Genomic DNA, 113985 nt, shown 5'->3' with positions numbered 1-113985 from the left:
AAGTCACGAGTAAGCTAGTATTAGCCTTTGCTAACACTACTGTTATGCCGGCTGGAAGGTAACTGGACTGCTGCGCTAACAGCACTGAGTTGCAGGTAAGCTAGCATTGGCCTTCGCTAATGCTACTTCTACACTGGCTGGAAGGTAACTGGACTACCGTGCTTAAAGCACCAAGTCGTGGGTAAGCTAGCGTTGGCCTTCGCTAATGCTACTTCTACACTGGCTAGAAGGTAACTGGACTGCCGTGCTAACAGCACCAAGTCGTGAGTAAGCTAGCGTTGGCCTTCGAGAATGCTGATTTGAAGAGTGCATAATAATAATAATACTAATATTGGCGGCGGCACGGTGGTGTAGTGGTTAGCGCTGTCGCCTCACAGCAAGAAGGTCCTGGGTTCGAGCCCCGGGGCCGGCGAGGGCCTTTCTGTGTGGAGTTTGCATGTTCTCCCCGTGTCCGTGTGGGTTTCCTCCGGGTGCTCCGGTTTCCCCCACAGTCCAAAGACATGCAGGTTAGGTTAACTGGTGACTCTAAATTGAGCGTAGGTGTGAATGTGAGTGTGAATGGTTGTCTGTGTCTATGTGTCAGTCCTGTGATGACCTGGCGACTTGTCCAGGGTGTACCCCGCCTTTCGCCCGTAGTCAGCTGGGATAGGCTCCAGCTTGCCTGCGACCCTGTAGAAGGATAAAGCGGCTAGAGATAATGAGATGAGATGAGACTAATATTGGCTGGCTTTTTTCGTGGTATATCAGATATATTCCATTCAGCTACTCATCTTCAACTTGTTCAGTATCATGCTAGCTGAATGGAATATATATCTAATATACCACTCAACACCAGCCAATATTATTTAAATATATCACTCAGATTCATGATGTGTTTTGTAATAAAAAAAAGCAAGTTTTTCACCACGAGAAGATAAAGTTCATATCTGGGTCAGTCCATGAAAAGGGGTTACCAAAATGTGACATAGAGGGAGTCACTTAAAACAATTTACAACTGAAAACAACTTTTATTTCCATGAAGCATTGACCATATAAGAAAATATAACATAGTTGTTAAGATGGGGCGGCACGGTGGTGTAGTGGTTAGCGCTGTCGCCTCACAGCAAGAAGGTCCTGGGTTCGAGCCCCGGGGCCGGCGAGGGCCTTTCTGTGTGGAGTTTGCATGTTCTCCCCGTGTCCGCGTGGGTTTCCTCCGGGTGCTCCGGTTTCCCCCACAGTCCAAAGACATGCAGGTTAGGTTAACTAGTGACTCTAAATTGACCGTAGGTGTGAATGTGAGTGTGAATGGTTGTCTGTGTCTATGTGTCAGCCCTGTGATGACCTGGCGACTTGTCCAGGGTGTACCCCGCCTTTCGCCCGTAGTCAGCTGGGATAGGCTCCAGCTTGCCTGCGACCCTGTAGAACAGGATAAAGCAGCTAGAGATGATGAGATGAGATGAGTTGTTAAGATAACTCCTGCTCTACAATGTATGATAAAATCCATAAATATTTACCCGGTTGCTAATGTAACAAGGACACGAACAAGCTTTTAAAAATAAAGGAAAAATATTGATAAAATCAATTTTTTGCTTTTATTTGCTTACTTTAAACATTAACACTGAATAAGAATTCATTAGAAATATTAGTTCAACATCATAAACACTGAAAATATGAAATACCAGTATTTCACAAACTTCATAAAATCTCTTTAAGATTTGAAAAATAACAACAGTCATTAACAGGAAACAGTTTCATCCTATATGAGGTAAATGAGATTATTGAATTCATTACTTTACTTAGTCACACTTGTATCTGCACTTCTCTAGAGCACGTGTTGCGGTGTGTGAGATCCCGCGAGAAGTTATCTCACGTCAGTTCAGCTGACCTAGATTGAGTAAATAGGTCTCGCAGGTTGTGAACGAACCAGGAAGTGAGTGGACGCTAAGTTAGGATGTGAGAAAAAACATCGATAATTTCTTTTATTGCCGTTTGTTTAAATTTCTTTCTACCTACATCGTTTTATAGTATATTCTTCTTTATATTAAAAACATCAATCATGATTTCAACTCGTTTTATCATTTTTTATAAGCCTGGTTTGGGCAATTCCATGTAAATGTCAACCTCACCATGCAAAAATAAAGCAACATGTAATACATCAAAACCACTCCCAGAGATATCACCTAGGCCTGTATTTTACAGATGTGAATAAGTTGAACCAATTTGTAACCAACCTAATATGTCACTGTCAGTCTTTCTTTCTTATAATGTAAAACCCAAGCTAAAACCAACTTTGATCATGTATTGCCACAAGCCACAGAAATGTATGCTAAAATCCACAAAACAGCAAAACAATAGCCATCCTAAATATTATTTAAGAACTTTGATAGTTTTAGCTGATATTTAGAGAGTTTTTCAAAGGGTTATGGTGGTTAAATTGCTGATTTTCTAAACATATGCCATGTCTATTTCAGACGCGTCACATCCATAACGGAATTTCGTCACATCCATAACGCTGACTTTTCCTTCCGAAACTCTGCATGAAATACAAAATATTTTAAACAAAGATTTTTTAATATTCACCTTGGACCCCTCTATCAAATGGATATCTCCATTTCGACATTAGGTTTACGATTTCACAGAGTTTGATAAAAATGTACAGTCACCCAAGAAAAGTGATACTTTTTCTGTCACATCCATAACGCATCTTTTATTGGCATTTTCTGGCATGCCCTAGATGTACTATGGGAATTGTTCTTGTTCTATCACTTCTCCTGTATGGTACAGCCTTAAAATATGCAACACCTGTTTAAATACTGGGAGACAATAAAATATGCACTGGGTCATTTGTTGCCATTTTAAGTTCAAGTGTCACGTCCATAACGCTGGAATTGCTCGTTTCTAACGTAACACGGTAGGACACCACAATGTTACGTTCACAACCTATTTTTAGTGGATGAATTCGAAGCTAAATAGTTTATAGAACCTTCTTAACTTTATTATGTGAGTGTAAAACTAAATTGCAAGTACCATGAAACTAATTTTACTGAAATTCTCAGAAAGTAATGAAGGTTTATTTAAGCTCAAAGTCAGCAAATATTCCATGTCACAAAAAAACGTGTCATCCGTGTCCAGTCACAGGGGAAGAAAATGTTTCACATTTCTTTATTTCAAAAGAAAACTTCAATTTTTTATTTATTTTATTTCTTCAAACAATATTTATGGATAATCTGCTAAATATTTCTTTAAATCATGGAAATTAAAGATGAAATGATTATGTAAACCCGGACCAATGAAAAGTAACATCATTTCATGGACTGACCCATCTTCAAGCCTAAGACTATTACACAGTATTGTGTGGGTTTTTTTCTTAAAACCCTTTAAAATCTAGCTTCCTTAAGTGTATTGAAGTTTTCAAGAAAGATAAAGGAACTGGAGTTTGTATAAGCACGGGTATGTTTTTAGCCTTTGTTAGCCAGCTAGCTAATATGAGCTAACCTGACAGGATTTCATGAATAAATACAGTATTTATAAATGTTTACCAGACAGCTAGTATATGCTAACGTCACACAGACACACACATATATACTGTACACTACCGTTCAAAAGTTTGGGGTCACTTTGAAATGTCCTTATTTTTGAAAGAAAAGCACTGTTCTTTTCAATGAAGATCACTTTAAACTAATCAGAAATCCACTCTATACATTGCTAATGTGGTAAATGACTATTCTAGCTGCAAATGTCTGGTTTTTGGTGCAATATCTCCATAGGTGTATAGAGGCCCATTTCCAGCAACTCTCACTCCAGTGTTCTAATGGTACAATGTGTTTGCTCATTGCCTCAGAAGGCTAATGGATGATTAGAAAACCCTTGTACAATCATGTTAGCACAGCTGAAAACAGTTGAGCTCTTTAGAGAAGCTATAAAACTGACCTTCCTTTGAGCAGATTGAGTTTCTGGAGCATCGCATTTGTGGGGTCGATTAAATGCTCAAAATGGACAGAAAAATGTCTTGACTATATTTTCTATTCATTTTACAACTTATGGTGGTAAATAAAAGTGTGACTTTTCATGGAAAACACAAAATTGTCTGGGTGACTCCAAACTTTTGAACGGTAGTGTGTGTGTGTATATATATATATATATATATATATATATATATATATATATATATATATATATATATATATATAATATAAAAAATTTTTCAGGAAAGCTAGTTAACTTTTGTCCATTGTTTGGTTAAAACAGGAGACTACTACAGGTCATAAAGCTAATCATGATTTTTAAAAAAAACACACATGACAAACATTTCCTTCAAGCTTCTTTTATTGAAGTGTCAGTTTGGTTTTGCTTTCTGATATAGTCATGGTAATTACAATGAACAAGTTACAAAAAGACAGGAGGAGGAGGGAGAATCTTTTACATTCTAGTTAATTGTATTGGTGAACAAATCTACCCTCTGAGACCTGGAAGAATGTTCTAGAGTTATACAGTCTGATGGTGTTAACTTTTGATCTTGTATGCGTGAGCAATCCTGTGTCCATCTATCCACACACACACACACCAGATTGGTGTTACGATACATACACATTTGATAATATTACGGTATACGCCAAGTGAAAAAATAAATCAAATTAAAAAAAAAAAGCCACATATATAGTTTGTAAAACACATAATAAATAAATGTCTACTTAACTCACATTTTACAACAATCCTTCAAGGTGGCATTTCGGAACCAGTGTGACCGATTACAGTTCTCAAGGGCCAAAGTCCAGCATGGTTTAGTACCTTACCTGTATGTACAGTATATTATTATTATTAGTAGTAGTAGTAGTAGTAGATCACATTTTCATTTTTACAAATCCATTCAGAAAATTAGCCAATTGCGTGTCATCAAAACACAAAATCATGAAGCTACACCCTTAAAGTTTATTCAAGCGTGCTTCTCGTATACAGTACTTCTTTTAAACTAAAAATAAGAGAGTATGCTTTCAACTGACTTCTTATTTACTTATCAGAGATATACTTAATAAAGTTATACATACGTATACTTGGCTTGTACTGAAAAGTATAAAGAAAAGTCTAAGTATATTAAGCTTATACTTAAACTTTTCATCAAGATATACTTAAAACTGTAAAAAGTATTTAAATATTTCTGCCTTATGTTTAAGCGTACTTGCCCTGTAGTAAATTTAGATTTTTAAAGAAAATGAATATGTTCTTAATCCTGAGTATCTGTTGTTATTTTGTGAATTCTTACGTTTATAACTTCATTGTAACTTAAGGTACAAAACACTTACTGTAAGTTGTCTACTGGTACTGTGCATGAGGTAAGGTTTAGGGCTAGAAAACTAATAGTATATCTAGAAGGGTGATTGCAGTATACTTCAAAACTAAAAAGTGGATTTTTACTGGTATATACCAGTAACTAATAGTATATTTCCAATATGCTATAAAGTATACTTTAGTAAACTAAAAAGTGGACTAGAAGTATAAAACAAGTAAACTCATAGTATATTTCCAGTACACTATGCTTTTGTAAACTAAAGAGTGGACTACAAGTATAGAACTAGTAAACTATTAGTATATAAGTTTACTTGTGGTATACTTGCAGTACAAAATAAATAAAAAATACTAGTTGTATACTCAGTTTACTTCTCTTAGACTTAAAGTATACTTTTTATAAACTAAAAGTGCGCCAATTTAGTCCCAAGCAGTATTAGATTAGTTTACTTACAAGTATACTGTAAGTACATTTAATATCAGTATACTTGGTACACAAAAGTATACTGAAGGAAATATACTTTAACTTTACTTAAGTATACTTTTTGATAAGGGCAGGCCAAGATCTTCAGTTTAATGTTCACATCGAGCATCAGAATGAGGGGAGAATGTGATTTCAGTGGTTGCTAGAACCAGATGAGCTGGTTTGAGTATTTCAGAAACACGGAGTTTTATTGATTTATTTTTTTCCTCCAGCGAGCAGCAGTTTTGCAGGTAGAAACACCTTGTTGATGATGGAGGAGATGGCTAGACTGGTCCAAGTTGCCAAAAAGGCTACAGGACCTCAAATGGTATCTGGTTATTTCGCATAAAAGTCTTTTAGCACAAGTTCTAAAGTCGCTTAGCACAGCTTTATGTTCTTTAGCACAACTTCTGGATTATGGTCACAATAAAAAAAAAAATACTCATTTTGATATAGGAAGGGGTTTATTGTGATTGCTTAGGGACTGGAAGCCAGAATTTCTGCTGCTATGCATGTTAAGGATCAGTTGTTGATCCCTGAAGTGTGAACTGAAAATCCGATTCTTTGGTGTCTTTGGATATTTGTAGTTAAGCCATAACAAACCTTGAATTGTGGCACCTTCATGGATAACTATAGTCACTTCTGATCATATCACAAATTCAACTGACTGTCAATAATTACTCTTTAACAAATTAGTTAATTGTAAATCATAAATATGATCCAATTTAAGCTTAGCACTTTTTATTAAAGACAAAACAAACCTGGAAGTTTGCTGGACCGGTGTACTGGGTCAGGATACGTGCTGTGTTAAATAATTTGGATGGAGGATTGGTGACTAACATACAGGCTACATCAAACATGGCGGTTTCAAGATGGCAGAGCGGGGAAATACAATCCTCGTTTTCGATCGGAATCTCGGCAACTTTCACAAAAAAAAAATCCATCAAACATCTTTAAACATGATCAGTAAATATTCATAATAAAGATTAGGTGTTCTTGGATCTTGGAGTTGTGCCTTCTAGGAGACTTTAGAACTTTTGCTAAAAGGCTTTTGTGCTAAATAACCGTAAACCCCTCAAATAACCACTCTTTACATCTGTGGTGAGCAGAAAAGCATTCCTGTCAGCCAAGAACAGCGAATCTGATGCTACAGTGAGGACAGGTTCACTGAAACTGGACAGTTAAAGAATGGAAACGCTTCAAAAAAGAGGTCACAATGCTCAAATTGTAGAATTAAAATTCAATTTGAATGGAGAAATTACACATTCTTAAATTACGACTAATTCGTTTTTCATTTCCTTTCAGCAAGTTTTTCCACTTAAGAATGTTTTCTGGGTTTTAGGAATTAACTGCTGAGTCAAATTGTGAGAAAGCAGAAAAAATAATCATGAAATTCTGCTGGACTCGGACCCTCCAGAACTGGAGATGAACACTGGATTAGTTCACACAGGATTTGCAGAACGTTTGATAAAGTTTAATGCACACTAGTTTGTTTAGATGCATTGAGTATGCAAAACGTTATAGTTGTTATATGAAGCTTAAGGTGTTGTGTATATGCAAGGTTCCCAGACATAAATTATGACTCTTTAGCAACACCTTTTATTTATATTAAAAAAAAAAAAAAGATACCACACCAACTTTGGAAGTGCCATAGACATGATGTTGCATGAGTGAGGTCATAAGTTAAGGGAGGTAGGAGAGAAAAAAACATATACAGTACTGTGCAAAAGTTTTAAGCACATGTAAAGAAATGCTGTAGATCAAAAAATGGCTTAAAAATAATGAAATTAAATGTTTCAACATAAAAATATACTGTAAGCAGTAAGCCATAATAAATTAAACGAAGCTAATATTTGGTGTGAGACGACCCTTTACTTTAAAAAAAAAATGAGTGCAGTTTTATGCGGAAATGAGCTGTAGGTTTTACTGATCATCTTACAGAACCAGCCGCAGTTCTTCTGGACACTTTGACTGTTAGACTCGCTTCTTCATTTTGCACCAAAACCCAGTAGCCTTCATTATGTTTTCTTTTTTAATCTGAAAAGTGGTCTCTTATGGAATATGCTGCTCAGATACAAACAAACTCCCCCCGTAATGTTTAATTTTGTGCTGGGGGAAAAAAGAACATTTGGAACTCTCTAAAATGTTTTTGTAATGTTTCGGCTTGATAATGTAGACATCATAAAATAGAAATCTATAACAAAGGTTGTATGGGAAAAAAAAATAGGGTGCCAAAGACTTTTGCACAGTTCTGTACGTCTTACATACAATCAGAAGCTCAATATTTGATGATTGATTGATTGATTGATTGATTGATTGATTGATTGATTGATTGATTGATTGATTGATTGATTGATTGATTGATTGATTGATTCCTTTGGCAGATCATTTTATCCAAAGAGGAGGAGTTCGAAGTGAGCCAAAGAACAACTGAAACACAGTTCAGGGTAGTTAAGGGTTTCATGCTGCAATCATGACAACATGGAACTCAAAAAACACAAACGTCTCAAACGTCTTTCTTTCTTCCCACATCAGACTGTTCACACCACCTTAATTGGCAAAACAAAAAATGGACGATCGTGGAAAGCTAGCCGCCTTTTTTTTTTTGGACATAAAAAGTTCTCAGAGCTTTTAAAACTTCCAAATACAAGTGATCAAGTGCTTCATTTATGTTACAAGCAGATATAAGATGTACTAGGCATGTAGTCTTGAAAGTGTACTCTTTTAAAATATTTAATGCAATACTTATTTTGTATTTTCACCCCTTTTTTTGGGAAAAAAAAATCTCCTAAGGTTATTTCTGTTTGTTTGGAAAATGTGCACATGCCTTTAATTATTATAGAATGATTAATCTGCTTTTCTTTTGTTTTATTTTAACCTCCCTCTCTTCTTCCCTTCCTTTTTCTCTCATAGGAGTGGCAATAATAATAATAATAATAATAATAATAATAATAAATGCATTCCTAAGAGATGCTTAACTCTTTCTCTTTCAGCTTAACTTTTCTTTATATAAAGCGAGCGTGTTATGTCACAAAATGTCTTCTCTATAATAAAACTCTTGTATCCTGAAGGCTACCAAGCTCTTTCGATCACATTATTACAACTATATCATGAATTTATTTACATTAAGCTACAGTCCTGATACTGGGATGTTTCCTAATATACAGTTATACAGCTGCAGTTGCTATTTAAATGGCCATTTAATCAGATTGCACAACACAACACCTTTTCTAAAAATTCCCCCGTACAAATGGATGTGATGTACACCATTGCAACTAAATATTACCCCGAAGAAAAGCATTGTTTTTAATTTCTGTAGTTTTAGAAAGTTGGTGTTGATTTAAGTGGGGAAAAACGCTTCATTCAGTTTTTACATTTTTCCCCCTCATCCCCAGCACTATTTTCAAAAAAAAAAACTTGTACCCATAAATACACAATAAGTACAAGACATTTAACCTTTCAGATTTCCAGTTATCATAAATATCATATCTCATGCACGAAGATACCTTGTGCTTGCTTTCCCGACTGGGAATTACGAGTTAGAGAGTCAGTCGTTCAAAGCAATTTTTTTTTCCCAGTTCCCATCTAGTCATGAACACAGCATTATCCTAAAAAAAATCACTAGCATCTGTCTGAGATTTGAACTCAACACCTTCTGGTGATTAGCCCAGAACAAAGAACTTTAAACACCACTCATTTTATATAAAAAAAGTTCTTCACACACTTTCATACGCTCAGATTTTCTTCATTCTGGCTGTTGTTTCATCCTGAGTGAGTGAAGGTGAAAACGTGAACGATAGACGCAAGATGAAACAGGGACGAATGGCAGAATTATGACTGTATTTACTTGGAGGCGGAGAGAAATGAGAATCACGGCCGTCTACTCACTCTACATGCTTACTAAATACTGAAAATACTGTACATGGTTTGCCTATTTTAATACAAATTACACAAAAGACCATTTGTACATGTATTTAGATGTGCGTGTATATTATCGCTACTTTCGCGATGACGCTAGCACTAGCATTGGAAGCAGCTGATTGCTTTTTTGTTTTTTTTTATTGCATTTTAATGAAAAAGTGCAGTCATGCAGAATGCATAGCTTTAACATGTGTTCTACTTCAGTTGTTTCTTTATTGTTTGTTTGTTTTTTAAAGCACTGCTCCTAATGAGACCTCCACAGATAATTGGATGGCGACGGTGGCGATCGTCTAAATCTCAACTCGATCGTCATCAGAAGCAGCTAGAAAGCAGCAGCGGTAGCAGCAGTAATGACACAGGGCTAGAACTAATCTGATTAAAATGTACATTTATCGTTATTTACTGTAGTTCTCATATGGAGACTGATGTGAGCACAAGAGGAACCAAACTGTATATCTGAGCATTATTAATACTTCTGTCTTGACGTATAGCACCTCAAATACTGGCTTATTTACTAGGGAAAAGAATTAAAAATACACGTTTGTGTGCAAAAGAAAGACTTTAAATCTATGGTTTAATTCGGAAGTCAGCTAATAAATAACACAAACCAGTAATTGGATAAAGAAGCTTGATGAAACCATGGTGAAAAAAAATAAATGCACATGATCATGTAATAATGCTTGTAAGAAGTCATTTGTATTGGGTTATAAGTATTTCATATCATTTTAAAGGACTTTTGGCCCACTCCGGTTTCCAAACAATGGGTCTCACTTATCAAAATGAATTTGAACAAATTGTTCCCAAGAGCATTTGGACAAGAAATCTAGTTAGTTGGGAAAGACAAACATTCATACTCGGAGAATTTGTGTAAATTTACATACAAGCTAATAAATTACGAACATGAACCGTGACCAGATTGGCGTCAGTTGTATGATTGAAGGAGTTACTGCACTGTTACATATGGATTACGTGGTCGTGTTTAAATCACTTGTTTTTTTTAAATTCACATATGAATTTAGTAGAAGCCATGCAAGAGTTACGCCCATGGATGTCGGCACAAAACAAATTAACCTTTAACCTATCCAATTATCAAAAATCGTTTGCAGAAATTGTGAACTTCACAATCATTTCAAGACAGAAATCCAAACAATGTAAGAGTTAGCAAAATCTTTGGAGTGTTTAGTGCAGCTCAGCATACAAAAGTGATAAACGAGGCTCATTGTTTTTGTTCAGTGCCCATGGGGGCAGCCATAGCTTAAAGGTTAGAGCTTTGGGACCAATAGGTTGCCGGTTCACTTCCCTGTACAAGCAGGAAAAGCATGGGGTTGAGGTTGAATGAATAGCATCTTCCATCCATGGGGAAGCCTAATGGTTAGAAAAGCAGCTTTGGGACTAAAAGTTCACTGTTTCGATTCCCTGGACCAGTAGGAATGGCTGAAGTGCCCTTAAGCAAGGCACATAACCCTCAACATATGTATGTTGTACATCGCTCTGGATAATAGTGTCTGCTAAATGCCATTAATGTAATGTAATCTACATCCATGGCTGAAGTGTCCTTGAGCAAGGCACCTAATCATGGGCCACTACTCTTCCTGGGTGTGGGTTCACTGCCCCAGATGGGTTAAATGCAGAGAAAGAATTTCTCTGAGCTCTAATGTGTAATCCTCTCATCACTGATCTTTAAAGGGGTTTAATTATGAACACTAGATCATCTCCTCTCCATGGGGATGGTCCAGACAATCTGGTCTGGACCACTCATGGTTCCATCAATGACCATAAAGCTTCCTTACAAACATGTACAACAAAGCAATTTCTTTTAGCATAAAGTCCAGAGCTAAGTAGATTAAAGAAGCAGAACCATTAACCAAGCAATGAAACATTATTCCTCAGAGTTCAATACTGTAGATTTACAGCTGTGCCTGGAATCATATCCCACTTGCATGACCAAGCTGTAGCTGTCAGACAGATGTTCCATGATTCGTCTCTACTTCAGGAAACTCCCTACAAGATTCCCTACAAATCTTCTTGAAAAACAAGTCCAAATTTCTGCTCCACTAGTCTTCTGACAGCTAGGCATCTCATACCTTTTATGGGTTTTTTTTTTCTTCGTTCCTCTCCAAATGTGACAAAGAACCGGCTACTCTCACAGGAAGTGTTTTTTGATTGACTTTACTAGTCACGACTCAATTCAAGGGAAACAAGCAAAAATAATCCAAGATGGGTGTCCTGCTATGAACTTCTTAATCCAGTGATCATATCTTCCTCCAAAAAGGTCTGTCATTGTGTTTACAACAATTTTTCCTGCCTGAAACAAGTTAAACTACAATCTTCAAGATTCTGAAGCTTGTTGCCAGAAAAGTGTGAGCCATTAAAGAGGTTATCCCTCTTTCACCATGCTGATCTTCTCATATAGGGTGTTCATTATTTATAACCAACTTCAGCTTTTTGCAGAATTGCTCAACATCCCATTCAAACAGATATTCAGAGCTAAATTTCAGAGAAAATTATCATGTTACTCCAAAGATTACTATAGTGGTGAAGTTTAGATTTAAAAAAAAAATCCTAACAATTTTCCATTTTCTGATAAAAGCATAGAATTTGGTGCATTTATAGCTAAAGGAACCACGAGCTGGCCTGGTAGTTAGCGTGTCTGCCTCTCGACTGGGAGATCATGAGTTCTACTCACGGTCGGGTCATACCAAAGACCATCATAAAAATGGTACCTACTACTGTCTGGCAAGACGCGCTGCAATACAGATGCAAATAGGGAAGTCAAACTCTCATGGTTACCAGAGGACGAGACCCCCATGGTAACCCTAGCTGTATAGGCAAGAGGCCGAGGGCTATCGAAATGTAGATCAGTGCCACACCATGGGCGATTGCTCTAAGACAGCGAGGGAGGCTCAGCCTCCTCTAAAAATGATGAACATCGTGTAGGATGAATTGCGCTAGGCTTATGTTATAGCCAACCTTATAACATTGCTATTTCAGATCCAGAATCATAGAAATATATGTGCTCAACCCAACTACAGTGCGAAATCATTCCGTTATAACTTTCCCCAGTTCGCCTAATGAGCGCGTGAGTTTTTCCCCCTCGTGACAACGCGATGCAGCCCAGCCTCAGTGGACTTCAATGGCATTTGGGAGCTATGCGCTTTTCAATCTCAAAATGCAAGACGATTATTGGACAAATACTGCGAAAACGCCCGCCCACGGACTCCCAGCGTCAGTGGACTTCAATGGCATTTGGGAGCTATGCGCTTTTCAATATCAAAATGCAAGACGGTTATTGGACAAATACTGCGAAAACACCCGCCCACCGGACTCCCAGCATCACAGTGGGAGGGACATGGCAAAGCTTTCCGCGAGGAGACTGGTGATTGGTGAAAGCGGCCGGATATTTTCTTTGATTGACAGCTCGTTTCAAATATAGACAGGCAGCGGTGAATTTCAGTTCAGTCCCATGCGGATTCGCAAGTGCTGTGGTGTATTGTAAGAGATCAGCTTACATTTCGATTTCATTCATTACATACGGTTTCTACCAGCTTTTTTAGTTTGTATACATTTTCATTGTAAATAAAGTGTAAATATAGTGTTGTCAAGTTTGCTATCTTAGTTCCAGAAATTTCGTTTATTTGAGTGACTGAACTTGAGGGGGCTAGTCAGCTAGCAAGAAAGCTGCGCACGGATGCCAAGCATTGCTGATTTAATTTTGGCGAAGCCATTTGCCAGTCTTCCTTTCGAGGAAAAAATTAAAATTAAAGAGCAGGGTAGACCAACGCCTCAAATTGACTTGGTGAAAAAGGTAGGGAATAATACTCGTTCCTTTCAGCTCTCCTGGTACGAGAAAGTGAATTGGCTAACAGCAAGTGACCCACATCAACAACAGTAAATAGGCTACTTTAGTAATATGTCATGGATGGACCAAAAATATAGAATCTATTTAAAATGTTTATGCTGAGTATATTATATTGGAATATATATTTTTCTGGATATGAATTAAACACAGCTACAATTTGGAAAACATTTTTAAACAAAAACACAGCCGAGAACATTTCACACTACAGACGTGGATTAAAAGTGAAGGGTTATCAAAATTGTCAATAAAACATTTCTCAGTCAAAATAAGTAAAATATAGGGAAAGAGTCATTGAATGAAATGTGTGGCACCCAGCTCTATGTTTGGCTCCCCAAGGTCAGTGCTTGTGCCTATTCCAGAACACTCTGCTGTTACTGCTGAGGTTCCTGACAAAGAGCTGCTTTCAATAATGATCAATTTTTTAAACAACATGCCACAATTTTAAAATATAAAATGTTAAAATATACCCCCCTCCCCCCAACACCACCATCATGTATATTGGACAGTAGGCTAATGGGCCAAAAGAACCTGTTATTTCACAGTTTGTGACCCTGCCAACAATCAGCCAGATCAGAGGCAAGAGTATGGGCAAAATTGATGTGTTTTTTCTTTTTTCTTTTAAAATCTGGAAATATCGTAACCAACCAGCCTCCCCTGTTTGAAAGACTACCAGCCACCACTGTGCCACACCCATACTCCTTAAGGAGTTGGTTAGTACTGGGAGAGGAGACTGCCTGGGAAGACCAAATTCTGGTGAGAGGGACTTTGACTTGATAGCTAAAGGCATTTAATTAAAAAAAAACTGGATACTGAGCCATCAAGTATTTTTAATATGTTGCCCACAGAAGCCATTTTTCAAAATGGCCACCATTGACAACTGTTTTCAGATAAATTTTCTTATCCATGTTGTATATAATGATACTGAGTACATAATTAAATGTATTTATCCTTCATAATTCTTGGAGATTTCCATTTACATAGTACATGCAAGCCATTGAAATTTCAAGATGGCTACCATTTGCAAGATGGCACCCATGACTGGTATGAAAAGTATAATTGCAATAAATTTGTGTAGACTAGTCCAATATGAATGATCTTGATGTCAAATCCAACATTTTTTCTGATGCAGAATTCAAAGTTGAAACTTTTAGAATTGAGGCAGCACAGTGGTGTAGTGGTTAGCACTGTCTCCTCACAGCAAGAAGGTTCTGGGGTCGAGCCCAGTGGCCAACAGGGATCTTTCTGTGTGGAGTTTGCATGTTCTCCCTGTGTCTGCGTGGGTTTCTTCCGGATTAATCCTCATGCAGGGACATGCCCACATTTTTAACAAAAAAATTTTTTAAAGCAATTTTACATTGGGAAACCACAGGAAAAAACCTGGAACATGATGAACTGAGAGGCGGCATGGTGGTGTAGTGGTTAGTGCTGTCGCCTCATAGCAAGAAGGTCCGGGTTCGAGCCCAGTGGCCAATGGGGGCCTTTCTGTGTGGAGTTTGCATGTTCTCCCTGTGTCTGTGTGGGTTTCCTCCGGGTGCTCCGGTTTCCCCCACAGTCCAAAGACATGCAGGTTAGGCTAATTGGTGGCTCTAAATTGACCGTAGGTGTGAATGTGAGTGTGAATGGTGGTTTATCTCTGTGTCAGCCCTGAGATGATCTGGCGACTTGTCCAGGGTGTACCCCGCCTCTCACCCATAGTCAGCTGGGATAGGCTCCAGCTCGCCTGCGACCCTGTACAGGATAAGCAGCTACAGATAATGGATGGATGGAACTTTAGAATTGCTTAGAAGCATGCTTCTATCTCATTCAAGATGACCACCTTTTTTTCAAGATAGAGGCCATGGCTGGGATTAAAATTGTAATTGAAAAATCATGATGGCTCAATATCCAAAATTCTTTGGAATGACTTTGGTTGTAAGTGTACCAAATTATTTGCTTTTATCATAAAATGCACAATTATAGTTATCTGCACCACTACTAATACTATTATGTAAAAATATGTAATTTTACCAAATTATTAACTTGGGGAAATATAATATTTAACAGTTATTCCATGAAATTGAGTCATACATGAGCCAATAGCAGACGAGGTGCGTAGCACCGAGTCTGCTATAAACCATGTACGACGAGATTGAGTGGAATAACTGTTTTATTCTATCCACGTTCACTGGATTTTGAGAAACAGAGCATTTAAATTGTTGTTTTTTGCAAATTCGATAAAAACTTTATACAAAACATCCGACAAAATAATTTCTGCTTAGAATGTAAACCAACCGGCGAAATGACAGGAGCAATTTGTGAAAAATGCGATAATAATTCTTGAAAAATAAAAAAAGATACATTCTTACTATCAAATACTTTTATTCCATATTTTGTTTTTTTGTATTTTTGTTTTTTTCCGGTAGAATTTTTATTTCATCCTCGGTTGGTTCAGTAACACGCTCCGCCATTTTCTTCTCCTTCTTTCGGGTTTTTTGGCGGTTGGCAAAACAACTTAAAGGTGCAGTACTGCTACCAACTGGGCTGGAGTATGGAAGAGGAGATGGGGGGAACTAATATTTTTTAGCTATTTCTGTTTATTTTAAATACTTGATGACAAAGTGACTTGATGCACTCTGTCATTTTGTTTTTCTCTATTCATGGTATATGAGATGATAGCCTGGTAGTAGAGTAGCCAGTCAGAGCGCGTGATTGCTCATATCCAGTGAATGTGGATAGAATAATATTCATTATTTTTGTTCTGGATGGAGCACCTTTGCCACCTTCTGAAACAAGAAATTGTGAAATCCACCAAATTCAATGCGAGGACCACAAAAAAAAAAAAATACTAATGCTAAGATTAAAGGAAAGCTCCACCGTGAAACACATCAAGTATGTTTATATTCAAATCCTTGTGATGTATTTAGTGATTCTGGTGCTAATTTCACAGGAAGACAAACAGAGCCTTTGCTAGAACAGTTGTGACTGCAAAATGGTGAGTAGTTTGAGACACAAATGTTCACTGATCTCAAAGATATTAAAAAGAAATCTAACACGGATGTAGTGGCGACAGTGCAAACATTGAACTCAAAGTCCCAGAATGCAATGCAGTTATACAATGCTGAGTTATGGCAGAGATTCTGTTTGGTTAGTTAGCGATCTACCATGATGTTAGCATGTAAGTTGAAGATTTGGAAGCTTTCTGAGCAAAGTGTATAGATCTGGACAGACTAAATCACTAAAGTGCCGCTGCATCATTCAACTGTTAACCAAAGAGAAAATATCCTTCCAACATGTCAATGAAAGAATGTGAAACAAAAGTTTAAACAAATAAACTCATTACAAAATAAAATCACCACTGCACTGAAGCTCACATGTTAATAAAGATTAACGTGCAAGTCATTCAGGGTGGAGTTTTCCTTTAAACCCACGATCAAACTGGGTGAATTGTAAACTGATGACTCGCTCTACTTCGTTTTACATATTTGGTTAAAACAAAAGTTTAGCTAAAAAGAAATTAGCAATATGATCAAAGATATGATACATGACATGGATTTTGAAAAGAGTGATACCTTTGCGAGCTTCAACATAAACAACAGTGAGAGGAAACGATGCCCTGATAGCTGGACAAAATACAGTGTTTGTGTGTGCACGTAGGTAGGCTTTTATAATAATTGCTTAACCACAAATTCCATCTTGAACTCAGACACACAGACTCGCACGAAGACATCAGCGACTAATCGTATGTAATTCCTCTCAGTGCTTCCACACATGTTGTGGGATTTGGAAAGTCTTTTTTAGGAAAAATGAGCTTCAGGAGATTAGCTTGCATGACAGTGACACTGACATTGCTAGTGTGAAAATGGTGATCAATGTCAAAAGTTACAGTCGAGCCCAAAAGTCTGTTCCATTATGAAAATGATAACTGATCAAGAATATTTAAATCTAGATTACAAAACGGTAAAAGATGTGTATCTTGTAATGAAGAGTGACTAATAAAAAGGCTTTCAAATTGTCTTTGAACATTCGGTTTTATTTTTGCATCAGAATGTCTGTGAAGGTTCTCAGTCATCCAGGTCATAGGTGCTAAAGAAGGCAACTGGACTTGCTTGAAATCCTTGAAGACGTTTTACCTCTCATCTAAAAGGCTTCTTCAGTTCTGTCTGACTAGCAGGGAGTTCCAGATATTTATCCTCTAGTGAACCAAAAGCAAACCTAAGGAGAGTCGTTGAGGTCACATGGGTCGTTGACCCTCTCAGCCCATGTTTACATTAGACCGTATCAGCGGATCATCAGATTAACGTTTTTAAAATGATTAGTGTGCACACAGCAACACCAATACACGATTTGCGTGCACACAGCAACACCAATACATGGATACGCTCGGCTCCGCAGGCATCCTGCGCTCCAAATCACTCCGCCCTGAACAGCGAGTGCCCTCTGGAGGGTGCGCACTCCGGCCCTGCGCAGCTCACAGAGCGCGCGAGTGAAGTGCACAAGCTGTGATTCGGGACTGAGCCGCTGTGTGTGTGATCCCAGCGCATATCACTTACCACTTGCAAGTGGAAGGATGGCAAGCCTAAAGACAATCATAACTACACAATGGGCAGTATTTGCATCAGTATTTGCAGTATTTTCATACTTTTATACTCTTTAATGAAAGGTGATACAAGGCGGAAGTCCGCGCCGTTTTTCAGCAGTCGCGTCACATGACCAACGCCAGCGAATCAGGAAGGTGGATGTCACAGTGACGTTGTCCAATGACAACGCCAGCTAGAGCTCAGCACAGCGTATCCGCGTATCCATGTATTCTCAATGTTTACACAGCACCGGACCAGACACGATCTGGATTGAATACGTGGACCCTGGCGGATTCCCGTTTCCCAGCGTTTCCAGGCGGTTTAATGTAAACGAACAGTGCATCCGCGAAGAAAACGAGACAGATACGGTCTAATGTAAACTTGGCCTCAGTCATCCTGTAGGTTGTTAGGGCCACTGAGGCCAGGTGTGAAACGGTGTTAGCAGCCTTGTGGGTTGTTGGCTGTCTCTGCTATTGTGTGAGTCGTTGAAGTCTTGGTGTGGATGTGTATTCAGTTTTCTGGGAAGTGTACCAAGGACCGCATTGTCGGTGGCTGGTAAGTGGTGTCTCATACCCCTTTTCCACCAAATCAGTTCCAGGGCTGGTTCGGAGCCAGTGCTGGTGCTGGTTCACAACTCGTTCAACTTGCAAGCCAGCTGAGAACCAGTTTGCTTTTCCATAGCTCGCGGTGCTAAGCGGAGCCACGTCATTACGTCGCTGTATACGTCAGTTACGTCGCTGTATACGTCAGTTACGGCGCTACGTTTACATAAACCTTGGCGTGAATATCGAAGCAAAAACAACACGGAAGAAGCAGCAGCAGCAACAACAGCAACAATAATAATGGACGACTTCGCGTTTGTACAGCTGCTGCTTCTCGTCGCTTAAAAATGGTGATCTTTCGCGGTCTTATTGTTGTTGGTCTTAACAACTCCGCCCCCCCCCCCCCCCCCCCCCCCCCCCCGACGTAAGCGGTTCTTTCCTCTGGCCCAGCAGAGAGTTGGTGCTAGCCTGGAACCGGTTTTTCTGGCCTCAGAGCCAGTTCTTTGTCAGTGAAAACAGAAAACCCGGTTCCAAACTAAGCACTGGCCCCGAACCAGCCCTGGAACTGCTTTGGTGGAAAAGGGGCATCAGACCACCTCCTCTGTTCAGTGATGGTTGTTCCAGGTTGACGAAGATGGCTTCTTTTACTCCTCTTTCAAACCACTGGTCTTCTCTGGCTAGAATGCGTACATTGCAGCCCTGAAACGAGTGTCCTTTGTTATTAAGATGAAAATAGACTGCAGAGTCCTGGCCTGAGGAACTGGCTCTCCTGTGTTGAGCCATGTGCTTGTGAAGTCATTGTTTTGTTTCCCCAGTGTACAGGTCTGTGCATTCTCACTGCAATGAATTGCATACACTACGCTGTCCTGTTTATAGCTGGGTAGTCTGTCCTTAGAGTGGCCATTCTGTATCAGAATATTTGCTGTTAACAAGTGTCTTAAAGCGGGTTGTTTATTTAAAAAAATATGCAGAAGAAGTGTGACATGAGGCTGGGGCTGATTTCTGTCAAGCCCAGCCTGTAAATTCACCAGGTCACAGGCCAAATTCAATTCCGTTCGGTTTTATTTCTGTCGCACTTTTAACAACTTCTAGAAATCCAGATGGAGACTAAGATCCCTAATGAGCAAGCCAGAAGTGCAGGGGGTAAGAAAAATCTCCCTGAGACGACATGGTGACAGATGTGGGATCGAGTAATTAAGGAGGCAATTGAGATATAAATCAATTAATTTTCTATAACAGGAGCCATAAGAGTAGTTTGTGATATTTAGGGTGGGGTGGGGGTGTACAAACTTTTGCACTGCACACAATAAGCAAAAATGAAGCGAACATCTTGTGTCATAGCTAAAATAGCTTTAAATAATTTATTCTTAAATAATCGGGATTAATTGAGTTAAATATTGGCTCAATAGTGGACTGAGACTTTCAGGCTTGACTGTATGATATGTTCAGGTGGAGACAGTGAGAGGAACCGTTCAACCCTGAGTCAAGGCGTACTGACATAAAACACACAACAGTTTTCTCATACTCATTTCACAGGCCAGGGTTCGTAAAAGTTGAGGCTTGATTTCACTTTCGTAAAACTGGGAAGACCTATACGATAACATTTAGCATTAATACGGGCATGACCAAGCTCACTATGGCTCTTCTCCATATTAAAAAAAAAAACCTACTATTACACTGTGACCAGCATGGGAACGTATATTTATGCTATATTACTAGTTTCTCGTTCAGTCTAAATACTATTAGTCCAACTACAGTCACCGTAAGTGCTCAGCACACTGAACAAAGCTCAAAGAGTGTTTATATGATCCTGCTCTATATGCAAGCACTAATCACTGTTGAAGGCAGTAATATAACAAATATAGATTTCTAACTCATCAGCTTTTATGAATATTTCAAACATGTCTACAGAAAGCTACACAGTTGTATACAAAGGTTTGGACAGCCCTGGACATGTTACACATTTTATTGATTTTTGAAGTGAAAAGAACTAAACACAACCTCTGCAGCATTTAACAATTTAAAAAAAAAAACCTGATCTGCATGGAAGAGTCATCAGAAGGAAGCCTTACCCGCAAGGATAAGACTCCTAGCTGGCTATTAAATGCGTTCATCAAATATAAATTAACTATGTATAAACTGTTATTTGCAGAAAAAGTTATTTTAAAAAACCAACGTCGTCATAATGCTGCCGATATTATCTGTTTTTACGTCATAAATCCTATAACATGGACAAGGGTGCCAAAACTTTTGCAAACAACTGCATATAGTTTACGAGAAATAGATACAATCTTTGTAAACATGTGCATTAGCAAAATGTTTTTTTTTTGTACTTTGTTGTGAATTTTGTTTCTCGTTCTCTCATCTTTTTTTTTTTTTAAGAAAATTGGATTTTTTTTTTCATTATTTGTTGACGCATTGTTGACACACACAATCCTGTTGGTTCTTTCTAATTGTTTGGATTCCTGAGGCACTTACTTTAGCCAGCAATGCGTTGTGGGCTCGGAACCCTTCAAACGTTTAGTCAAAAAGCACCAGATGTTAGATTAACGTCCAATTATGACCAATTAACACCGGGGCAGAAAAAAATAAAAAATACACAATATAAATGAAAAATATAAAGCAAAAATATAGGCGCATATATATATAGATAAGCTATAATCATAACCCGTTTCATCCATCCGTTTCATCATTTCCTCTTTCCTATGTTTCGCTCACGTTGTGTATCCCACCCCTCCTTCAAACCACCCTTCCCCCTCCCCCTCCCCCAGGGACCCTGTTTCTCTCACGTTGTTATTCACCCATCGCCTCCTCCTGGATTTCCGGCAGGTTCTTCTTCTCCTTGCGCAGTGTTTCGGTAAGAGGACGCTCAGAACTGGGCGACTCCAAGTTTTTCGGCTCATTCGTGTGATAGCTGCCTTTATATCTGTACAGGTAAATGTACATGCCGTACAGCGTGAGGAAGAGCAGCATCAGAGACACGGTGACGATCACTGTGGACACACACACACATTATAGACATAGCATGGTTGAATTCTCAATCCTGATTTTTTAGAAGCTGTTGATTTCATAGTTGCAAGGAAAAATCGCAGGTTTATATTACTGCACTCTTTCTAATATGTTATCATTTCTATAGTAACAACTATCACAGGGACTTGTATATCAGACTCTTTACATAATCTAAGACTAATAATAAAAAACACTGTTTTAAGAATGTGCTGTTATTTAACAAATAAATGTTATTTACCAGCTGGGAGGTCCGTATGGTGAAATACCGTGACCGAGGTCTTGAAAGTACTGAACGAGACCCTCTGGGCCGAGGTCAGTATTCAAGGCCGAGGTCATGGTATTTCACCATACGGACCGACCTTAAGCTGGTAAATAATATATTTATTTTTTTCTTTACCAAATTCTAACAGAAAACGAGAGCGCCCGAAAGGGAAAACCGAGCTGAGCCGCCATTTTGAATCCTCATTCATGGCTGTAATGCAAATTGCTTCCTCCTCGGTATACAAGTGCACTTCCATGGCAGGAAAAAAACTACATTTTGCCGCCTATGTAGTCCCCTATTTATACAAAATTGAATCATTCAGGATTCAGCCATGTTTTTGCTCGGCATTAGCAACAGTTACAGGTTTTTAGCTTTCTCCTGAAATGTTTTCTTTTCTTTTATTTCTTCTTCCTCAGGGTAGTAAAACTCGCTTTCGCTGTGAAGACTGTCGTTATCGCTATCCATGCTGTAAAATTAATGCTATTCTCCTGAGAAAAGCAAAAATAAATGTTGACAAAAATTGCTACTATGTTTGTTGTTGTGAACAAGCGAGTCACCAGAGGTCCGTAACTGGGGTCCGTATCATAGGATATGGACCCGCTCACCAGCCAATCAGAGCGCGGGATTTGATGGAAACTGGACCGCGAAAAAAATAATGTATTATTCTAGCCACATTCACTGGATATGAGCAATCATGCACTCTGATTGGCTACTCTACTACTAGGATATCAGCTCATATACCGTGAGTAGAGAAAAACAAAATGACGGCGCGTGTTGCTGAACCGAGGACGAAATAAAAACTCTACTCGAAAACAAAACCCCAAAAAATTTTAAAAAAGTAACAAAATATGGAATGAAAGTATTTGATGGGAAAAACGTATCATTTTTTATTTTCAAGAATTATTATTATTATTATTATTATTATTATTATTATAGCATTTTTCACAAATTGCTCCTGTCATTTCACTGGTTTGTTTACATTCTAAGCGTAAATGAGTTTGTCGGACATTTTGTGTAAAGTTTTTATTTATCGAATTTGCAAAAAAAAAAAAATGTTCCGTTTCTCAAAATTCAGTGAATGTGGATCGAATAAAAGTTATTCTACTCAATCTCATCGTACATGGATTATGGCTATCAGCTCATGTTCAACTCAATTTCATGGAATAACTGTTAAATATATTAGATGACTACTATATAAAGTATAGAGGCTGTGCATATCACATATATATTTAAATATTCAAACATCAACTTGAATCTGATTGTTGACGGCAATGCTGCTGACCGCAGCAGTGATTTCTTTCCATAGTCCATTTTCCTGATGTCCTATAATGCTAATTTTCAGGCTGCCAAATAGTAATAATTCGTTCAATTGGACTTAAGACATTAGAGCTTCTATTTTGAGGTCAGAGAAGGTTCTCTTCTTGGCCTCTCAATATTGTGAAATCTAGGGGTGTAGTTTCTAAAATGAGAATATTTAACGGTGTGATTATTTCAATGATGATGGTTTAGAATCATTACATTTATCAACGCCTGATCATTCTTATTTTGTGATTGGAGATGTACAAACATTTCATGAATCACACGTGAACCCCATCGTATGATGATTTCTACAGTCCGCTGGTTTCTAAGCTAGATTGACAAATGAGGGACGATGTGTTGTACGTTTTTTTATACAGTCGATGATTCCAATGTAACTATAAATGGTCAAAAAGTACAACCCCAATTCCAAAAAAGTTGGGACACTGTGTAAAATATAAATAAAAACAGAATGTGATAATTTGCGAATCATGCAAACCCTATATTTAATTGAAAATAGTACAGAGACAACATATCAAATGTTGAAACTGAGAAATTTTATTGTTTTTTGAAAAAAGATATGCTTATTTTGAATTTGATGTCAGCAACACATTTCAAAAAAGTTGGGACAGGGCAACAAAAGACTGAAAAAGTTATGTAATGCTAAAAACAAACAAAAGACCAAAAAAAAACCCACACTAATTGGCAACAGGTCAGTAAGATGATTGGGTATAAAAAGAGCATCCCAGAAAGGCGGAGTCTCTCAGAAGTAAAGATGTGGAGGGGTTCACTGCTCTGTGAAAGACTGCGTGGGCAAACAGTGCAGCAATTTAAGAATAACGTTCCTCAATGTAAAACTGCAAAGAATTTGTGGATCACACCATCTATGGTCCATAATATCATTAAAAGATTCAGAGAATCTGGAGAAATCTCTGTATGCAAGAGACAAGGCTGAAACCTGACACTGGATGCCTGTGATCTTCAGGCCCTCAGGTGACACTGCATTAAAAGCAGACACGTGTCTGTAGTGGAAATCACTGTATGGGCTCAGGAACACTTCAGAAAACCATTGTCTGTAAAAACAGTTCATTACTGCATCCACAAATGCAAGTTAAAACCAAATATAAACAATATCCAGAAACACCGCCACCTTCTCTGGCCCCGAGCTCTTTTACAATGGACTGAGGTGAAGTGGAAAATTGTCCCGAGGTCTGACGAATCAAAAGTAGAAATTCTTTTTAGAAATCATGGACCCCACGTCCTCCAGGCTAAAGAGGAGAGGGACCATCTGGCTTGTTATCAGTGCACAGTTCAAAAGCCAGCGTCTGTGATGGTATGAGGGTGCATTAGTGCACGTGACCTGGGTAGCTTGCACATCTGGGAAGGCATCATTAATGCTGAATGATATAAACATGTTTCAGAGCAATATGCTGCCATCCAGACAAAATCTTTTTCAGGGAAAGCCTTCCTTCTTTCAGCAAGATAACACCAAACCGCTTTCTGCACATATTAAAACTGCATGGCTTTGTAGTAAAAGAGTCCAGGTGCTAAACTGGCCTGCCTGCAGTCCAGATCTGTCTCCCATTTAAAACATTTGGCGCATTATGGTGCACAAAATATGACGAAAGAGACCCCGAGCTGTTGCTGTTGAGCAACTGAAATTGTATATCAGGTAAGAACGGGACAACATTTCTCTTTCAAAACTACAGCAATTGGTCTCTTCAGTTCCCAAACGTTTACAGAGTGTTGTTAAAAGTAGAGATGATGCAACACAGTGGTAAACACGCCCCATTTTTGGAATTGGGGTTGTACAATATCACATTTTTTAATTAAAAAAATAAATTAATTATTGGTGTGATTATAAGAGAAATAAAACACTTGGGGGTGTCTTGTTATTGGAAAATAATCAACATTGGAGTGGTAACAATAACTCTACTACACCATACCACTATTTTCCTACAACAGCATGCCCCAAATGTTTTATTTCTTACATTGTATATATATTTTTTTATTTCTTTCTATAAATATTGTTCAATTGTGGCAAGTATGGCAAGTCAAAACAATGAGAGAAAATATTGAAATGAGGTATTAATCAAAATAATGAACTGGCAAGACAGAGTGATGAGAAAATATCTTGAAATAATGGGTTACCAATTCAAAATAACATGTAAGACGCAATAATTAGATAAAATCTTTCACACTGATGCTAATAGCAATGAAACTATGTGTTTAATCTGATGTGGTCCTCATTTCTAGCATTTCTGAAAAACTGGAACTCTACATCTGCCAATGGGAGATGAAGAAAGATTGAGAAACAAGAAAGAGAGAACGAACAAATGGATAAAGAGTGGCGAGATAGACGTGCATCTGTGGTAGGACTGGGTCAATTAACAACACCGTTATCAGGTGGTATATCAAGAAGAACAGAGAGACTTCATCAGGCATGCATAGAGTTTCTGAATAATTAGTAAAAATTTTGAAAATTAAGAACACTTACATGTCATCCAGGGTGGAGTCACATCATCATGAATATAATCGAAGACTGGAAAAGAAGCAAAAAAAATGTATACATATATTATTTGTCAGATATTATATATCAGTGTGTGTATGTATATAGTGTATATAATACATATAAAATCATAACCTGTTTACGGAGTTTAAAATTACATTTTTCTTCTGTTTATATTATTAGTAGTAATAGTAATTATTCCTCTCTGAGGTTTGTTTTTATTTATCTATTTTTAACTTAACTAATATAGGTGATGGAATCATTTTCAGATTTTTTTTTACATATATCAATATAACAATTTTTCATTTGACTCTAGCACATAAAGGTTTCAAAGATGTTTGTCAGTACATTTAATATTGCAAAAAATATAGCTTTTTTTTGTGGTGAAAACAAATAGTGAAATTGCAAAATACATATGTATGCGGCTAGAGATAATAAGATGAGATGAGATGAGATATGTATGCAATTTCTGATTCGCTTTAAATCCCTGATGGAAATGTGCAAAACACCTAAGAGAAACTTTTTCAACAGCAGTTTATTCTTAAGTAAATTGGATTATTACATAAACCATTTTATCACAAAAAGTCAATTTGCTAAAAACAAATTAGCTATTAACAGGAAAAAATATAAACATTTTTGAAATGCATGTTCATCATGAGTGATGAAAAGTTGATCGCCTTACATAGTCCAGTGAACCAGGGGTCGTCTTCCCAGGGCACGTAGCCTACGACAGGAGGGAACGCACCACAGTTCGACTCCACCACGTAACCCTGGATGGTGACGGGTGGGTTGGTGACATTGGGACGGAAATACGCCTTCAGTGGTGCAAAGATGTTATAACGGACCCCTGATATGCAGCCCACCAAGCCTGGACTGTTGTGTCTCTGAATGTCATAATCGATATCGCCAACCTCTGCCGGGGGGGAAAAAACAAGCAGAGAAAAACGTTATCAGTAGCATAAATCATGCCACATATGATCATTACTTAAACATAATCAGCTAATTCTGAGTCAAGAAAAAAACTGCCTTAAAACAGCAATATGCAACTTTTTACATGAAACATTACTCAGGACCTTGATTATCGCATTACCACCCTGAGTTGGATTATTTTCCTATAAAAGCACAAGCATTTTAATTCTTTTAAAGCACAGCAACTTGCCATCGATAACAATTTTTAAATTAATTTATGAACGACACGTCTTGCTTTTTAATATTAGTTACATTTAATGTTGTGGACTGTCCATGAGAGTTAGTTCCTGTTAAAGCAGCTATGTATGAACAGTCTGTCCGCCTTACTGGTCTCTCTTCATTCCTGTCTCTTAAAGTTTATAAGACAAAAAAAAAATACATACATACAAAAAACTTCACCATATCAATAATTATACACATTTTAAAATCTACTTATTTGGAACATCCATTATAGAGGTCCTTGAGGTGGTACTACTCTAGGGGGCTGCTGTTAGAGAAAATGAATCAACACCTTCTGACCAAGCAAAATCCAGAATGCAACATTCAAAAGTCAAAGGCCCTCCTGTGCAGGACCTGGTCTTCCCAGGCAGTCTCCCAACCCAGTACTAATCAGGCCCTTAAGGCCCATTGGGCAGCACCAAGCTCCACTTCTATAGCCCTCAGCCTTGCACCTATTACATAGCTAGGGTTACAGTAGGGGGCTGGTCCTCTAGTAACCGCGAAAGTTTGACTCCCCTCTCACATCTGTATTGCAGCGTGCCTTGCCAGACAGCAGTAGGTACAATTTTTATGATGGTCTTTGGTATGACCCAACTGGGAGTAGAACTCTCAATCTCCCAATCAAGGGAGCAATCACTAGGCCAACTCGCGATCAGAATGTAACATTGCTATGGTATAATTAACAATTATTCTATCCACATTCACTGCATATGAGAAATCATGTGCTCTGATTGGCTACTCTACTACTAGGCTATCAACTCATATACCGTGAGTAGGAAAAAAATGGTAGAGCGTGTTGCTGAACCAACTGAAGACGAAATAAAAACTCTACTTGGAAAATAAAACACCAAAAAAATAAAAAAGCAACAAAATATGGAATGAAAGTACTTGATGGTTAATTATTCGTTGAAGGTGAGGTGAATAATAATCAAGCCAAAGTCGAGGTTATTATTCCCCGATATTCACTGAGCCTGAGGTGGATAATTGTTTTAGTATAAATGCACAGGTGTTTATTTAAAAAAAAATCATATTAAATAAATTTGTTTCATACTTCAAAAGCGGGATGCAAACGTAATAAAGGTGCAGGGACGCAGGAACTAGGGGTGCTGAGGGTGCTGCAGCACCCCCCTCCTGGACAACAGACGCAACTACAACATTGGCGTTGTAAATTCAGGCATACGTTTTTCTTTTATTCTAAAATAAAAACAAAATGAAAAAACATTTTTTTCTAATTTTTACATGCTTATAAGTAGTTTTAAATGTAATTTAAAAATATGGTTTGAGGTGAGTGATCAACGTTTAGACCTCAACCAGACCGGAAAGAACACTGGCGTAGAACAGTGCACTGGTGGCGGGAGAGTTCGTTTAGCTAGTGGTGTGTGTCAATGTAGCAGCAATGAGCCAGAAAAGGATTTCTGATTTCTTTAAAGATGGAGGGGGCCAAAAAGCCAAAGAGAAAAAGTCTTATGACGGAGGACACGAGGAAGTTCAGGAGGAGGACGAGAGGCCTTCATCATCAGGGCAGGTTTCCCACTCCAGCACTGGCTGTAGCACTGCCACTGACCAGCAGCTAACTGGCTGTAGTGAAAGCACCAGTAGGGCTACCACCTCCCCTGTCAGCAAGGCAACAAGTGGGTATGTACCCGATGATAAACCCTTTCAACCAACAGACCACTCGTTCCCAGCCAGACGCTTTGGCAAGGAAAATTTCTCCCGGTCCTTTAACCCTGGATGGTTTAATCGATGGTCATGGCTACACTATGATAAAGAGCATGACAGCGCTCTGTGTTTTCATTGCTGCTCTGCGATCAAGAAGGGCCTTGTCAATAAAGATACAGAAATAGCAAGTGCTGGCAGTTTTGTGAGAGGGGGGTTCCGAAACTGGCGAAAGGCAAATGAGAAGTTCAACAGTCACGAGAAGTCGCGCTTTCATCTTGAAGCTTTAAATAAACTAACGGCATTAAAGATGACGCCCATTATGAACGATGTCAAAATGCGGCCGTAAATAATTTAATAGGCCCTCTCTTCTTTTAGTATGGTTAATCTTATTAAGGTTATGGTTATCTTGTTTTTGTCACCTAAAAATGTACGCCTACGAGTACGACCTATCATAGTTTGGATGTTTGATACCATGGACAGCTACGCGGCGCGCTCTGACTGAGAACGCACTTTGTATTTTTCATCTTTTGTCTAAAAAAATAAATGCACTTATTATTGAATACATGTGAGTGTCTCAGTAAATGTAAGATTATAGCTCTGGCCTGGCTTTTAGTAGCCTACTGTAAGAAATAATACTGAGAATATAGCCTTTGGGCTATATTTGGTGCATCATCCGATGACATAGCCTACAGCACCCTGCACTTCAGATGAGTTCCTGCGTCCCTGTAAAGGTGTGGCGCAGACTTGTCACTTATCTACGCCGAGTTACATAAAATACTTTGTTTTGAAATCAATAAAATAAATTACAAGTCCACCTTACCTTTGAATAGTTTTAGACCAAACTTCATAGCATCTTTACTGCTTTTTGGAACAGCATTTTCATTCATCGTTTGTAATTCTTCCTCACTTATGGTGACAAAACAATTGGACGCCATTTTGCTGGGTCGCTCAAGGTGATTTATCAAGAAATAGTCCAAATTTCTCGACCAATCGGTGTGGACAATTTCCTATAATCACCTCCATATATTTATGCTCATACAATTGAATCTCAAGGTAAATTTAAAATATACTGTAAGAACAAAATTTTCTTTGAAAAGTTCTCCAATGCCCAAATTTCCAAAAGTTGCATACTGCAGCTTTAAAACAGGAATTTGTTAGTGCATTTGAAGAATACAGGTGGTTATAGACAAAACGAAAGCTGGTCTTTATCTTACCCATGACACGGCCAAGAAAGATACTCTTCGGTGAGTCAAATCTGGGAATCTCCCCGAGAGTCAATCTCTCCACCCATGGCTCCATGTAATCCACCTGAAAGAAACCTACACTTTAGTGTACATAGATGTGGGCACTATAGCACTACAGCTGCCCTGTTTCTGTTTGTTTTCTTTAAACTGCTGTACCTTGAGAAATATTTGCCATGCATTAGGCTATAAATCATACCTGGGTCCATACGGTGTAGTTGTGCCTGGTGATGTTGACAAAGTGAGGGAAGCCGTCAGCCAGGTTCCTGGTGGTCAGCTGAAATTTATGCGTTATTAAACCCAGACGATACCTCAGGGAGAGGGTACCTGGACAGGAAGTGCCATCATCAGCAGATTTAATGTACTGTAATATCTGCCTTGATGGTTGGAAAGGATTTTTACGATTATTAGTCCTGTTTTTACTATTTTACCATTTTGTTCATGGTTTTTGGTAGATAAGTAAATGTGTGTGTGTGTGTGTGTGTGTGTGTGTACCGTCTTTCTTGAGGAGCACAGCGATGTAGTCTTTGTGGAAGGAGCTGATGTACAGCAGCACGGCCGGAGTTTCTTGGGTACTGAAACTGAATTCGATGTCATCAGTGGTGGTGTTGTAGCCCAGTGTGAAGTTGTGCCAATGTGGCTCGATCCAGAAGTTAGCCCACCAGGCGTCTTCTGAAATGGGCTCTGTACGGATGTCATAGCGTAGCCAAGCACCCACGTCGAAGAATGCTCCTATATCTGAGAGTGTAGTGTTGGCCCACCAAAATTACACTTGCCCAATTGAGTTGGTTTTCAAGGTAAACATATTAGACAAGACCTCCATAACAACAAACTGTGCAAAAGAAGTCGAGGACTCACCTAAATGGCAGTAATAACCATCAAAGGCGGTGTTGTTGCAGTCGCAGGTGTACGAAGCATAGCCATCGATGCACTGCCCTCCATTCCTGCAGGGGATGGAGGCGTTAAGACACGCACCAGTGCAGTTCCTCCGGATCCCAGTGAGTTCATCTACCTTCCCCTCTAGATCCACAGGGACGCCATTCATTCTCAGGCCACGCAGGCAACCCAAGAAAGGCCTTAGTGTGTGATTTGCAGCGCCTGCACACAGAGCACAAAGGAAAATAAGTCTTTAGAGACTCAATGGCAACATGGAAACCATCTGAAATAATCTGATAATGGGTGAAGCAATGACCTAATGGTTAGAAATGCAGCTTTGAGACCAAAAGATCACTGGTTCAAGTCCCTGGACCAGCATGAATGGCTGAAGTGCCCTTGAGCAAGGCACCTAACCCCCAGCTGCTCCCAGACTGCTCTGGGTATGTTGTATGTTGCTCTGGATAAGAGTATCTGCTAAATGCCATTAATGTAATGTAATGTAATCTGACCATCTCATAGTTGTTCAGCATTGGGAGTGAAATAAAAGCAATGTAATGGAGGTTTTGCTTTTCAGTCTGGTACATTTTCTGCATGTCATTGTATTTAATGTTTTTTTTTTTCACTGCTGGGATTGCAATTCACTCTGGCATGGAATCTTCTCCATAGGTTCCTGCTTGGTTGGAAGGAAAATCTGCAGCCATATACCATCCCTTTGAGGATAAACCTGAACACTCCTACTGTGAACTGCAGTGATACTTTTCACATTTGCATTAACTGAAAGCCAGATTTACTTTCGCACCTACGAGCAGGGGTTGAGTGAACTGCATGGTGACGTAGGTTTGGCCAGGGAACTTGTGAATAGCCGGAGGATAGAAGTCCACTTTGAGCCGTGCCATTTTGACATTGATTTCAGCCTCCACATAATGCCACTCGTTATCGTTGAGAGGTTTGGTGGTGCACAGAGTCACGTTCCTAATCCCATCACCCACCATGAAGACGAACACTACTTCAGTAGTGGCTGAGAAAGAGAGAGAGTGAGAGACAGACAACAAGAGCTGTGAATCTGTGCTATGTTTAGTGCTCCTGGTTATGAAAATCCCCAGCATTTTTATACCATTATAATTCTTCTTATTATTTTTTATCACTTTTGTTTGGAACCTCACAGTTCAGCTCGATCCTGATGAAGTTGCGCAGATGGTCATCTGAGTTTTCCAGGAAGACCCCGTTGGTGCGGTAGGTCTTGAAGTGGAAGGTGATGTCAGCACTGGTGCCAGGTTTAAAGGTGGGGAAAGTCATGTAGGTGGGCTTGGTAATGGCTACTGTATTCCAGATACTCCCTATAAGAGCAAGAAACAAACAGTCTTCAGAAATGGAATACTAAAGTACACTCCTTGGACTAATTACTTCCTAATGCTTTGTCTTGCATTATTAATGGTACCAATCAGGGACAGTGTCAGGTAAAGATGCCCTCTTACGATCAAGACTTTCTCGAGGTGGGGGGCCAGCAGTGCAAAAAGAAGAGCACCACTTCCTGCAGCAAGAAGTGGTGCCCTTCTTTTTGCACTGTTGACCCCCCCCACCACTACCTCAAGGGAGTCTTGATCATAAGAGGGCCGAGACTCCCCAAGACAGGTGGCAGATCAACTGATGATCCCGCTGGTGATAGCACAGGGCAATTCCATCATAGTGTATGTATATACTCAACTGTAATGCTTTGTCTTGCATTATTAATGGTACCAATAATGGACACTGCCAGGTAAAGATGCCACCAGCGTCTTGACAGAGTTCGTGTCAATATGTGTTATTTATGAACAATATATCTATGGAAGTTCGTTCTAAGACATCCAGGTAGTAAAATGCTTAAAAGTGTTTATTTGGAATCATTGGACTGTTCAGAACCAAACAAGACATTTTGGTGTTCATCCAAACTCCATCATCAGGTGTAAAATGTGACAGGAAGTAACTAAACAGACGCTCAGTAGATGCATGTCCTAACACAGGTGAGCAATCTCTTCAGGACATGACTCAGCAGTCTGTACACACTTACAACAAAAGAAACAGAGTTTTCAGGATCATGAAGTACATATTCTAGACAGAAAAGACAGTTTAGTTTTAGTTTTGGCCAGGCTACCACCTGAACTGATTATCACATCAGATTTTCTTTGGCTAATCAGACACAAGGTACGCCACCACACTTGCCAGAGCAGTTGGCGGTAAGGTGCCTTACTCAAGGGCACTTCAGCCAGTCCTGCTGATCTATGGAATTGAATCGGTGACCTTTTGGTCCCAAAGCTGCTTCTCTAATCATTAGGCCATGGCTTCCCCTAAGAGAAGACAGGTGGTTTGAAAGAGGTGTTAAGGAGACCATCTACGTCAAAGTGGACCGGCCATCACTGAACACTGGGGAAGCCATGCTCTAATGGTTAGAGGAGCAGCTTTGGGACCATAAGGTTGCTGGATCAATTTCCTGGACCAGCAGGAATGGCTGAAATGCCATTGAGCAAGGCAACTAACCCCCAACTGCTCCCCAGGCTCTGGGTGTGCTGGAGATCTGCTAAATACCATTAATATAATGTAAACAGAGGACGGGGTCTGATGCACCAGCTGTGTTAAAAACTGGACCACACCACTTTAGGGACAAACCAGCTTGCTTAGATATCCAACTTAGTGATATCTTACGTAGTCATGTGGCTAAAATCTCATGGCTGTATTTTCACCAGAGATACTTCCTGTTGCACTTTTACAACCGATGATGGTGTTTGGATGAACACTGAAATATCTTGTTTGGTTTTGAATAGTCCAGTGACAAAAGTCACAGGTCTTTGCAACTAAATAATGAGCAATAAATACTGAAGAGCCATTTGACTGAAAACAAATTGGTGTTCTCTGACCTTTGCATAGTCCTATATATCAGTATTTCATCTGCTGTTCCAAATAAATGTATTCAAATTGTTTGTAAACACATTGAACTTTCCGTTATGACACACTGGCAAATTTGGCGAAGTCCTTGGACAGGTCTCCATGGCAAAACTGTTAAGTCCTTCTTATTCTTATCCTTCATTTTACACAAAACTATCTCTGGTCAGTGGAGTCTGGTTTCTTACTACAACCCCAATTCCAAAAAAGTTGGGACAAAGTACAAATTGTAAATAAAAACGGAATACAATAATTTACAAATCTCAAAAACTGATATTGTATTCACAATAGAACATAGACAACATATCAAATGTCAAAAGTGAGACATTTTGAAATTTCATGCCAAATATTGGCTCATTTGAAATTTCATGACAGCAACACATCTCAAAAAAGTTGGGACAGGGGCAATAAGAGGCTGGAAAAGTTAAAGGTACAAAAAAGGAACAGCTGGAGGACCAAATTGCAACTCATTAGGTCAATTGGCAATAGGTCATTAACATGACTGGGTATAAAAAGAGCATCTTGGAGTGGCAGCGACTCTCAGAAGTAAAGATGGGAAGAGGATCACCAATCCCCCTAATTCTGCGCCGACAAATAGTGGAGCAATATCAGAAAGGAGTTCGACAGTGTAAAATTGCAAAGAATTTGAACATATCATCATCTACAGTGCATAATATCATCAAAAGATTCAGAGAATCTGGAAGAATCTCTGTGCGTAAGGGTCAAGGCCGGAAAACCATACTGGGTGCCCGTGATCTTCGGGCCCTTAGACGGCACTGCATCACATACAGGCATGCTTCTGTATTGGAAATCACAAAATGGGCTCAGGAATATTTCCAGAGAACATTATCTGTGAACACAATTCACTGTGCCATCCACCGTTGCCAGCTAAAACTCTATAGTTCAAAGAAGAAGCCATATCTAAACATGATCCAGAAGCGCAGACATCTTCTCTGGGCCAAGGCTCATTTAAAATGGACTGTGGCAAAGTGGAAAACTGTTCTGTGGTCAGACGAATCAAAATTTGACGTTCTTTATGGAAATCAGGGACGCCGTGTCATTCGGACTAAAGAGGAGAAGGACGACCCAAGTTGTTATCAGCGCTCAGTTCAGAAGCCTGCATCTCTGATGGTATGGGGTTGCATTAGTACGTGTGGCATGGGCAGCTTACACATCTGGAAAGACACCATCAATGCTGAAAGGTATATCCAGGTTCTAGAGCAACATATGCTCCCATCCAGACGATGTTTCTTTCAGGGAAGACCTTGCATTTTCCAACATGACAATGCCAAACCACATACTGCATCAATTACAGCATCATGGCTGCGTAGAAGAAGGGTCCGGGTACTGAACTGGCCAGCCTGCAGTCCAGATCTTTCACCCATAGAAAACATTTGGCGCATCATAAAACGGAAGATACGACAAAAAAGACCTAAGACAGTTGAGCAACTGAAATCCTACATTAGACAAGAATGGGTTAACATTCCTATCCCTAAACTTGAGCAACTTGTCTCCTCAGTCCCCAGACGTTTACAGACTGTTGTAAAGAGAAAAGGGGATGTCTCACAGTGGGAAACATGGCCTTGTCCCAACTTTTTTGAGATGTGTTGTTGTCATGAAATTTAAAATCACCTAATCTTTCTCTTTAAATGATACATTTTCTCAGTTTAAACATTTGATATGTCATCTATGTTCTATTCTGAATAAAATATGGAATTTTGAAACTTCCACATCACTGCATTCCGTTTTTATTTACAATTTGTACTTTGTCCCAACTTTTTTGGAATCGGGGTTGTATATTATTTCAGGTGTACCAACATACAGTGAAGTCTTGTTATTGGTGGATGCAACTATTTTTTTCTAGGTGGTTATTTTATGACTGGTTATAGCAAGAAACCATTTGAAATGATCTGACAACCACTCTTTTGCAAGAAACATCTAACATAATTATTCTTGGACTATGTTGAGAGCAAGGTTGCAAATAACTCACTGTCTCCGGAACAGCGCAGTGGTCCGAGGCTGAACTGGGCCTCTGAGCCAGGGCGGTTTGTGTCACCAACTACAATCCTTCTGATAGGCAAATGGTCCCGGAACATCAGGTAGCCCTTATCTGCATACCTGTTTAACAGACAAACCAGATAATTAGCAAGTGTGATGACCCAAAAGCCCTTGCAAGTGCCCTTCTTTCAGGTAACCTCATTAAATACAATTTAATGTTGTCTATTAGTGGATACAAGTGCTCTCTTTAGTATTCTTCAAGCATTTTTGTTGCTAATTTATGAGGATTCTTCTGTAGATTTACAATCATTTATTCATTCATATCTTCATTCATGCCTACTCTTTCTCTTTCTCACCATTGGCGATAATCTGCATCGCAGTTGCACCAGAACTTTGAGTCGGTGCAGGTTTGATTGATGGCACAGCCGCATTTCCCACTCTCAGGGAAAGACCCGCCCCAGTATTCATGACTCTCATTATGCCGACCAATCCAGAATGTGTAAGGCCTTCCATCTAAAACAAGAAACAGGATGTTAAGTAGCAGAGCAGTAGACCAGTATGTGATCTGCCTTATATATATTAAAATTCATGTCTAATTAGTTTTCCTAAAATAACATCAGCCATTTTCTAGAATTCATACTATGGTGATTTCAGAGTGTACATAATGTAAATAGAGCATTGTAATATAACTTTGTACAACTGTAACTAGCTACAGAATAACTAATCTGATAATCAGAGGTTAATCTATGACAATGTACATAGAGTGCCAATAGTTCTGGATGGCAGAAAAAATGTAGCCAGATTTATTCCTTGGAACAGTTATATAAATTTAACATTTTTAAAATATCTGCTTCATTAAGGTCAGCTTATGGTCATCCAATCAGATACTTACGTGGAGTGTTTAGAAGGCGGGACTTGTAGCACGAGAACTCGATCCACTGTTCACAGTATAGTGACGTATTGGCTAAAGCAGTGACCTCATCCCATGAGGCGTTCACGTACTGGACGTCTCCTATATAAGGCTGGTCCAAGCTGGAGCCAGTTACTTTGGTCCTCTCGAGACGGTTGTGCTCAATAATTGTCCAGGCTTTGTTCACTGACAAACAGGAAATGGACTTAATGAGCCAAGGAAATTGTTTCAGAAAGAATCCAGCGACTGGTATGGATTTTTAATAAAGATAAGACTAGTGTGTTGGGGCATTTTCATAAAGACAGTTCAGTGACAATACTGATAACACTTCTGTGTGCCACACTAAAATATACAGTGCCTTCCACAATTATTGGCACCCCTTGTAAAGATTCGTAAAAAGGGTTTGAAAAAATCCACCTTTTGGTCAAGTCGCTTCATCTCACACTGAAAAAAATGAGAAAAATCCAAGATTTCATTGAAATAAATTTATTCACAACCCCCCCCAATCCCTCATCAAGAAATTATTTTCAACAAAAACACACATGCTAATATTATTAGCACCCATACATTTAATACTTTGTACACCCTCCCTTTGCCAATAAAACAGCCCTGAGTCTTCTCCTATAACATTTTATAAGGTTGGAGATCCAGAGCAGGGCATCTGAAACCGTTCCTCTTTACACAATCTCTCCAGATCATCCAGGGTCTTTGACCCTCTCTTACGGTATGCTCTGTCCTCTTCAGCTCACCCCACAGGTTTTCAATAGGGTTCAGGTCAGGGGACTGAGATGCAGTGTTGTGCATGAACGCATTCAAAAGAACGCGTTCACTGAACACGCTCGTTTTTCCATGAACTTTGAACTGAACGCAACAACTTTGTAATGAAAGAACTTGAACGTGAATTCGTTCAAATTATGCGACATGAACGACAAACATGAAGATGAACGAAACATGAAACCTGATGAATCGAGTGGCACGTCTACTTGCAAGATATTTTACGTTCTACTACTTCACTGTCAGTCTGATGTTGTTGTCACTCACTGCCCTGAGGTGCCACGTGTGTGCAATGCATCATGGATAACGTAGTGTGAAGCTGGAGATAGTGGATGGCTCTATGATTTGGCTCCATACTACGTTACCCATGATGCAGCAGAGCAGAGTAGGCGTAACCCAGCGTTCCCTAGCTACAGGCAGCAGACAGCGCGCACACCACAGCCGGCGCACACTCACAGCAACATGGCCAGTGAAAGTTCAAGTAGCGGCACGGAGAACACAGATGAGTACAATGCCAAATAATTTTAGAAATTTGATTGTTGTGTGGTGGCACGGTGGTGTAGTGGTTAGCGCTGTCGCCTCACAGCAAGAAGGTCCTGGGTTCGAGCCCCGGGGCCGGTGAGGGCCTTTCTGTGCGGAGTTTGCATGTTGTCCGCGTGGGTTTCCTCCAGGTGCTCCAGTTTCCCCCAAAGACATGCAGGTTAGGTTAACTGGTGACTCTAAATTGATAAAGTGGCTAGAGAGAATGAGATGATTGCTGTGTGCATACACAGATGTGTACTGAAGAATGAGGCTATCTGAAGTTTTCCTGTTTTGTATTTTGAGAAATAAAAAGCCCTTGAGCATGCATCCCTCTGTCTGATCAATATGGTTGATATGGTCAATGCTGTTGATATGGATCTTAAAATAGCACTCCTTCAGTGTATATACATATTGGCAGTCATCTTTTTAGAAACACACACATTTATGAGGAAGTCTAGTTGTCGTTTATTAGAAGTTACTGTTAGTTGAAACTGAAAGCATTTGTTTGAAGTCACGTGTAACGTTTTGGTAGCAGTGGTTGAGTCAGTGAAGAAATCAAAATATTTTGTCCTTTTTTCCATATATAGTATGTACAATAACTTCCATTTTGTGTGATAGAATATAATATCTATAATATGTGAGTAGTTTTGAGCTAGAATGTAGCATATGATTTTAGTCTTTATTTTCATATCCCACCTAAAAGTAAAATGAACTGAACTTTGAACTAGTTCAGAATTAAAACTGTGAACTATGAACATGAACAGTTCACTTTTAACATGTTTGAACTGAACTTGAACTAGTTCAAAAAAAGTGTGAACTTGCACAACACTGCTGAGAATGCCATGGCAGGAGTTTGATTCTGTGCTCGGCGAACCATCTTTGTGTTGATTTGGACATATGCTTCGGATCACTGCCCTGCTGGAAGATCCATTGATGACGCAGTTGTAGTTTCCTGGCAGAGGCAGCCAGATTCTGATTTAAAATGTCCTGGTGTTTCATGGAGTCCATGATGCCATGGACCCTAACAAGGTTTCCAGGCCTTTGGAGGAAAAACAGTTACAAAACATCACACAACTCCACCATATTTTACAGGTGGGATCGGGTTATTTTCATTATAGCCATCCTTCTTTTTACACCAAATTTACACCACCTTGAGTGTTTATTGCCAACAGGCTCCATTTTTGTTCCAACAGACCAGAGAACACGGTTCCAGTCAAAATTGTAGTAGTGTTTCGCAAACTTCAGGCTCTTATGTGGTTAACTGACAGAAAAGGCTTTTTTCTAGCAAATCTTCCAAATAAGCTGTTGGCATGGAGCTGGCGTTGGTGGTTTTGGAGAGTCAGAAACCCAAGATTTTACTTTTCCCTGTAATTCACGAACAGTGATCCTTGGGGATTTTTTTTCCTCTCTTACCCTCCTCCTCAATGTACGTCGGTGTAAAATAAACTTGGCTCCTCTTCCAGGCGAGTTTGTAACAGTTCCAGTTGGTGTCCACTTTTTTTTTTTTAAATTGCCTACCAGGACATTGGAAATGGACATTTTCAGGTGAGTAGCTATTTTTTATAACCATTCCCTGACTTATGAAGGTCAACACGCTTCTCGCTCATTTGGTGGTTTGTGTTCTCTTATCTTTCCCATGCTGATGTTGAAGGAATTTGGCCTCTGTGTCACCTCATATTTGTACCCCAGTTAATCAGAAAGTCATGGATTACAGCTTGAAAGTTCCTACGCACGCCAATCAATTCAAAAATACTGTACAATTTAAATGGGAAACATAACATGCTTCAGTTACATTATGTTCACTATAATTTCCAGGGATGGGAATAATAGTGCCACATGTGTTTTTGTTAAAAATAATTATTTCTCGATGAGGGATTTGTTTTTCTCTGAATACATTTATTTCAATTAAAGGTCTGATTTTTCTCATTTTTTTCAGTGTGAGATGAAGCAACTTGACCAAAAGGTGGATTTTTTTCTAACCCTTTTTACTAATCTTTACAAGGGGTGGCAGTAATCTTGGAGGAAATTGTAAAATACACTACAAGAATGCTGCATTTTAGAGATAAGAGCTTGACAAACGACTGAGGAACTTCATTATTTCTGATTTCTCGCTAGGCTCCATTTGATGTGAGCAAACCGAGGGTTTAGAGCAAACAATATATTTAGACATTTAGCACTTGATGAGTATGTTACAGAGCCTTCCACAGAAAATGAGTTTGCTTAGTTACCCAAGCTTTCTCATCTAGTTAAAAACAACAGCCCAAAACGCATTTGACTTCTCAAATATGCTTAGTGCATGGACTTCAGGACCTCTAACATCAATTAAGTGTGAATAAATTACTTATGCAAATGGCATATTAAATGAATCATTATTGAAGATTTACTTTTAAAAAAAAGAAGTTAAAGGAGACATGTAGAGAAGAGTATCACAAGGATAGATGACTTTCGGAACTGGTATTTGAAGACAAAGTTCAGATTTGAAAGATCCAATGGTTCATTTTGAACAACTTCTTAAGCATTTAATAGAAGGAAAAGGGGCTATTATGTGCATTTATGGCATCCTTTTTGTTCAATATCAACAATTAAAGTGATATTACATTGAAGAGATGTAAAATTAACAACAAACTAATTAGAGTGGACGTATTGTGTACTGGGTTGTACATGGAGGATATTACACAGTTGTGCGAAGATGTGAAGTTTATCTTTGAGTGGTGAACATGTGAACAAATTATATATTCTTCACCACGAGAAGATAAACTTCATATCTTCACACCACCTTGTAATGTTCTTTATATTGTATGGACATATCCACAGAAAAATACGCAAGTTAATCAAAAGAATTTTCATTTTGAACCAGTTTCTCATTTTGGCAACGTGCATCTAGTCAGCGGGAAAACACTGGGAGTGACGTCATCGGAGTGAAATATCGGGAATTATTATACATACAGGACGCTTTTTCGATGGAATAAAAACGTGTACTATTCCCTTCTAGCCGGTTTCATTCATTTGGTTTGATAGCATGCAATATTGTTAGCATATCGCTTATACTGTACTATGTTTATTACGTCACTCTACCCAATGAAGAATGAGTGTTGAATATGGTTTACGATATTGCATGGTTGTCAAGGCAGCATGATGTCACACGTCGGAGATGTAAAACTTCCGTGCTAGCGAGCAGCTGGGACAATTTGCAAACAAACATGGCTGCCAGGTTTGCTTCATTAAATATGGAAGATCTCATCTCATTTCATTATCTCTAGCCGCTTTATCCTGTTCTACAGGGTCGCAGGCAAGCTGGAGCCTATCCCAGCTGACTACGGGCAAAAGGCGGGGTACACCCTGGACAAGTCGCCAGGTCATCACAAGGCTGACACATAGACACAGACAACCATTCACACTCACATTCACACCTACGGTCAATTTAGAGTCACCAGTTAACCTAACCTGCATGTCTTTGGACTGTGGGGGAAACCGGAGCACCCGGAGGAAACCCACGCGGACACGGGGAGAACATGTAAACTCCGCACAGAAAGGCCCTCGCCGGCCACGGGGCTCGAACCCGGACCTTCTTGCTGTGAGGCGACAGCGCTAACCACTACACCACCGTGCCGCCCACATGTTGAACACCCGAAAGGAATGTGTATGTACAATAATAATAACATTTGGCTGGCTTTTTTTTTGTGGTATATCAGATATATTCCATTCAGCTACTTGTCTTCAACTCATTCAATATCATGCTAGCTGAATGGAATTTATCAGATATACCACGAAAAAAAAGCCAGCCAATATTATTTAAAGGTCCCATGGCATGAAATTTTCACTTTCTGAGGTTTTTTAACGTTAAAATGAGTTCCTCTGACCTTCTTAAGTCACCCCAGTGGCTAGAAATGTCATAATGTGTAAACCAAACTATGCCCACCCTTTGTCAACATTTGAGAATGGCGCGTCAAAATGGCGCGTTGATAGGCTCTTCCCTTTACTACGTCAGCAAGGGAGATGATTCCCACCCACTGTATGGATTGCCCGCCCAGCTCAAAAGTTGCCACCATAGATACGTCACTTCAATTCTGTAGTGAGGAGACCATAGAGGACACAACAACATGGCACCACCTAAGCGAGTGAAACATGGAAATTGCACTGTACATGGATGTGACAACACAGAAAAGAGTCTGTTTTTACTGCCGACGGGAGAGCCCCTGAAGACGCAATGGCTTAATTTTATTTACTCCAATAATACGCCGTCGAGTCTACCTAAGACGGTGTATGTTTGTCGGAAGCATTTTCCTGAGGAATATTTCCACAACTTGGGACAGTACAGGGCAGGTTTTGCACATCAACTGTCACTGAAGCCTGGGTCCGTACCAAGCATCCCTGCTGCATCAGCCACAAACACCGAACAAGTAAGTGTATAACTGTTAAGTCTTTTTGCCGTGTTTTAAAATCGGTGCGCTAGCCTTGCAATGGCTACATTAGCTGTGCAGCTAACTGCTTCCTGCAGTTAGCCAGGTAATCTGCGCTACAAAACTAAAGAGCATGCAGCATGCTCTGTTAAACTGAGTTTAGTCTGGAAATTGACTATAACTTATGAGCTTATGTTTGACTATTGCTCCGCAATGCATGTCTTCTGTTGGATAAGCGATATGTTGCTGTAGTTGCTGCTTCTATCCTCTTTGGTTATGGAGTGCGTGTTCAAGCCTAGGGTATTATACGTTCGTAAACTACCACTCCGAACACTCTCACTCATGCCCGCAGCTTGGTCAAACCCCTCCCCCCATGGCCCGCCCCCACCCTCTACCCTTCCCCGCCTCCATGCTTCTCATTAGCAAAACGACGCACTGGGAAAAGGGCTGAAATGGGGCTTTCTCCCAGGAGGCTATATCTACGTGCCGAGGGTTCATTTTGAGAAAGGCTGCAGATACAACATCCGGAAACCTCCACGAGCCCGTTTAAAGCATCAACAAACCACCATGCCATGGGTCCTTTAATTATGCTGCAACCCATGTAGTGAACATACAGTATAATGACTATGCAGCTACAGGTATTTGGGATTCAGTCTAACCTTGTGTAAATTTTTATGTGGATTAGGAATCTGATCTACTTATAAAAAAAAAAGGCCACTGATCTGATTCCTGCAGAGAGTCCAACTCAATGGTCCTACTTCCCAGATTTTCAAAGTGTGGATCTCAGTTCTACCCCATTCATCCTCAGCAACTGCTTTGTCCTGGTCAGAACCATGATGGATCTGGAACCAATCCCAAAAACACTGACTCCAAGGCTGGAACATGGGCCTGCAGTCCATCACAAGGCATCTCACACACTCATTCATAACTAGAATTGCCAATTTAGATTCATCACTCAACCTACTGGCCTGTTGTGGGGAGGTGGGAGAAAACTGGAGAACTAAGAGGAGACCCATGGGGACAATCGGGAAAACATGGCTCAGGCAGAACCAGACTGCAGAATCGAGCCTTGTATCCCAAAGTTATGCTGCATACCAAACTCTTGAAGCCAGTGTTACGTTGTTCATGTTGTATGACTCATAGTTTAGCACTGTCTAGACGATCTACGTGTCTCGTATCGTGTTCTAGCTATTGCTATGTTAATTACTTCAAGATTTGTCCCATTCTAGCAATTAAATGAAATGTCTCCTAGTAATACTACTTCAAGTTATCTTTCATTTATTTCCTTGCATTAATGATCCATTATTCTTGGGTGAATTTGTAAATGTGAGACATCTTTAAGAAAATGTGGTCTTACTCTTCATCTTGCAGTAGACAGTGAAAGGCTTGAGTGGGCCGCTAAGGTCTGGGTCTATGGTGTAGTTGCCTGACCAGTACTTTCCATTCAGTCTGTAGGCCTCACACGACTCCCTATAGACGGCTGAGAAATGAAGGACATCGTGAGGAAAGAGTACGAGAAATGGAATACAAGACCGTTTAATTCAAAAGTACAGAGTTGTCCAAGTGGCACTTACAGTTGTGACACACTTCCCCTTTGTAGCCTGTGTTGTTGCAAATGCACAGGAAGTCATTCCAGGATTGAATACACCTACCCTCATGTTCACATGGGTCTGGAGTGCACCTGAAAAACATTGACCCTTAAATCAACCAATACACGCCTGGCTGTTAAAGCAGGAAGCTCAGAACAGCACAAGTGTCAATAATTTGTTTTCAGAGCTGTGTACCAAGGCTGGATTTGCATAAGAAAGCAGCATGAAAACTGATATACAGTCCTGTGTAAGTTGTCTTTCTTAGGTGAATGAAGGAAGATCAAGATTTTGTTCTACTACTATGGGGCAAAACAAGTAGAATTTGTTATATCTTCATTTCCTTGAAGAAAATATCTATTCATTAAAGTGCTGATGACACGTTTTTGACATCTTTGGCGATGTTTTATAACATAAAAAGTAATTCCCGATGATCCATATATTAATTCACGAAGGCGCCTATTTTACAAGTTATGATAAAAAACGCGGCTATTTGGGCAAATTTGACGGGGCTGCAGCACCCAGGAGACGGAGGAGGAGGAGGGGCTATATGACGTCAGCGAAAGAACCTTCCTCCTAACTTACCAGTTTGTTGTTGATGTGACAGGTGTTCAGTTTGTCATTATTAGTATTATTATTATACATTATTATATATATATATATATATATATATATATATGTATATATATATATATATATATATATATATATTAGTTATTATGCCTTCGCGTTGTGTTGCCGGCTTTTGCTCCAAAACCTACAAGGATGGGGTAAGTTTATTCAAGTTTCCCAGAGATCCCGAGCTGCATGCGAAGTGGGTGAAGCAAGTCAGGCGCACTCGTGACAAGTGGGAGCCCTCACCAACATCCGTCCTGTGCTCTGAACACTTCGATTTGGATTGTTTTGACACCCTTCCCAGCTTAAAACAATCTCTTGGGTGTGCAGTTCAGCACAAACGTGTGTTACTACCATCAGCAGTGCCTACACAGTGTTGCCAGATACTGCTGAAGTTTTCCAGCCCAAAATATGTTCAAAACCCACCAAAATGCACTTGAAACCGCTCAACTGGGCGGGAAAAATCCCAATCTGGCAACACTGCCAGTATTCCGGAGGGGGTCTACTAGTAGCTATGCCGGATCCAAAGACAGTCCCCCTGTCAGAACATGTGTTGTGAAATGACATAAGATAAAGGTACGTAGAGCTATAGATTCTACATGATAATCATAAATGTAATCATAAAGTCGGCGTGATATCAGTCATGTATTTGCTTGTGAAAGCTTGCGGCTTTCGTGTAACTGCCGCCTAGCAACGAGAGGCAAAGGGTAAAGAGGGTAGGCTATCATAGATTCTATTCAGAAGAGATCAACACAATTCTAGACTCCCAGAAGAGGAAGAGCTAGCACTAGAGAGTTCACCGGCGTTTTCATGCGCCATTTCCATTGAGTAGAACCAGAGTAGAATCATAGGATGTCTATGAGTAGAACAGCCAGTGAACCGCAGCATGTTCTCCCGCTGACGTCACAACATGGCCGCGAGCCACGGACCCAGTTTTCTTGCGCTGTGCAATTAAAAGTTGGATATTCGCGTAACAACAGCTTCTTTTCACGTAATTATAACAGAAATCTAACATGTTTGCCATGTTGTATAGTTTATTTAAGAAATTGCATAGAGTCATGTTCGTGTCATCAGCCCTTTAAGGTGATTTAATATGGATATGAAGCATGTCAGAGTGTTTGGGGCCATAGTGCTGCTGTAGCACAAACTGCTGAAAAAAGTTAATGCTGGCTAAAACAGAAAAGTGTCGGCGTTAACTTTTTCAGCAGTTTGTGCTACAGTAGCTCTTCTGTGGGACTGGACCACATAGGCTAACCTTCGACACCCATGGCCCTGTCTTCAGTTCACTGGTTGTCCTTCCTTGGACCACTTTTGGTAGGTACTAACCACTCCATACCAGGAACACCCATGACCCTGTTGCCGGTTCACCGGTTGTCCTTCCTTGGACCACTTTGGTAGGTACTAACCACTGCATACCAGGAACACTCCACAAGATGTGCCATTGTAGAGATGCTCAAACCCAGTCATCTAGCCCTTACAATTTGGTCCTTGTCAAAGTCACTCAGATCCCCCTTGACGTTTGCCCATTTTTCCTGCTTCTAACACATCGACTTCAAGAACTGACTGTTCTCTTGCTGCCTAATATATCCCACCCCTTGACAGGTGCCACTGTAATGAGATCATCAATCTTATTCACTTCACCTATCAGTGGCTTTAATGGCTGATCCGTGTATATGAAACCGTATTAGCTTTATTTGTATTGAAAGTGGCATTTTGGGGTTCCTGAAAACAAAGCTTTTTGAAATGTGGGGAAATTTTTAAACACTGTTTTTGCTGATTTCATGTAAGCAGGTTAAAAGTCAGCTTTTTTTTTTTACACTGCTGACATCACAGCATCAGCCTGTGCATTAGCCATTATGGTTTCTGAATGTGCTAGTTACTTTGTGCATTACAACTTCTGTTATCATGATGTGTCTGTAATTCAATTTCACTTTGGAGAATGGAAAGTTCATGATCTGCTTTCTATTGCTCCTGAATCCAATAGTCCATCCTCTGTTCTTTCCTAAACACTTTTCCTTGACATTGATGGAAAACATCATGAAGTCAGGGAAAGACGTGAAGGAGAATTTATACAACTGAGAGTGCTAAGAGTATCCAAATGCACTTACACTAGGCTGCACTGGTCCAGTGTCCCCTATGCTAAAGGAAATAGGAAAGGAAGTATTGAAGCACCTTTCCTTAGCATTTAGAGAATTTGAATGGCTCTTATCACAGCTCCTGTTGAGATACTTCTGGGTCATTTTACTCAGTTAGGAACTTTCCTAAGCAAAGAACACTACTGGAACACAGCCCAAGGCTCTTTTCACCCCTTCTACCACTCAAGAAGTGCTTTTAATGTTGGTCTTGCAGTGTTTTACATAACAGTTTGACAGACTATCACCACCTACTGGGCTGGTATGGCATGTTTTCAAAAATATCAATATAAATGACTTGCAACCACGTGATCAAAATGTGCTACGTCATAAGCATCCACCATGATGGTGGATATATAAAGCAACTAGAATGGCAGCCGCTGAAAGCGTGTCTGTAAACAATGCTGAATTTTCTCAGTATTACCACGATTTGAATGGTCGAGCGAAGATTCGATACAAAGAGAAGATAGATATATGTGGTTTTGACCCATATTATTTTTAAAAAATCAGACTTTTCTGAAGATAAGATGCTTCTACAGACCATCAAGTACCCAGATATCGCGTTCTATCTGGTTTGGCTGCCGAAGAATCAAGTCCGACCTTGGACAAAACACAACCCATTTTCTGAGTGGGTGCACAGTCTGGATTGTTTCTATCATATAATTCTGCTGGCGTGCCTAGAAGCGAAATGGTAATACACGTATTAAAATTATAATAATGACTGAGTGAACCACGACAAGAGAACACTCATTTTATAGCAGAATTCTAGCAACACGAAATAAAATTCTTCCATGATATTATCGAGAAAGCTTTTGAATCTCACCTGAGATAAAATAATTACTGCAAACACGAGCTGTTTTGGTTTTAGCCTCTGTTAGATCAGCCCTGCCGATGTTGTTCAGCCGTGCTCGTCTCCTCTCCGTACTAAGCCTCAGAGTTTCCTCGCCCTCTTTCCGAATCACGGACAGAATTCTAAAAAATCGGAATGTGCCACGGTCACGAGTACCGTTGTGACCACAACCATATACAGCACAAAGATATGGCATAGCTAAAAGAACGCTTAAAGCAGTGGCAAAACAAAGAGAGTTGCACACGCATGACTATGTTTTGTATGGAATGTCATTTGACCCCGCATTTGTATATCCACCAACATGGCCGACATCCGGGTTTCTATTTTGCTTTGACGTCACTTGCAAGTCAAGGATACATAAGGACAGGACCTCAGAGAAGAGAAAAGGGACCAACAATACACCCTGAGGAACACCATACCTAATGTCATACTTTTCAGATAAACAAAGCATTTTTTTTCCTTAAAAAAAGGTGAAGAATAATTTCAGTACAAAGATAAGCAGACAAGGTAGGTGTGTTTTAATAAAGTGGGAGTATTGGCACTAGTCATGTTCATGATGGATGAGTCAGCTCTATGAGGCACATTTGAATCGATTGTGGAGTTGATGTAGGCAATGCCTTCATTCTTGCACTGTCATTTAATCAAACTGCTTCCCTGGAAAGCTATTTTCAACATCTGCATGAATGCTGAGTGAGAGAGAGACTTGCAGCCATGTCAGTCAAGCAGCATGACAGGAAGGATCTGCTACATTGCTTCTTGTTGAAGACATACACCATGTCGTACTCCAGTGTATCATTAAAGACAATCATCAGTATAAATGGAAATGAATCTGCTTCCTTGAATCACAGACACAGCAGCAAAATAACATTAATAACATGCAGGAATGCTCACTGTATGCATATTTATTTCACAGTGATTAAAAACGTATCTGAAAACATCCAATGCAATGTAATGTTGTGTTGTTAACTAGAAAATGGAATAAAAGATTCGTATTGGTGAGCTGAGTCAAATGATCTGACTCAGTGAAAAGACTTAAGATTAATTCCCCTCACAAAGAACCATAAGTAAATTGGCACTGTATACCTGATAACAAAATGCTTGGAGTCTTGTCTTTTGCCTCTACATTATTTGTGCTGTCTCAAATTTGTTAAAAATGCCTGAGACTGTCACGTACACGCAGATGGTGATAGCGTAGATCAGATTTACTATATAGGTTTTATGGTATGAATAGGACAGGATATACAGTAAATGTGTTTGTGATGCCATTAATCTGTCACTTCTGAATGGTGGATGTTATTGCTGTCGTAACAAGTGTTGCCAGGCAAAACAAACCTCGCCCAGCAGCACTTATTTTATACCTATATGTTGATAATGGTAATATTTCTCAATCATCAGCTGTCAGGTTATAGTCCTATGAAAATCCATGACCTTGAGTTTGACATTTCAGAATCATTCAAAGTCAAAGGTCATGGTGCCAAATGGAAGCCCATATGGCACTTCCTATAAGTTGATAATGGTAAATATCTGTCTACCATCAACCGTTTTCAAGTTACAGCCCTCTGAAAATCCGTGACCTTGAGTTTGACCTTTCAAGGTCCCTCACGGTCAAAGATCATGGTGCCAAATGAAAGGCCATATGGGAGTTCCTATATGCTTATAATAGTAAATATTTGTCTATTGGCAACTGTTTTGTTATTTTGGCCAAAAGGTTGAGCTTTCTGATGACCTTGACCTTCACCTTGACCTGATTACCCCCAAAATTTAATCAGGGTAATCTACGGACCACTGCCCACCTACCCTGGAAATTTGAAGTCAACCAGTGCAACCATCTAGACGCTAGATTGTTAACAGACAGACAAACAAACAAACCGCACTGATTACAATACCTCACCCCGCTTACTTCATCGCGGGTGAGGTAATTATTGCTCTCTAAAATTAACCAGCAGTTGCACCAGCAGCTTTAGGGAAAGCCAATGGTTAGAGAAGCAGTTTTGGAACCAAATGGTCACTGGTTCAAGTCCCTAGACCAGCAGGAATGGCTGAAGTGCCCTTGAGCAAGGCACCTAACCCCTAGCTGCTCCCCAGGTTGCTCTGGGTATGTTGTACATTGCTCTGAATAAGAGCATCTGCTAAATGCCATTAATGTAATGTAATAAAATGCGTACATGTAGTTGAATATTAAGTGTTTTTTTTTTTTTATTTCACTCATTGATACAGTGTGATGTATTTCTAAGCCCTGTCTATTGCTCCTAGTCTCAGCCTGCAGATTTGGTGGTGCAGTGGTTATCACTGTTGCCTCACAGCACAAAGTTTCTGGATTCAAACCTTGCAGCTGACTGGGGCCTTTCTCTTTAAAGTTTGTATGTTCTCCCCATTCCTGCATGGGTTTCCTCCAGGTGCTCTGGTTTCCTCCCACGGTCAGAAGACATGCAGATTAGGTCAACTGGCTATTCTAAATAGTCCATAGGTGTGAATGTGAATGATTGATTGTTTGTTTTTCTTCAAAAATTGGCAAACTGCCCAGGTTGTACCCCACCTCTTGCCCAAAGTCAGCTGGGATTTGGCTCCAGCTTCCTCCACAACTCTGATGGATAAGCGATCTATCCAATGGATGGATGGATATCTGCAGATGCATAACCAAACCTCTCATCTCAACCCAACCAGGAATGAATTGTACACACACCTGTCAGTGATACCACACGTCCCCAGCAGTAGTTCTGTATATCGGCCCCATTTCCTCTGCAACATCACATCAATTTCCACAGGCTCGTCATCAATAAATATCTGCTGCATGCAGCCATGGAAGCGTGCCAGCTTGGTCACACAGCGTGCCGTATTGTTGGTCTTAGGACAGCCTGAACCAAAAACAAAACATCACTGGTCACTAATCAGCTAACTCACTGAAAAAAATATATATATAACTGTCATTACTTACCTCCAAAGAAGTAGGTATCTCCAGACCGAACCATGAATGGGTTGGTGATCTTCAGTGGAGAGCTCTCGTCCTCATCAATGGTCACTGAGAGCAAGTTGTCTCTGGCGGCCAGATCCACCGTGTGCCAGAAACCATCATTTAAACGATATCCTAGGAACAAGCCACAGAAATCTTTCCAGAAATCTTTCAACTTATTGCAATTAATTGGAGAGTGGTGCCTTGAGCATTAGGTGGCTCAGTGGTCAGATGTGAGTGTTACCTGCAGCAAAGCGGAGTCTCTTATTCCCTGGCTGTGTGAGGGTGATGTTTACTTGACCCTCACTCAATCCAAGCTCCAGAGAACCTAGATCGTTGGCAAACCTGGTGAACAGCAGCAATCCTGTGTAGTCCCAAGAGCGGAACTTGAACTTCACTGCCAGTCGGCTTCTTCCAAAAAACCCAGGCACCTGGAGGTAGTTATTGGGCCCTGCAAAGGTCATGGGTCTCCAAAGGAGGTCACGGCACGTGTAGTGCATCTTTTTCTATCATGGGATAAAATGAAGAAAAGGTTTGAGACACAGAACATGCTTCAAAAATTCTCATTATTCTTTATCCTGCCAGTTTGGAGTGAGGATAATTCAACAAAATAAGCATCCAGCTAATGCATATCATTTAATGACCTTGAGGTAATTATCGATTGGTATAGAATAGTACCTTTTTGGGAGCGAACCGCACATCAGGATCTTGGTATTGGGTCTTGTAAATGATGTTGATTCCATTGATGAAGACGTTCTCCAAGCAGCCACGAAAGTTGACCCTACCCGGGAGGTGAGGTGAGTCTTTCTCAATTACACCACCTACATATATCTGAAGACAATATGGATAATAAATGAATTTAGTTAAAGTTCCAGTGACATTTTAACAAAACATCCCAGGTGTTATTGTTTCACCTGAAATTTCCATCCCACACCACCAGAGATCTCCATTATAAGGATATTAGAACACTTCTGGTTCATCTGAATTCTGACCTGATACTACTTTATTACTTGCTCATTTACTCCCAGTTTTTATGAACTCATTGCGAAGCCTTGGCTTCTTTCCGATTGTATTTCTGAACCTTTAAGACAACAACTTCCATTGTCGTTTTCAAAGAGTCAAGTTAAATGGCAGTTTTTTGGACTGGAGAATTTTTAAAAGTGGGGTGCCTCGGGGTAGCCTGTTGGGTCCTCCTTTTTTTCAATATCTTTATTAATGATTTTAACTTTTTTGCGATAATTCATCCCAAAAACGTTATGCTGATTTTACTACTCTTTACTCCACTGATTCATCTCTCGATCTGTTGGAAACCAAGATCTCATTTCAATCTCTATCTATCTATCTATCTATCTATCTATCTATCTATCTATCTATCTATCTATCAAAGACAAAGGCTATCACCATTAGTAATAGCGATACCATCCCTATTTTCACTCTGAAGAACAAGGCTTTACTTTAATTATCCAGGTGCCTGGGTTTTTTGGAAGAAGCCGACTGGCAGTGAAGTTCAAGTTCCGCTCTTGGGACTACACAGGATTGCTGCTGTTCACCAGGTTTGCCAATGATCTAGGTTCTCTGAAGCTTGGATTGAGTGAGGGTCAAGTAAACAGAAAGACAGTTTGGAACTACTTGGCATTACTACTGACAATACCTTGTCTATGAGTCTTCATATTAAGAACACACTTAACAAAGTATACGCAAAACTTTCAGCCATCAAATGAATAAAAAATGTGATCTCCAACAACACCGCTGTGAAGCTATATCAGGCTTTCATCTTACCGCATTTTGAATACTGTAGTCCATTATTAACGGGTATTACTAATGGTCTCCGTGATAAACTTGAGAAAGCCAATTGTTTTGGTCTTGCATCTATTTTCAAACTACCTTGTGATTTGTTCGTATAAAGATGCTTTAGACATGGTGAATCTACAGACATTTGTACATCAACGGTCAAGCCAGTCCTTGTCCTTGGCTTATCAAGCCTTAGTCTCTACCTGTGGTCCGAACTACATAAAGGAACATTTTCAAATACAACAAAGCCATTATAATTTAAGAGGGAGTAACCTCAGACGAGCACAACCAACATCGAACAGCAAATGGACTCGCAGATCATTTACCTATCTGGTGACTCGTTTGTGTATGTGGAACAATCTCCCTACAGAACCGAGACATCTTGATTCTCTAATCAAGGTTAAAAGTGTCATAAAGAAAATGAATCATACTAGTGGCACGTTGTGCAAATGTAATATTTGTGATCATTATGAGGTAAACTGCATTCTCAATTTAATGACATTTTAATTTTTTGATTTTTAATTTTAAAGGTAGACTGCCCTTTAGATTTTTCAAGCCTAGGTCATAAAAAGAATTTTAACCTCTAATCAAGGTTAAAAGTGTCATAAAGAAAATGAATCATACTAGTGGCACGTTGTGCAAATGTAATATTTGTGATCATTATGAGGTAAACTGCATTCTCAATTTAATGACATTTTAATTTTTTGATTTTTAATTTTAAAGGTAGACTGCCCTTTAGATTTTTCAAGCCTAGGTCATAAAAAGAATTTTCCCCGACACCCAATTATTTTTGTTTAGTGGACCGAAAGCTACTGAATTTGAATCACAGACTTCCAATTTTATTATTTTTTTCTAATAGAATAATTATTGAATTTAGCACCATGTGGCCCTAAATTCCCCGTTATTTTTTCCTGCTTCACCATGACCCAATACAAAATACTATGTCATGCATCACATGGTGGGCTTTCCCCCTTAGCGCAAGGCATTGTGGGATACAAATTCAAAACAGGAGAGAAAAATGGAGGACGTGAGTGTGCGAATGAAACATGAAAGACCGATTACAGTAACAGAAAGCAAGAAGAAAATATATGTTACGAAGGAAAGGAAACGCAGGACCAAACTAATAAATATCGGCGCTCAGCGAGCACCTTGGTGTGATCAGCTGTTTGTTTAGCGACAGAATGATGGAACTGTCAGTGCACACTCAAAGGTAAACCTGCACATGCGCACACACATGGACTTCCTCTGTCTGCGTGACTGCGCGAAGCGAGCGATTTCATGCACATTATTTGCTTTAATCCCCTCAAATAACTTCCCAGCCACAGAATGACCTGATATTTTGTGAGATATTACAGAAATAAACATCTATCACAGTGACCACATTTCAGACGGAACTAAATTTCACCAATTTTATGAAATTAAAGGCCGTCTAGCTTTAATATTATGTCTTACATAAGACCTTCTTGATGTGTGTGTATATATATATATATACACACACACAGGTGGAAGGCCATTGGGACTTGGGTACTTCTATTCCATACTGGTTGCAGATGTTCCTGTATACTATCCCAGTCACTTGGTTGTGCCTCTCCATGTACGCTGGTCCAGCTAGCATCTTACATCCTGCTACTATGTGCTGGACTGTTTCAGAGGCTTCTTTGCACAGTCTGCATCTTGGGTCTGATCTACTCTGGTAGATCCTGGCCTCTATGGCTCTTGTGCTTATGGCCTGTTCTTGTGCTGCCATGATTAGTGCCTCTGTGCTGTCTGTCAGTCCTGCATTATCCAGCCACTGGTAGGATTTCTTGATATCAGCCACTTCCTCTATCTGACGGTGGTACATGCCATGTAGGGGTTTGTCTCTCCAGGTTGTCTGTTCCTCCTCCTCCTCCTCTGCACTCTCATCAGGGTTCTGCTGCCTGAGACATTCACTTAGCAGTTCATCCTTTGGGGCCATCTTTCTGATGTATTCTCGGATTTTCGATGTTTCATCCTGGACCGTGGTCTTGACGCTCACTAGCCCTCGGCCTCCCTCTTTCCGCTTAGTGTATAGTCTCAGGGTGCTGGACTTGGGGTGGAACCCATGCATGGTGAGGAGCTTTCTAGTCTTGATATCTGTGGCTTCTATCTCCTCCTTTGGCCAGTTTATGATACCAGCGGGGTATCTGATGACTGGTAGTGCGTACATGTTGATGGCTCGGACCTTGTTCTTACCATTCAGCTGACTTTTCAGGACCTGCCTTACTCTCTGGAGGTATTTGGCTGTGGTTGACTTCCTTGTGGCCTCTTCATGGTTTCCATTAGCCTGTGGAATGCCAAGGTACTTGTAGCTGTCTTGGATATCACCTACGTGGAAGGTGGCTGAGAACAACAGGGCCAAGGTTCTGTGGGACTTCAGCTTCCAGACTGACAAACAGATCCTGGCTAACCAACCAGACATAGTGGTGGTGGACAAAGAGCAGAAGAGGGTGGTGGTGATAGATGTGGCGATCCCAGCTGACGCCAACATCAAGAAGAAGGAACATGAGAAACTTGAGAAGTATCAAGGGTTGAAAGAGCAGCTGAAACGGATGTGGAAGGTCAAGGGTTGCATGGTCCCCGTGGTAGTGGGGGCACTTGGGGCAGTAACCCCCAAACTGGGAGAGTCGCTTCAGCAAATCCCAGGAACAACATCTGAAGCCTCAGTCCAGAAGAGTGCAGTACTAGGAACATCGAAGATACTGCGCAGAACCCTCAAACTCCCAGGCCTCTGGTAGAGGACCCGAGCTTGAGGATGACATGGATACCACCATGTCATATATATATATATATATATATATATATATATATATATATATATATATGATTTTGATATTCACCTATTATAGTAGTTTAATGTTTGTTTTTTTAATATTTTTAATTTAGATATTTTTAGTTTGAATGTATCTGTTATGAGTCTTTGACTCATTGAACATATCAAAGATAAATAAAGCTATGATTGATTGATTGATTGATTGATTGATTGATTGATTGATTTTATATCTCATGTTTGTTTTTTCTGGTTTCTGATACCATACTTCTGGTTTGTTTACTTATTGATACTCTTTGTCTATCCATCTTCTTTTGATTTCTGATTATTTGCTCATTTTGGGCTTACAAAGGGCTATATAAATAAAATTTGATTGATTGATTGATTGATTGATTGATTGATTGATTGATTGATTGATTGATTGATTGATTGATTGATTGATTGACCCTTTCACTTGCCTGTAAGACTATGGTTGTATTGTAACTTTATTCCAAATGAAATGAATGAAATTTTAAGGTGTCTGAGACTTTAACCTTGCAACTTCTTAAACCTCTCCCACCAGTTTCCCCAAACAAACCTATAATCTTAATTCAATTAAAATTACTATAGAATCAATTTTCCATTTTGTAGGTGACTCACCTGGTTGTCCAGATCAAGGTAAGTAAACTCGCCATTGAGGAGAACTGTCTCTTTCTGGCTGTCTAGTGTGAAGTTGAGTTCTCGGCCATAGCGTTTGATGGTGACATAGTGCCAGTGCTGTGTGTCTAGTAGATTCCCCAGCCTCACCGTGGTCATGCCGTCCACGTTATGCACTGTACTGCTTCCTGTAAAATCAAACGGTGGAATCATCAACACAATGGATTTCTTTTCCTCAAAACACATATTATAGCTGTAGCCTTGGATCTTTCTTTACCCAGGCTCATATGCAGGTAGAGTCGTCCAGTCTTCAGCTCTAGCAGGACAGAGTCTCCCTGGATGCCCTCGCTATACAACAGCACACCATCTTTCTCAAGCGTCTTAAAGTTCAAAGCATAGTGGTCCTGCAAGGTTCTTAGACTCCCACCGGGTAATGAGTATGCCACCATGTCATCCCCCTCAAAATGCATCACATATGAATCTAGAGGTCAAGGGATCAGAGATTAAAGGTGAGAAAGGCAATAAGGTAATTTAAGAAAATGTAAAATATGGAAATGTCTGGTTTTTATGCTTTGACGATGGAAACTGCCATTGAATTGAAATCAAATGTATCTGAATCTACATTTGAATCACCAAACGCCATCTTATATACGTAGACATGTAGCTTTCTTTACCATAGGGACAGCCATAGACCTCGAGTCGCACACCAATCTTTCCACCGTTTTCCGTGTTCCAGCCCATAGGCAGGAGGCGCAGATGTTTAGCAGTAAAGGCATAGTGAAAGACATTCCTCTTCACCTGGTAGTAGTTCCAATTTCCAGGCAAAGTCTGAGAGAGAGGAAGAAAGACCACTTTGATCTAAATAACAAACATGGTTAACAAATCTATAATGTCAGAACAATGCAGTCATTTGTTTGATGTACTTGGACTCCATTAAAACCCAACCCTAAAAAGACTAAGAATGGTCTGCAGAGCAGAGCCAGGTCCAAATGAGCTAAATATTGACCCTTACCCTAATCCCAACCTGTATCTCCGCACTTCTAGCCACATCTCCTTCCTTTTAATAACCTTTCTATTTGAAACAAACCCTACTGGCAATTTAATGCCCACTCATGTAAAGGTCTCCAGTAGGAATACCACTATAGAGTAGATACACTGTATAACCAAACGTTTGTGGACACATGACCATCACACTCATGTGCTTGTTGAAGATCCCATTCCAGATTTAGTTCCCCTTTTTATCACAATCCAAATTCCAAAAAAAGTTGGGCTGCTGCGTAAACTGTAAATAAAAACAGAATGTGATAATTTGCAAATCGTGGAAACCTGATATTTCATTGAAAATAGTACAAAGAAAACATATCGAATGTTGAAACTAGAAATTTTATAATTTTTTGAAAAATATCTGCTCCTTTGGAATTTGATGTCAGCAACATGTTTCAGAAAAGTTGGGACGGGGCAATAAAAGACTGGAAAAGTAGTGTAATGTAAAAAAAAAAAACTAATTTGGTTAATTGGCAACAGGTCAGTAACATGATTGGGTATAAAAAGAGCATCCCAGAGAGGCGGAGTCTCTCAAAAGAAAAGATAGGGAGGGGTTCACTGCTCTGTGAAAGACTGTGTGGGCAAACAGTGCAACAATTTTAAGAATAACGTTCCCCAATGTAAAATTCCAAAGAATTTGGGATCACATCATCTATGGTCCATAATGTCATTAAAAGATTCAGAGAATCTGGGGAAATCTCTGTATGCAAGAGACAAGGCTGAAAACTGACACTGGATGCCTGTGATCTTCAGGCCCCCAGGAGACACTGCATTAAAATCAGACACGTGTCTGTAGTGGAAATCACTGTATGGGCTCAGGAACACTTCAGAAAACCATCATCTGTGAAAACATTTCATTACTGCATCCACAAATGCAAGTTAAAAACAGACATAAACAATATCAAGAAACACCGCCGCCTTCTCTGGGCCCGAGCTCTTTTATGATGGACTGAGGTGAAGTGGAAAACTGTCCCGAGGTCTGACGAATCAAAAGTAGAAATTCTTTTTAGAAATCATGGACACCATGTCCTCCAGGCTAAAGAGGAGAGGGACCATCTGGCTTGTTATCAGTGCACAGTTCAAAAGCCAGCATCTGTGATGGTATGAGGGTGCATTAGTGCACATGACATGGGTAGCCTGTACATCTGGGAAGGCATCATTAATGCTGAATGATAAATACACGTTTCAGAGCAATATGCTGCCATCCAGACAAAATCTTTTCAGGAAAGGCCTTCCTTCTTTCAGCAAGACAATGCCAAACCGCTTTCCGCACATATTAAAACTGCACAGCTCTGTAGTAAGAGTCCAGGTGCTAAACTGGCCTGCCTGCAATCCAGACCTGTCTCCCATTTTTAAAATATTTGGTGCATTATAAAGCGCAAAATATGACAAAGGAGACCCCAAACTGTTGAGCACCTGAAACTGTACATCAGGCAAGAATGGGACAAGATTTCTCTTTCAAAACTACAGCAGTTGGTCTCCTCAGTTCCCAAACATTTACAGAGTATTGTTAAAAATAGAGGTGATGCAACACAGTGGTAAACACGCCCCTGTCCCAACTTTTTTGAAACGTGTTGCTGACCTCAAATTCAAAATGAGCATATATTTTTCAAAAAACAATAAAATTTCTCAGTATTGACATTTGATATGTTGTCTTTGTCCTATTTTCAACGAAATCTAGGGTTTCTGTGATTTGCACATCTTCACATTCTGTTTTTATTTATGTTTTACACAGTGTCCCAACTTTTTTGGAATTGGGGTTGTATAATAACCTCCACTGTTCTGGGAAGGCTTTCCACTAGATTTTGGAGCATGGGTGTGAGGATTTGTCTTCATTCAGCATTAGTGAGATCAGGCACTGATGTCGAGCGAGGAGGCCTGGGGTGCAGTAAATGTCTTAAGACTTATCTTAAGAGTAAATGTCTAAAAGCTCCTATTTGTTTGTAAGGAAAACCTCCAGGTACACTGTTCATCTGAGAACCATGAAAGAGGATAGAAAGATCCTGGCAAAAAGTATGGAATCACCAGTCTTGAATGAGCACTCATTCACACGTTTTATTCTGTAGAACAAACTCGGATCACAAACATGATACAATAATAAAGTCATTCCAAAGTGCACCTTCTTGGCCTTCAGAAACACTAAAAGAAATGAAGAAAAAGCATTGTGGAAGTCAGTAAATGTTACTTTTATAGACCAAGCACAGGGAAAAAAATATGGAATCACTCAATTCTGAGGAAAAAAATATGGAATCATGAAAAACAGACAAACAAAAGAACATTCAAAACACATCACTGGTACTTAGTTGCACCACCTCTGGCTTTTATAACGGCTTGCAGTCTCTTAGGCATGGACTTGATGAGTGATAAACAGTATTCTTCATCAATCTGGTGCCAACTCTCTTTGATTGCAGTTGCCAGATAAGCTTTGCAGGCCGGAGCCTTGTCGTGGACCATTTTTTTTCAATTTCCACCACAAGTTTTCTATTGGGTTGAGATCTGGACTATTTGCAGGCCATGACATTGACTGGATGTGTCTTTCACCAAGGAATGCTTTCACAGTTTTTGCTCTATGGCACGATGCATTGTCATCTTGGAAAATTATTTCATCATCCCCAAACATCTTTTCAATTGAAAGGATAAGAAAACTGTCCAAAATGTCAATGTAAACCTGTGCATTTATTGAAGAAGTAACCACAGCCATCTCCCCAGTGCCTTTGCCTGACATGCAGCCCCATATCATCAAGGATTGTGGAAATTTGGATGTTTTCTTCAGGCAGTCCTCTTCATAAATCTCATTGGAACGGCACCAAACAAAAGTTCCAGCATCATCACCTTGTCCAATGCAGATTTGTGATTCATCACTGAAGATAACTTTCATCCAGTCATCCACAGTCCATGATTGCTTCTCCTTAGCCCATTGTAGTCTTGTTCTTTTCTGTTTAGGTGTCAATGATGGTTTTCTTTTAGCTTTCCTATATGAAAATCCCATTTCCTTTTGGCGATTTCTCACGGTTCGGTCACATACTTGTACATTGACTCCAGCTTCCTCCCATTTATGCTTCATTTGTTTTGTTGTACTTTTTCGGTTTTCAAGACATATGGCCTTAAGTTTTTTGTCTTGACGCTTTGATGTCTTCCTTGGTCTACCAGTACGCTTGGCTTTAAAAACCTTCCCATGCTGTTTGTACTTGGTCCATCCCTTAGCAAAAAGAAGTTTATTCAAGTGTACTATGAGTATACTTATTTTTTACTAAAACTGCAGAAGTATACTTGAAGTTGACTTTTTATAAACTATATTTTATATACTTAAGAATAGTATAGTGAAGTATACTTGGCTTATACTGAAAAGTATAAATAAAAGTCTAAGACTAAGTACATTAATACTAAGACATACTTTAATACTAAAACATATACTTTAGTATACTTTTCACGTTTTTCTGCCACAAAGTACTAATACTTAGTATATCTTGCTCCAAGTGCATAATAAGGTCAAGTCATTGACTCATGCTTAACATTTAATTTATATATTAATATAATATAATGCTGGAGTTTAAAACTTTACAGTATATAGTATGTGTGCTCAATTGCATTATCTTTATGTACCTTAAAATCATACACAAAAACAGAAAAACTTTTGACTTGACTTTATTGATCAATTTCTCCAGTAAGGAAGGACTTGATTTCATAGGTCTTTATTTTTGAAATGTTTGAAAATATATCAAACTTGTTTTCAACATTCTGTCTTGTGATTTTGTAAATGCATCACACTCTTGTGTACATACAGTATGAGTAAACTTTAAGAATACATTAAGGAGTATATTTCCAGTATATAAATAGTAAGCTACAAGTAATATGCCAAGCAAACTTAAAGTATAACAAGTAAACTAGTGAAATAACCAACGTTTATAACAGTATACTTAAAGTATACAATAATAAACTAAAAATAGGGACTTGAAGTATGTAACTAAGGGGTGTTGTAGCTCAGTCAACTAAAGTGCCATACCATAAATCTGGGGACCTGGGTTCGATTCCAACCCAAGGTAATTTCCTGATCCCTCTCCTGCTCATTTCCTGTCTCTACACTGTCCTATCCATTAAAGGTGAAAAAAGCCCAAAAAAAGAAGTATATCGATAAGTGTACTTGTGGTATACTTTAAGCATGCAAGAGGGATATACCAAGTACATTGATAGTATATAGATGAGTGTACTTGTTGTATACTTTAAAGTGTACTTTTGCAAACTTAAAATGAACTTTAAAGTATACTTTTATAAACTTGAAATGTTCCAATTTAGTCCGAAAAAGTATTAAATTTGTATACTTTCTAGTACACTAAAAGTACATGGTCTGTAGTATACTTGCTATACTTATACTGAAGCATACTTAATAAAATGAACTTTAAGTATACTACTTTTTGCTAAGGGATATCTTAGATACAGCTGACTGTGAACAGCCCACATCTTTGGCAACCATGCGTGAAGAGTTACCTTCTTTAAGAAGTTTGACAATCCTCTCTTTTGTTTCAAGAGACATCTCTCTTGTTGGAGCCATGATTCTTGCCAATCCACTTGGTCCAGCAGCCCTCCAAGGTGTGATAACTGCGCTGTTTCTAACTGCAGACTAACGAGCAGATCTAATCTGAGGCAGGTGTCAATTTAGGGAAAGGAAATTGACTGGGTGAGTCCTTATTTTCTACCTGAAAATTGAGTGATTCCATATTTTTTTCCTCAGAATTGAGTGATTCCATATTTTTTTCCCTGTGCTTGGTCTATAAAAGTAACATTTGCTGACTATCACAATGTATTTTCTTCGTTTATTTTAGTGTTTCTGAAGGCCAAGAAGTTGCACTTTGGAATGACTTTGTTATTGCATCATGTTTGTGATCTGAGTTTGTTCTACAGAATAAAATGTCTGAATGAGTGCTCATCCAAGACTGGTGATTCCATACTTTTTGCCAGGGGTAACATCAAGGCTCTAGCTCTGTTACACACAAAAATAATTAAACATTAACACATGCTGGCTTTACCATGTTGCCTCCTTTCATGACATAAGGGGTCCATGCATCAAATCGGTCCCCATAGAGGAGCGTATACTTCGTCACCCAGTCATAGGAGTTGAAGGTACCCTGTGTGGCAATTGCGACAATGCGATACTTTCGACCCAGATTGATCTGCAGCCACGGCTGTGTGTCTCCAGGGGCCGGAGACCAGCCACTGCTCCCTATACACACATCAAGGTTATTTTTATCCTCCCATTTTTATTTTCAGGTTACACATTTTATTGGCAAGATGTGCAGGCACTTAACATAATTAGCCTCTGATCTGGCAACTTACCATGAAGTTTGGCAAAATAAGCAGAGTAGAGGAAATTGTATCTGGAGGAGGCCCAGAAGGAGGAAGCATAGAGTGGTGAGATAATCGGATCTAAACATGGTCCTGGAGAGGGAGAGAGGGAGAGAGAGAGAGTCATCATTTACAATAGATTGAGACATTAGCATGATATTAGACATAAAATTCTGGATTCTCCATTTCATGAAAAAAAAGTTGATAACATCCCTGAAGGGCAGCACAGTGGTGTAGTGGTTAGCGCTGTCGCCTCACAGCAAGAAGGTCCGGGTTCGAGCCCCGTGGCCGGCGAGGGCCTTTCTGTGTGGAGTTTGCATGTTCTCCCCGTGTCCGTGTGGGTTTCCTCCGGGTGCTCCGGTTTCCCCCACAGTCCAAAGACATGCAGGTTAGGTTAACTGGTGACTCTAAATTGACCGTAGGTGTGAATGTGAGTGTGAATGGTTGTCTGTGTCTATGTGTCAGCCCTGTGATGACCTGGCGACTTGTCCAGGGTGTACCCCGCCTTTCGCCCGTAGTCAGCTGGGATAGGCTCCCGCTTGCCTGCGACCCTGTAGAACAGGATAAAGCGGCTAGAGATAATGAGATGAGATGAACATCCCTGAAGTTCCTCAAGGAACAGAGAACCAATTTAAAACTGTGTTAAAGTTCAGCGGCTGCAGGATAAATAAGGTGTTGAAAAGAAATTGATAAATATGCATCAGTATTGTGCAGAGGTGAAGACATGAAGATACGGAGATGAGAAAGAGAGAGAGAGAAAGAGAAGAGACTAGAGACACACGAGACTCTCGTGTCAAGTAAGACTAGAGATGCACAAGAGAGAGAGAGAGAGAGACAGAAAGACACGAGAGAGAAAAGAGAGAGAGAAAAATGCAGGCATGTAGTACCTGCTACCTGGTAGCCACAAGATAAATCATCATTAGTCACCTATGTGTCCACTAATTAAGCTTTTCAGTCTTTAGGAATAAGAATAGTTGGCATTCTAATCCGCATGAACACATAAGTGTGTTCTATATTACACAAATTATATTTTCAACTTCCTGCTCAATCATACTGGACCTGATTGAAATAAAATGTGAATTAAACAGGAAATGATTGGATAACTACACTGTAAAAAATGTAACTTGCAAAATTGTTGAGTGAAAAAAGGATTCTAAGTTGAATGAACACATTTCCCTTCTAATTGTTCAAGTAACTAAAAAAAAATAGTTGAGACGCCTTTCCTTCGCCACAAGTTCATAGGAATTGGAAAATTACACAAGTTAATCAAAAGAATTTTAATTTTGAACCGGTTCACTACTTTGACAACACGTGCCCAATCAGCGGGAAAACACTGGAAGTGACGTCATCTGAGTGAAATATTGGGGATTATTATACATACAGGACACGTTTTCGATGGAATAAAAACATGTATTCTATCAGTTTCTAGCGGGTTTCATTCATTTGGTTCGTTAGCATGCAATATTGTTAGCATATCGCTTATCCTACATGTATTACATCACTCTACCCAATGGAGAATGAGCGTTGAATATGGTTTACAATATTGCATGGTTGTCAAGACAACATGATGCCACACACTGGAGATGTAAAACTTCCGCGCTAGCGAGCAACTGTGACAATTTGTAAACAAACACGGCCGCCAGGTTTGCTTCGTTAGATATGGAAGGTTTTGAGAGAATTTTGAAAGAGAAAGACGTTTTGAACACCCGAAAGGAATGTGTATGAATAATAATAACAACATTGGCTGGCTTTTTTTTTCATGGTATATCAGATATATTCCATTCAGCTAGAACCCATCTTCGACTCATTCAGTATCATGCTAGCCCATGCTACAGGTACCAGGTACTACATGGCATGCCTGCATTTCTCTTTCTCTTGTGTGTGTCTCTCTCTCTTTTGTGCACGTCTCTCCCTTGCTCTCTCTCTCTCTCTCTCTCTCTCTCTCTCTCTCTCTCGTGTGTGTGTGTGTCTCTCTCTCGTGTATCTCTCTCTCTCATGTACTGTATGTCTTGTCTCTCTCTGTCTGCAAATTAAGTTAAGTGAACTTATATATTCAAGTGCTGATTGACGCCCCTTAACCAATGCCACTGCGCATGCGCACTTCACAAGTCCGAAAGTTTCAACGGTCGGGTGGAGTGAGAAGTCCATGGAAACTGACACGAGATGTTGTATACGAGTCTAGACTAAGCTTTCCTCAACAGACGCCAGGGAATTCCCTCCTTGTATGTCGGTATTTGTTTCTGTTTGTGTAATAATAAGCAAAGTGAAGTAGAACTTAAGTGTTGAGAGGTTTGTGTTGACTAAAAATGTAATGCACACTAAATCATTGTAAAAAAATATATATATAGTCAAGCCAACTTAAAAATGTAACGCAACCTGCTGCCAAAGGATTTTGAGTAAACTCAACTTGGAACCATGATGTGCCAACTTGCTCTTCTAAGTTAATTGGCATTATTATTTCAATTTATTTCAACTAAACAATTTGTTGGACTGAACTTCTAAAGGGGCGGCACGGTGGTGTAGTGGTTAGCGCTGTCACCTCACAGCAAGAAGGTCCGGGTTTGAGCCCCGTGGCCGGCGAGGGCCTTTCTGTGCGGAGTTTACATGTTCTCCCCGTGTCCACGTGGGTTTCCTCCGGGTGCTCCGGTTTCCCCCACAGTCCAAAGACATGCAGGTTAAGTTAACTGGTGACTCTAAATTGACCGTAGGTGTGAATGTGAGTGTGAATGGTTGTCTGTGTCTGTGTCAGCCCTGTGATGACCTGGCGACTTGTCCAGGGTGTACCCCGCCTTTTGCCTGTAGTCAGCTGGGATAGGCTCCAGCTTGCCTGCGACCCTGTAGAACAGGATAAAGCGGCTAGAGATAATGAGATGAACTTCTAAAGGCAAGTCAAGTCAACTCAACATAAAATACTCTTCTATGTGAACTTAAAAGAACATTGTGGGGCGTCGTGGCTCAGGTGGATAAGGCGCCATACCATGGACCCGGGTTCAATTCCGACCTGAGGTCATTTCCCGATCCTTCCCCGTCTCTCTCCTGCTCATTTCCTGTCTCTACACTGTCCTATCCAATAAAGGTGGAAAAAGCCCAAAAAAATCTTAAAAAAAAAAGAAGAATTTAGGAAAACTTAATGTTTTTTGTGCAACTTGCTTTCCCAAGTTAATTGGAATGATTATTTCAATTTATTTCAACATCACAATTTGAATGCACTGAACTTGCTAAATAAAGTAAGGTCAACATAAAATACTCATCTGTGTCGACTTAAAAGAGCAAGTCAGCACAACTATTTGGCCCGGAGTTGAGTTTACTCAAAATCCTTTGGCAGCAGGTTGCGTTACATTTTTAAGTTGGCTTGACTAATTTTTTTTACAGTGTATGTGAATAGGAGAGATGCATAAATAGATGCCTAGCTGGATGAATGATGGGTTAGTTATTGGATGGATTGGCAAATGGATGGATGCGTGGATGGATAAAGTAAATAGACAAATGGATGGATGGGTAAGCAGATATGTGTAGACATAGATGGAGACAAATGAGTATGGCTAGCTTAACCAATGGATGGGCATAGAGGATACAAGTAATAGTTTATGTTTTTACAACCACATGCACCTTATTATCTCGATCACCTATAATTATTTATTTATATTGCTCCTGCTCAATTGCACTCTGTAAACATGGGTAAATGTGCAATTATCATGCCTAATTGTGCAATACATTCACTTATTACTGTGCAATAACCCGCTGTATCATAGGACACAGCCTAGATACATAGAACTACTTTTTATTTATTTTTTTAAAGCTGTTCTTGTATAGATATGTTTATCTTTTTTTCATTGACTATCTATCTTATATAGATTCGTTATCTTTTTTACTTGAATGTTTATCTTGTACAGATCTGGACAACCCCCCCACCCCCCCACCCCAATAGTAAGTGTTTTTATGAATACACCGACTGGATTGCGTGCTTCAATTTCCCTGTACTGTACGGTGCAATGACAATAAATGAATCCTGAATCTTAATCAAGTGGATGAGACACGGATGGATGGATGGATGGATGGATGGATGGATGGATGGATGGATGGATGGATGGATGGATGGCAAAGTGGCTACACTTCCCAATAACTTGTCCTTGCATACAATTGTGTGAACTGATGATCTTAGAATCTGCAGTTGTTTATAAATGGCTCCAAGAGGCATTCCTGAGTTGCATAAATTTATAGCCCCTTTTACACCATCTGTTCAAGGTGGGAACTTTGCACCTTTTTTTCCTGCCTCACCTTTCTGTGTAAAAGTTCCAAATATGGAATGGGGGGGTCATTTTCTTTTGTCTCTGAGCCAGAACAGTTGATAGAATTGACCTCTGTGTAAAAGGTACAGTCGGAATTGTGGAACTGGGATGTGACATTCTTGACATTGTCATTCTTCTTTCTGAGACCAGCTCGAATTCAAATGTCTCCATTTATGGTGTCGGAGGTCCACATGCCTTTCTGCTTCAAATTGCTTCCTATTTCTCTTCAATTTCTCCTATAGCATATTTCTGATTGCAGAAACATAATGCTCAGCAACTCTGCTTGCATTTGAAGAGTGGTATATGTGCACAGCTAGCAAAAGCACCTTGACACTCAGTTCACCTGACATTATTGTTGTGAAAGCAATGCCAGGATGCTCGGGGTAGTCATGTTTCCGCTGCGTAGTGTGTTATACGTCACCCTAGACACCAACACTCCACTGTGCCTCTGGTCCATCATGCCTCCGGTTCCAGAACAACAGCATGCTGTGTAAAAACACACACTGGTGTGGCTTTATGCCAGCTTTTTATTTATTTATTTTTTCTGGTTCAGTGTAAACAACCAAACCCAGCATGATGAGGGGTCTTCTTAACGGCAATATTGCGGAATGTCTGTGTAAAAGGGACTTATGATCCTTGTTTTCAGATCTGCAACAAGCTCCATGGTCTTTCCCATTGTATTGTGTGTTGGTCGATCCAATGAGTGTTATCAAACAAATAGGAAGTAAAAAGATCTCGTGCTTGGCAAGTTAAAAGATGTTTTGGAGCTTTCAGCACCACTGAATTAATAATCTAAGTGGGTGTATGTAAATTTTTGACCCTGTGAATATAATTTTGGCTGATTTAATTTCAGAAAATGCAAAATAAATTAAAACTTGTGCATTAAATTCTTGGGATTTTTTTTCTGTTAAAGATGTATGTTGTACAGTCATTCTGCCACAGAAAAAGAACAGATCAATGAAATAATTGAAAGACCGAGATTGTCATGACATTCATGTCCGTGTATGTAAACCTCTGACTGCAACTGTATGTAGACATGCAAAGATGGAAAGGTGGATGGATGGATGGATGGATGGATGGATGGATGGATGGATGGATGGATGGATGGAGATGAAACAGACGAATGGATGGATGGGGTAACAGATATACTGTATGTAAACATAAATGGACAGGTAGATAAAGGAGAATGGATGGACCAATTAACAGACAGAAAGAAACAGGTATTGAAATGGATGAGACACATGGATGGATGGCTATTTGGACAGAGAAAGAAAAAGAAAGAGAAAGTCAACTAGATGATGGATGGATGGATGGATGGATGGATGGATGGATGGATGGATGGAAATGTACTATATATAGTTAAGTGGACAGATAAATTTAGCAGATGTATAAATGCATGGATAGATGGATAGACAGGAGATAGATGGATACATAAGTAGATGGTAGAGTGATGGATGAATTTACAACAATTCAATCTATTTTATTACAATCATTCAAATCATTTTCCAAAGCCAGCTAAGGCTTAATCCAGTACAAACAGGAATATACATTATATAGAGGCTGTGACACGGTTGCACAAACATATGACATTTATCTTCAAGTGGTGAACATATTCATGAGTGACCAAAGCAAATGAGTGAAAATATTTTCAACACAAGATAAACTTTATATATTTGTGCCACCGTGTAATGTTCTTTATATTATACTAGCAGGTTACCTGGCGTTGCCCGGGTTTTGCAAAATCCTGGGTTGCCCCCAGACTTCCATGTCAAATTTGGTGAAGATCCGTCAAGAAATGGTTATGTTAACCCAAGACAAACAAAAATCCAAACATTCACCACCCAGGGGCCCACCGGGGACCCCCTGGGGCCCAAATATGGAATTTCTGAGTTCTGCCAAATTGTGGTCATCTCCTGTACCTACGTGCCAAGTCTAGTGAAGATCTGTCAAGAGTTTGTGTTGATAAATGTAACGTGAAAGGCATTGAGGGAGGGGGTGGGTGAATGTTGTCCCCCCCTGGGGCCCATACATGAATTTTGTTTATATCTGCAAAATTCCAGGTCATCCCCGGACCTACTTGCCAAATTTGGTGAAAATCTGTTGAGAAATGGCGATGTTAGCTCAAGACAAACAAACAAACAAACTTTGCTGCTTATTACGGTATATAGATGGACACATACATACACACACACACACACACACCAAAAAATACACAAGTTAATCAAAAGAATTTTAATTTTGAACTGGTTCACCATTTTGACAACACGTGCCCAATCAGCGGGAAAACACTGGAAGTGATGTCATCTGAGTGAAAGACTGGGGATTATTATACATACAGGACACGTTTTCGATGGAATAAAAACATGTATTCTATCAGTTTCTAGCAGGTTTCATTCATTTGGTTCGTTAGCATGCAATATTGTTAGCATATCGCTTATCCTACATGTATTACATCACTCTACCCAATGGAGAATGAGCGTTGAATATGGTTTACAATATTGCATGGTTGTCAAGACAACATGATGTCACACACTGGAGATGTAAAACTTCCGCGCTAGCGAGCAACTGTGACAATTTGTAAACAAACATGGCCGCCAGGTTTGCTTCGTTAGATATGGAAGGTTTTGAGAGAATTTTGAAAGAGAAAGACGTTTTGAACACCCGAAAGGAATGTGTATGAATAATAATAACAACATTGGCTGGCTTTTTTTTTCATGGTATATCAGATATATTCCATTCAGCTAGAACCCATCTTCGACTCATTCAGTATCATGCTAGCCCATGCTACAGGTACCAGGTACTACATGACATGCCTGCATTTCTCTTTCTTTTGTGTGTGTGTGTCTCTCTCTCGCACACGTCTCTCTCTTGCTCTCTCTCTCGTCTCTCTCTCTCTCTCTCGTGTGTCTTTCTCATGTGTGTCTCATGTCTCTCTCTCGTGTGTCTCTCTCGTGTGTGCCTCATGTCTCTCTCTTGTCTCTCTCCTCTCTCGTGTGTATCTATCTCTCTCATGTACTGTATGTCTTGTCTCTCTCTCTCTGTGTCTCTCATGTGTCTCTAGCCTCTTCTCCTGTCTCTCTCTTTTCTCTCTCATCTCGCTTGTGTGTCTCTAGTCTCTCTCGTGTGTCTCTCTCTCGTGTGTGTCTCATGTGTGTGTCTCTCTCATGTCTCTCTCTCCTTTCTCTCTCTCTGTCTCTCGCGTGTCTCTAGTCTCTTTTGTGTGTCTCTAGTCTCTCTCATGTCTCTCTCTCTTGCTCGTGTGTCTCTAGTCTCTTCTCTCTTGTGTCTCCCTCTCTTCTCTCTTCTCTCTCTCTCATCTCTTTGTCTTCATGTCTTCATCTCGAATGGAATATATCTGATAGACCACTCAACACCAGCCAATATTATTTAAATATGTCACTCAGATCTGCGATGAATTTCGTATGAAAAATGTGAGTTTTTCACCACAAGAAAATAAACTTCATATCTTCAAGCCAATGTGTGATGTTCATTTTATTATATCGACACATTCACAAACAAAAAGTACTCAAATTTATCAAAACAATTCATCGAGTTCCTCACGACTGACATATAGAGATTTAAGTCATGGTTTTGGTTCTCCATGTCCCGGATGGAGCTCGTATGGAAACTATGTGTGGTATATTTCCCAGTAACACACTTGTGTCTATAGAATATACTCAGCAAAAATAAAAACTTGACACTCATTATTTTTCAAATAGTGTTTAGAAACTTTTCTTGAAAGAGTTCTTGTTGTGATTATGGTTAAATGCATTGTCAAGGGCGTTACGTCACACATTCATTCTACTGGTCGGGCCTACGTAGCACGTGCGAGAGCACTGCACGCTAAAATCACGTTTCCACGTGACACAAGTGACGTGACCTATTGATACACGTGCAACTGATCTCACGGTAGCAGAGTAGAGTGTCATCTCAGAAAAACAAGATTTTATGGTTAATTATTCGTTAATTTGCAATGCCACGACTGTCAAACATTCAGCGTGAACGTGCCATTGGCATGCTGAATACGGGAACATCCGTCACTGACATTGCGAGGGTTATGGGATGCAGTCGACAGACCATCCATAATCTCCAGACACGTCTCTATCAAACTGGCACCACAGCCGACCGTAAGGAACCCTCCACAGAACTTGCAGGAGCTTGGTGCCATGTTGGTACAAATATGGCGGCGCATTCCCCAAGCTGTGTTCAGACGCATCATCCAATCCATGAGGAGACGTTGTATCGCAGTTGTGAACACCCATGGAGGACACACCCGATATTGACATGATTTCATTAAGTTGTGACTCACAGTTTTTGATCATGGACATTGTCGTCGCATTTCCGGTGGAACCGATTCCATGACAAACATGATCTGTATGCTATAGCATCTTTAATGACAAGATAATTCAATACAATCGTTATTTCAAACCTATTTTCCAAAATGTTCAAATTATTGACTTTGAAACGAGTGTAAAGTTTTTATTTTTGTTGAGTATATAAAGTTAAACATCACCACTTAAATGTTATCAAGCAATTGGATGGCTATGGTTTTCTCCTTTTGTGGCACTGCTCCGATGGAGATGAACACCATCTGCTTCTGTTCCCTGTTCTAGTTCTGTCTCCACCCCATCTTGTTATTGGTTTGTGACCCTATTGTGTTCACCTGTTCTGTGTTAGTCCTTGGTTAGCTTCTACTGTATATGCGTGCTCTGTTGTGTCAACATATAGTGGTGAAGTATTATCATACTTTCATTCAGCATACTCATCTCATCTCATTATCTCTAGCCGCTTTATCGTTCTACAGGGTCGCAGGCAAGCTGGAGCCTATCCCAGCTGACTACGGGCGAAAGGCGGGGTACACCCTGGACAAGTCGCCAGGTCATCACAGGGCTGACACATAGACACAGACAACCATTCACACTCACATTCACACCTACGCTCAATTTAGAGTCACCAGTTAACCTAACCTGCATGTCTTTGGACTGTGGGGGAAACCGGAGCACCCGGAGAAAACCCACGCGGACACGGGGAGAACATGCAAACTCCGCACAGAAAGGCCCTCGCCGGCCACGGGGCTCGAACCCGGACCTTCTTGCTGTGAGGCGACAGCGCTAACCACTACACCACCGTGCCGCCATTCAGCATACTGTATTGTCATTAAGTTCTAGCCTTGTTCCCACATTTGTTCTGGTTTTTAGGCTTCCCTTTTTTCAGTATCCTTATTTGATATGTTATTTGGATAAAATAAATAAAGCACATAAAGAGTTAATACAGGTGTCCGACCACACCTTCTACTCAGTGCTTGTTACTACATGGATGTATCACTGTTTGGCAAATGCATTTTTTTTCTTTTCTTATTTTTTTTAGCCCCTGCTACTGATTCACCATGGCAGACAGGCCAAGACAAATTATCTCCATATCATTGTCTGTACATAATTTCCAAACTGTTGTCTTGCTCATTATTTAACCGTGAGGATTAATTTTAGTGCCACTGGCAGAAGGTTTTTGTGCACAAAAGGCTTTTGTACAAAAAAAATAATAGGATGTTAGAACATGTGGTGCTAAAGCTGCCTGAGCTACACTGCTGACTGAAAGCTAATGCCCTTACAGTACTTTTACAGAACAGTAATGGAGGAAGATCAATCCAGACACAAGGTGACACTCCCTCTTTAGTATTGAATCTGTGTGTGATGAAATGCTGCTATTACCACATCAAGTAAACGGCCTACTTTTTGTCATAACATGGGTTGAAATGAATCTAACTACTACCACAAATCATTCCTCACCTCTCACAGGAATCTCTGTAGCTCTGTCTAAGGCAGTCAAATTCCCATTCTCGTTTTCATCCATCTGCATTAAGGACCATAATGTGAACGCCCAAAATCTCTGCCCTTGTCTGTATTACAGTACAGGAGTATGTGTTTGCAATCATTCAAGAGCGTCGTCTTTGCTTTTTTTCTTTGCCATAGCATCACTTCCTCACTTATATAAATCCCTGTTTCAATTAGAAGCAGCCACAATTCAGCCTAATCTAAACAGAAGAGGCTGATAAACTCAACCCTCATCTCCATCACTCCACAGCACTTGTTTATTACTGCATGCATAAACAGTAGCTCATTATCTCATCACCGTTTAGCAGCCCTTACTCTCAATATGGCAGAGAATTTAAATAAAAAGATAAAAAGAGACCAGTTGACTGAAGAAGACAGAGGAATGGATGCAATGAATAGATAGGTGGAAGAAGGCTTAAGGTGCTGGATGGATGGATGGATGGATGGATGGATGGATGGATGGATGGATGGATGGATGGATGGATGGATGAGTTCTGGGTTAGTAGATGGGTAAGAAACAATACATAGATAAATTGATTGGTGAATGAATGGGTTGACAGACCAAATGTAAATCAAGAGGGAATAAGTAGTCAAAGTAATGGATGGATGGATGGATGGATGGATGGATGGATGGATGGATGAGTTCTGGGTTAGTAGATGGGTAAGAAACAATACATAGATAAATTGATTGGTGAATGAATGGGTTGACAGACCAAATGTAAATCAAGAGGGAATAAGTAGTCAAAGTAATGGATGGATGGATGGATGGATGGATGGATGGATGGATGGATGGATGGATGGATGGATGGATGGATGATAAAGGAACTGCTAGTGATGGCTGATTAGACGGGTGGATGTGTGCTGGATGATGGAACACATGGATATGGATTAAGGATGGATGGATGGTAAAAATTTGTGGAAATGGTGTTGACTCTCTAGGTTGGTGGATGGGTGTTAGACAGTGGAATGCATAGATATGGATTAATGATGGATGGATAATGATTCATGGATTTATGAAAGTCCAATAGACTGATAAACTGATTTGATGAAAGAATTAATTGATAGTAATCATTTGACCCTAAGTAGTTAAATGAATGGATGGATGAATGGATGGAAGGCCTTATATACAGAAAATGTACAGTCAACACTGTTAGAGATAGATAAATGGTTAGACAGATGAATAGATGGAGGAATTTATATATGGAGACATACAGTATATAGACAAGCATGGATGGATGGATGGATGGATGGATGGATGGATGTAGAAACTGAGAAAACCTGATGGATAAGATATTGAGATATGGATTTATGAGAATCCAATAGACTGATAAACTGATTAATGAAAGAATGAATTGGCAGTAATCAATTGACCCTAAGTAGATGGATGGATGGATGGATGGATGGATGGATGGATGGATGGATGGATGGATGGATGGATGGATGGATGGATGGTAGTAAAGGAATTGTTTGCTATGGCTGACTAGATAGGTGGATGTGTGCTGGATAATGGGATACATGGATATGGATTGAGGATAAATGGATGGATGGATGGATGGATGGATGGATGGATGGTGAAAATTTGTAGAAATGGTGTTGACTTTAGGTTGGTGGATGGGTGTTGGATGGTGGAATGCATGGATATGGATTAATGATGGATGGGTGGGTGGATGGATGGATGTAGAAACTGAGAAAACCTGGTGGGTAAGATATTGAGTCATGGGTTTATGAGACTCCAATAGACTGATAAACTGATTGATGAAAGAATGAATTGACAGTAATCAATTGATCCTCAGTGGATGGATGGATGGATGGATGGATGGATCCTTATATACAGGAAATATACAGTCAACACAAATGGAGACAGAAATGATGACGCAGGCAAATGGGTAGATGAGTCTGGATGGTTGGATAAATGGATGGATGGGGGATGATAGATGGATGTATGTATAGGAAGGCAATATATAGATAAATGGTTAGACAAATTAATTGATGGAGGAACTTATATATGGAGACATGTAGTATATAGACAGGTAAGTAAATGTGGCTATATGGATGGATGGATGGATGGATGGATGGATGGATGGATGTTTGGTAAATGAATTGGTAGAAGAGGGATGGCTGAAATTGGTGGTTCATTAGTAGGAACCTGAGTTTATATGACTGCATTGATGGATGGGTTGTGGATGAGTGGCTGGATAGATGGATGGAGCCAATTTATAGATAAACCGATTGATTGATTGATTGATTGATTGATTGATTGATTGATTGATTGATTGATGTATCAATAGACCAACTGTAAATAAAAAGGGAATAAGTAGCCAAATGCATTAATGATAGATGGATGGATGGATGGATGGATGGATGGATGGATGGTACCATAGGCGCCAACTTCATGTCAACATTGGGGGGGTCAGAATTATGTTCTTGCACCGTGACGTCATGACGTCGGCAGTGTATGTAGTTGAATATCAAAGACTCAGTTGTAAGTCATTTTCATTCATTACTATTCACCATTGCAAGTGGGAAGCGCCCATTTTAACGATAACTTATTATGATGCATTAAAAAATCTCACGACTTTAAACATTGTATGAAACACAATTTATTCAATAAACAAATTTAGTTTCATGCAATTTTCTTTGAGATGAATTCGGCAGGGCGGCACGGTGGTGTAGTGGTTAGCGCTGTCGCCTCACAGCAAGAAGGTCCTGGGTTCGAGCCCCGGGGCCGGCGAGGGCCTTTCTGTGTGGAGTTTGCATGTTCTCCCCGTGTCCGCGTGGGTTTCCTCCGGGTGCTCCGGTTTCCCCCACAGTCCAAAGACATGCAGGTTAGGTTAACTGGTGACTCTAAATTGACCGTAGGTGTGAATGTGAGTGTGAATGGTTGTCTGTGTCTATGTGTCAGCCCTGTGATGACCTGGCGACTTGTCCAGGGTGTACCCCGCCTTTCGCCCGTAGTCAGCTGGGATAGGCTCCAGCTTGCCTGCGACCCTGTAGAAGGATAAAGCGGCTAGAGATAATGAGATGAGATGAGATGAATTCGGCAGACAACTGTACATGAATGTAGTTTCTGTTAAGAGTTAATGGATATGACAAAGTTAATTTTAATCTTACTTACAAACTTTAACAACACATCTCTTTCATGGCGACGGAAATTAACAAGTAGGCAGTGAGAAAATCATATTCATGAACATGAGAAAATCATATTCACCCTAATAGCCCATCAGCCCTAAAACTTCGCAAAAACATCACTCCTTCTGTCACAAGCGCTGAACTCATTGGTAATTTTTTTCAAATCAATGTGGTCTGTATGTTCCTTGTGTGTGTAAAGAACAGCCAAGTAATTCAGTCTCGGAGCAGTCATGGTGCTCCGCAGGTAGGTCTTAAGTCTGCGCAAAGCACTAAAGGACGTGTAAATTTTGCGGAGTGCAACCTGTCAATCACTCACTGCCAACCATTGGAATATTGCAAGTGGAAAAGGGGGCGGGTCATGTCCGATCATAACATTTTAGGTGACGTTTCTATAGATTACTTATTTTGCATTCAAAGCTAGGCTATTATTTGTTTAGGTGGTTTCAATCGTCAGTTAACATGAGTTCATCTGTACTGTTTACTACTTTTTTCATTATTGGGGTGTTTTTGCCCCCCCAACTTTATCTTTGGGGGGTCAAAAAGGTCCGTGCCCCCCGCAGATGGCGCCAGTGGATGGTACCATCATGACTATACCTTCAGTGATGTACATTTCAGTCTCATTTTAATAGTATAACAATGAGAGATGCCTGAGTGCTTAGTGTTTGACCTTCAGCAGCAGTATGAGAGGACAGCACCGGTGTGTGTGTATGTGTGTGTGCGTGTGTGTGTGTGTGGTGTGTGTGTTCCTTTGCCGCTGAATCACAGCTGGTCCATAGTAACCAATTCTTCATGCTGTTGATTCAGTGTTGTATTAAAACGAATCGATTATATCCGGCTAGTCAGTCTACAGGAGTCATCTTAGTATCATTAATTAAACCTGAAAAATGGAAGAATTCTTGAGACCTCTAACTCTGTGAAGATTAATATGCAATCTTTTATTCCAAGCAGCTTACAAATAAGGCAGAATCATTTCTCAGGTCTTTCTCCAGGGCCCAACTGCCTCTTTGGCAGTGCATGGATTTTAATTTACAACCTTTCAGTGACTCGCCATCATGGTTGAAAATTTACAGACGATTTCAGGAGTGTTCGAACTCACTAGTTCCAATGGTCTGAAATTAGACCAAGCAGATCCCATATAATTTTTGTTTTGGTATAATACTATTTTATACTACAGTGCTGTTGAATTCTTGGTTCTGATTGGTCAGAATGTGATCATTTTCTATAACAGCAGATTTGATAGTATTTCCAGCTGCAAGCCAAATCACAGGTTTATGTTACTGCATGTTAATGTTTCCAACCTAACACATGATCATTTCTATAGAAGCAACTTATACAGTGGGTTTAAAAATGTGTAATTGTTGATATGGTGATGTTTTTCTATGATGTTTAACATTTAAGGAAGGAGTCTCCAGTGTCAGGTCTTTGTAGTTTTTGGATGGATAGGTGGTATATTAAAAATGCACACTCAGAATACGGTACAGGTGTAACATAATCTCTGCATGAGCAATTATGTATTTTACACACACACACACTGCATACTAAAAGAGAGACCCACCACTTTCTCCTTTTCTCTTTCACTCTTAGTTCACAGAAGGGCGTCGGCTTTCTTTCAGCTTCTAAAATTATTCGCCCTCCCTCCCTGCCTCTCCGACTTATCTCTTTCCTCCCCTGTAAGTGTGTGTGTGTGTGTGTGTGTGTGTGTGTGTGTGTGTGTGTGTGTGTGTGTGTGTGTCCTTCCTTCATGCTTTCTTCGGCTCTCACAGTCAAAGCCAAGGGGATAGGATAACAGCCAGCGTGAAGGAGAATCCTGTATCCCACACTGTGCTGACGGAGCATGTGCAAGTTCACACGTACACACAAACACACACACACACACACACACACAATCATCCACACGGCTCCAGGCTGACGCAGCACTTTTGCTCTGAGTGTGTGTCTGCATACCACATTAGCTGCCTCACATGAACCCACAACAGTCCTTTAGATGAGTGTGCTTATCCCTGGAGAATATCTGTGGTACTGGACATACTTTCCTTCGATATGGTCACATGGATGAGCGTGATTTTAGCAGGTGCTTCAGGATTTGTTGCAGATTTTTCTGGTGCATGATCATGCATTGATCAGAAGTGCATCAGCTAGAAGGAAACATATAGGAAGGGGTGTGTGTGTGCGTGTGTGTGTGTGTGTGTGTGTGTGTGTGTGTGTGTGTGTGTGTGTGTGTGTGTGTGAGCAAGAGAGAAGAATAGCACTTTTTTTAGCACACAGGTGCACTCTCTTTTCTCACATACTCCATAATTCATTGATTCATATTGTCACGCCCTGCCTAGGACTCTCTCTCTCTCACACACACACACACACACACACACACACACACACACACACACACACACATGTGCACACACATCCCTAATTCCCACCACAGCTACCAGCTCTCTTCCCTCTGATAGAGCGTGTAATAGATGCAGCTCTGTTACCCAACAAACACATCAACAGTCTGTTTCTGTTTCTAGAACATTCAAATGTCTCTTTTCATTCTGGTCATTTTTTTTTTAAAAACCTTTCAAGTTAAACCTTTGAGAGTATTAACTATAACTGGTGAAACTATCACCTAAAACCCAAAAAGCATTAACTGTGATGACATTCAATACTAAGTACACTGTAGGGCCAAAAGTTTGTGGACACCTGATCATCACATCCATCCATCCATCCATCTATCCATCCATCCATTATCTGTAGCCACTTATCCTGTTCTACAGGGTCACAGGCAAGCTAGAGCCTCTCCCAGCTGACTATGGGTGAGAGGCGGGGTATACGACAAGTCGCCAGGTTATCGCAGGGCTGACAGATCATCACATCCATATGTAGTGGTTTTTTTTTTTTTAACATTTCAAGATTTAGCTCCAGTTTAACCTCCACTTTTCTGGGAAAGCTTCCCACTAGATTTTGGGGTGTGGCTGTGGGGATTTGTGTTCCTTCAGCTAGTTAAAGTGAAAGGAAATTGTAATGCTCCAGCAAGCAAAGACATCCTAGGCAATTTTGTCCTTCCAACTTTGTGTCAACAGTGTGGGAAAGAACCACATATGGGTGTGATGGTCAGATGTCCACATACTTTTGCCCATATAGCGTCTGTTATATGTAAGAGATAGGACCTCCAAACCCAACGTTATTATCTTGCTTGTAGAACAACTACTTGAGAACATTTACAAATTCATAAATTAGGATATGATTGTTGTCGTTGTTGTGTATGTATCGAGTTTATTTTGTTCTGTTCTGGGCTATATTTCACCATGATCTGATTCAGCCTGTGGTAGTCAATGCATGGCCTGAGGCCCCTTCCTTTCTTCTCCATGGAAAAGAAACCAGCAGATACAGGTGACATGGCAGAATGGATGTACCTTTGTTGTAGAGCCTCCTATACATAAACCTCCATAGCCTTCTGTTCAGAGATGGAAAGTGGGTAGACCCTGCAGTGAGGAGGCCTGGTGCCAAGAAGGAGCTATATGGCACTGTTGTAGGGACAAAGAGGAGGGAGTCCACTGGCTTTACCCTTGCTGAACACCTCCATGTGTGCCCAATAACATTTGGGAATGTGGACCATGGTGGTGACATCCGGGATCTCTATGGAAGTGGAAGCAACTGTGAGCTTGGGGAGATGGAGACAGTGTTGTATGCAAGACATGGCCACTGGAGAATTTCTCTGTCCTGCTAGGAGATATGTGAATTGTGTTGTTGTAACCATGGGAACCCCAAAATGATGGGTTGTCTCTTGGTTTTAGTGATCATAAATGAAATGGCCTTGTAATGCAGAGCACTGACTTGTGGTAGGAAGGGCTCGGGAGAAGATTGTGATGAACCTCTTCCCAATGGGCCCACCACTGATGGCCCTGATGCTTACAAGTTGTTGGAGCACTTGCGTGGGCACTTGGAGTGCACTGTCTCACTGTCCATGAAGTTTCCTGCAGCTCCAAAATATATCAGGGCAGACAAAACATGGACTGATTCTGAGAGCCTTATCTCCATGTCAAGTTTAAATGATTTGAACAAGCGGGGCATAAATGGACTCACCAGGAGAGGGCTAGCAGTGTTTGGGACTCTCTCATCCAAAGTGGGACCCTTTTGACCTACCCTATGAGAGGGGCAGTGTGACACATGGTGCATGGCTTCCCCACAGTAGAATCCCCTCTTTGTGATTTTGCACACATTTAGATTGAGCCAAACTGGTGCAGAAGATCTCCATAGGCCCCATGATCTCTGTGTCTAGTGGGTGAGATGTGAAGTTGTGCAGTGATGGCTGGTTCCTGAGCAAGTTGTCTAGCCAGATGGACATGTCAATTAGAGAGTCCAAAGAGGCCTGTTCCTCTCAACAGACCAGTTCAGTGATCACATCTGGGTTGAGATCATATTTGGGTCAACTTGATGAAATGCCACTTTGAGAGCCAGCTTGTTCCATCCACTTCCAACTGAAAGCATGCAAAACTCCAGCACACACTCCGCAACTCACCTCTTCCCCTGCTTGACAATGAGCAACCGTTCCCCGACCTCCATTCCTTCAGGACTGTGATCAAATACTCCGTGAAACAGTTTGACAAAGAGTTTTTAGGAGGTAGTTGGCTTGCTGCCCTTCTCCCATACAGCGGTTGCCCAGCTGAGTGCCTTTCCTGTTAACAGATTGATAAACTGGGTGATTTTTGTTGGTCCGTGGTCCCTGAGCTGTGAAAAACAGGGAACATTTTAGTAGGAATCTCTTACACACAAATACTTCTGAAAAAATTTCAGGAGGTGGAATGGGCATGCTAGAACTCTTAACCACCACAGGGCACGCTAGTAGCGCCTGCAAAATAGTGGTGGTAACTGAAGTGATGTGGGCATCCATTTCACCCAGACGTTGCTGTTCTCTCAGGAAACACCCCTGTGCAGATAAGGCAACGTGCCTCCTCTCTTCTGCTACATCCATGGAGATGGTGAAGTAATCTGTCAGGTATGCAGGTGACAGACGGACGTAAAAGCAGTAAAGAGTTTATTGAAGGCAAGCTGACAGACAAGTCCAAACCGTGAAGTTAAGCAGAGTCGATAAACAGGCAATGATCAGGCGAGGCATAAACAGGTGGTCAAACGCAGAGATTGTTATGCAATCATCAAAATACAAACTGAGTCAATAACCAAATAATCAGCACGAACAATAACGGCTTGTTAAAGTCAAGCACAGGAACGCTGAGCATTTGCTTTGAAATCACAAACTGTGAACAGAGTCTTTTCATACTGTGGCTGTGATTTGCGCTGTAATCAGGAACAGATGGTTGTTGTAATCCATGGTGGCCATATTTGAAGGCTGCTGCAAACTCTGGAAAGTGGAGTCTTGAATGAGAGCAGGTGCAGACATGACAATTTGAAAAAACGCTTCATACAAGCGTAGAAACTTTTTGGTGATATTTGAGAGGGGTTTTTTTAATTCACATTTCCCTTCGTCATTTTTTTAGCTCGCAATATAAAATTGCGCATTAAGCAGGTTAATGGAAACGCGGCTAATGAATTGGATTGTTTGATCTTTTAACTGTATTTCTTTCATATATTTATGTACAGTATGTGGATTTGTTGTTTATTATTGTGAGGAGTAAAGACAGGAGGGGATCAATTCAAATCAAATAACCGTGAATGTACAGTGGTCCTTAATATCTGCCTGGTCAGGGTCATGGTGCTTTAAATTAGGATACCAATTTGTTTATGTTAATAACTGTGTGAGCAGGATTACTAAATCAGTTCCGTGCACATCTCCAGTTGAGACCAATTATGAACTGGAGTGATGTTGCTGAGGTTAAGGAACTGTCATAGTCAGAACTCAGATACCGTGTTCACCATGATGCCATTTCTAGATCTGGGGGTCTTTCTAGTGGTTCCAAGGGCAAAGTAATGCCATTTGTAGTAGCAGTAGGGTTTAAGCCACACCTACTTTAGATTTAAACCTGAATAGAGAGATGGCTATTTGCAGTGATATACAGATACAGATAGTGTCAATGTATTACACCCCTTCTACAAAGCATCCAGGCCAAATCCACAAGATTCATGAACAGTTTCTTCACACAGGTCAATAGACTCTGAAACAGATCTCCTGATGGCCATTTCTTTTATCTCATTTCACTCTGCAAAAAAACTATTCAACCCTGTACACTCAGTCACTTCACAAGGAAGACAAATCTGCAAAAAAAATTTAAATCTACATACATGGGTCACTTTATATTGTCATTTTCTGGACCTCATTATGTATGAAGGAAACCCTTTAACTGTAAAATATATTCCACAGACCTCCCCTTGCCCCTTCCCACCCATATAACAATATTTCATCTCTCTTTTAGGACAGTGAGCATGTGCCATCCTTGACCGCCATGCAATTAAGTAGTAAGGCGTCTCATTCCCTCCACTAGCCTGGGGTGGTGCCTTGAGCAAACAATAGCAGCCCCTCGCTCCCCTCGGTCAGGGTTACAACTTAAGACTGGGCTTGGCAGACTGCACAAAGGAAACCACCACCTGGTGGTTCAACGGGCAGGAAAGCAGACCCAGCAAAGCGTTTGTGGAACATGATCAGGGCGCAGTGCAACATGCAGAACACAGTTGGCTGTTCACTGCATCCCGATCTAGCTCCAACCGTCTTGATTCTGTCTTGCCCCTGGACCCAGTTAGGTCGGGATGAGAGTGTGAGGCTGATGGCTCTCACTCTAATCCAAGTCACACACAAGTCATGACTTCAAATTCAAGTGCTGTGGCAATGGGCAAGTGGCGAAGCAGCAGGTGAGGAAATACTGGAAGCTGTAGTCACAAATCTGCACATAGGTGGCCCAGGACATAGGGTCGCTCTTTGCAGGAACGAAGCAGCAGCGGAGTTCGGCAGCCTCCTGGGTGTCTGAACAACGCTGTTTGATTCACTCTGCTCACCTCCATGGAGGAAGGGGCTAGAAAAGTTGCCCCAAACATAGCCTGCTTCACCTCACCCTGGCCAGCACACCGCGACTGGTGGGGATCCCACTCAGTGGTCGAAATACAACAAAAAAATCGTGAAGGTACTCAACATTGGTACGTGGAACACCAACATGTGTCCGTACCTTCAAAGTCCAGATTGGCCTCATTAGTCACCTCCGGACCCACAACTGCCACCCAACAAATGGAAGTCATGGTCATCTTTGATCCCGAAGGACAAACATCATCTCATCTCACCTCATCTCATTATCTCTAGCTGCTTTATCCTGTTCTACAGGGTCGCAGGCAAGCTGGAGCCTATCCCAGCTGACTACGGGCGAAAGGCAGGGTACACCCTGGACAAGTCGCCAGATCATCACAGGGCTGACACATAGACACAGACAACCATTCACACTCACATTCACACCTATGGTCAATTTAGAGTCACCAGTTAACCTAACCTGCATGTCTTTGGACTGTGGGGGAAACCGGAGCACCCGGAGGAAACCCACGCGGACACGGGGAGAACATGCAAACTCCACACAGAAAGGCCCTCACCGGCCACGGGGCTCGAACCCAGACCTTCTTGCTGTGAGGCGACAGTGCTAACCACTACACCACTGTGCCGCCCCACAAACATCATTATCAACAATATTCATCATCACAGCCATGGAGTTTGACTACCTTGGTATCATATTTTCCAGTTTTGATCCCAAGAGATTTATTCAACAAATTTTGCAGCACATCAGCCATAGGAAAATTTGCAGAACTGAAAAAAAGTACTCACAGACCACTGAGTGAAGCTCAAGACAAGTGGGAAGTACATGGTTGCCTTCATTAGATCAAGGTTGATGTCCAACGCAGCCATGTGGAATTTGAATACTGGCATTATGGACGAGCTAGAGGTTGTGGGTACAGCTGCTATGGAAAATAGTATGAGGAGGCTTCGAGCAATGCAACGCACCACCTATAGGTATGTTTGAAGCTGAGAGAGCAGCAGGGAACTGGGTCTATGTCTTCATTATTCCAGTGAAGACATACACAAACTTACTGGCACAACAACAGTCCACGAGTACCAAGAAAGACAACATCTAGAGTGGCTTGGCCATTGTGTCCGAATGGACAACTCAACACTACAAAAACAGACATTGTTCATGGTTCCTAAAGCAAGCAAGGGGAAGAGGCGACAGCTGGACAGATGGACAAGGATCAAAAGAATGACAGAAATGGACAAGGAGCAGCTTCTTAGACTGATTAGGGAACGCTCTGAATTCTAACAATGGATTCCTGGTTGCTACAGGAGGTCAGAGTCTTTGGACTCATGAGGTTAAGATTCAAAGAGTAACGATGATGATGATGACAGTATATGACAAATATAATACCTTGAGTCCTATTTCTATTTTTTGATATTTGCTCATTTCAATCTTAAAATTATTTTTTTATTGAAAGATAAGAAAATTGCAAACTTGAAATGAGAAAAATTTTCTAGAAATAGGCTTAATAGTCATACTGTATGTATATTCATTTTTCAAAAACAACAGCACAAAGAGAAATATAAGTTGAATTTTCTGATATTCATTACATTTTTCTCGATATAATATGATATTTTTGTAGTGTACCACAAAAACAGAACAACTTATGTCACCTAGCTTCCATGTACAGCTACCCTTAGTGAAATTAAGGAAATTTCATCCAAATAACACACAACTATTCATTTTCAATGTGCTTATCTTATACAATCCATGCCACAGTAGATCAATACAGTATAACAAAATGAAACAGAGAAAAAAGTGAGAAGAAAAAAAAAATTTAACTAGATAGATACTGTGGATAAAGTCACAATGATTTGCGCTTGCTCTTACAAACCGGGATGTCTGGTCACCGTACCCTATAGATCCAGAATGGTAAGAGATCGAGAATGATGCTTAGTGAGGAAAAAAGCCTGTTTTTCATGGATCATTCCGGTTCGGTGATCCAGATCAGCACCAAAAGTCATAGCAATGTAATTCAACCCAGAGATATTCTTCATGTGAAATTTGGTGATGATTAGTTGAAAACTTGGGGCATCCTAAAAAACATAATAATAATAATAATAATAATAATAATAATAATAATAAAATAGAAAGATCCTGAGTGAGAGTAACAATTTGCGCTACCGCTACTAGCACAAATTAAAAAAAATTAAACAACATAATGAATAGAAATAATTTCAGAATTATTTCAGAAAATAAATAAAATTAAGGATATTTGTGAGAAATAAATATATTTATTTTTTTTCGCAGTCCAGTTTCCATCAAATCATGCAGTCTGATTGGCTCGTGAGCAGTCCGGAATCCTACGATCCGGACCCCAGTTACGGACCTTTGGCGACTTGTTCGTTCACAACAACAATAAAAACATAGTAGCAATGTTTTGTCAGCATTTATTTTCGCATTTCTCAGTATAATAGCATTAATTTTACAGCATGGATAGTGATAATGACAGTGTTCACAGCGAAAGCGAGTTTTACTACCCTGATGAAGACGAAAACATTTTAGAAGAAAGCCGAAAACGAGCTTGTAGCAGGTTTGTTCTAAATATGGTTTCCCTTTCGGGTGTTCTCATTTTCTGTTAGAATTTGGTAAAGAAAAAAATAAATATATTATTTACCAGCTTAAGGTTGGTCCGTATCGTGAAATACCGTGACCTCGGCCTTGAAAATACTGACCGAGGCCTCGGTCAGTATTTTCAAGATCTTGGTCATGGTATTTCACGATACGGACCTCCCAGCTGGTAAATAATATATATACATACATAAAAAGCTTGCTATGCTCCAGGGTCCCTGGTTCAGTCCTGATGTTACTCTCTGCATGTTCTCCTCCTGCATATTCAGATTTCCTCCCAAAAACATATCAGTGGGTTGATCAGCTGCTCTAAATTGCTCTCAGGTGAATGAGCGTGATCGACTAGCATCCCATCCAGCCCATCTCATGCCCAGTGTCCCTGAGATCCACCACGACCCTGGTCATGATAAAGTGCTGTTTTTGAAGATGAATGAACGACAGCCACAAGCAAATAAATTTGCATCATTTGGACAGCAACGTTAGTTTAATCATGCATCACTCTTGCACATTGATAGTTGTATTTTCCTGACAGTCATCCGTTCCAATAAATTCTGCTCCTCTCATGGGAACATTTCTGAAAGTGCCAGGACACACCACTGCTCCTAGGACGTGATATACGTTTTTTCTTATATTGCCACTCCCCTACCCATCACTCACACTCACCCCCACCCACCCACACACACATACACACACTTCAAAATCAGACTGCTATCATGATGTCAGTCCTAAATTACAGCCATTTCATTTCCACCATGCAGTCCAACCCATTTAAAAAATATCTGCAGCCGCCTTTGAGCGTTTCTGTGCATGCAAAGTTTGATTCCTCTGCATTACACGTCACGCAAACGCACGAGCCTGTCCAGGTGATGCCGCGCGCTCAGCGGAAACGCTATTAACGCAATTATTCGGATTTATATAAAAACACGGATCTTTATTTGTATTTTATATGTGGACAGTAAAGACTGAGGGAGCCGGGGTGTTTATGGTTAAGAGCGGTGTGGAATGCAGAGGTGCGCCGTGTCCTTCCCGGTGCAGGATGGTCTCAGGCGCTCGCGGAAAGTTGCGTGCAGGCGCGAGGAAGCACCGCAATGCAGAAAAGAGCCCCGCGCGCGCCCCACCGCAGGACAGCTCTCTCTCTCTCTCTCTCTCTCTCTCTCTACTTTTCATCTCGCGAGCCCTTTAGATCCTTACATCACAAACCAAGTCTAAAATAAATCAAACCAAAAATATCAAAAACCAAATTCACATTTCAGCTCTTAAATCTTTCTCTACCGGTACTAGATCTCCCCGAGCGGCGCGCGCTGAATCTTCCCGGTGATCTTGCGGCACTTACGTGATGAAGAGCGATGCAGCGCGATTAGGAGCAAAAGGCCAGGAGGAAGGAGGAAGCGCGCGTTTCTGAGCTCCATCATCTTGCTCTCCCGCTGCACTGGGCTCGAATCCCCCCGACTCGCCCCGCTGATCAGATCATCAGTGTCGCCACCTCCGGCCGGTGGAGCGGGCGGGCTCGCGCGCTCTGGCTGCTTCCTCGGGAAGTTTAGCTCGCGCTGCTCCAGGCGCTCTGCCGGCCGGCCGCCGCGTGCACGCTGCTGATGCTGCGACTTGGCGGGAGCGCGCACACAATTACACTGTAACACAAGCGCTGGAAGTTGGAGGGAAAAGAGCAGAGCAAAGAAACACTGAATTACACTTACACTACTGACTATTACAGACTATTACTGTCTCAGAATATCTGTCTGCCTGTACTGAATGAACTATTACTGTCTTAAAATATCTATCTATCTATCTATCTATCTATCTATCTATCTATCTATCTATCTATCTATCTATCTATCCTGAATCAACTATTGCTGTCTTAAAATAGTTACATTTCTATCTATCTTAGCTAGCTGGCTATTTGCCTGCCTGCATGTCTGTCTGTCTGTCTGTCTGTACTGAATCAATTATTACTTAGATTAGATAAAACTTAATTACTCTCTTAAAATATCTATCTATCTATCTATCTATCTATCTATCTATCTATCTATCTATCTATCTATCTATCTATCTATCTATCTGCCTGCCTGCCTGCCTGTCTGTCTGTCTGTACTGAATCAATTATTACTTAGATTAGATTAGATAAAACTTAATTACTGTCTTAAAATATCTATCTATCTATCTATCTATCTATCTATCTATCTATCTATCTATCTATCTATCTATATTTGTCTACCTGCATGCCTGTCTGTCTGTACTGAATCAATTATTACTTAGATTAGATACAACTTAATTACTGTCTTAAAATATCTATCTATCTATCTATCTATCTATCTATCTATCTATCTATCTATCTATCTATCTATCTATCTGTCTATCTGTCTGTCCTTAATCAAGTATTACTGTCTTAAAATATCTATCTATCTATCTATCTATCTATCTATCTATCTATCTATCTATCTATCTATCTATCTACACTACCATTCAAAAGTTTGGGGTCACTTTGAAATGTCCTTATTTTTGAAAGAAAAGCACTGTTCTTTTCAATGAAGATGACTTTAAACTAATCAGAAATCCACTCTATACATTGCTAATGTGGTAAATGACTATTCTAGCTGCAAATGTCTGGTTTTTGGTGCAATATCTCCATAGGTGTATAGAGGCCCATTTCCAGCAACTCTCACTCCAGTGTTCTAATGGTACAATGTGTTTGCTCATTGCCTCAGAAGGCTAATGGATGATTAGAAAACCCTTGTACAATCATGTTAGCACAGCTGAAAACAGTTGAGCTCTTTAGAGAAGCTATAAAACTGACCTTCCTTTGAGCAGATTGAGTTTCTGGAGCATCGCATTTGTGGGGTCGATTAAATGCTCAAAATGGCCAGAAAAATGTCTCGACTATATTTTCTATTCATTTTACAACTTATGGTGGTAAATAAAAGTGTTACTTTTCATGGAAAACACAAAATTGTCTGGGTGACCCCAAACTTTTGAACGGTAGTGTATCTGCTGTCTGTCTGTACTGAAGGAATTATGACTGTCATAAAATATCTATCAATCTATCTGTCTGTCTGTCTGTGCTGAATGAAATATTACTGTCTTAAAATGTCTGTCTGTCTGTACTGAATCAAGTATTACTGTCTTAAAATGTCTGTCTGTCTGTCTGTCTGTCTGTCTGCCTGCCTGCCTGTCTGTACTGAATCAAGTATTACTGTCTTAAAATGTCTGTCTGTCTGTCTGTCTGTCTGTCTGTCTGCCTGCCTGTCTGTACTGAATCAAGTATTACTGTCTTAAAATGTCTGTCTGTCTGCCTGCCTGTCTGTACTGAATCAAGTATTACTGTCTTAAAATGTCTGTCTGTCTGTCTGTCTGTCTATACTAAATGAATATTTACTGGGTTAAAATATCTAGCTAGCTAGCTAGCTAGCTAGTGATAGCGGCCCAATGAAGCCACTGCCCAAACAGTGCATCGCTCCGCCACTCCCGTGATGCTGAAAAGACAGCGATGCTACAGCACCTCTGTTTTGGACTGCCAAAAGCAGCACAGCCACAGGGCGGAGCCCGAGGATTGCACACAGCTGGAGCGGCTGGAGTGGCTTAAGCAGTGCTTCAACCTACCTTCCTCAAGGAGCTAGGAGAATAAAATGAGGCACCACCACAAATAAAGGTTAGTTGAGTGTTTTCAGACTGATTCTTGCCTTTTTGATCATGAACACGACACCCCTGACTACTCTCCACATGGACCCTCTCCTACATCGTCTCCTGAAAACCAGCAGCAACAGATGACACAGGAACTCACCAAGGTCCTCCAAATTGCCACCCAGGAGTGGCTGCAGCAACAAACCAGAGCTTTCCCCCTCCCTGCCTGCCTTCTAGATCCCTGTGAAGAGGCTCTTTGTCTGCTCCTCAAGCTGACTCCAGCCAACAACATCAATGCTTGCCTCTACACCTTCGAACAAACTGAAATACAAGAAGGCTGGCCTGATGAGGAGTGGACCCAGACTCTGGTCCCCTTACTCACCAGGGAGGCCCAGCTGGCCTAATATGGTCTTACTATGGCCTCAATAGAAGATTACCCGCTCCTGGAAAAGCAAATCCTGGGGCACTGTGGGTTCTCCGCCTGCCAGGCTGTGGCTGAATTTCAACGCTGGATGTTTTGGTCTCATGTCAACCCCCATAGCCAAATGGACGCTTTGCTGAGAACCACCAAATGCTGGGTGCAGCCCAAACAACACTCAGCTACTCAGGTCACAGAGCAGGTCACCATGGAGAGCTTCCTCTGCATGGATAGCATTGCCATCCACAGAGTGAATGGCCATGAGAATGAGAGCGCCCAAAACACCTGCCGAGCTGGCTGGGGCCCTGAAGTGTGCCCTTGCCACGCTGGACATCAGCAAAAGGGAAACTACAAAGCCTCTTCAGGCTCACACCAGGCCCCTGCACATCCCTTCCTGGGCCAACACCAAGCCCTGAAGATGTCCTTCCTGACTGTCTCACCCTCCATCACCCCTCAACGAGGATATGCCTGAACTTGCATCACTCACGTCAGGCTAGAAACCATGGTTCACAGGCTCCATCATCCACTCACCCACAAGCCATCATCTTCCAAGCACCCCTGTGCAGCTAGAAGGATGGCCAGTGCAAGCTCGCTTCAACTCCAGCAGCACCATCATGCTGGTTCAACCCTGCACAACCACTCACCATACTGTCACAGCAGTACTGACCTCCCACTGTCCAACCTACTGACTAGAACTGATTATATTGATGTTATTATTCGTAGTAATACTAGTAGTAGGAACTGATTTTCCTGTAACAGCATGTCAGAATGTGTTTCATTATTCATGCATGATTTTACAGTAAATAGTCCATTGGGGCAGAGAGAAAAGTGACTGAAAAGTGTTGCAGTTTGTCCAGGACTATGTTATATAAACAGCTTTGGCTTTAGGAAGTGGGTTAATAGGACAGACACAGAGCATGGCATGGGCTCAGATGAGACTGGGCACCAGCTCGGGATTTGTGCTGCGTTTTAATCAGTTCGGATTGAAACTTTTTCATAAACCGCTACTCTCCCACTCCTGCATTTCCATCAAAGAGACAGAGAGGTGGGATTTATGGGATTTATCTTCTTCCTGAAACACACTCTTGCTTCAAAAAACACTGAATGCAATCACATGATTTATGGGATTAATCTCATGCACCAGTTTGGTATTAAAGGCAAAAAAATAATTTCCCCTGTGTGTGTGTGTGTGTGTGTGTGTGAAGATAAGGGAAGTTATATTTAAAAAAGAGTATTTTTAAAAGCAATGACAATGACACACACACACACACACACATCTTACTCTCCTTCTGAGGACCTTCCATTGACATAATTCTTCTCATCTCATCTCATTATCTGTAGCCGCTTTATCCTGTTCTACAGGGTCGCAGGCAAGCTGGAGCCTATCCCAGCTGACTACGGGCGAAAGGCGGGGTACACCCTGGACAAGTCGCCAGGTCATCACAGGGCTGACACATAGACACAGACAACCATTCACACTCACATTCACACCTACGCTCAATTTAGAGTCACCAGTTAACCTAACCTGCATGTCTTTGGACTGTGGGGGAAACCGGAGCACCCGGAGGAAACCCACGCGGACACGGGGAGAACATGCAAACTCCTCACAGAAAGGCCCTCGCCGGCCACGGGGCTCGAACCCGGACCTTCTTGCTGTGAGGCGACAGCGCTAACCACTACACCACCGTGCCGCCCGACATAATTCTTAATGCAGATAATTAATGTTATGCCTGCACCTAAACCTCATTCTCATCTCATCTCATCTCATTATCTCTAGCTGCTTTATCCTGTTCTACAGGGTCACAGGCAAGCTGGAGCCTATCCCAGCTGACTACGGGCGAAAGGCGGGGTACACCCTGGACAAGTCGCCAGGTCATCACAGGGCTGACACATAGACACAGACAACCATTCACACTCACATTCACACCTACGCTCAATTTAGAGTCACCAGTTAACCTAACCTGCATGTCTTTGGACTGTGGGGGAAACCGGAGCACCCGGAGGAAACCCACGCGGACACGGGGAGAACATGCAAACTCCACACAGAAAGGCCCTCGCCGGCCCCGGGGCTCGAACCCGGACCTTCTTGCTGTGAGGCGACAGCGCTAACCACTACACCACCGTGCCGCCCTGTCTAGTCATGTTGTCATAAAATATATTAACCTCAGAAATGAAACAAACTTTTTTTTGCTCTTTTATTTATTTATTTTTGTTATTAAAACAACAACAACTCTTTCCTTGTGGGGACCATCCAAATGTCCCCACAAGGTCAAAAGTGTCAAACTTTATTGTCCTTATGGGAACATTTGGTTGTCAGTAGTATATGAAAACCAGTGGCAGCTGGTAGTCTTTCAAACAGGGGAGGCTGGTCGGTTACGATATTTCCAGATTTTAAAAGAAAAAACATCAATTTTGCCCATACTCTTGCCTCTGATCTGGCTGATTGTTGGCAGCGTCACAAACTGTGAAATAACAGGTTCTTTTGGCCCATTAGCCTACTGTCCAATATACATGATGGTGGTGTGGGGGGGGGGGTATATTTTAACATTTTATATTTTAAAATTGTGGCATGTTGTTTAAAAATTGACCTCAGCTGTGTTTTTGTTTAAAAATGTTTTCCAAATTGTAGCGGTGTTTAATTCATATCCAGAAAAATATATATTCCAATATAATATACTCAGCATAAACATTTTAAATAGATTCTATATTTTTGGTCCATCCATGACATATTACTAAAGTAGCCTATTTACTGTTGTTGATGTGGGTCACTTGCTGTTAGCCAATTCACTTTCTCGTACCAGGAGAGCTGAAAGGAATGAGTATTATTCCCTACCTTTTTCACCAAGTCAATTTGAGGCGTTGGTCTACCCTGCTCTTTAATTTTAATTTTCTCCTCGAAAGGAAGACTGGCAAATGGCTTTGCCAAAATTAAATCAGCAATGCTTGGCATCCGTGCGCAGCTTTCTTGCTAGCTGACTAGCCCCCTCAAGTTCAAGTTCAGTCACTCAAATAAACGACATTTCTGGAACTAAGATAGCAAACTTTACAACACTATATTTACACTTTATTTACAATGAAAATATATACAAACTAAAAAAGCTGGTAGAAACCGTATGTAATGAATGAAATCGAAATGTAAGCTGCTCTCTTACAATACACCACAGCACTTGCGAATCCGCATGGGACTGAACTGATGTTGCCAGATACTGCTGACGTTATCCAGCCCAAAATATGTTCAAAACCCGCCAAAATCCACTTAAAACCGCCCAATCTGGCAACACTGTACCGCTGCCTGTCTATAGTTGAAACGAGCTGTCAATCAATGAAAATATCCGGCCGCTTTCACCAATCACCAGTCTCCTCGCGGAAACTGCCATGTCCCTCCCATGTGAGGCTGGGAGTCCGTGGGCGGGCATTTTCGCAGTATTTGTCCAATAACCATCTTGCATTTTGAGATTGAAAAGCGCATCGCTCCCAAATGCCGTTGAAGTCCATTGAGGCTGGGAGTCCGTGAGACTCCGTGGGCGGGCGTTTTCGCAGTATTTGTCCAATAATCATCTTGCATTTTGAGATTGACAAGCACATAGCTCCCAATCCACTGAGGCTGCGCTGCATCGCGCTGTCACGAGGGGGAAAAACTCACGCACACATTAGGCGAACTGGGGAAAGTTATAACGGAATGATTTCGCACTGTAGTTGGGTTGAGCACATATATTTCTATGATTCTGGATCTGAAATAGCAATGTTATAAGGTCGGCTATAACATAAGCCTAGCGCAATTCATCCTACACGATGTTCGTCATTTTTAGAGGAGGCTGAGCCTCCCTCGTTGTCTTAGAGCAATCGCCCGTGATGAAAACACACACACACACACACACACACACGTCTTACTCTCCTACTCTCCTTCTGAGGACCTTCCATTAACATAATTATTAATACAGATAATTAATGCTATGCCTGCACCTAAACCTAACCCTAACCTCAGAAATGAAACAAACTATTTTTGCTCTTTTATTTATTTATTTTTGTGATTAAAACTTGTACTCTTTTATTTGCTTGTACTCAGTGCAATATGTATACTGTTCCTGCTTATTCAGGTGACATTGGGCATACCTAACAACCTGTGGGGTTTTTTTCCTCTCTCTCTCTCCCCCCCCCAAAAAAAATCTGTCCCTCTGAGTTACATGTCGGTCCTGGGATCGAGATGCTGACCTCTTCTGCTCCTCGGACCTGCCTGGTCCATCCTGGTGCCCTGTGTCTGGTTGGAGTTTCATCGCATCGCTCCTGTAGAGGACGGCCCCATGTGGACAGTTGGGGGTCACGCCTGGAGGACACTCTGGACTCTTGCAGTGGTGCTTTTGTGGCTGGGGACTGCAGTTGACTTGCTGACTTTGGGACTGCGGTTGTCATGAACGGTTTTGCGCTTGGGTTTCCGTTGGTAGGGGTTGGTAGCATCAACGAAGCTGACTTTGTTAGGACTGTTAATGTTATAGTCATGTTGTCTGTTGTTGCCCAAATGAGGATGGGTTCCCATTTGAGTCTGGTTCCTCTCAAGGTTTCTTCCTCATGTCGTCTGAGGGAGTTTTTCCTTGCCACTGTCGCCACAGGCGTGCTCATTGGGGATAGATTAGGGATAAAATTAGCTCATGTTTTAAGTCGTTCAAATTCTGTAAAGCTGCTTTGCAGCAATGTTTATTGTTAAAAGCGCTATACAAATAAACTTGACTTGACAACAACAACAATAACTCTTTCCTTGTGGGGACCATCCAAATGTCCCCACAAGGTCAAAAGTGTCAAAATTTATTGTCCTTATGGGAACATTTGGTTGTCAGTAGTATATGAAAATATGACAACACACACACACACACACACTTTGTTAAACATAGTTTATAGTCAGTTATCTAAGGCAGGATTGATGCTTGACACTTATTTCTTTGAAGCTCTGCGAGAAATGTAGCTAATGTAAAGAGAGTCTACCTTACTCAAAATCTTTTGAATTAATTCTCAAATTTAAACCATGTCTACGTCTTCAGTGAGGTCACCCCAACTTGTTGATGTGGTTTAGGGCACAGTGTGACTAAATGACTACTAAATGACTAAGGCTGTGTCTGAAATTACTCACTCATTCATCCACTACTCCCTGCTCACTATCTAGGGAATTACTATATAGAGGACTATATAGTGAGCTCATTGGTAAAATGAAAAAACACTTTTGGACACTAGTCCACCACGCTGTTATTTATGTCATTACTGTTGCACAATTAAAACGTGCCAGATCAGTCGGCTTGTGGGTTTTCATTCAAAATAATAAATGCATGCATGTATTTTTGTGATAAATCCATATTATACTGAGCGTATTTCCCACATTAATAAATTAATAAATACAAAGTACTTTGTGTCTGCTGCATCTTTCAGTTCTTTTAACTCAAGGCTGAATACTTTCTTTCTTCTTCACTGCTGCCTTTTATTAAACCAAATTTGAGGCTTTTGATTAACTCCTCGCTCTGCACTCTAACTTTTATTCTTGTATTTTATCTGTCTTATTCTATCTTAGCTTATTTTCTATTCTCTTACTATTTTTAATTGGACTTGAATGTCAGTTTATAATGTGTTTCTTCCTCCGTCCATTCATCCCGACACACTTTTTTTTTCTTTCAGCACAGCCGCAATGCATGATGGGATATATTGCTTGGTTAGTGACCATCGGTTGTACACTACTTTTCACGGTGCATTGTGGGATACTATGAGTCCACTATATAGGGTGTAATAATTCTCGCTATACATTCCGACAGCACTACAAAATAGCAAACTCACTATATAGTCCACTATATAGTGAGTAGGGAGTGATTTCTGACACAGGGTAAATGATCAAAGCTTCACTGTCCCTGTGTCCGAAATCACACTCTACTAGGGCACTATATAGTAAGGACGCTATTTTGTAGTGCTGTCCGAAATGATAGTGAGGATTATTTACACCCTATCTAGTGCACTCAAAGTATCCCACAATGCATCACGAAAAGTAGTGTACAACGATGGTCACTAACCAAACCAATATATCCCATCATGCATTGTGGTCGCGCTGAAAGAAATCAAATTTAAAGCCTCAAATTTGATTTAATAAAAGGCAGCGGCAAAGAAGAAAGTATTCAGCCTTGATTTTAAAAAGACTGAAAGATGCGGGTACTTTGTATTGATTAATGTGTGAAATACGTTCAGTATAATATGGATTTATCACATGCATGTATTTATTGTTTTGAAAACCCACCAGATCTGGCACGTTTTAATTATGCGACAGTAATGTCATAAATACCAGCGTGACAGACTAGTGTCTGAAAGTGTTTCTACATTTGATCAATGAGCTCACTATATAGTCCTCTATATAGTAATTCCCTATACAGGGAGTAGGGAGTAGTGAACAAGTGAGCGATTTCGGACACAGGGTGTGTATCTGAACACTATAATATAATGAGGCGGCCATCTTGGGAACCACAGTTTGGCATCGCAAAGTTCAAAGGTGGATTAAACCAAATATCTGACAGTGATGCGGATGAAAATACATTTCAACTTATTACTTAAATTCATAAATATGGACACTTTGGGTGTAAATATACAGTACTCATCAAAAGTTTGAACACACCTTCTAATTCAAGGCAAGGCAAGGCAAGGCAAGTTTATTTATATAGCACATTTCATACACAATGGCAGTTCAATGTGCTTTACAGAAGTAAAAACAAAAACAGTAAACAATAGAGAAATAAAATTACATAAAAGAATTTTATTTTTATTCTAAAACAATTAATTAAAAGAATTAAAAGAAAATAATAAGAATTAAACAATAGTAGAAATAAAATAATAAAATGAAGTAGAAGTTCAAATAGGAGGAGAAAAAAAGAAACCAGCAGAATAGAATAAAGAATAAAATAGAATAAAATTAAAATTAAAGTAAATTTAAAACATGCAGAGAAAGTAAAGATTATAAAAAATGTAAAGAAGACAATATTAATTATTTAACAGAAAGCATCTGAGAACAGCTTGGTCTTTAACCTCGATTTGAAGCTGCCAACAGCAGGAGCATTTTTAATGTCCTCTGGCAGTTGGTTCCATAGCTGTACTGCATAGTAGCTAAAAGCTGCTTCACCACACTTTGTTTTAACAACTGGTTTTAATAGTAAATTTTTCTGTTTTGATCTGGTAGATCTGACTGGGTTAGGCCGCTGCAACATATCAGAGAGGTAATTGGGCCCTGCACCATTTAGAGATTTGTATACCAGCAGCAATGCTTTAAAGTCAATTCTGTAGCTTACTGGAAGCCAGTGAAGGGACCTTAGAATTGGAGTAATGTGCTCTGTTCTTTTTGTTCGTGTGAGAACCCTAGCCGCTGCATTTTGAACCAGCTGAAGTCGTTTGATGGTCTTTTTTGGCAAGCCTGTGAAAAGGCCATTGCAGTAATCAACCCTACTAGAGATGAAGGCATGTATTAGTTTTTCCAGATCATTTTTTGACATAAGTCCTCTTAGTTTGGAAATGTTTTTTAGGTGATAAAATGCCGTTTTAGTGATTGCTTTCATGTGACTGTCAAAGTTTAGCTCGCTGTCAATGAAAACACCAAGATTTTTATTCATTGTTTTTTCTGCATTTTTATTAATTAAACACACTTCATGTCGTAAAGTAATGATGGATGTCATTTCTCTTTACTTAGTTGAGTGCTTCTTGACATAATATGGATTACTACAGTTGTGGATGGAATAGGGCTATTTACTGTATTGATCTCAAACACATTAAGAAGGCAAGAAACTTGTCCACTAATTAAGTTTTGACGAGGCACACCTGTTAATTGAAAAGTATTCCAGGTGACGACCTCATGAAGCTGGTTAAGATAATGCCAATAGTGTGCAAAGCGTCATCAAGGTAAACACTGGCTAGTTTAAAAAAATCTAAAATATTTTGGGGGTTTTTAACAGTTTGTTTGGTTGCCACATAGCGGCACGGTGGTGTAGTGGTTAGCATTGTCGCCTCACAATAAGAAGGTCCAGGTTCGAGCCCAGTGGCTGACGAGGGCCTTTCTGTGCGGAGTTTGCATGTTCTCACCGTGTCTGTGTGGGTTTCCTCCGGGTGCTCCGGTTTCTCCCAAAGACATACAGGTTAGGTTAATTGGTGGCTCTAAACTGACCGTAGGTGTGAATGTGAGTGTGAATGGTTGTCTCTGTATCTCAGCCCTGTGATGATCTGGCGACTTGTCCAGGGTGTACCCCGCCTCTCGCACATAGTCAGCTGGGGTAGGCTCCAGCTTGCCCGCAACCCTACACAGGATAAGCAGTTATGGATAATGGATGGATGGATGTTTACTACATTGTTCCATATGTTATTCCATAGTTTTGATGTCTTCAGTATTGTTCTACAATGTAGAAAATAGAAAATACAGAAAAACTGATGAATGAGTAGAGTAGGCGTGTCCACACTTTTGACTCGTACTGGATAGAAAATAGGATGTAAATATGGAATTTGGAAACTCCCGTTAATGATTAGCCTTGAAACATATCTTGGTTTTCACTTTCAAGTCCTATTTACACCTCAGCAAAACACATCCAGTTGCTCCAATCTATTTCTTTACAAGCAATAACGGTAAAAAAAAAATAAAAATAAAAAATACGCAGCCTTGTTTGGCCGTGTTTGAATTCCTGAGATAAAATCTCTCATCCAGAAAGCAGTGAAGCGCCTATCTCTAAAGTCCCTACATTCAAAAATAGTCATGCTTTGCTGGCTTCAAAAGAGCAATATCTCTTGCTGATAAACGGGCTTATGCTTGCCTCACTTTAAGATCTCATCTCATTATCTCTAGCCGCTTTATCGTTCTACAGGGTCGCAGGCAAGCTGGAGCCTATCCCAGCTGACTACGGGCGAAAGGCGGGGTACACCCTGGACAAGTCGCCAGGTCATCACAGGGCTGACACATAGACACAGACAACCATTCACACTCACATTCACACCTACGGTCAATTTAGAGTCACCAGTTAGCCTAACCTGCATGTCTTTGGACTGTGGGGGAAACCGGAGCACCCGGAGGAAACCCACGCGGACACGGGGAGAACATGCAAACTCCACACAGAAAGGCCCTCGCCAGCCCCGGGGCTCGAACCCAGGACCTTCTTGCTGTGAGGCGACAGCGCTAACCACTACACCACCGTGCCGCCTCACTTTAAGATTGCGTTCATAAATTACATTTGCAGCATGATGAAATAACATGAAGGGAAAAAAGTAAGAAGAAAACTAGAATCTCTAGGAGCATGTTAGTGCATGGAGAATTTAACACAAGTTTTTTTTTTTTTTTAATATGGGAGAACATGCAGAAATTGAACGATTAAATGAAAGTGTGTGGACCTGAGTTGCAAAAAGACACCTCCGGTTCAATGTTTAGGTTTGAAATCCCTTGAAATTTTCCGATGGTTAACACACATGCAGCACACTTGATGTGACAATTAACACTGATTTGCTCACTAATTGATGTAATCATATTTTATTGGCTACCAGCTGCTGTGATGAGAAACAGGATTAACCAGTCAGGATCGTGCATTTTATCTTTTCTGTTTGAAAGCTATTAGTCAGCTAGCGACACTCTGAGCTTAAAGATACGGATGTAGCACGGGCAATTGCTCTAAGCCCATGTTTACATTAGACCGTATCAGCGGATCATCAGATTAACGTTTTTAAAACGATTAGTGTGCACACAGCAACACCAATACACGATTTGCGTGCACACAGCAACGCCAATACACGGATACGCTCGGCTCCGCAGGCATCCTGCGCTCCAAATCACTCCGCCCTGAACAGCGAGTGCCCTCTGGAGGGTGCGCACTCCGGCCTTGCGTAGCTCACAGAGCATGCGAGTGAAGTGTACAAGCTGTAATTCGGGACTGAGCCGCTATGTGTGTGATCCCAGCGCATATCACTTACCACTTGCAAGTGGAAGGATGGCAAGCCTAAAGACAATCATAACTACACAATGGGCAGTATTTGCATCAGTATTTGGAGTATTTTCATACTTTTATACTCTTTAATGAAAGGTGATACAAGGCGGAAGTCCGCGCCGTTTTTCAGCAGTCGCATCACATGACCAACGCCAGCGAATCAGGAAGGTGGATGTCACAGTGACGCTGTCCAATGACAACGCCAGCTAGAGCTCAGCACAGCGTATCCGCGTATCCACGTATTCTCAATGTTTACACAGCACTGGACCAGACACGATCTGGATTGAATACGTGGACCCTGGTGGATTCCCGTTTCCCGGCGTTTCCAGGCGTTTTAATGTAAACGGACAGTGCATCCGCGAAGAAAACGAGACAGATACGGTCTAATGTAAACTTGGCCTAAGACAGCGAGGGAGGCTCAGCCTCCTCTAAAAATGACGAACATCGTGTAGGATGAATTGCGCTAGGCTTATGTTATAGCCGACCTTAAAACATTGCTATTTCAGATCCAGAATCATAGAAATATATGTGCTCAACCCAACTACAGTGCGAAATCATTCCGTTATATCTTTCCCCAGTTCGCCTAATGTGTGCGTGAGTTTTTCCCCCTCGTGACAGCGCGATGCAGCCCAGCCTCAGTGGACTTCAATGGCATTTGGGAGCTATGCGCATAGGCGGTCTTTCCATTGGGCAAAGTCGGGCAATTGCCCTGAGCCTCGTCCAATCAGGGGCCTTGTCGTCGCGTTACGGTATTCCTGTTTTCCTGCATGTTATACATCATCATTTACTATGTAATAATTCATTGTGATTATACATATTTTCCACTCGACATGAACCACATTGCTATGAAAATAAAAAAAGCAATAAAGCATGATTCACGTGTAATCCTACAGCTAGATTCACAAGCAAAACCACCAGTATGTGACGTGATGTCACGCACAGCTATCCGGCTTCGCTCTTTCTCAGAGCCGTAGTGTCTGAAGTAACCTAGGCAACGACGCGAGCGGACTGAATACATGCACCAGCACCATCTAGCTCTAGCTGCAGAGCCCTCGTAAAATGTTTTGTTAAAGTCAAATCAGAATGAAACGATTTCTAAGTGGCAGTGAGAAAAGGAAGAGGAAAAAGGATAGCGAACAGTTTGTTGAAAAGCTACCGAAATTAACAACCTTCTTCCACACAAGATAACGGCTGCAGTTAAAGGCTTCCCTGATTGCATTTCCTCTCCAACAGACATGCTTAACTATATATTCAGAGAAAACCTGCTGGATTGTTACCCAAATCTAAGTATTGCAGTTCGAGTACTCCTCACACTTCCTGTCACAGTGGCTTCTGGAGAAAGGAGTTTTTCTGCCTTGAAATTAATCAAGACATATCTCAGGTCCACCATGTGTCAGGAGAGACTGTCAGATCTGGCGGTAATATCCATTGAGCAAGCCGTGAGAAGGAAACTGGACATGGAAGATGTCATCAATGCATTTGCCAATGCTAAAGCAAGAAAAATCAAGTTTTAAGCACACAGTAAGTAAAATTATAATAATTAATAACTAATAATTTCATTTATTTAAATCTTACACTGTATATTAATCCACGTTTGGGTTTTCTCTCTCCCTGTCTTTCTGTGCAGGTCTCATCCACTGTAGCCACCACCACCCATGAGACTGATAGATGGGCACACCGACAGCAGCGCACATAGACAGACAGGCAGACACACACACACACACACACACACACACTCTCCTCTACTGACACACACAGCTTATATTCAGATATTCAGTGATCTTTATTGGGTTTTTTTCAATCATTTCCATGTGTTCACAATAAATATTGTTCGTCAGTACTTATGATTCATCATCTCATTATTATTACAGATGTATGGGTTGGGGTTGAGGGGGGCCTCCAAATTGTCCTTTGCCCAGAGCCTCAGATTTCCTAAAACCGCCCCTGGCTATGTGCTTTTCAATATCAAAATGCAAGACAATTATTGGACAAATACTGCGAAAACGCCCGCCCACAGACTCCCACGGACTCCCAGCCTCACAGTGGGAGGGACATGGCAAAGCTTTCCACGAGGAGACTGGTGATTGGTGAAAGCGGCCGGATATTTTCTTTGATTGACAGCTCGTTTCAAATATAAACATGCAGCGGTGAATCTCAGTTCAGTCCCATGCGGATTCGCAAGTGCTGTGGTGTATTGTAAGAGATCAGCTTACATTTCGATTTCATTCATTACATACGGTTTCTACCAGCTTTTTTAGTTTGTATATATTTTCATTGTAAATAAAGTGTAAATATAGTGTTGTAAAGTTTGCTATCTTAGTTCCAGAAATTTCGTTTATTTGAGTGACTGAACTTGAACTTGAGGGGGCTAGTCAGCTAGCAAGAAAGCTGCGCACGGATGCCAAGCATTGCTGATTTAATTTTGGTGAAGCCATTTGCCAGTCTTCCTTTTGAGGAAAAAATTAAAATTAAAGAGCAGGGTAGACCAATGCCTCAAATTGACTTGGTGAAAAAGGTAGGGAATAATACTCGTTCCTTTCAGCTCTCCTGGTACGAGAAAGTGAATTGGCTAACAGCAAGTTCAGTGACGAGGAAAATGTATTGTTGGCCATGCCTCTTGATTAAACCCGGATCCGTGATTTGGTCAAACGTGGGCTTTGATGGCCTGCACAATTTCACAAGGGCATATAGAATCTATTTAAAATGTTTATGCTGAGTATATTATATTGGAATATATATTTCTCTGGATATGAATTAAACACAACTACAATTTGGAAAGCATTTTTAAACAAAAACACAGCCGAGAACATTTCACACTACAGACCTGGATTAAAAGTGAAGGGTTATCAAAATTGTCAATAAAACATTCTCAGTCAAAATAAGTAAAATATAGGGAAAGTGTCATTGAATGAAATGTGTGGCACCCAGCTCTATGTTTGGCTCCCCAAGGTCAGTGCTTGTGCCTATTCCAGAACACTCTGCTGTTACTGCTGAGGTTCCTGACAAAGAGCTGCTTTCAATAATGATCAATTTTTAAACAACATGCCACAATTTTAAAATATAAAATGTTAAAATATCCCCCCCCCCCCAACACCACCATCATGTATATCGGACAGTAGGCTAATGGGCCAAAAGAACCTGTTATTTCACAGTTTGTGACCCTGCCAACAATCAGCCAGATCAGAGGCAAGAGTATGGGCAAAATTGATGTGTTTTTTCTTTTAAAATCTGGAAATATCGTAACCGACCAGCCTCCCCTGTTTGAAAGACTACCAGCCGCCACTGGGATGTAGATACAGAGAGGTTTGTGCAGGAGGACAAAAAAAGAATCTGGTTTTCTCAGGGAAGATGTCATTTTCCTTATTACTTGCATCATTTTTATAATTTTCAGCCAAAGGTATCTTATTTCCTATGTCTACTAACATTATTAATATGACAACACTGACTAAAGTTAGTGTGGCTTACATACATAAACTGCAAAATCTGAATACTATCATTGTCACGGAACAGACAGGAGAGGAGATCAAGTGCGCTCAAACCACAGTTTATTAATAATAGGGGAAAAGGGTGTTGGGAGAATGTGTGTGAAGTCCAAAGGCAGGAGAACTGAGAGGCAGGGATGGCTGGTGGTGACATCTGAGGTCTCCCATCCAAGTACTGACTGGGCCCGACCCTGCTTAGCAGCTGAGATCTGATGGGATCTGGCATACTCAGAGAGCTGTGGCTGTAGGTAGACAGATCTTGGGTTTCAGGCAGTCTCCAAGTGAGCAGTCCCTCAGCAGGCAGGAGTTAGAGAGCAAACTGGAACACAGAGTCAACGGGACAGAAGGCAGATCAGGTTACCGGGGCTGGAGAGCAGACAGAGTCAAACGGAACAGAAGGCAGGTCAGGGTACCGGGGCTGGAGAGCAGACAGAGTCGAACAGAACAATTTCAGGAGTCAGAGTAGTAGAAACACAAAGCAGGTTATCAGGCTGAGAGTTGCAGACGATCTGACACTGAGGCTAGGGAGAACTGCAGCTTAAATACACCCAGGGGGAAGCAGGTGATCGGCAACAGCCAATGACAGTCACTGAAAGTTAATAAGAGGAAGTGAGTGCGGGTGTGGCCGGTAATGCTGAGTGGAGATGTTACCTGAAGAGAGAAGCCCACAGGTAGGACCATGACAGATCACTGCTTCTACTGTTTTCTAGGATCCACCTGAATGCATGACTGTCACACGTTTAAGTTTAATTGCATGTTTAGATCACATCTTTTTAAAAAACCCACCTTAATTTCATCAGTTAAACGAAGGGTAGGTCATTTTGGAGAAACCAGAAAGAGTAGGCTAGATTTTGAAAGTATACAACTGAAAAATCCCAACCCCTACCTTCAACCCTCCCTCCAAAGCCACTCCTCAAAAATACATGAACCCGCACTGCCTGACTACTGCTAGAGGATGAGTCCATGAGAGACAGAGAGAGAGAGCACGTGTGAGCACTGGTGGGAGGAGTGTTACACATCATTATCATATCCAACTATCTCATGTTTCATTTAAGAAAAGACTAACATTAGCATAATGAATGTAAGCAATAAACACGGCTATTCTTGGGTTTCACGTGACGTCACATCCGCCTCATTAATTATTCAAAACTTTAGCTGGTGGTCTACCAAAGCTCAGTTGCCAAAGCGTTTGTATGGAGAAGGTTCATTGCCCGCATGAAAAATACCTTACGCTTGCGTTGTTTTAGGTTGTTTGAATAAATCAAACTGTGAAACTGATAAAAGTTAAGAAGAAGAAGAAGAAACCTTTATTTGTCACATGCACACTTCAAGCACAGTGAAATTCATCCTCTGCATTTAACCCATCTGAAGCAGTGAACACACACACACTCAGAGCAGTGGGCAGCCACACTAGAGCGCCCGTGGAGCAGTCAGGGGTCAGGTACCTTGCTCAAGGGCACCTCAGCCCAAGGCCGCCCCACGTCAACCTAACTGCATGTCTTTGGATTGTGGGGGAAACCGGAGCACCCGGAGGAAACCCACACAGACACGGGGAGAACATGCAAACTCCACACAGAAAGGCCCTCACTGGTCGCTGGGCTCGAACCCGGAACCTTCTTGCTGTGAGGCGACCGTGCCGTGCTAACCACTACACCACCGTGCCACCAAAAGTTTCTTCAGGATTCCCCGTGAACTAATAAAAACAGGTGAACGAACACAGGATTTCACAAAAAGACGTCGAGAAAGGTGGCTTTTGAATCTCTCACTGAAATTGAAGGGAGCTGAGTCAAAGCATGCTCGAGTTTGCAGTGATCACTTGCTGAAAGGTTTGTATTTCCCTCTCAGCTCTGTCCTTAGTGTTTTCCAAGTACTTTTCTTGCTATGTGTCATTATTTTACAGTACTTTTTTTAGTCACGAAACGCTAAAGTCCCCAGCTGTTTCTTTGTTTACTCCTCACTCGATGGCTGCCATATTGAAAACAACGCATGTCTCGTTTTCTTTAACAGGGTGTCCTAGCGGTCTTTTCAATGAATCTTTCAGCAAGTGCACACGATCAAAACAACCACGAATAATAAAGTCCATATGCATGAAGGTCGGGACAAAATTCTTCCCCAGCCGTACAGTTACGATGCGCCGTGATCACTTCTCCGTCTTGTTTAACTAAGATCCAGGTCTTTAAAGGGGTTTCTGATAATCTTTGTGAATGATTTATCTGAGAGATAAGAGCCAACACAAGTGAGAATCAAGCCAACTGTTGTTTGTTTACACTTCAACTTGCAGCGCTTCGTTGTAAAGACATGGACGAAAAGCTTAAAAAAACATACTTACACAGGCAAAAACAATACAGGATTCATTCGGCAGTGACTTGATCCCGAGGTCCTTTACCCAGCCACATACAAAAAAGTCGTAAGCCTCCATACTCTTTCATCTGTTTTGTGGTGTAGAAGGACGTCTGCAACACCAGATAGTTCGAGATGTCGGGGAACTCGACTGAAGGGTAGTTTTGGAGATCGTATGACAAATCCTTCTTTCCCAGACTGTAGGGGTCGATTCCATTGCACATAGCGATCTTCTGAATATATCTAAAGCGAGCAGCGGCTTCTAGATTATGAGCGTACGCTGATAAGTTATAGCTAGTTGTTTGCACTACGGCAGCCGTTTTGGTTTGTTAGACCACCTGCAGTTTTACCGGAAGTGAAATTGCTAAGAAAAGTCACGTGACTGAAACCCAAGAATTGTTTGTTCTCACAATTGTTGACTAGTTCACTAGCTTAAGCAATATGTCTATGATATGTCTGCCTTGCCTTGTGGAAGACTCCAGTCACACGCAAGGTGCACAGGTAGACAAGCAGGTAGGCCAACGAAATGGTTTGAATAAAATGATTGGACGGGATTTTTATTGTCAGAGCATTTTATTTATTCAGTGGTGTCAGGACATAAAGAGAATTTGAAGAAACATAACAAAAAAAGCTTCTAAAAAAAGACTACCCTAACTTTAAAAGTATTTAATTTGCACTAGCAGCGCTGGCACAAATTGTTACTCTCACTCAGGATCTTTTGACTTTTATGATTATTATGTTTTTCTAGGATGCTATTTCTCCCTTAGTTTTCAACCAATCATCACCAAATTTCATATGAAAAATACCTCTGGGCTGAATTACGTTCCTATGACTTTTGTGCTGATCAGGATCACTGATCTTTTTTTGTTTTGTTTTGTTTTGTTTTTAAATTTTGTTCAGGGCGGCAGGACACAACTTTTCCTTAACCTTCAATTGACAAAGGTCAGCTAGCACAAATTACTGTGACTTTAGTCCCAGTCTCTACCTACAACCCCGATTCCAAAAAAGTTGGGACAAAGTACAAATTGTAAATAAAAACAGAATGCAATAATTTACAAATCTCAAAAACTGATATTGTATTCACAATAGAACATAGACAACATATCAAATGTTGAAAGTGAGACATTTTGAAATTTCATGCAAAATATTGGCTCATTTGAAATTTCATGACAGCAACATATCTCAAAAAAGTTGGGACAGGGGCAATAAGAGGCTGGAAAAGTTAAAGGTACAAAAAAGGAACAGCTGGAGGACCAAATTGCAACTCATTAGGTCAATTGGCAATAGGTCATTAACATGACTGGGTATAAAAAGAGCATCTTGGAGTGGCAGCGGCTCTCAGAAGTAAAGATGGGAAGAGGATCACCAATCCCCCTAATTCTGCGCCGACAAATAGTGGAGCAATATCAGAAAGGAGTTCGACAGTGTAAAATCGCAAAGAGTTTGAACATATCATCATCTACAGTGCATAATATCATCAAAAGATTCAGAGAATCTGGAAGAATCTCCGTGCGTAAGGGTCAAGGCCGGAAAACCATACTGGGTGCCCGTGATCTTCGGGCCCTTAGACGGCACTGCATCACATACAGGCATGCTTCTGTATTGGAAATCACAAAATGGGCTCAGGAATATTTCCAGAGAACATTATCTGTGAACACAATTCACCGTGCCATCCGCCGTTGCCAGCTAAAACTCTATAGTTCAAAGAAGAAGCCGTATCTAAACATGATCCAGAAGCGCAGAGGTCTTCTCTGGGCCAAGGCTCATTTAAAATGGACTGTGGCAAAGTGGAAAACTGTTCTGTGGTCAGACGAATCAAAATTTGAAGTTCGTTATGGAAATCAGGGACGCCGTGTCATTCGGACTAAAGAGGAGAAGGACGACCCAAGTTGTTATCAGCGCTCAGTTCAGAAGCCTGCATCTCTGATGGTATGGGGTTGCATTAGTGCGTGTGGCATGGGCAGCTTACACATCTGGAAAGACACCATAAATGCTGAAAGGTATATCCAGGTTCTAGAGCAACATATGCTCTAGACAGTTCCATCATTCTGTCGCTAAACGAACAGCTGATCACGCCGAGGTGCTCGCTGAGCGCCAATATTTATTAGTTCGGTCCTGCGTTTCCTTTCCTTCGTATATAACATAATGTCTTTTCTTCTCGCTTTCTTTCCGTTACTGTAGTCGGTCTTTCACGTTTCATTCGCACACTCACGTCCTCCATTTTTCTCTCCTGTTTCAAATTTGTATCCCACACTGCCTTGCGTGAACAGGGAAAGCCCACCACGTGATGCATGACATAGTATCTTGAATTGGGTCATGGTGAAGCAGGAAAAAATAGCATAGAGTTTAGGGCCACATGGACCTAAATTCATTAACTGTTCAATTTTTAAAAAAGACTAATAAAACTGGAAGTCTGTGATTCGAATTCAGTAGCTTTCAGTCCACTAAACAAAAATAACTGGGTGTTGGGGAAAATTCTTTTTATGGCCGACACTTGAGAGATCTGAAAGGCGGTCTAGCTTTAACTGGACAGATCACACTGATTTTATTCAGCATATTTCCTCAAATTCACTGAAATGAAGTCATTGCTACAGCAATAACAAGCACACAGTACACCTTTAGAGGCAATAAAGATAGCATTTAATTGATGCATGATTCTATTGTAGCACACACACACAGAGAATCCATCTCTGGCCGCATAATAAGAAAGAATGACACAGTTCTTCATGCAACCCCTGGTGTGAAATTTGATATATTAAACCCTTTCAAGAGGGACTGAATCTCAGCAAACATTTTCTGTCACACTGACGTCAATTCCTGTTGAAATTCTAGTCTTTTTCAGAAATGTTTGTGATTTATCTTGGTCATGTTGGCTACACTGGAAATGTCAACTACTGAGAGGACTATAAGCGGATGTTAAGAGGCCAGGGACCAGATTTGCGTCATGCTGGAGGGAGCATAACCAATTCCTGGCTCTGTGTGTTGTTTTTTGAAATCAAAGCTAAAGTCTGGCACTGAAACGCTCTGTTGCCTTTACAGGTCTTTGATACTCTGTCCAGCACACAGGCTTTTAAATATTCAGCACATTTTTCACCTATTTATCACTGTCGAATAAATGGTTGGCCAGAAGGCAGAGTCATAACCGGCTGCGCAGCCAAACCCACAGCCGAATAAGCCTGCGGTCTGGTGGATTTATGAATCAGCTTTATTCAAGAACTAATAGAATTTTATTTTACAAGCATAAAAGCTACATCATTTCATTCTTCACGAATATTCAAGGAAAATATGCCGTTCTTGGCATCTACCGACTGCAAAGGTTATATGATTTTTTTTTGTATCATCCTTATCAAACCATTCACTCATGCCCTGTAAATGGGGTGGAGTTATCTAAAAGAGACCACGCCCATTAGGATATGAGATGTTTCATCATCAGATAAGCATGATCCATCATTATTGATGTGCGTTGATGTGCACTTCCATTTAAGGGGACAAACCGTTTCAGCAAAAATATGTGCCCCTCTGACTCCACTAGTAGTAGTTGTTGTTTTTAAACAAATCATTTGGAATTGTGTTTAAATATATCAGCTTAATATTATATGACATTCGTGAGTAAATTATTGAGTGGCAAAGCGGTATAGCAGGTAGAATTACCGTCTCCCAGCTCCAAGGTCCCTGATACGATCCTCAGCCTGGGTCATTAGTGGTTGTTGTTGTCTCATCTCATCTCATTATCTGTAGCCGCTTTATCCTGTTCTACAGGGTCGCAGGCGAGCTGGAGCCTATCCCAGCTGACTACGGGCGAAAGGCGGGGTACACCCTGGACAAGTTGCCAGGTCATCACAGGGCTGACACATAGACACAGACAACCATTCACACTCACATTCACACCTACGGTCAATTTAGAGTCACCAGTTAACCTAACCTGCATGTCTTTGGACTGTGGGGGAAACCGGAGCACCCGGAGGAAACCCACGCGGACACGGGGAGAACATGCAAACTCCGCACAGAAAGGCCCTCGCTGGCCACGGGGCTCGAACCCGGACCTTCTTGCTGTGAGGCGACAGCGCTAACCACTACACCACCGTGCCGCTTTGTTGTTGTTTTTTAAATAAACAAATGGGTGGCACAGTGGTGTAGTGGTTAGTGCTGTTGCCTTACAGCAAGAAGGTTCTGGGTTTGAGCCCAGTGGGCAGTCCAGTTTCCCCTAAAGGCATGTAGTTAGGTGAACATGGGGCAGCCTTGGGCTGAAGTGTCCTTGAGCAAGGAACTTAACCCCCAACTGCTCCCTGGGCACTGTAGCATAGCTGCCCACTGCTCTGAGTATGTGTGTGTGTGCTCATTGCTCACTTGTGTGTGTTCACTGCTTCAGATGGGTTAAATGCAGAGGGTGAATTTCACTGTGCTTGAGTGTACATGTGACAAATAAAGGCTTCTTCTTCACTGTATGTGTAGCGTTTCAGAGTTTTCTCCTCCTCTTGGTGTCCTCCAGGTTTCTCTCACCTCCTAAAAACATGGCAGTAGGTGGATCAGCTATGCTAAATTACGTCCAAATAAGTGTCTGGATCTGTGTGTTTGGTGCCCTGTGATGGACTGGTGTCCCAACCAGGGTGTATTCCTGCCTCACACCTAGTGTTCCATCATGACCCTAACTGTGGATAAAGCACTCACTGAAAATGTATGAGTGAGAATGAGTGAGTATTGTATAAGTTCAGGGCAAGAATGAAAAATATTTTAGGAAATTTCCACAGCCAACAAATGATTATCGGGTTATTATGTACAGAGTTCACATTTGACTACTCTCTCACATTTACTGGGCTGTTTCACAATCAAATCATGGTTGTCTTTTTGAATAACACCAACTAGCTCCTGAAACTAGGTCCAGTTTATATATACTGGAGTTTCTTCTACCTTATTTTACAGGGACACACATACAGCACTAATGTCTCTTATCAGTTCTTCTAAATATGTCTTCAAGAGTCAAATGCGGCTCAGTTTTGACCTTGTGCTCATTTCATTTAGTTCTACTTTAATTATTACACTTAGATTTTGCTGGTTAAATTCAGAATTGGTGGGCGGCACGGTGGTGTAGTGGTTAGTGCTGTCGCCTCACAGCAAGAAGGTCCGGGTTCGAGCCCCGTGGCCGGCGAGGGCCTTTCTGTGTGGAGTTTGCATGTTCTCCCCGTGTCCACGTGGGTTTCCTCCGGGTGCTCCGGTTTCCCCCACAGTCCAAAGACATGCAGGTTAGGTTAACTGGTGACTCTAAATTGACCGTAGGTGTGAATGGTTGTCTGTGTCTATGTGTCAGCCCTGTGATGACCTGGCGACTTGTCCAGGGTGTACCCCGCCTTTCGCCCGTAGTCAGCTGGGATAGGCTCCAGCTTGCCTGCGACCCTGTAGAACAGGATAAAGCGGCTAGAAAGAATGAGGTGAGATGAAATTCAGAATTGCTTTTTTTAGCACTAACTACTGTAGGTTTTACTTTGGGACGTATACAGTACTTTCATTCACAGTAGAAAGATATTTAAGTGGGAGTTAATTTTTTTTTTTTAAACTAAGTGCCTCTGACAGGATCCTTTATCCAGCAAAAATGTCCTCTCCAGAAATCACTCACCATATGATGAGGTTGTAAATGATTGTTTAAGGAAATATTTGTCTCTTTTGAAGCGGGATACTGTATCCTGTTGTTGCACAGTAAAAACAGGACTTGAAACAGATGTGAGACACATTTGATTTGCAGCGGAGCTTCACATGTGGTTGAAATGTGAAAGTCAAAAAGTGTCCTCGACAGAAAACCACAAGGATCGTCACCACTTCAGTTCTTATTACAGTCACCGTCGTGTACAAACATCGCTGTACGGTATGTACTTGAAAATTTGTACTTAACATACGTCACAGACGTTTCAACAGTTTTTCACTTTGTATCCCTCATTCTTGTGGACTATAAGAAAGGGGGTCAGTTTGAGAAATACACTACATATATCTCATCTCATCTCATTATCTCTAGCCGCTTTATCCTGTTCTACAGGGTCGCAGGCAAGCTGGAGCCTATCCCAGCTGACTACGGGCGAAAGGCGGGGTACACCCTGGACAAGTCGCCAGGTCATCACAGGGCTGACACATAGACACAGACAAACATTCACACTCACATTCACACCTACGCTCAATTTAGAGTCACCAGTTAACCTAACCTGCATGTCTTTGGACTGTGGGGGAAACCGGAGCACCCGGAGGAAACCCACGCGGACACGGGGAGAACATGCAAACTCCACACAGAAAGGCCCTCGCCGGCCCCGGGGCTCGAACCCAGGACCTTCTTGCTGTGAGGCGACAGCGCTAACCACTACACCACCGTGCCGCCCATATATATATATATATATATATATATATATATATATATATTGTATGACCTGGCGACTTGTCCAGGGTGTACCCCGCCTTCGCCCGTAGTCAGCTGGGATAGGCTCCAGCTTGCCTGCGACCCTGTAGAACAGGATAAAGCGGCTACAGATAATGAGATGAGATGAGATATATATATCGTCTTCTCACCACAGTAACACGCCCAGTATACGACTTGTAGCTCTGAAGTTCTGCGCAGTTCATTTCCATCTCAAAAGGTCATTTTTGGCAGCAGAGAAACACAAACACCTGAGGTTTGATTTCTTGACCCGAAAAGTATACCCTGATTGTCTAACAGCCCTACTAGTCTCTAGTGTTGATGTCTCCATATCTCAAGAACCTGCTACAAATTATACGCTCTGACATCAAAGATGACAGCACAGATTTTTAATCAACCACCAGATGGCGGACCTGACTCATATCTGAAATTACACACGAGACTTTTCAAATGAGCGGGTTACAACTTCAAGCACATTTGTTTCTCAGGTTATTACATACATAATCTATATAATCTATTCATTTCCCAGGATGAAAATAATCACATGAATGAGCAGGATGCTTACCGAGTCACCATCAGTATGAAATCCCTCCTACAGCTTTTTTTGGTTTTTGGTTTTGTTTTGATCCATGCACATCTTAGCAGAAATGACTCATTCACTGATGGCGCCGATATCAGTTGCTCATCCTTAACAGAATACTGCAACATTTTACAATCGTAATTTCTATCTACCACATCTGGAGAGCATGTGTGAATATGACAGACAATAATTTTGACATGATTACATGTTTCCATGACAAAGAATGGAAACACAGTTGAGCAAAAATGTGGTTATCACGGAAGTCTTGGGGAATTTTTTTTTAAATTTGTGAATAAAATGTTTAAAACAGGGCGGCACGGTGGTGTAGTGGTTAGTGCTGTCGCCTCACAGCAAGAAGGTCCTGGGTTCGAGCCCCGGGGCCGGCGAGGGCCTTTCTGTGCAGAGTTTGCATGTTCTCCCCGTGTCCGCGTGGGTTTCCTCCAGGTGCTCCGGTTTCCCCCACAGTCCAAAGACATGCAGGTTAGGTTAACTGGTGACTCTAAATTGAGCGTAGGTGTGAATGTGAGTGTGAATGGTTGTCTGTGTCTATGTGTCAGCCCTGTGATGACCTGGCGACTTGTCCAGGGTGTACCCCGCCTTTCGCCCGTAGTCAGCTGGGATAGGCTCCAGCTTGCCTGCGACCCTGTAGAACAGGATAAAGCGGCTACAGATAATGAGAATGAGAAATGTTTAAAACATGTTGCTGCATAAGAACAAGTCAGGAAAATATATATTAATTCTATACATGTACATGGTGTAGTGGTTAGCGCTGTCGCCTCACAGCAAGAAGGTCCGGGTTCGAGCCCCGTGGCCGACGAGGGCCTTTCTGTGTGGAGTTTGCATGTTCTCCCCGTGTCCGCGTGGGTTTCCTCCGGGTGCTCCGGTTTCCCCCACAGTCCAAAGACATGCAGGTTAGGTTAACTGGTGGCTCTAAATTAACCATAGGTGTAAATGTGAGTGTGAATGGTTGTTTGTCTCTATGTCTCAGCCCTGCGATGATCTGGAGATTTGTCCAGGGTGTACCCCGCCTCTCACCCATAGTCAGCTGGGATAGGATCTAGCTTGCCTGCGACCCTGTACAGGATAAATGGCTACAGGCAATAGATGGATGGATGTTTGTTATACTGCCTCCTCACACAGTTTTGCAGGAAGATGGTTAAGGCAACATTAAAAAGATTCAAAAACTACCTTTTTTTTCAGAACAAGAACATTTTCTGGTCCTGGTCAAAAATGAAATTAATTATTTCATCATTTGATCATTAATCATCTCATCTCATCATCTCTAGCTGCTTTATCCTGTTTTACAGGGTCACAGGCAAGCTGGAGCCTATCCCAGCTGACTACGGGCGAAAGGCGGGGTACACCCTGGACAAGTCGCCAGGTCATCACAGGGCTGACACACACAGAACCATTCACACCTACAGTCAATTTAGAGTCACCAGTTAACCTAATCTGCATGTCTTTGGGGGAAACTGGAACACCCAGAGGAAACCCACGTGGACAACATGCAAATTCCGCACAGAAAGGCTCTCGCCGGCCACGGGGCTTGAACCTGGACCTTCTTGCTGTGAGGCGACAGCGCTAACCACTACACCACCATGCTGCCTGACCATTAATCAAATTTGTTAAGCTCGAAGGTCATGCAATAAAGTGCATACCTCCACCAAGCCACGTCATCAACACCAAAACCAAAATCACTTGAACCTAGGATAATACTAAAGTGGTCCACCAAATACTTTTCTGAGTTACACTGGGAACTGACAAAAGCAAAAATCCTGCATACATATCCAGATTTGATCCAGAATCTAATCAATTGTTCCTTAGCCCATGGCTCACTTATCCTCCAAATTTCATCCAAATCCATTCACTACTTTGAGTTACGTTGGGAACAGACAAACAAAGATGAAAACATAACCTCCTCCAACAACGTTGGCAGAGGTAATACGCCCAAATTGCTGTCAAAGCACAAGTCAGAGCAAAAAAGAAGGAATAGACAGACAGTGTGGTTATATGACAATAATCTATGCCAGGGTGGTGTGATGTGGTGTGGCACAAAGTGGAGAGACATTATCACCAAGTGGATTATTTTCGTTTAACCACATGATCTGGAGTACCGCAAGCTGGCCTAGTGGTTAGCGTGTCCGCCTCGCAACTGGGAGATCGTGAGTTCTACTCGTGGTCGGGTCATACCAAAGACCATCATAAAAATGGTACCTTCTGGCAAGGCATGCTGCAATACAAATGTGAGAGGGGAGTCAAACTCTCACGGTTACCAGAGGACTAGCCCCCCCACTGTAACCCTAGCTGTATAGTAAGCGAGAGACTGAGGGATATAGAAGTGGAGTTCAGTGCCACCCAATGCACCTGAAGGGCCTGGTTAGTACTGGGACAGGAGACTGCCAGGGAAGACCAAGTCCTGGCACTGGAAGGACTTTGACTTTTTTTGACATGATCTGGAGTACGTTATTCCACTTATACTGCAGGGATTTTGTAATG

General features: G+C 40.9%; 1 protein-coding gene across 1 annotated transcript; it reads right to left on the bottom strand.

Annotated features, from left to right (window-relative positions):
- Positions 1-21396: 21396 nt before the first annotated feature.
- cntnap1 (contactin associated protein 1) lies at positions 21397-88837 on the bottom strand. Its single transcript, XM_060902431.1, has 25 exons — positions 88748-88837; positions 86029-86296; positions 61887-61988; positions 61580-61773; positions 56186-56339; positions 55789-55992; positions 55515-55699; positions 50975-51127; positions 50541-50802; positions 50282-50431; positions 50030-50201; positions 43738-43844; positions 43521-43643; positions 36450-36653; positions 35914-36070; positions 35550-35677; positions 31807-31980; positions 31443-31661; positions 30626-30865; positions 30263-30505; positions 29967-30094; positions 29741-29834; positions 26362-26592; positions 25668-25712; positions 21397-21596 (listed from the first exon to the last, which is right to left on the bottom strand). The coding sequence occupies exons 1-25, from the start codon at positions 88835-88837 to the stop codon at positions 21397-21399; spliced, it is 4227 nt and encodes a 1408-aa protein (XP_060758414.1).
- Between the last annotated feature and the right edge of the window lie 25148 nt (positions 88838-113985).

Source organism: Neoarius graeffei, chromosome 20, assembly GCF_027579695.1.
Source record: "Neoarius graeffei isolate fNeoGra1 chromosome 20, fNeoGra1.pri, whole genome shotgun sequence".
In the NCBI taxonomy this organism is placed as follows: Eukaryota; Metazoa; Chordata; class Actinopteri; order Siluriformes; family Ariidae; genus Neoarius; species Neoarius graeffei.
This window is presented reverse-complemented; position numbering and strand designations above follow the sequence as displayed.

Bases quoted from the DNA above. Each gene is read 5' to 3' on its own strand.
- cntnap1 (XM_060902431.1), bottom strand. From the start codon at position 88,837: ATGAGACCAAAACATCCAGCGTTGAAATTCAGCCACAGCCTGGCAGGC. The intron at 55,700-55,788 runs GTAAAGAAAGAT...TTGATTTTACAG, and splicing joins CTACCTGCATATGAGCCTGG to GAAGCAGTACAGTGCATAAC. The intron at 50,803-50,974 runs GTACTATTCTAT...ATCCCATGATAG, and splicing joins TGCGGTTCGCTCCCAAAAAG to AAAAAGATGCACTACACGTG.